The following is a 127,966-nucleotide window of genomic DNA, read 5'->3' on the forward strand; positions in this document are numbered from 1 at the left end:
ATTTAATCTTATTTTTTGTAAGATGGTCATTGATATTTTGATATGGATAACAACCGACTAATATTTTTATATGTTGGTCTCAGTTTGAGTGAAGTACTAATTTTCATTCCACTACAATTAATCACGAGATTTGTTAGATTATTTTCTTTTTCTTTAAATTTGTTTGTAACTGTAGGATATTTCTACTTTCCTTGAAAAGTGTGGTTTCTTGATTTCTCATGTATACTTTTCTCATAATAACGAGGTTACACTAGGAATGCAAATTATGGATAGAATTGGAAATCACGTTAATCAAATAAGATTAAGAATATTACAAAAATAATTAAGGAGTGCACGTGGCTTGTTTAGTTGGTCAAGAGCATTTGCCCTTGCACCCGACGTCCCGTGCTCAAATTACCCTCCTCGTAGTTTAATGTAAATTATCCTAGGCGATCCAGTGTTCAAACTTCTGTTTTCATTTTAGGCACATAAGTATATAGACAAATCTGCAAGGACTCCCTAAACAACGCAACGATTGTTTCATATTATATTTTTATATATTTGTGATACCATATTAATATTTTTAGGAAGGTGACTGTTCGTGCGATTTTTCTTCAATAGTAAGATCAGTTGGTCCGAACGATTGCAAAACAATTCATATCCTCCAAATTGAAAGACAATATTCATATACAGTCTTCTTTGATAAACGTAAAATATAACGATATAACTAGTCTGAACTAATCCTCCATATCAAACACGGCCTTTAATTAAGTAATATTTAACTTTTCGGCAAGCAACAGGAGATTGAAAAGATGTGAATATCCAATAAATATCTTATTCAATGAGGCCATAAAATGCGTAAACTTCATACATATCCACAAACTGCTTCGAAAATAAGAGAGGATGCTAAGCTAAAGAAACTTCATTACGTGTTAATATATGAATCTAACAAGTGTTATTGGAAATTATCATCTCAAACTCTTTCATGGTTTTGAAAGGATCGTCAATGTCGACATTCTTTTCCATCTCAATGAGGGCAAGCCGAGCGGCTTCTCTGTCTCTTTGGCGATTCTTCTTTATCAATTCATTGGCTTTGGCAAGTTCAGCGGCTCTATACTTCTCAATCACGACAGCGGGGGTTTCAGGGCCTTGCGCTTTAAGAATGGTGACTGCGAACCGAGATTTCAGCATGGCCACCCGAGCCGCCTCAGATGTTGTGGTGCCATGCTCATGATGATCACAAAGAGGAAGAGGAGGTAGCACTGTCACCGGTGACTCGCAGCTGAAGTAGCCACCCGATTTATCCAATGAAATCTCACAAGTCACAGGGAGAGGAGTGCCCAGCCTCTTCTGCTTCTTTGCCCTATTCATGTCCTGGCCAATAATCTCAACTCTCTCGCGATCGTCGGCCAGTGTAGCGCAGTGTTTCTTTGAGTTATTCAAAGTAACTACCGGCAGGGATTCGGGTTTGGAGACCAGTAGTTTCGTCAAACGGGAAGAAGAGGAATCGTTAGCAGCCTTCTTGAAAGCATTCAGATTGCGAGTGGTTTCCGCTGCAGGTTTTTGCTGATCAGATGAGAGGATTTCGTCAAGCCACTTTCTAGTTTTACAAGAGTATTTCATGGTTGGTGACAAAAAATTCAAGAGAGAACGAAGAAGGAAAGCGCAGTGCGGACGAGTAAAGGTAGAGGGAATGGATGTGATGCAGAGTGAGAAATAGAAACCCTAGTTAACCGCTAATATATATAAAATTTATAATATGTGGTGTACTGCCCAAATAAAACTCTCCCGAGCCAACCTTGCTTCCCAAGAAACTAGATAATCCAACTCTGTTTGGGAAAACTAACGCTATTTAATCATATTTTTTGTAAGATGATCATTGATATTTTGATATGGAGAACAACCGAGTACTATTTTGATATATTTGTCTCAGTTTGAGTGAAGTTCTAATTTTCATTCCATTAATTACAATTAATCACGAGATTTTTTGGATTATTTTCTTTTTCTTTAAATTTGTTTGAAACTGTAGTATTTCTGGTTTTCGTTGAAAATTGTGGTTTCTTGATTTCTCATGTATACTTTTCTCATATATACTTTTCTCATAATAACGAGGTTACACTAGAAATGCAAATTACAGATGGAATTGGAAATCACATTAATCAAATAAGATTATTAATATTACAAAAATAATGAAAGAGTGCAAGTTGTTTGTTGTTCAGTTGGTTAAGAGCATTTATTTTACACCTAGTATTAGTTTGACAAGAAAAAGATATAGGTGTAAAAATACATAAATTGGTAATTAAGAGAAAAATAAGTCCAAAGCATAAACTAAAATTACGCCGTAGTTTTACCCTAAAAAAGTAACTACAATCAGCCACAAGATTAGAGTGGTCTCTCATTTATAACTTTTGGCTAATAAAATTAGAAAAATGTTACAACTTTGCACTAGTTTTTGAGCTTTAATAAATGACAAGTGCTATTTTTTACACAAAACGCAATAATTTATCTTATGGATAAAAGTCAAGATATTTAAAGCCTTTGAAATCATTTTTTTTTCTTATTTAATTTATAGCCAAAAGCATTAAAGGTCTTTTTTGTTTTGGAAAAAAGCGAAACAGTAAAACCTTTGTGAACAATTTTATGATTTTATGAAGGTTATTATTTAAGAGTGCTACTAAACCCAGCTCAGTGTCTTATCACTTTACTCATTTTAAAATAATACTTTTATTGACAAATTTATTTTCGTATAAAATGACCTTCAAAGACTTAAAAACCAACCGATTATATCTTGCCACAAACCCCTTCACCTCCACAATTAGGATAAATCATTAGATAATTTAGTATTACCACATCAGCACATAACTTCCACTCAAAATTTAACACATATACAATTATTATACAACTGGACTTAAAACTTATTTAACATAAAAATTAAAATTAAAAAATTAAAAAATTAAAAAATTAAAAAAAAACTTGAAGAACCCCATAACCACCACCTTCCTTGACCTCAGCCTCCACAACTTCACCCCATTTTAATTTCCCACCTCACTGCTTCAACCCCAAACACTACTGCTTCTTCCTCCTTCCCTCTTTTTTCTCCTCTCCCTCTCTCTTATGCATTGGCTTTCTCACCGATCGTCTCGCTCGCCATGGTTGAGACCTTCGTCAAATTTGTCGAGGCTGTGCTCGGACGGCAAGCCTATCTCATCCACCGATCTCCTCTGCAGTCCTCCAAAGACTCGATCAAATGGGGACTTGAGAACCATCTCCTGATTCCCAAAACACGCCGTTGAGGCCGACCGAGGATTTTGCGCAAGAAGGGGCGCTGGGTGTGTTTTTGGGGGGTGGGGGGGCGGTTGGGTTGAGGTTTGGGTGTGTTGATAATGATGGTTTTGGGAAATTTTTGGGGAGGGGACTACTATGATATTTGGAGTTGGAGTTGTTGGGCATATTTGTTTAACGATAATTTTCATTTTTGTTAAATTATAATAAATTTTTTAAAGCAAAGAAAATTGGAAGAAGAAATATATAGGGTTATTTTGGGAATAATGGTGGGTGGGGAAAGAGTTTATGTGTGTTTTGTCTTTTTATGGTGGGTGTGAATATAAGGTGGGTGGGGAAATAAGACACTGGGTGGGTATAACACCACTCTTACTTAATAGAGGTGTAGTTAAAAAAAAATTATTTATTGACTTATTTATCCTTAATGAATGTTGTATTTTTCTTTGGGTACCAAATATCTTATTTCTTGCATATTTCTATACTCATTGACAATTATGAATTCAAATATTTTGCACCCATTTTGTGTGTGATCTCTCTGTGACATCTAACATTGATTAACACATGTTAATAAACTTAACCCTTCTTAAATTTGTTATTATAAACTTAGCCTATGTTAATCAATGATAGAGTTCACAGAGAAGTCACACGCAAAATGAGTGCAGAAGATTTAATCTCGACAACTATAATTATGTGGAGACGTATTTCCTAAAGATAGGACCAAGAAAAATTTCAACTTATTACAATATAGAGTTTGTTCTAATACATAACTGGTCAAATTTTTATAACTTTAAAGAGATTATTTCATATAAAGTATCAGTACAGAAAAGTTTTCCTATATATAGCATTTGAAAAATAAACCAAATATAGAGGTTGCTAGCACTTCCCAAACAAATTATAATCCTCTTTGAGGTCTTGTGTTCACTTTCACACACACACTCTAGCAAAAAAACATGGGTATTAGGCAGGCTCGACGCATGCAAAACGGGGCAGACTCAACTCACATAGACTGAGGTGAACCATGGCATGCAAAACAAGGCGGAGCCCCGCTCATAGAAATGGGGCGAGCTTCTGACAAGCAAAATGAGGCAAACTTCATGCATGGAAAACGAGACAGGATACGTCGCACAAATCGAAGCTAGCCATGCGCACAGAAAACAATGCTGGCTCCGTGCACGCCAAAACAACGCAGGCTTTGTGGACGCAAAAAGGGGTGGACTTATGATATGCAAAACGATGTAGACACCTCACATGCAGAACGAGGCGAACCCAAGCACACAAGACGAAGCGAGCTCCATGCACGCAAAACGAGGCGAACTCCCTAGTGCTTAGAAAACGAGTTGGGCTCTACGTACGAAAAAAATATAATTTGAAGAACATGAATATGATAGTGGTAAGAGAAATAAAAGAAAAATTAACAAAGTCACGCGTGACTATTTGGCACCCCAAGAATTTGAATTTTTTTGTTAATTTTTCTTTTATTTCTCTCACCGCTATCATATTCATATTCTTCAAAATATATTTTTCTATGCAAAATTTATTATAATTCGTATTTAAACACTTGTAATCAACGATTTCAAAATCGAAATTTAAAAATACTTGAACTATTTTTTTTGTTAATTTTTATCTAAATCTAAAATATATATTAATAGAAGCTTCTTTGTCCAAAATAGGGTGAAAGACTATTTAACAAAACAAAATTTTGCTATTTTTTGTTTACGCCTCATCTACAAACTACAGGTGATTTTAACACCTTTAATTTTTAAAAATATATATATTAAAAAAATGAACTATACATTTTAACATCTCTATATTTTTCACTTATACTTATTACTTTTGGGCTTAAATATTCTACTAAATATACATTTATTGGTCAATAAATTGCAAATCCGCTTCCAAATACATTATAAAGATTTTCTTAATGCTCATGAAAATTTTTTCGAGAAAATAAAAAATTTGCATTTTTTACAAAAAAAAACGTGGATTAACACTCACGGTTTTTTGTTAGTTTTGAAAATTCGTATATAAATCACCATTCAATTTTTTCATTTTCGCCTTCGCCTCACTGTGAAATTTTAAAAATTAAGGTGATGCTTTCATTTGAGATTCTTGAGTGTAGAACCCAATTTGACAATGTTATGGGCCTCACTATTATATTTTTCACTTTTTTTTTTTTAGTTTTCGGGTTAAATATTCTACTAAATATACATTTGTTGCTCAATAAACTGTAAAACTAATTTCATTCCTTAATGCTCAGGAAAAATATTTTGCGAAAATAAAAAATTTGCATTTTTGTCAAAAACAAGGTTCTAGTCGGGGGTGGGCTGGGGCCTAATGCCTAGGCGAACTAGGCAGATTTAAATAGATTTATTATAAATTAAATAAATAAGTGTCTATTTATACATAATTAAAAAAAACACATAATTGTATTTGTATACATAAATTGCAAAATAAAATGACATATAGATTATTAAGTATTAGAACATATTGAAAACATGAGGAACAAGTATACAATGGTGTTCACCCAAGTATTTAATAAGTCTTTTATATTTTATTTTTAATAAAATGCAAAATGAGAACTTTAATTTTCTGTCTAGGTGAGAGTCGAGACCTAGGTAAGGTGGGTTAAGGCGGCCTAGGTGGGCGAGGCGGACGCCTAAGTGGGTCTAGGTGCATTTTCTTAATTTTTAAACGCCTAAAGACTAACTGGGACAGTAACCAACCGCCTAACGTCTAGGTGGGGACCTAAGCACTGTTAGACAATAATTTTTTGAACAGTGCGCTCCACCAGCTCACCCCCTAATTTCCACTTATTTACTGCGCATGCTTAATTTTAAATAGTGGATGGTCAAACCTGTGATTCTAAGGTTTCTCTTTTACGATTTGTGTATGAAAAGAATCAGTCAAATTCAAACTTGTCAATAATATTATGGTTTGAATTTCAGAATGGCGAATTCACAGTTAATTTATTATCTATTTTTAGTGTCAATATATCATTATATCAGGATAACTTAATTTCAACAATTTTAAAACTTAAAAATATATAAAAGAAGGAAAAAAAAAGAAAAAAAAAAGAGAAGTTAAAACTAAACTTGAGATTTCTAATTCTGCTATTAAAATTTTGAGAACTTTAACAAAAAGTTCCTAATATTGTTCATTTTAACGAAAACCTACATTTTTACATTAAAAAGTCAATCATAATACTATTCATTTTACCTTTTATTTTGTCGCTATCATTAAAACTCAAAGTTTTCAAGCCTTTTTTATTAGTTTTTCTTAAAAAAATTTATATAAACCTAAACACTTATGAATTTGAATATTCCGAAAAATAGAATGAAAATTAAAGTGCATCTAAAGATTCTGAAAGTTCCGAGATTTTTATCCAAATTTTACTAATAAACAAGATTTCAAAATTTTCAAATTGTTTTAGTTATTTATATTTTACTGCAAATGGTCATTGATGTTTTGAAAACTCACAACTTTCATCATTTATTTTCGAATTTGATCCTCCAATGTTTACTCTCATCAATCACATGGTGCCACGTAGGTTAACATAACACAATCGGAAGGACCAAATTGATGTCTAGGAGAAAACATGGAGAACCAAATTGATCGAACATGCTAATGTCCCTTTAACCATAGTAGTAGAAAGGTGTTGAGCCCTTGCATGACGGCGTAGGTTCAAACTTCGTCGATGACTAATCTAACATCTAATGTAACAAATTCTATCGTTTGACAAAAAAATAAGATCGAATTAACAGATAAAATATATGAATTCCGAATAATATTCTACGAATTTCCGAGGGTACTCCGCTTCCAAAGGTTCCGAAAAATCCAAAATTTCCGAATTTGAAAATTGCGATCCGATCTTATCTAAAAAATTCGGAATGGAAATTGAAACCTCGTTTCCGATAGAATTCGTCGAAAATCCACCTCTATGCCTGTCTGTTTTACTCTATCCAAGGAAGTAAGACATAGGTTCAAACCTCAGATTTAGTCTCATTTGGGTCTAGGATCGTACCGGAACCCGCTATATTCAAGTTCGACATTTCTTTTTTCAACATACCTTACCTTGATTATAGCGGGTTATACATTCCAATTCAATCTTAGAGCGCAGCATTTTTTTTATCTCTCTGCCAAAATGCATAAAACTATCAAAAGAAGAAAGTACCAAGCAAAAGACTCAGGGATGCTTTTCTACTGAAAGGTTATCCCCCAACAAGGAACACTGTAGCATCAACACCAACATCAAATCCACGCACAATGTTTCGTCTTCTTTTTTAATTTTATTCATTGAAATACTTTGCTCACCTAGGGGAAGAAGAAACAAACTGTCTGGGTAAACTAAAAAGATCCTCTCCTTCGAATGGCGAAGTCCACTCTCGGGAGGCCGCGGCTGATGCTTCACCATTAGCAGCTCCATCCTGCAGTCCCACAAAGGAGATGCCGCTCATGTTAGAGGAAGCCGCTCTCATTCCAGGCTGTGCACCCATACCAGTAGGCTTTGGATCATAAAAATTGGGATTGCTCTTCATGATAGAAGGCAGTCCTGTCCACAGCCCGTTGGGCCTTGGCGCAGACAAACCTCTATCCAAACTCCAGTCAATGTTGGTGTAATCCATCTGTCCAGATGAGCCGCCACCTGCGTTCCAGTCTGCCGGAGAAGCTGCCCCTGATGAACCAACTGAACCCAACCCTGAGAAAAGTCCAAGGGAGGAAGCGGCAGCAAGTGTCGGAGATGCACCTGCCCTACTCCATAGATTATTCCCTCGGCTTGTTCCAGGGGATTCAGCTGGGCTGCTTCCAGGAACAAAATGCTGCTGCTGTTGCTGTTGATACTGAAACTGGTGGTACATCTGATTTGAACTCAAATTACTAGGGCTTGGGCTTCTATTGCTAGGCATGTGGGGCACATAACCACCGGCCCTCATAATCTCGACATTAGTAGAAGGATACCAATTGGCAGCGGATCCAGGAGGTGATGAGCTCATACTGGTGGCAGGGACCTGCTTTATATTGACAGATTGAGGGCGCTGCATCATTATAACCGGTTCCCTTACTGTTCCAGGCTGAAGGTTCTTCAACTCACCCCCTACAGCTACATAACGAGTTTCTGTCTTGACTGGTGGAGTTAAGACCTGCAAAGGTGATGCCAAAGAATAGGAAACTGAAGGATTCGATCCCGAATTTGTCAACCTTCTCTCAGCCAGAACTGGTGTCGGTTGGGGTTTCGCCCACTCCAACTTTGGCTGTCCTCTCTTCAGAGGCTGCAGAGTTTTGCTTGCAGATTCTAAAGACCCTCCAACTGCAGCTGCTTGTTTTGTGTAATTAAAGTCCTTGTCATCCCTTCTTTGTTGTATAGTTGGAGGAGGATTAGGTTTTGTTTGTGGCCTCAAGTTATGGCTAACAGCAACAGGAAGCTTGCCATTAGTACCAGATGGAGGATCACCAGTTTCTTCAGGCTTAGTTGATACAGAGGGTGATTCTTGCTTTGATGCTCTTAAGCTTTCAGCAGCCTTCTGAAGATCACCCTCACAGGCTACAATAGCTCTTTCAACCTCCTGCTTTGAGCAATTGAACCGTGTTACCAAATCAGCAATCCGCTCAAGTTCTTCTGATATGTCAATTTTCAAATTATCCCCACCAAAGTTTTGATCCCTTGGCTTATCTGTATCTTCACCACCCTCAAAAAGCCATGCTACTGATTCCTCTACTCTGCCTTCATTCAGTATGAGAGCCATGGTTGCCCGTTCTTGTGAAAACCCCATTGCCACAAGCTGTTGAGCAAGTGCCTCAAGCTTTCTTGACATGAGATAACCACTGCATCGTTCATGCAACTCCTGAGCTCGCCGCTCTTTCTGTCGCTGATGCTTCCTCTCATTCTTCTGACGGATTTTCTCTCGCTTGTCATTGTCAGCTCCTGGCACTGCTTCCTGCTTGGTAGGAGGATTAGATGTCTTATCTTTATGGTCTTCCGACTCACCTGACCAGCTACCGTTATTGGAAACAGAATCATACTCCACTCCGGTAGCAACCGAGCCCCCAGAATGGTCATCTGTTTCATCTATGTTGCGGAAACGACCGTTACTGTGAAGAGGCGACACAGAAGATGTTGGTGATAATTCAAGGGCATGGAATGTTCCTAAAAGTGGATTGTATGCACTAGCTGGGATCCCACTACCTGCATTAGCAGGCCCCGTCGAAGGCTTTATAGGTGTCTGGGTTTCTTTCCCAGCCTTCTTGTCCTTGGACTTAGATCTGGATGATGCTGGAGACATCTCCTCGAAACTTGGAAGCAAGCAAGCAAGCACAACAATTCCTACAGCGCTTCAGATATGGAATTCATGCGTTCAGTACAAACGAAATTGTATCTCGCCACATGTTGTTTCTAACAAATTGTTCTGCGAAAGCAGCATTTCGATACGAAACCAAAGTAACCCATCACACATATAATCAAAGAATTGCAAACTTTAGAGTTCCAGTTACACTTTCTCAAACATTTAAGCAAAATTCCTACCAAACCCACATTTTCTTGGCAAAATTCAAGAACATTAATAAATTGGGTGCAAGATTCCTACCAATCAAATCCACGGTCAATTTGAATTGGCATAGAACAAATCACGAATTAAACGGTTCAAATCTTAAACAAAATCCAACCCAAAACACCCAACTAAGTCAAATTTCCATTTATCGAACCAAACAATTGCAAACCCAAATCAGAGAACACCCCAGGCAATTCAATCACAACAACAATTGAAACAAAAACAACAATTGAAATTCGTAAAATAGGAATTCAAAACAAATGTAACAAAAAACAAGAATTGCAATTCGTAAACAAGGAATTCAATCACAACAACAAACGACGGCAATTGAAGAACCAAAAGGAGAGGGCGGTGGGAATCGATTGGGGGAGCGTACCTCTCTGCGTTAGGTGATCGCCGTCGATCTCAAGAGGCGGTGGAAATCGGGTTTCTGGGTTGGAATGCAAGAATCTGACGCAATTGTGTTCAACGATTAAGGCGAATCAGAGGCCCGGAGAAGGGGGGGGGAGAGAGAGAGAGAGAGAGAGAGAGAGAGAGAGAGAGAGAGAGGGCGCAGCGGTTTGGGCGATGAGTTGGGGCTTAGGGTTCGGAATTTTAATTTTTAATTTTAAATGTTTTTCGATTTTCTGGTTTTTGGGTCAAGAGAAAATAGTTAGGGTAAAAAGGATCGGGAGACTTTTAAACATTGGGGGAATGATTTGGTGTTTGGGTGCCACAGCGACCACCACACCGGTTTCGGAGAATTTTTTTTATTTTTTTTCCATTTTAAATAACAAACTATTTGGTATTTTTATTTTTATTTTGTTACAACAAACTTTTTAAGTATTTTTTACCCAAACAACCTTTTTCCGCAGATATTATTTTAGCTGGATCTTACCAAAAATAAACAAAACTAGAATCACATTTATATCTTGGTTATATTGGATTAATTATTGGGAGTTTTAACGAAAAGCCCACAGTACTGTTCACTTTAACGAAAAACCATATTTTTACACTAAAAAGTCAAATTTGGTACTATTCACTTTACTCTTTATTTTGTCCTTATCGTTAAAACTCAAAATTTTCAAGTTATTTTCATTAGTTTTCCTTCAATTATTTTACCAATTGGACATGTTTTAATTAAATATGTTTTGAGTTTTATTTAATTAAAAGGATCCGAGTAACAAGTTCAAGAGGGCAAATGAAGAAGGGCTTGGCGTGTGGGATAAAGCCCATGGCGTCAGAACCTTGCTATGGTGCGGCATAGGGTGTGTATAAATACACCTAAAGTTTTCTCTTATTTGCAAAGTGTAATCACTTTTGTCCCTTAGGGTGCGTTTGTTACACCAGATTATCTCGGATTGAACTAGCTTTAAGGACTAAGCTGGACTGGTCTAGACTAGACTAAGTTGGACTATCTTTGTGAAGCGTTTGATGAAGTGTCAAACTAAAAAGCAAAATAATGAAAATAATAATAATTAATTCTGTTTATTTTTTTTTCTTTTTCTTTTTCTTGTTCTAGAACACTCTCTTTGGACTAAGAAACCTCTCTCTTCCCTCAGACTTTTTTTCGTCCAAATTCCACAATTCTGGACTAAGAATCTCTCTTCCCTCTCCCTTTTTTTCGTCCAAATTCCACAACTTTCAAGAGTCTTATCTCCTTGAGAGAGAAAACCTGCACATCTAGGGAGGCCAATGCAGCAACCAGATCGACTCCAAGTTCTGCAAGGTTATTTGCGACGAGCACGGCGTTGAGCCCACTGGAAGGTATCGCGGAGACGCCAGCTCTGATCTCCAGCTCAAAAGGATCAACATCTACTACAATGAGGCATTCGGCGGCAAGTACGTCCTTCGCGTCGTCCTCATGGATCTTGAGCCTAGTACCATGGACAACATCTGATCCGGCCCCTTTGGCCAGATCTTCCGCCCTAACAACTTCGTCTTCGACCAGTCCGACACCGGCAAGTCAGGTCAGTTTGATGGTCTTCTTAACATTACCTATTTTTCAAAATTTGTAGTATAAAAAATTGTGCCTAGTACTTAAAAGCGTCTCCAAGAAGACGTCAAAAGTACAACGGGGACTGTTTAGACCAAAAAAAAGGTGGTTTTCTGGTACCTAAAGAGATGCCAAAATCCTACTTAGATTGACATTCTCCATTTTTTGTTGCCAATTTTAAATGCGATGTCAAAATACTTGTCCATTTTGCTGCCAAATTTGATTGCAATGTCAAAATATTTGTCTCATTTTAATCTCACCCATAAATCTCTCATATTAGAGGTGGAGGTTAGCTTTTCTGTTGCTTGTTAGTTTATTTGGGGGCTGGCCTACATTGTGGTAGGTGACTGAGCTCTTCGATGACATTTAGGTGTTCGATTCTTGAGCCTATGTGGATAGATTTTTCTCAACGCTGCTTCAAGAAGTCTCGACAGTCATGGTAAACGGCTCTTGATTTTTCCATTCCTTTTGCAAGAAGTTGTCTTCCTCCATTTATCTTGCTTCGGTTTGAAGTAGCTGGGTTGAGAAAAGTCTCATATTGATCGATATCTTTGGTGAGAAGGTTGTTCCTCATTAAGAACGTTCATGCTAATGACATGTGAACTCTCACATTGGTGGGTACTCATGTGGTGATCCACAGTCACGGGGGCGATAAACTCATAAGACTGAGTCTGTCTAGCCTCGTGGAGCATCTTGAAAAGTTTTTCATATTGTTCTGGAGGATCTCATTTCTGATTGTTATCTTGTTGTTCTGAGCCTCCAGCTCTTCGACCTTGGCCTAGAAGGCAAACTTCTTTCTTTCCTTCCTTCGTTGCTTCACACTAGGCACGAGAGGGGTGTCATTCTGCGTCGTGTGGCTTCCTTCGCTCCCCACGTTGGAGAGAGATGCTTGATCAAAAGAAAGTGTACAAACAACAGAAATTAGCTTGACGAAATTGGTGGGAGTAGGAATAAATGTCCTTCCCACAAACGGTGCCAAATGTTAATGCACAAAATCAACAAGACTTTGGAACAACGTAAAGTGTTAAGTTTGTGACATTCACTCAGCTGCTTTGGTCACCTAGTGATGATAGTATGTAAAGAGATAGAGATAGGGAAGCAACACACAAGATGTACGTGGTTCATCCTAAGTTTGGCTACGTCCACGGATTAGTGCTCATTAATAGTGAAGGGTTTACACAAATACATAGGTTCAAGCATAATCATCATTAGTGGGTTCTAATGACGAGTTTAAATACAATAATGGCATTATAAATTAATTGTAGGAGAATGGTCTTCTTTTATAGTTGAGGAGAGTCTCCGGCTTTTGTCCGTAGTTGATGTGGGACTCCACATGCCTTATTCTGATGTTGACATATGTCACGTTGTAATTGATAAATTATTTTTTAGCAAGATTTTGGAATAACTAATGAGCCTACAGTTGCTATTTGTACTTATCTTCATTTGAAGAAGATTGAAGGCTAATACTCACAAGGTTGATAAACTACATAGGTTTCAATCTTTTGTCCATTGGGAAACTCCGCATTCGGATTAGTTTAAGCTTAATGTTGGTGGTTGTAAGAAGGGAAGTAATAATTCTATTAGAGTAGGTGGTGTTTTTAGAGATTTTGATGATAAAAGGATTTATGAGTTTTGCGCCAATTTGGGCACATGTGGGATTCTTAGTGTTGAGCTATGAGATCTTTACTTGGGCTTACAATTAGCATGAAGATTACAGATTGATAAATTACTGATGGAATTAGACTTTGTAGTCACTTCATTTGGTGTTGCAAGTAGCTTGCAATAATCATCCTTTAGGTCCCCTTGTTTTGACAAGCCGAAAATTGCTTTCAAGATCTTGGCAATGCGAACTTCAGCATGTTTGCAGAGAAATTTTTTTGTGGCATACAGTAACTATAGTCTTGATTTAAATTTAGGTAAATTTTATTTTGACACTCCTTATTCAGTTAGTTTTATTTGTAAAGATCGATTTGGGTTGTTCGGTCTAAATTTATTATTAAGTAGGTTTGTTTGGGTTCTTATTCCCCTTTTTTCAACAAAAAAAAATCCACATATTTCTTTATTTTTTCCCTTACTAATTATTTTTATCATTAAATTTAAGAGAAAATTATAACAATGGACCTTCAATTTTAGAGAAAATTATAACAATGCTCCCTCAACTCAAAATTCATAACCATTGGTCTCTTAACTCATCAAAACGTGCAGTTATAGTCATTTTGGTCAACTCTGTAAAAACTTTTGTCAAAATGAGTCATATGTCATGAACGTGAGGTTAGAATCAAGGGGCAAACGTGGGAAAGTAAATGACCAAATTGTAGAAATGGTCAACTTTAGCCCAATTGCAGAAATGGTACATTAGCTTTAACTTAATTGCAGCAATGATTCTTTCAGCACGTCTCGTTTTGACAGAAGTTCTAAAACAATTGATTAAAAGGATCATAACTGCACGTTTTGATGAGTTAAAAGATGAGTGATCATATATTTTTAGTTGAGAAATCATTGTTTCAATTAAATTAAAATTGAAAAGCCATTACTCTAATTTCATCTAAATTTTAACCCACTTAATTTTATAAGAAAAACTAATGAAAAAAAGTTTGAAAATTTTGAATTTTAATGATAAGGAAAAAATAAAAAGTAAAATAAATAGTACCAGAATTAACTTTCTAATGTAAAAATGTTCGTTAAAATAAACAATATCATGAATTTTTCGTTAAAACTCTCAATTTTACAAGCATACACAAAAACATTTTAATTTGACATGTTCGGAATAGAAAATGAATAACGGCAGCCACGCTCCTACACACGTACAATTTCGTAACAATCCTTGATTCAGATCATCCCCCCCGCTTTCTCTCTCTCTCTCTCTCGATCGAGCAGCCCCTAAAACGCATCTCTTTAAACTCCATAACACATCTATTTTCTCGACATCTCAGAGAGCCTCTCTCTCTCTGACCTCTGCGAATTGCGGTGACCCCTTTTCTCTCTCCTTTCTCGAGGGGTCGTCGCCTCCTCTCTCCACTCTCCCCCTCTCTCCCCAGAAAAAGGATAAAATTTTGAAAGAAAAGGAACCCAGAAAAACAGGCTTCCAATTTCAATCCGATCAAACCCCAATTCGCATTCAGCGAGCTGAGAATTTGAAAGATGTCGGAGATGGCGAACACTGACGCGGAAGGGATCGACGGAGTTCGGATGACATGGAACGTCTGGCCGCGCACCAAGGTGGAGGCCAGCAAGTGCGTGATCCCACTGGCCGCCTGCATCTCTCCGATCCGCTCCCACCCTGACATCCCCACGCTCCCCTACGCGCCGCTCCGCTGCAAGACCTGCTCTGCCGCGCTCAACCCTTTTGCGCGCGTCGACTTCACCGCCAAGATCTGGATCTGCCCTTTCTGCTACCAGCGCAACCACTTCCCGCCTCACTACGCCGCGATCTCCGAGACCAACCTCCCCGGTGAGCTATACCCTCAGTACACCACCCTCCAATACGCTCTGCCGACGGATTCCTCTGCCCCTCAATCTCTGCCGTCCCCGGTCTTTCTCTTCGTGCTCGACACGTGTATGATCGAGGAGGAGATGGGATATGTCAAATCGGCGCTCAAAAGGGCAATTGGGTTGCTGCCCGATAATGCGCTTGTTGGGTTCGTTTCGTATGGGACCCAAGTTCAGGTCCATGAATTGGGGTTCTCTGATTTGTCGAAAGTGTATGTCTTTCGGGGGAGTAAGGAGATTTCAAAGGAACACGTTTTGGAGCAATTGGGTCTCGGCAATTTGGGTCGGAGACCTGGTCCAATTGGTGGCGGAGGGTACCAGCTGAAGGGGGTACAAAATGGACTTCCCAATGCTGGTGTGACCCGGTTCTTGTTGCCCGCTTCGGATTGCGAATACACATTGAACACGGTGAGATTTTAAGTGTGATTGATTGGTTTCTGTATTTGTGTGTTTGATTCTAATAAATGGTGTTGTTGATTCTTCGGTTCTGCTATTTGGGTTTGAATTGTTGTGAATTTTCAGTTGTTGGATGAATTGCAAACGGACCAGTGGCCTGTGCCGCAAGGAAGCCGTGCTTCCAGGTGCACAGGAGTGGCTTTGAGTGTTGCTGCCGGGTTACTTGGAGCTTGTGTGCCTGGAACTGGGGCTCGCATTGTAGCTTTGGTTGGCGGTCCATGCACTGAAGGGCCTGGCGCGGTAAAGCTTTAGAATTCTATTCTGTTTTCAATTTGATGTTCAGGAATGCATGCAGATGTGAATCTAAACGCATATGATAACAAATGTTGACAGGTGTTTTTGGCTGCCTTCGGCTTCCGTTTAGCTTGCTTGCTTTTCTCTGATGATTTAAATTACAAATTTTGAGTCTTTCTGGTCTTAAATTACTTCGGAAATCTACAATCGTTGTGCATTACAGTGTATGTAGGCATAATGAAGGGGATGGTTCCATTGGTGCTTATTATCACTTAGTTTTATATACTTCAGTGATGCGATTTATTCAAGTTTTAGACAATAAAGATACTGATTTACAAAAGTTATGCAGATTGTATCGAAAGATTTATCAGATCCAGTACGTTCCCATAAGGATCTGGATAAGGATGCAGCACCATACTTTAAGAAAGCAATCAAATTTTATGAAAATCTTGCAAAGCAGCTGGTTAGCCAGGGCCATGTCTTGGACCTGTTTGCATCTGCACTCGATCAGGTCTTTCTTTGTTTCAGCAATTATTCCTGTGGTTCTGGCCTTTTTTTTTCCCAAGCATAAACTTTATCATCAATTCAGTTATTAGGGCTTATGTTCTTGTTTGTGCATGGTTGAGCTGCATTAGCATCCAGACTGTTAACATAGCATTGTTGACCATCAATCAAATTTCCATCACTGTTGTTCATGGATTGCTTGCGTTTCTCAATCTGTATGTCGCTTCTCTGAGGCATTAGGTGAACCATTTGTGATTCGTTGATAGAATCAAATGAGCATTGTATTCAGCTTTGGACAATTTGACAATGCAACTTCACAATCATGTGATCGACTCCAATGCAGTCCTTAATGGCCTTCCTTGGATATTGGTGACTAGATTAAGTTCTTCTTAAAATTTATCACCTAACAGAAAAATTTCTGGTCAGAATACTGCTTGTTAGACTCACCTTTGCTAATTTAGTGGGTTATACTTCTTTTACTACATAGGTAAGGTTTAATTGAAAATTGGAAATAGTAAGTTTGAAATGTAAAATGGTTGAATGCCAGGCCATGGCTTCTTCCTTATTGCTGTATGAAATCGCTAACTAAAGTAGAGTCACAGATGTATACCCGTAGTTTGGGATCCTTTTTAAATTTGTCCATGAGCTATTAAAGCTGCAAAGGATCAGATGCACTCACGTTTATGTCTCAGAATCTAATGTCTATTGATTTTTCTTTTCTTATGATAGTTCAGAGTTAAGATAGAAACACCACTTTTCGTGCCTTAATTTATGTTTCATTCTTTATTTGACCTCAGGCGGATTATCGAGAAAAAAACAGTATATAATGGTAACTTAAAACTTCAAAGTGTGGGAAGTAAATTTTGAATTATGTTTGTTGAATGGTGAAATAGCAATATTATAATTATTGGAATGATCACCATACTCTAGTTCCTTTTTTTTATAGGTTTGGTCATGTAATGTGAGTTCTCAGTGTGTAATTCATGAAATTTGTTTTAGTTCATTGCAGTATACACACTCACATATATATATTTAACGGTCATTATCGTCAGTTTTAATTTTTTTTTTTTCAAGGCAAATTTGTTTGCTGGAATAAGAACTGTGGATATGTGCCTATGGTTCTGCAACGAATCTTAAGATATAATTAGTTTGTAAAACTGTGTATTCTTCATTTGTTTTTAAGAAATTTATGCACCTGGATTGTATTTTAATTATGCATTGACTTGAGGCAATTCTTTTGTGTAGGTTGGGGTTGCAGAAATGAAAGTTGCAATTGAAAGAACTGGTGGGCTTGTTGTTCTGGCAGAAAGTTTTGGTCATTCTGTATTCAAAGACTCTTTCAAGCGTGTTTTTGAAGAAGGGGAACAGTCGCTTGGCCTTTGTTTCAAGTAAGTGTAATAATCATTAAACATATGGATGGACCTGGTCTTTGTTCACACTTCACATTTTGAGTTCATTATAATTAGCTTGGCAATCAACTTTAAAGTTGTATCGCTAACCATGTAGCTGAATTTGACATGCTCTAGTGATGCTCCAAATGTGATTCTTGTAACTTGTTATTTTGGTGATACACCTTGAGCATAGTTATAGGAATGTAGCTATGGCTTGAGAATCATATTCCTTGATTTTTGACCTTTAAGCTTATAGAAGATGCGTTCAAATGCTAGCAATGATACTAGCTGGCTCTTTTCAGTTTCTTTTTCAATACACACGATTGTTTTTCTTGTCTTTTCCTTTTTCATTTTGGGTCGGTGGAAGAATCGAAGAATAGAGTGAGAAGGAGACCCATAAGGTAGTGTATGATTGTTAGCATTATAATATCTGAAGGTGAGTGGCTGCTTGTTATATGTACCAGTGGCCTATTTATCATTATATGGGATTCCTATTGCTTATACGGTCATATCCCTTAGGTTAGGTATTTGTACTCCCAATGCCTTTTTCATGTGCATGGACATGTTAAAAATTCTTTTCCTTTTTTTACTTCTCTATGCTTTGACTTTTATCATTAACAAATTTGTGTTCAAACTCTAATTACATGACATTATTTGTTTCAGTGGTACGCTTGAGATCAACTGTTCTAAGGACATAAAAATTCAAGGGATTATTGGACCTTGCACATCTTTGGAGAAGGTTGGACCATTTGATGATTTAGAGCTTGTATTTATTTGCTTTTGTGGCATAATGTTTAGAGTCATTGAAATGTATTTGGTTTACACGTGTTTGGGGAGTTTGATGTTAAATTTTCCAAGCCTGGCAGAAAGGACCTGCTGTTGCTGATACCGCTATAGGGGAGGGGAATACAACAGCGTGGAAAATGTGTGGCCTTGACAAGAGTACTTGCTTGACAGTTTTCTTTGATTTGTCATCTAGTGATCATTCAAATACACCGGGAACTGTAAATCCACAATTGTATCTGCAGTTTCTTACAAGGTATGCTTGAAGATTGTATCACGACCTTCAACGATGAAACATCTTATGGAACCCTTTGGTTAAATTTTTCTTGTTAGTTCTATGTGAAGACTGAATTTTGGGTGCTTTCTTTGTAATTGCAGTTTTCAAAACCCTGAAGGTCAAATGATGCTTCGAGTGACAACAATTACTAGACAATGGATAGATAGTTCAGTTAGCTCAGAGGTTATTTCAGTTTCTCTCATTTTTTTGTCAAAATATTTGTTTAGGTTGTAAAATAGTTTAGCCTTTGCTATAGCTGGTGAAGTTTGGTTCTTTTAAATTCACCTTTTTCCTTGGATATCATAAACACCCTTGTTCACGTTGCATGATTGTGCTGTGACACATTCACACACATGTACTTCCTTTTATTTAGATAACCGAGCAAGGAAAAACTATTCTGCTTTCTCTTTTCCTTTTTAATATTTTTCTGTTAATCCTTTTATTAAGTCCAAGTAAGAGTTGGATAATGGAGAAAGAATACAAATGTTTGTAAAAAGGTATAATATGGTTTCATCATTGTGCGAAAATTGTGAAATTGGTTGGAGCGTGGATATATGTACAAGTGTGAGTATGCATTTTGAATAAACAGTACTTATTATTTTGTTCTTAGTTGCCAATGTTTGTTGTATATCGCCAAAAAGAAATGTATCATGTTCTAGCACATTGATTGGTTTCCTAGAGTTGTTGAATTGTCATTTTTCTCTTTGCTTGTTAAGGCTGCTATCAAATAGTTGGCCATGTAATAGGAGCCTGAACCTTGTGTGGAATGATATGTTTTCTTCTTAGTTATATTTTCTTATGCTGCCAATTGATTATTAATTACCGAGCTTGACTGAAAGGATATCACTGACACAGAGGGATCTTGACTTTACAGGAATTGGTTCAAGGATTTGACCAAGAGACTGCTGCTGTAGTAATGGCAAGAAAAACTTCCTTGAAAATGGAGTCAGAGGTAGCTCACAGCCATTCTCATCTTCCATTATCTTGTATATCCCTATTGCACACCTTTTCCAATTTGTTATGTTCATATCTCACAACTTCGGGTTAGAAGGTATCCTAAAGTTAAGCCTTAAATTTAATTGATATCAAATTCTTAACACAATTTATATGTCTTGCTTTCTTAGTACGCCAATTTTTATCTCAGGACTGTTGATATATCAAACTTTTAGTCATTGTTTCTTTAATTTGATTGATAGCAAATTCTTAACACAATTTATAGGTTTTGCTTTCTTATAATATCTTGAGCTTTCTCCCTTATATTGTAGATTACTTGTATTTTGTTTGTTCTTCACCGATGATTTTTTTTTTCTTGAATTATTTTTCTTGTAATTTTCAAGTATAGAATTCTCAAAAAAGGTTTGACGTTGTTTCATATAGGAATCTTTTGATGCTACACGATGGTTGGATCGAGGACTTATTCGCCTCTGTTCGAAATTTGGTGATTATCGAAAAGATGATCCATCGTCCTTTACTTTAAATCCCTCTTTCTCATTATTCCCTCAATTTATGTTTAACCTCCGACGCTCACAATTTGTGCAGGTAACCATGATTGCTCCTCTCCTTTTCATCTCTTTTGTTTTGATACTAATATCGCAAACTATTGCTAATATTTTATCTTTTTTCCCACTTTGGGATCTGAAATGGTTTGTTTGCAGGTTTTCAACAACAGCCCAGATGAAACAGCATATTTTCGCATGTTGTTAAATCGGGAAAATATCAGCAATGCTGCTGTCATGATACAACCATCATTAATATCATATTCATTTAATTCGCTGCCTCAGCCAGCATTGTTGGATGTGGCATCCATTGCAGCTGACCGTATTCTGTTGTTGGATTCATATTTTAGTATAGTCATTTTCCATGGAATGACAATAGCACAGTGGCGTAACATGGGATACCAGAATCAGCCAGAACACCAGGTATGAATGCTAAGTTTATGATTCCCGGACTGGTGGTGTGCAAATGTTGTTAATGTCTCAACTTACTTTGTACATATTTTGTGTCCAGGCATTTGCACAACTACTGCAAGCTCCCCAAGATGATACACAATTGATTGTTAGGGACCGTTTCCCTGTCCCTAGATTGGTGGTGTGCGATCAGCATGGCTCCCAGGTTTTTAACTTTCTTAAAATCTTAGTTTTAGTTTCTTGCTTCCCCAGTTGCATGGTTGATAGTTTTGATCTGGGCTTGATCTTAATTTGTTAGAACTTACAATTTAAAAATTTTGGTAAACCGTTTGTGTAGAGAGTGCTCGTTTGGTATATACTTTGTTGTTGTTGGTACGAGAGGGCGATGACTAAAATTTTATTTTTTCATGAGTTAATCTTTGCTAGTGACAGTTGTAAATTGTACTGCATTTCATGAAGGCGGATGAATTTATTTGCACTGTATTCTGATCGCCTACTTATTTTCTACTGATATGCTCTGCAGGCAAGGTTCTTGTTAGCAAAGTTGAACCCGTCAGCAACATACAACAATGCGCATGAAATGGCTGCCGGTTCAGATGTTATCTTCACAGATGATGTAAGCCTTCAAGTTTTCTTTGAGCATCTTCAGAGGCTGGCAGTGCAATCTTGAGAGAGCCAGGTAGAATTTCGAATTCTGCAGCTACACTCGATTTTGGTGCGGGGAAACTCGGTTTAGATTTTCAACCCCCTCTCGTCCTCCTGTTCCATTCAGTTGCTTTCCTTTATTTCCAATGTGTCTAAAAGCAAGAGGTCCCACCCCCCACATTCTTTTAATAAGGAAAAAAAAGCTCACAACATTCTTTGGGGTGCGGGGAGGGTATTTAGTGCTTCCTTTTGGTAGAGTAAGGGACACGAAAGGCCAAATGTGTTTGATATATTTGGAAAGAAAGGTGTGTGACAGGAATGTGACTTAAAGAGCGAGCGTTCCTGCTTCGGTAGCACAGCCAAGTCAGGAGGATATTTTGTGAGATGTTATCTTTACATTTTCTGCATTCAACGAGGTCAGGAGGTACTTTCTTGTGTGTTAATTTTTAAGTTATATGCTCTTGTGGGTTCATGAAGCTTAGGCTGTATTTGCTTTTATTTTTAACATATATTACGCCCAGAAAAGGAAGTGTTTGGATTCATTCAGGTTGAAATTGAGGACATCCATGTTACCGGATATCTGCCGTTATATTGACTTCCCAATAGAAATGTTATAGTTACAACAACAAAGCCTTATTCCACTAATTGAGGTCGGCTTAAATGTTGTTGTTCATTTGCCAAATTTATATGTGAAGTGTTGAGCTCGTTTCGTTTCCTCGATGTGAACTATATTTTGGTGGTTGTTCGTTTATGTTGCCCTTTTTATGTTCTTCCATGGTGGTAGAACTTGATTCCGTCATCCTTGAATTTAAATGTAACGCTCTTCAAGCTTAAGTTCTGTGGTGCTCCGGGTTGCGATTAGGTCTTGATTTTTGTATTTTTAATCAAAGATTTGACAGTTAAAAATCTCGTAGTATCTCACTCTGGTCGACCATAGAAAATCCTTCCAGGAATAGCAGCACTATGATGAGCTACCTCAAGCGTTCGGGTTAAGCTGCTTTTTTAACTTCCAACTTTGCCTTTTGGCACAATGCTAAGCTTATCACATATTTGTACCGTATTTTAATACCATAAATAACACTAGGCTTAATGCGTCAATTGACGTGAAGATATTAGACAAACGAGGTGCTTCGAAGAATCACTACAGTGACTACTATTCAATCCGATAGTAATATGATTTTAGATTTGAGCGATTATTGATCGACATGATCTATGAGAGAAGATCTAGAGATAGACGGTTAGACCGTTGAGAGCCCCACAGGGGTACTCCTCAGCTGAAGCTCACCATTTTTGCCAAGATGGATTCAGTACGGATAATTTTCTTAGCTTCCGTTGGTTTCTGTTTGAGTTTTGAAGAAAAGCTCTATTTCTTCCAACAATCTCTTATCCCCAACCTGTAATCCTCCTGGATCCCTATCTAAAGACGACTCGGACGCCATCAAGTCGATGAGAAACTCACAAACTTCTCCCATGTCGTCCAGGACGGTCGCCGCCTTCGCCTTCATTTTATACTCTTCTGCAATTTCGCCTCGGCTGTTGCCGCTGTACTTTCGTTTTCTGCACACCTGCAATGTACCAAATAACTTCGTTAACTCTTTTTGCAGAACTTTGGGCTGCTGTTCGAAATTTCATCTTGTCTCGTGTTCATTCCAAAACCAACTGGAAAGAAGTATAATGACTCGAAAAATGCATGAGGAGAGAGAGGAATGGTCACCTGGAGCAACTGATTCACACTAGCAACTTGTTCCGTCTTAAGGAACTCAGAGTTCAGTAAAGCTCGAAATAAAAGTACAATCTCTGCGCTCAGATTATGAGCTTCGAGGTTTTGAATTACTGCAGATATGCAAGAATCGTCAAATACAGACCTCATCCACTCAGGAACCTTCTGACGTCTTAGCAATGTGACTGCGACATAAATTGCAGGCTTGTGAAGATTAATGAACGATTTTGATGCTAAGCTCGGGACTGCTAACGACATTGCCAGCTCTTCCACGATCATCCTGCTCCAGTTATTCTTTGTACTCGCACTTGTCCCTTGCATTCCCGCTGATTCCCACCTCAAGATCATTGATAGGCAGAGGCCACAGTTCATAGCCACTCTGAGGTCAGTGTAGAAAATAAGGCCTTCGAGGACAGCCGTTATAGACATTTGGTGCTTCGTGGTGCATATAAACTCCTTCCCTGTTCTGTTCTGCTGATCGGACAATCTGTTAAACAACTCCAACAGGCAGTATGAAGCAAAAAGTTTGACCGAACCAGATCCAAAATGCAATAGTCTGCAGAGGTCGTGGCAATAGATTCCGATAAAGGAAATCGGCTCCACCCTATCTGGAGGATCAAAGAAATGTTTCCAGTCCACAATGCCAGGTAAAACAGTGTGCAAACTGGAGGAAACCAAGAAAAAAGAAAAGTTAGTTTCGAAAGAAAAATGCAATTCTATGGTTGAATTTAGTAGTAGGAACTGACCTTCGTAAAGAGAAGTAATTTAGTAGAAGCACATAGATTAAAACTTCTCCAGAGCTTGTCTCCTCATCATGGTCAGCCAATGCCGGTCCCTTTAGACACGCTACATGAATTACGCTATTGATTGCAGAGACCAGAGAAGTACTGAGAACAATGGCTTTTGAAGGTGCTAGGAGCACTTCGTTGGAAGAATGGTGCATAACTAAGGAAAGGATGCCTATTACTAAGAGACATTCATGATTCCACGCGTCTGGAGCTCTTGGAGTGACGATATTTATTAACTACAAAAGAAGATAAACTGTCGGATTAAATTCCTATTATGGTAACCAAACTGGTATCAGAAAAATTTAGTTAGTTACCTTCATAGTCACTGCAAGCCAAGATTCTTCATCAGAAAGAGTTCCATGGTGTGCAGAGCATAAAGTTTTAAATATTAAAACCAAGGCGGCTCTGGATATCTGAGGCGACTGCGTATGAGTTGATTCGCAAAAGAAATTCTGGAAAGCATTTCCGATACCATGCAGGCATAACTGGTTGGAAACAGTTGGAAATATGTTGATACTAGATGTCATTAGATTCAATACAGAAATTATGTCATGCTCGTGTCCTTTCTCGAGAAGTTGTGTCAACAAGGACACCAAAAGTATTGCTGCATGATTATCTCCTCCGGCAATTAAATCTGCAATTGAATTAACATTTACCATACGACTAATGTTTCCATGGACTATGATGTCAGAATCATTTGCTACATTCCTTCCACAAAATTTCAGAAGCTGATAAGATAATGGCCCGCTGATTTTCTCTTCTTGGAACAGCCATTTCAATGATATTGGATGAATTCTTGCAGAAGGCAAATCCCATTCGGTTTCACTTAATGTCTCGAACAGGATTCTTTCCGCTTCTGGACTGTAGGGGATTTGGTAGCTAACCTTGGCGAGACCCCTATAAAGACCATAAAGATACACAAGCCTCATTACTGTGATTGGATCTGTGCCCCGACCTTGGAGATCACTACTGTTGACCAGAATATATTGCTCCAGGGAAGCTAAAACCAACTTATCATCTGCAAGTCTGGGGAGCAAAGTATTAAAGATGTGAAGAAAAGTAGGTTTGCAGTTGTTAAATTTACCGTCAAACGTATAAAAATAGAAGGCTGGAAATCGAAAGTTCAATTACCTTTCATCATATAAGGAACTGGTGTATAAAATCAACAGGATGGCAGATTGGCAAGAAGATAATTCCAAATTACGGGAGTTCTTTTGCCCAAGTAGAAAGAGTAAATCAATGGGATCAGATGGGAGACATAAAGCAGCATCTCTAATGGGTTGCCCCGCATCATTTCCCATAAGAACATCTACTAGTGAACTGAGCATAATATATACCCTCTGTTTCATCTTTTCTGTAGGAAATAAGCCAAGGCATCCAAATGACAAACTGAACCATGTGCTTGAAACCAGGCTGTTTGCAAGTTCCGCTGCTTGGTTATTGGAGTCCTGAAGCAGTATCGAATGAAATGTTTCCAGTACTCCAAGGGCAGTATCCTCATCCATTTCATTGAAGTTGGTTACAAACCAAGGTAACAAATGTTTTGTACATACATTCACAACAAATTGTCGTATTTCCACTTTAGCGGATTCGGTAGAATTTCCTTCCTGACTGTACGTATAATAAGCCTCCTTAAGTAGGAACAAAGAATGCAAAAGTTGACATGTATGCTTCTCAGAGGTATTTAGACAAGCAAAAACAGCATGTTGCATTGCTTCTTCAATTGGCGTTTGTAGATTCGAATTCACATGAGCAGATGGAGTTCTGATGATAGATACAAGCACTGAGCAGGTCAATATAAATGTTTCCTCAACCATCCCCATCTCCCCATCAGAATGCTTTCTAAGCATCTTTGTGAGAGTAGGTACTAGCTCTGCTATATGAGAGGAGGATACCATTCCGGGGCAATCAGAAATGCAGTTCAAAATGAGCTTTAATGTCTGACTTTGAACTGGATGGAAAGGAACATCGGCCACATAATTAAGTACTGGAACTAAAGTTGCAAACCCGACAACAAGCCTCTGTTTGAAAGCCTGCTCAGATTTTGATAAAATATCAAGCACCTGAACACATGATTTGACCAGTGGATCCTTGCATTCTGTTCATCAACAACACTTATAAGCTATTTTCATTTTTATTAAGGAAATGAAGTTTAACTAGGCTTATTAGCTGAAAACCAGTTTGTCCAAGAAGCACTCGATTTTTAAATATATTTAAAACGCACTTTTAGAAACTAAGATGCTTTGGGTTCATGAAACTGGACTTTCTAAGGGCTGGACAGAATAATATTCATAAATAAATAAGACCATATAAAAGGCTTGAGCTACCTACACTAAGAACAGTTTAAAACTTCTTAAATTCAGTAATTGCTTTTAATCAATGCTGGTTGCCGACTCCTTACTTAAAAGATAGTTTCTGGTTTCCTGATGATTGGCAATACTCAAATGGCTACTCTAACATCCAGAAAAACATACAAGCTGACAAGCTCAGCATTTTAAGGACAGTTGTTATGGTTTTATTTGGCACGAAAAAATTTACTAACCTGACAACCTCAGTATCTCAAATACATAATCTGCAATGTTTTCTTCAAGTAGGGCTTGGAGTTCTTTGCCTGAAGTGCCTTCCCAGGACATGTAATGAAATAGTAAATCCAGAGTGCTGATCTGGACTTGGCTGTCTGTTGAAAGAAGTGGGCCTTTGATGGCCTCAGTAAATAAGACATTCATCGGATTCACATCTTTTCCATCTTCTGTTGCTTGCTCAAAGCTGTCACCTTCTGATGAATTCATACTGTTTGAATCAAGTGCATATGCAGTCCCGAAAAGCCCTCTCTGCGTCAACACTGTCAAGAGTGCTGAACAAGTAATACGGAATAGTTAGTTGAGAGAAAACAGGTTTGATACGAATGAGGCAATGTACCAGCGAAGAGTAAGCATTCTATGCTCTATCAGGATGAATTCCCCCAAAGATTCATACATAACCTGAAAGGTTTAAACTTATACTTGTAACCACTGCAGGGATTAAGTTTTAACATCAAGCACTGTTTCTGAGAGCTGTAATTGTCTATCGTTTGTTTTAAATAAACTTAACATGCACATAACTGTTCAAACAAATTGATTGAACTCATTAACTAGAACTGTTCAACAGTTGTTTAAACTAACAGATCGAACTGTTGATGATAAAAATTGTAAGGACCTTCACCTTCATTGTGAAGATATAGAATGAGATCAATAAGAAACAATGGTAGTGTAGCTTAGGGAGGACCTTTCCATGCTTGGTGTCTACATATACCTATGTGCCCAAAAAGAAAACTTAAACTGACAGATAAAAAATAAAACGAGCTGACTAAAATGCTACTCAAATCTTGCTGAACTATGGTTCTCTAAAGGCCAATGGACCCAACTTTCAAGGAACAGAAAATAAGTAGCAAAGGAGTGGAAAACGGACCTACACAATTCAATCGGACATCATCGCTTTGGGTCTTCATGAGTGCCTCCAGAGACAAGCGCAATAGCTTGGGGCAAAAGGCAAATAAAAGATCAGTTCCGTCACCATCCTCTGAGGCGAATTGAAGAACAGACACTTTGTATAGAACAAACAGGATTTCTCCCCGGATCTCTTCACTACGTTAAAAGAATTAGAGCACAAAAGTTGAGTTATAATGTGGTAAATACATTAGAAAAGGGAACATGCTCTCTTTCTGAATTCTATATTTGTTACCTTGGCAATTGAAGACCTGCAATGAGATTGGTAATGAGGCCATATTTGTCCCGAATGTGAGCATAAGGATTAGTATGCTGGCAGTTTAACAGAACCCCTAAGCAGTGAAGCTGCAGTTAAAGAGTGAGTCATACGGTGTATGGATGCAAATCATTACATTTACCAGGCACCTCATCGTGGACTCAACTATGATAAACGAGGGAAACCAAGTAGCCAAAATACATGAGAGATAAATCCACTAATAATATTTCAAAGAAACACTAACTAATCCCCCCATTTGAATTAGAACATCAGGTCACCAATGGTGCGTTTGGATGAGCAACTTTAAGGTTTCATGGAGCTTAGGCTAATTTGTTAGGTTTTGTAGTGCATTTGTAGTGATTTAGTGGTAGTTTTGTCGTGCTTAGTAGTTCATTTGTAGTGTCCGTGTAGTGCATTTGTAACGATTCAGTCTAAAGTTCCCGTCGCAACTTAGAACAAAGGAAAAATAAGGCAAATTTCAGGAATCTAACAAATCTGATTGAGTTCAATTTCACAAAACCGAAAAGTTCTAGCATTACCGAAAATTTTATCAAAATCTCGAAAGTAATTTGTAAGTTCCCACTAAAACAAACGAACAGAGAATAAATTTCCTATGCTGCTGGATTGGACAGTTTTCCTTTACTTTCTCAGCAACCAAACAGTAAACAAAGCATTAAAAGAGGATTATTTGATTTAATTATAAAAACCAAAGAGACAATTGGTCAATCGGACGATGGAAATACCGTATAAACCTGACGGCGACTCCAAGCGAGGGAACCGGAAGAGAGGCTATCGGAAACCCTAGCGACGAAGTCAGCAGAAAGCGAGGCATCGGCGGAATCGCAGAGAGCGGAAACGAGACGGACGACTTGTCGTGCGATGGGGTCGTCGTCGAAGGAGGAGAGAGCGTGAACGAGAGGCGAGACGAGGAAGTGAGAGTGGAAGGTGAGGAGAGATCGGAGGAAAGGGGGGTCGGAGATGGCCTGAGAGAGCTGAGAGAGGGCGTAGGACACGTGGACGGTGGGAGATTGAGGGTTGGAGATGAGGTTGGAGAAGCAGAGCAAGCAGATTGAGCCACCTTGCTTGGTTTGGAGGATGAGCGTGGATCTGTGGCCCTGCGAGCATGCAGTCGGCGACGGCGGCGACACCGCTGAATTGGAAGCTTCATCTTCTTCTTCTTCGTCGTAGTAGTGTTGAATCTGCTGTGACTGTGAGTCGTCGAAGTACATTTTGGCGAACAGTGTTTGAATTTTGGCGCCAGAGAAAATAGAGGAATGAGGACTGGGTGGGAATATTGCAAAATGGCCGCTCTAATTTCATATTTTATTTTATTTTCTACAATTTCACATTTTATTTTTCTCAATTGTTTTTTTTTAATTTACTATTATTAAGAGGAGAGGAAAGTTCGCAGTTATTACATTAATTTTCGGGATGGGTGAGTTTCGAACTTTTAATTGCAGAATGTCGGCTGAGTTCAGCAGATGCGCTTGTGGCAGGTCAACTTCAACCAAAAAGTTCGGGATTTGAAGCTGGATCTAGATGTGGTTCTTTAACCTGCGACAAATCCATTTTTTCATGCGAGCATCGCTCTTTCCTTTGACTTGGCTTTTAGGATATTGGACCATATCAAAAAATTGGTCATATTTTTTCTCAATTAACAATCTTCCATAAGATTGAATAGTTCAAATGAATTGGATTGCAAAAAAAATAATCTAGAGATTTATTAAAAAATCCATTGACGATAGCAAAAGATCTAGGCCTAGAAACGAGTTCCCACAACACGATCCAAGTTTGACGACCAAACCTAGAGTAGCATTTTCCAAACCCTGGATATTCCTTTCCCTAACCAATATAAATGTTGGATTTGATTTTTCATGACATTTTTATTTAATTATTGGATTAAAAAGTTTGATGTTTACAAGGCAAACTTCAATGGGTGAATCAAGTTATCTCATAAAAAGATACAAGATGTTTGCGAGCGTTATGAGTACCATAGCTCCAACTCGGTTTGTTTTGTCGCCTTTTTTTTTTTTATAAGTGGAAATGCCCATTATATCCCTGAAAATTGACATTTCATTATTTTCCTATTCATTACCAAACATGGAATATATATATATATAGAAATAGAATAATGAATTTATCTAGAATAATGAATAAAGCGTAATTTATCTAGAATAATGAATTTATCAAAATGCTCTTGAACATTGTAAGTCCGTAAAATTTTAACTGTAACTCCGGTTTTGATTCCGCTTGCGCCTACGCGTTCGTACTATCGAGTACTTCAAGAATACGATAAAATAGTAATCGTACACGTCACGAAAAGACGGTTAACGAAAGTCAACAATCTCACATCCAAGAGCATTTTCGTCAATTCACTCTTTTAAAATTAATAAAATCGTAAAATTAGGAACGAATTGTCACAGGAATGGTGGCGGGTATGGTTGTAGTGGTGGTTGTAGTAGTGGTGGTGGTGGCACGATTGTAGCGTAGTGATCATGGCAACAATGGTGGTGGTAGTGGCAATGATAGTGTAGAAGGAGCATTTGTATGGTAGGTGGTGGTGGTCGCTCTCCAAAGATAAATTGTGTCAAGACGGATGCATACTGTAATTGTTTTAAATTAATGATCGAATTAAAAAATATTTCATCAAAGACTTAACTCCACTTTTTATTAAGATAGCTTTAAAAGGAACCTACATGCTGTTTTTAAAAGTTGTTGTTTGAAGGTTATTGGTTTTAAAATAAGCCGAATATTTATTTTATTAAACATTTTTTTTACTATTTAATTTTAAAATGGATTAGTTTTTGGTGAAAACAAGCAATACCAAACTAGGACTTAGTAGATTAAATTATCAAATGTTAGGGAAGGAGAATTGATGGAGATCAAACTCGCACTAGAATGCATATTTTCTACTACTGCAGTAAGACATCATTTACAGAATTATTGTATTTTTGCACCTTGTTATCTACAAAATTAAATTTTCTATCCAAGAATTTTTTTTTTAAGAAAATTTTTAATACTATTAGGCGCTCAGAGAGAGTTTGAAATTATCATAATAATTTAAAAGATACAAGAATTTTGAGTCGAAATATATGACTAGAAACCTATCATTCTATCTACTAAAAGACCACATGCTTCTATCCAAGATAATACTTGAGAAAGGAGACGCTCCTGAATTACCACATGAGAAAGGAGACGCTCCTGAATTACCACAAGTCCCTTAAAGTTCAGCTGCAGGCTTCTCAACCAAGCTTGACTGCTCATCATCTACCAAGCTGCTCACACCACCAGAAACCACAGCTCTGGGCTTTTCTTGAGCACGGCACCTCAAAGAAACACCTCTCCTATTACCAAAACTGGGAGCTGAACTTCTCCCGTGAAGCGAGCCCCAAAGCACCTGGCTTCTTCCCTTAACCGAGTTCCTCTGCAAAAAAAGGCTCTGCCTATTCGTGCCCTGCCAAATAAAACCAAGCGACATACAGCTTTCGATTTTGATCGACATTTTCTACCAAAATGCTACAATTTTTCAAAGCAATAATAAAAAAACAAAGAAAAAAATGGTAACGAAGAATACTTACTCGTAAGAACTCGGCGGCGGCTGTTTCCCGAATACCGGCCATAATCTCAACCTTGTTAAATAATTAAACGTCTTTCAATTTTAGTTAAACTTCGTTGAGATGATCATTCAATTCTATTACGATTCAAATTATGAACCGACCCTAAACGGAAAAGGATTCTCATCGGATGGACGGTCCTGATCACTATATTCTTAAAATCCTCAGAAAAAAAAAAAAAGAATAACTTCAGCTGCAGGCTTCTCAACCAAGCTTGACTGCTCATCATCTACCAAGCTGCTCACACCACCAGAAACCACAGCTCTGGGCTTTTCTTGAGCACGACACCTCAAAGAAACACCTCTCCTATTACCAAAACTGGGAGCTGAACTTCTCCCGTGAAGCGAGCCCCAAAGCACCTGGCTTCTTCCCTTAACCGAGTTCCTCTGCAAAAAAAGGCTCTGCCTATTCGTGCCCTGCCAAATAAAACCAAGCGACATACAGCTTTCGATTTTGATCGACATTTTCTACCAAAATGCTACAATTTTTCAAAGCAATAATAAAAAAACAAAAAAAAAAATGGTAACGAAGAATACTTACTCGTAAGAACTCGGCGGCGGCTGTTTCCCGAATACCGGCCATAATCTCAACCTTGAAGAAACTAAAAACAAACAAAAAAATCAAATAATTAATTTCCAGAAAAATTGATGCTTTACATTGAAACAAACACAGAAGCAGAGAAAACCCACCTCACCTTCAATTCGATTACTAATTGGGTGTGTATAAATTCTTAGGGTTTAGAGTAATTATGTATCAAATCTTACGGCATTTAGGTCTCATGAAATTTTTTTTATTTGTTGCCATAATTGATAATCTTTATGAAACCCAATATTTATGAATTTAGAGATTAAATTTTAATTATATATTAAATTTTAGTTTTAGTTTAACTAAAATTGAAAGACGTTTAATTATTTAACAAGAATTTATTATATATAATTAAAATTTAATCTCTAAATTCATAAATATTGGGTTTCATAAAGATTATCAATTATGGCAACAAATAAAAAAAAATTCATGAGACCTAAATGCCGTAAGATTTGATACATAATTACTCTAAACCCTAAGAATTTATACACAACCAATTAGTAATCGAATTGAAGGTGAGGTGGGTTTTCTCTGCTCCTGTGTTTGTTTCAATGTAAAGCATCAATTTTTCTAGAAATTAATTATTTGATTTTTTTTGTTTGTTTTTAGTTTCTTCAAGGTCGAGGTTATGGCAGGTGTTTGGGAAACAGCAGCTGCCGCTGAGTTCTTACAACTAAGTCGACTGGTTTTATACTTTCTGTTTGTCTTCAAAACCTAACAAATCAAGGAAAGCAAAGTTAAAGGAGGGTGAAGCATCATATGAAGGAGACGACGGTAGTCATCCATTATTGGATAATCACAACCTTTACCTTTTGTTAAAAATCATCAAAATTGTATGTTAAAAAATTCAATTGCAAAAAAAAAAAAAAAAAACATTTTTTATTTCTTGGAGAAGCAAAGTTAAATGAGGGTGGAGCATAGCATCACATGAAGGAGACGACGGTAGTCATCCATCATCTGATAATCACAACCTTTACCTTTTATTAAAAATCATCAAAATTGTATGTTAAAAAAAATCAATAGCAAACAAAAAAAAAAAAAAAAAAAAAAAAAAGAGAACATTTTTATTTCTTGGGGAGGTGGAGATGAGGCTGTGATTGATAAACAAAAGAAATTCTATTCTTGATGAATACATATGATTGTTTGCGTGATGACGTTCAAATTCATGACTAATCTAACAAAATCTATCATTTGACAAAAAAAACAATCAAAGGTTTGGATTTTCAGGGTTGTATTGCTTTTAATTTGGAGGGTATTAAAGTCTATTGAAGTGTGATTTTGATCATATTTGAAAGTTTTTCTAAAAACTGACATTTATAAAATTAGAGTCTTAATTTTGGTTATTTATGATAAAAACTCTTATTTAACTCTGACTTGGTAAATACAAGAACACAATGGTAGTGACAATTGTGGTTGTGGTGGTAGTGGGGGTGGCGGCTTCAATGATAGTGGCAGTTGTAGTGGTAATGGTGGCAGGTATGGTTGCTGCGGTGGTTGTAGTGGTAATTGACACACCCCGATCCGGGATGTTTACTTGGACTCCGAATCAAGTTGTGTTGGCCGACACCATACAGATGACGAAGCCATAAAGTGTAGTGATGTGGAAAATGTGAGTAAATTTAAACCTAAATGTGCCTAAATGTATAAATGCGCTTGTGAGCGAGAATGAATCCAATTCACACGTAATGTCAAGCGTAAGAAAAGTATAGCAAAGGTAGGATAAGAATTATACCGTCGAAGGTAATCACCTATACCAAGTTTGCCAAGAATCCTCGTTGACACGAAAGCTCAACTACTAAAACCTAGAGGGACAAAATAAGGGTGAGTGGGCCTAAAAATAAAGCTTTGTAAAAACCCTTTTGAAAACATAATAACCCATCGCCGTAAAACAAGTATAGTTTCCAAAATTTACATACTATGTATAGTATGTAAGTACTTGTTGTAGTCTGCAATATCTCAAGAATTCAATACGTCACAAAATTTTTAAATAGGCATATAACTTCCAATAATCGTAATATCTCGTAGAAATAAACATATCACATCGAGTGCTCATTGATATATGCTGACATACGGTTCATGCAGAGGTATTCTAACATGAACATGACTGGGTGTAATAATAATTTACGCTCTAGTATTACAATCATGTGAAGACTGGCACTATGCGCATCATATATGAGTCCTAATTGCCTATAGCAATCTAGGACAGGACTGGCACATGCAATGGATCCAAAGTGAGCGTACGGTGCGATGTGAACATACACATGAAAGACTGGTCTTAGCCCGAACGAGTATTAATACCAGTGCAGCACACGATGAGCAGATAACGCAAATATAGGGAATAAACTATTGGGGATAAAATAATCTTCCAAGAGATCTTTACCTCGTCTTTCCCTCTTTTTATCCAAGTTTGCAGCACGTCTGGGTTTGGATATCTGACCCACAACTTCCATGATAAAACGGGAATATAAGGCTCTTTGCCTTCTATGTTCATCATCTTCATCCTCTTCCATTTCAAAAGCCTCATCTCCACTTTCCTCGAGATTGAACAATTCTTCCTGTTGTGCCAACAATCTTTTCTGTTGCTCATCGATTTCATGCAATCTCCTTGAAGAAGACATTGTAAGAACTTAAGATTTAAAAACGATGAAGAGGGATTCTGAGCTAAAAAAGAAGGATTGAGTTTGGTGTATGAATGAGGATGGATGTAGGGTTTATATGGACAAAAAATGAAAGGATGAGGTTCTGGACAATACCACGTGGCACTATGTGATTGGTTGAAAATCTTATCGAAATCTTGGCTAAATTATTGTAAACAGATAGTGATATGTGACGCGTTGGGATTGGTTGAAAATCTTATAAAAAATCTATCCACAAAATAGTACATTCGAATAATGACATGTGGCATGACAAGATTGGTTGAAAACCTGATTGAAATCTTGGTTAAATTATTGTAAACAGATAGTGACACGTGGCGTGTCAGGATTGGTTGAAAATCTTATCGGAAATCTATCTACAAAATAGTACCTTTGGATAATGACACATGTCATGACAAGATTGGTTGAAAATCCTATCCAAAATTAAAACTAAATTTTTTTATTTATTATTTTATAAAAAAATTAATAATATTTTAAATTGGTTGGGTGCCAGCACAATTTGTAGGGATGAAGATGCATTTGTACCAGCGCATTTTTTAGACTTTGTGCCAACACATTTTTTAGGGTTGGAGATGCATTTGGCCAATTACTGTTCATTGGGGTAAATCACTATTCATTTAAGTGGATTAAATGGGCTGGGTGCCAGCGCATTTTTAGTGGTGGAGTTGCTATAAAGGTGAGGGAATCTGAGAGCATATGGGAGAAGAAGTGATGCGGGGACAAAGGACATAAGAGACTCACGTGGGGGGGGGGGGGGGTGGGGGGGGGGGGGGTCCCACCATGCAAAAAATCCAACACGAAAAATATTAAAATAATAAAGCGTAGTTTATCTAGAATAATGAATTTACCAGAATGGCCTTGAAGATCGTGAGTTCGTAAAATTTTAACCATAATTCCGGTTTTGATTCCGCTTTGCGTCTACACGTTCGTACTATTAAGTACTTCGAGAATACAATAAAGTAGTAACTCGTATGCATCACGAAAAGACAATTAATGAAAGTTAACAATCTCACCTCCAGGAGCATTGTAGTCAATTCACTCTTTTAAAATTAATAAAATCATATAATTAGGGACAGATTGTCACAGTAATGGTGGCATGTATGCACGATTGTGGCGCAGTGGTAATGGCAACAATGGTGGTGGTAGTGGCTATGATAGTGTAGAAGGAGCATTTGTAATGGTAGGTGGTGGTGGTAGCTCTCCATAGATAAATTGTGTCAAGACGGATGCATTCTGTAATTGTTTTAAATTAATGATTGAATTAAAAAATATTTCATCAAAGGGCTTAACTCCACTTTTTATTAAGACAACTTTAAAAGCAACCTACATGCTACTTTTAAAAGTTGTTTAAAGGTCATTGGTATTAAAATAAGCCGAATATTTATTTTGTTAAACATTTATTTTATTATTTAATTTTAAAATGGATTAGTTTTTGGTGAAAACAAGCAATACCAAACTAGGACTTAGTAGATTAAATTATCAAATGTTAGGGAAGGAGAATCGATGGAGATCAAACTCACACTAGAATGCATATTTTCTACCACTACAATAAGACGTCATTTACAGAATTATTGTGTTTTTGCACCTTGTTATCTACAAAATTAAATTTCAATTTGAATTAGCAATTAAATTTTCTATCCAAGAATTTTTTTTTAAAAAAAAAAATTTACTACTATTAGGCGCTTGGAAAGAGTTCGAAATTATCACGATAATTTAAAAGATACAAGAATTTTGAACTTGAAATGCATGAATAGAAACCTAACATTCTATCCACTATAAGACCCCATGCTCCAATCCAAGATAATACTTGAGAAAGGAGACGCTCCTGAATTACCACCATTTAAAGTTTAAACCATAATCCGTACTTTGTCCTAGCCTAGGTGTCGTATCGATGTTGAAGATATATCATGAACATGTTGCAACGTTCTGTCAGCGAAAATGCAGCGACAATGACACATATAATATCAATACCATATCGACAGTCTGTTCTTTAACCCACTGCAATTTATTTTGAACTAATCAGCATCAACGCAGATTAAGAGTTTAAGATAGGTCAAGGGTTCAATCCCTTCCTATGTACCGAAAATAAATAAATACATACGAAACAAACACATGTTAAACTCATAAACTTAAAGATGCAGCATACAAAATTGCAAGCATATTCGTTCATGAAGTTCGAAATAAGTTCAAGTTTTGACTCCGGTCGTCCTGCTGTCGCGGCTAATGCAACAGATTCCGATCAGTCATCATCGTCGTCATCTGTTCTGCCAAAACGATAAGGAAAACAAAATTCATGTCAGCAACAAAAACTGAAACCACCCCACAGCATGCATGATTCAAATCCTCTTCAACAGACAGCTAAAGCTCTCGTTAACATTATAGAAAAAGAATTCATTCAACAGCCAAATCGGATTAACAGTCCTTATGGTGACCGGTTAATTTTTTCGGAAGATACCCCTCGTAGGTTTAAATCCTAAGTTTTTTTACCAAAGGGTCTATCTTCTGAATGTTCTATCACCACAAGGACCATTAATCCAATTTTGCCTAATTAATAATTGCATCGAATATAGGTCAACAATTGCACACAATTAATGGGAGCCTGCATCCTAACCCTAGTTCCCAAAAATTTCACAATGATAATGAAATAGCAAGGCAAATCAGGGTCATCAACCGAATATATTACACTTTTTTGGCCCTGGTCAGATGATATTCATCAGATTCGCATTTTAATTGTCCAACTTATTTTATATACATACAACAGCAAACAAGCCTCATCCCACTAAGTAGGGTTGCCTATATGGAATCCTAGAACGCCACTGCGCTCGGTTTTGCATCAGATGAAAAAAAGGAACTAACTCATTATACCTCATATTTGTCGATTTCAATAATTAAACCATATAATATCGAGTCCGAAAAGCATATTAGCGAGACATGAAAATCTAAATGCCTATTTCCACAGCCCTCATGTAAGCATACTCTAAAGAAAAACACGACTCCCATGTAACTGGCAAAAAAATAAAATAAAGCAGAACTCTAAAGAAGACTGAAATACTGACCATTCTTGTACGAAAAGGAATACTGTTTTTCAAGAACACCACTCTCTAGCATTCTGGAACATTCGCAACCAGGGACTAGGGCCTTTCTTTTCCACATCCCATTGCTTGGGATACCAGGGGAATTGCCACATTAAGAAGCAACGCTCTGGATGAGGCATCATGGCTAGATGCCTCCCATCTGGAGAACAAATTGCTGCAACCCCCAAGGGAGAGCCATTGACGTTGAAAGGGTAAACTTCTGTCTCATTACCATCATCATCGCAATACCTTACTGGTGCCAACTTTGAGTGAAGCAAACGATCAAGAACACCATCATCGGGGAAATATGCTCTTCCTTCACCATGTGCAGCCCACACACCCAATGTACTGCCCTCCATTCCTTTAAACATTATAGCTGGCGAGTCCTTTATTGCCACACTGGTGAATCGGCATTCAAACCGTCCAGACTCGTTGTGAATGAACCTGGGCTGCGAAGGGTCCCCACCACCACCTAGCACACCACCAACTTGAGGACCCGGGACCCACCCCAAAAGGGCCATAAGCTGACACCCGTTGCAAACTCCAAGACTAAAAGTGTCTGGCCGCTTGTAAAACTCTTGAAATTGATTTAGAAGGGGCTGATTAAATCGAATCGATGCAGACCAACCTTTTGCAGAATCAAGCACATCGGCGTAGCTAAAACCTCCAACAAACGCAATTCCACGGAATTCATGCAATGAAATGGTTCCATTAAGAAGGTCTGACATTGTAACATCCCATGGTTCAAAACCAGAAGCATAAAATGCTGCCGACATTTCTCTGTCCCCATTGCTGCCTTCTTCTCGGATTATAGCCACTTTTGGTTTGCAAGCGATGGTCATATACTTTTCATCTGTGAAAGAAGGAGTGAAAGACAAATCCCATGAGGGCTCATGCCTATCTTTCAACCCTTCTTTTTCTAGATCCACACAAGAAGCCAACCTTTGAAGTCTTTCCAGCTGAAAACTAGTGTCCTCCCACAAGTCCCTTAGAAAAGAAGTACTCTCATTCAAATGTGTAACCCCATCAACCTTTAACTCTACTGAGGGTGTGGCACTTACTTGACCAATATTCTCAGCCAAAATATTGTAACTGCTCAGTTTTTCCAACACCAAATCTAAGTCATTCCGGCTTACCTCAATAACCAGACCAAGTTCTTCAGCAAAAAGCGTTTGGAATAGGCCCTTCCCATGTGAAGTCAAGTCCAAAGTTATGCCACAATTCCCAGAAAATGCCATTTCAAGGGCACAGACCAGTAGCCCACCATCACTAATATCATGACCAGCAGAGATCAATTCGTCAGAAAGAAGGTCCTGAACTCCCTCAAAAACTCGTTTTAGATAAGGAACATCCTCAATGTCAGGGCAGTCATTGCCAACTTGGTCAAAAACCTGAGCAAGAGCAGACCCACCTAACCTCCGCTTTCCCTTTGCCAAATCAATGTGAAGCAGCACGCCATCATCCTTGAGCTTTAAATCTGGGGTTACTGTTTTTGTTATGTCAGGACAAGTGCAATAAACACTCATTACAAGATTGCCAGGTGCCTTAACAACCTCGCCTGCAACATGGGCTGCCATGGAAAGACTGTCCTTCCCGCCATCAATTGCAATACCAAGTTCGATCATTGCCTCTGAAAGAGCTGTAGCAGCATCATACATAGCTGCTCCTTCCCCATCAAGCTTGGCTGCATACATCCAATTCCCGCTGGCTTTAACATCAGATAGAGAAGTGACCTTTGCCCAAACAAGATTTGTGAGTGCTTCTCCCACAGCCAATCTCGCCATTGCTTTTGGATCCAGCAAACCTTTGATTGGCTGCTCCCCAATGGCACATGCACCTCCAGTCACATCAGTAAAAGTCTGCGCTATTACTGCAACATCAGAGAGAGGAATTTGCAAGGGCCCAACAGTTTGCTGCTGTGCTACGAGACCTGTAACACACCTGTCTACTTTGGATGTCAAGAAGCGCTTTGAACAAACAGATGGAAGTCTCAACACCCTCTTAAGTGAATCCATCACTGTTATTCCAGGAGCAATATCAAGTGGTTCTCGTGCATCAATCGTCCTGTGGAATTCAAAACTTTTCTGTGGCATATCACCAAGTACTTTCTCAAGCTCCAAATCGACTGCAGGAGGAGGGGGAGGGAGTCCACTAGATTCACATTTTTTAATAGCTAAGCTATCAATTAAAACAGCACGTCCCTCACCATTTATTGTTCCAATAACAGCCATAGAAACCCTTTCTCTTTCACATATTGATTGCAAGAGGTGGCGGCTTTCAGGCTTCACCAAGATTGCATCTTGCTCCTGGTATTCTGCACCCCATATCTCCAAGACAGACATTGTGTGATCACCAACTACAATTGCCCGGATATCAATCTGGCCGCCCTTGGGGTATATAATTTCCTTAACAACATTGCAGTTTCCACCTGCCCCCTGATCATGAATGCTAATGATAGGGTTATTATCCCCCATCTCAATACAGGCACGGACCACACGATAAAGTTTCTGTGCCATCTCTGCATCTCCACGCTGTACAGCATTAAAATCAAGCTCCGCATCATTCTGGCCGCTAACCATGCTCGATGCTGCCCCACCCCCCATTCCAATACGATAAGCAGGGCCTCCAATTTTAACAACCAGCATACCAATGTCAGGCTCACCTTTTGTTATATGGGTGTGATCAATCTGCCCAATGCCTCCACTAAACATGATTGGCTTCAACCATTCTCTCCTGTCTCCACTTGGAAGTCTCATTCCAAATGTTCTAGTGTAGCCCTGAATCAAGGGCTCACCAAATTTGTTCCCGTAGTCTGATGCACCATTGCTAGCATCTATAAGGATCTGCAGAGGTGGAGCCAAATTTGACGGATAAGCAAAAGACGGATCTTCCCAAGGTGCATAAGAGCCCTCCATATTGAGATTCCCAACACAATAACCAGCTGTAGATGCTACAACAAAAGACCCTCTTCCAGTCGCATGGGTATCCCTGATTCGACCTCCTGCGCCTGTCTCCGCACCAGGGTAAGGCGCTACAGCACATGGGAAATTATGGGTCTCAGCAGTAAATAAAATATCAAGGTACCGAGTAGCTATGCTCAATGGACATGTTGAACCTGGCTCAACCGGTCGCATTTGCTTTACAAGAAACCCCTTGATTGCACTTGAGTTATCCTTGAAGCCAATTACAGAATTGTTTGGGTTTGCCTGCAACGTGCTCTTCACAATCTGCATCAGAGTTCTATCCATAGGCTGTCCATCTATAATAATTTTGCCAGTAAAAAACCAGTGCCTACTATGCTCACTGTTGGATTGTGCAATATCAAACAGCTCAACTGTTGTTGGATTCCTCTGGATTTCATCCTTGAATAGCCTAGTGTAGTACTGGAGATCCTGCTCATCAAATGCCAAACCCATTTCCTGATTTATCTCCTCCAATGCCTTCCGACCCCTCTCCATGACATGTACATGACGAACTTCATCCGGAACTACACTCGTTTCAAATGAAACTAGCTTCTGGGCATACACACACTCAGTCATTCGATCATGAACCAGTGCAGCAAACTCATTAATCTGATGATCTTGAAGTGATCCCTTACTAAACAGCAAGTACCTCCTTGACCGTTCCAAACGAGTCACCTCTGTCAACCCACATGCTCGACAAATTGATACAGCATTCGAAGACCAGGCTGTTGTAAATGACAACCTAGGACCAACCTCAACAATAACTGTACTAAGCCCTTCCTGCCTTTTCTTTTCAAGAAAGCTCTCAGTCCCCAAATTCTCGGGCTCATAAGTCTCCTGAAGAAGCCACTTCAAAACCAAAACCTTGTCGCTAGAAAGTGGCGAGTCAAGGCCAATGTTGAAGCACTGCTCAGTTTTCAAACCTACAATCTGATCCGTGATCTTTGTCTGAACCGTCTTCAGAAGCTCAGCTGTTGCACTCTCCTGAATGAGCGGGATGCGAAAAAAATGAATAACTTCAGCTGCAGGCTTCTCAACCAAGCTTGACTGCTCATCATCTACCAAGCTGCTCACACCACCAGAAACCACAGCTCTGGGCTTTTCTTGAGCACGACACCTCAAAGAAACACCTCTCCTATTACCAAAACTGGGAGCTGAACTTCTCCCGTGAAGCGAGCCCCAAAGCACCTGGCTTCTTCCCTTAACCGAGTTCCTCTGCAAAAAAAGGCTCTGCCTATTCGTGCCCTGCCAAATAAAACCAAGCGACATACAGCTTTCGATTTTGATCGACATTTTCTACCAAAATGCTACAATTTTTCAAAGCAATAATAAAAAAACAAAGAAAAAAATGGTAACGAAGAATACTTACTCGTAAGAACTCGGCGGCGGCTGTTTCCCGAATACCGGCCATAATCTCAACCTTGAAGAAACTAGAGATTAAATTTTAATTATATATAATAAATTCTTGTTAAATAATTAAACGTCTTTCAATTTTAGTTAAACTTCGTTGAGATGATCATTCAATTCTATTACGATTCAAATTATGAACCGACCCTAAACGGAAAAGGATTCTCATCGGATGGACGGTCCTGATCACTATATTCTTAAAATCCTCAGAAAAAAAAAAATCCTGTGATGGAGGCCAAACTAATTTATATATTTTATTTATTTTTAATGGAATAATTATTTCTTTTATTTGTTGCCATAATTGATAATATTTATGAAACCTAATATTTATGAAATTAGAGATTAAATTTTAATTATATATAATAAATTCTCGTTAAATAATTAAACGTCTTTCAATTTTAGTTAAACTTCGTTGAGATGATCATTCAATTATATTCTGATTCAAATTATGAACCGACCCTAAACGAAAAAAGATTCTTATCAGATGGACGGTCCTGATTACTATATTCTTATCATAATTATATTATGACTCAAACTAATTTATATATTTTATTTATTTTTAATGGAATTTTATTTTTTTTATTGCGAGACTGTATCTTATAACAAAGTTCGTCAAAAATGGAGATAATTCTGGAACCATCCTGACCATGTCACGTTTCAGAACTCTCTAGACTCTCCTCTCTTTTTCTCTCTCCTCTGCCTCTCTCTCTCCGCAATTCGAAAAAGCCTCTGCATTCACTGTTCTGTTTCGCGCTTGCTTGTTCAATAGCATTAAACGCCCATTGCAATCGGGTCAGGAAGTTGCCATGGAAGACGACTTTGATTTCTCAGCTGCCACCAACAGCCTCAACGACCCCGGTGACTTGGACCTTCCCGACGCCGAGGACGACGCAACTAGCCCAACTCTCAAGGTTGGTGATGAGAAGGAGATCGGGAAGAACGGCCTCGAGAAGAAGCTCCTTAAAGAGGGTGAAGGCTGGGACACTCCCGGCTCCGGCGACGAAGTTGAAGGTATAATTATATATATATATATATATATATATATATATACACACACTATACTTATACACACGCGCATACATACATATACATATATGTGTGTTGTTTGATGGTGAGGCGTTGGTACTAATTGGCTGGTGGTAATTTTGCAGTGCATTACACTGGGACTCTGCTGGACGGAACCAAATTCGATTCGAGCCGTGACCGTGGGACCCCTTTCAAGTTCAATCTCGGACAAGGTGATTGATTCATTTCCACTTTATCATTGTTTTCAATTGTGTTTATATATGTAAAGGGCGACCATAAGCCAACAAGGCTCTCACTTTGTGAGGGGTGGGGAACATTTATCGCAGCCTTACTCTTGCTTTGAAATGAGGCTGTTTTTATGACTCGAATTCGTGATCTTTCGGTCCCAATGGAGCAATTCTTGATTCGAGAGGATAACATTTTGTTAAATTTTCCTAGCCGTATTTTGGGTTATGATTCAATTGGTTAATTTCAGGACAAGTGATTAAGGGATGGGATGAAGGAATCAAAACCATGAAGAAGGGCGAAAATGCGGTTTTCACCAATACCATTATGCTTGAAGCGAAATCCATCAACAGTACAAGAATGTGCACGCTGCATCAACAGTACAAGAATCCATCACCAATACCATTATCGTATAGACTAGAGAGAGTGGCTAAAAAGTTGGAGTACCTTATATGCACGCTGCATCTCCCCTTCGGTTTCATATTCAACAAAAGCATATCCGCGCGAAGCACCAGTTACTGGAAAAATTGCACCAATCAAATTACAAAGATGGACTCTCATAGCATTACAGTGTCAAAATAGAAACATAAAATTCTGCAAGCCAGTATGCAGACTATATTACTATTCAAGAGCATTGTAGTTGTAATGTTGCGAAATTTTGTACGCAGCTCGAATTCAAAGCAAAATTAAGAAGCTCACCAATGTGCCTGACCAAGCGCAAGCTTTTGACCCGACCGTACTTGCTCATAGCCTGAAAACCCAAGTTCAAACTTTGTTTTTAGACCAAGAACTTCCACTTAATTGGGTTTCTACCGATCACAGTTGAACAACTTTCTTCCTATTTCTTTCTTTTCTCAATTTTCTGGGCAACCAAACAGAAAGTGAGAGAGAGCGAGAGAGATGAACCTTGCGAAGAGTGCGTTCGGTAGTGAGATGAGAAAGGTGACCAACGAAGAGAGTGCAATAAGGATCGCCGAGGAGCTTGGGGTCGCCCAGGGGGTCATCTGCAAAAGAAAAAGAGTTACAGGGCCAAAGTATAAATAAGAAGAAGCAAAGGGTAGGGATATAAGAGAAAAAAGGAAAAAAGGAGGAGAAGAGAGAGTGTGTGTGGTTACAGAGGCCAGCGGAGGAGCAGAGGAAGGCTCGGTAGACGGCGTTGTCGTGAGGGAGAGTGTCGGTGCCGTCTATGCTTCCCGCCTGAATCGGATGATACGCCTCCGAGTAGAACACCGCGTTTAAGTTTCCGTTCACGTTTCGTCCGCCCCCACTCATCGTCGCATAATCTCTGTCTGTCTTCAGAAGCAATGCAAATTCATGGACAGAACAGGTGGGCTTTATAGAGGTATTTTCTGGGCCCATTTTGTTTCCGGCCCACGTTTTTATTTGCAACGCATTGACTCAAACGGGCCAAAAAAATATGATGCTCAGCCCATGCTTTCTCGGTTTTGAACCGAGGGAGCATATTGACTGAAAAAAGTATGTGGGTTTTCAAATTATTCCAACAACATTTGGAATCGAATTCATAACAACTGAAATCCTCAATCCGGGTTTGAACTCCCATGAATGTATTTCGTTATCGAAAGTACGATGTTGTGTAGTTCCGGGACTGTTTAACAAGCGGAATTAGTCTGTCATCAATGTAAGATGGTGGCTCTTATATCAGCGTCAACAAACTGTTTATGCAGCAACGCCAACACCCTCTCGCTTCTTCCTCTAGAGCTTGGCCATGTAAAACTCAGGCTCCTTACCTTCCAAGATGTGCCTGACAGATTAGTTTACGAAACAAAATAAGATGATGCAGAAAACAAATACAATCGAATGTATTAAAACGAGTTATTAAACTCAGCCATCAGCTCTGCCCTGCCACAGTCGCAAGGACGGGAAGATATATGCAAAGCCAAAAATCACTCACCCCCAAACTGTCCTTCAATCTGGGAGTTTAGCGTGCAAACTTGCTGATGCTTCTCAAGCTTTCCGGCGGCATTACTCTTCTTTGCTTCCTCCGTAGTTCCTTCTCCTTCCTGCTTGTACATATAAAGATAGAACTAGTTAGTGTGATGATGAAATGAAATTGTCATTCACCTCATGATAAAAAAACATAACACAATCCATTGATCATGGTATTGAGCTTAAAAATTCTCATTTCCTCCATCTAAATTTTGTATATTAAGCATCGTGAAAGAAACTAGGCAATGGGAAATCCAGGAATATCAAATGCATTATACAGCACATGAGACGGAGAAACAGCCTCTTTGCTAAGCAAGGCTGCGTACAATAGACGTTCTTCCCCCAACTCTCGCAACCCGGGAGCCTTGTTGACTTGGGATCGCCCATTCTTTTTTTATAAAGCACATGAGGCAGTGATGATTAGAAGATTATGGCAAGTAGAGGAGGGTTAACTAACCACTGGACGAAACATAAATGAGTAATAAAACCCGTTTAGATTCATTCAAGTAAAAAACAACAAATAAAATACAGTGCATGATTCATCGTGGCAGCCAGGGCATCTCACCTGTGCACTCTCCGTCATTCCATACCAAGCCTCCAAACTTGGGAATTGCTCGCCAAGACCTGAATTCACAAAAGGTGTGTGAATTCACAAAAAGCCTGCCTATGGGGTATCCTTCTTAGCAACAGCAGACTTCTTCTTTCTGCCAATTTCAACTCCATAATGCTGGAGGTACCATTGCTTAAATGGAGCTGCATCCACCTGGACAATGGTGCTTTTCACCCGAGTTTGTGTTCTAACAAGCTCATTGTTTAAGGCATTGTATACAACATCCAGGAGACGGGTTTTTGAGAAAAGGTCCTTTGACAGTAAAGCCACAATGTGAGTCCTGTGCCCATATGCTTACTTGTTGATTGCTTATTTTATTGAGAGTATTCAAATTTATTCACAAGATGAAAACTTAACAGCTGTAATTTTGTAGATGGATTTGGCGAGGCGGGAAGGCCAGCTATAGGGGATGAAGGCGCTGTGCTGCCAAATGCGACCCTTGAGATAGCGCTCAAGTTGGTATCGTGGAAGACGGTTTCTGATGTTACCAAAGATAACAAGGTCCTCAAAAAGTGAGAGAGTACAACAAGAAGGGCGCGCAGTTCTACGGCAACATATTTGCAAAAATGAACAACAGGAGCTGGTGCCGATGACCATCGACAGTAAGGCTTGATTGAGGTTGTCATGTAATTGAAACAAAATTTGAGGTTTGTACATTTTTGAACAAGATTAGTAATGCAAAACCTGGGATCTGTCAAAATGTTTGTGGCTAAATGTGCTTCTGACAGTTAAAAGTGCTTGTAAATAAAAGTTCTTTTGCACCATATAAGCGTATTTGAGAAGTGTTTGCTTCCATTGCTTTTCAAGGTGTGTTCGACTTTCAAGAAACACCCTTCCTAAAGACGGCAGAAGCACTTGTGAGCCTCCAAGTGGTTGCTACAAAATCAATTCCAAACGATCTCTTACCAAGTAGTACAATATAATATGACCATAGAAGAGTTCTGAACGTGAACACAAAAGAAAAAAAAAGAATAAAAAGAACACCCGTTGCCTGAGTGAGAGGTATGGGGATGAAGCTGCATGATCATTTTTCAAGTAGAATGGGATTTAAACTTACCCTGTTGCATAAGTATACAACACCATTTTACTATTGTAGTATAGAGTCACTTACACTTTTGAAATGTCATTGAATTTATAAACATTTTTTCAAATCTCGTATTGTCATACTAATTTTTCAAAATTATTATTCGTCATCTCATCCATGTTTTGTTTTAAGTTTACATACTAAATTTTTGAAATTATTATTATTCGTCATCTCATCCTTGTAGTTATCTTATCCATATTTTGTTAAGTTTTTCAAGTCATGTGACTTGCACATAATTTGCGTATAGAGTTTTTTTTTTAACATTTTAATATAAAGATATTATTTTACTACATCATAAATTAGAGGGTTTTCAGTGATCATATTTTGAATCTACACTTCGGAATAAAGAGAAGTGAGTGCAAGTTGTTTGTTTTTTATGAATGGGAAACTCTTAGATCATCGTATACCACATCAATCAATTTTTCTTTGTTTGTATTTTTTGAGAAAACCTAGAATTTTTATTGTCGAAGACAACTTATTAGAAGGAGAGTGAGGTGTTGAAACCATCGAAATAACCTTGAACACAGGTAATGTGCAATTTATTTTGCATGGAAAATTAAACAGAAGTATGGTAAGAACAAATTAATGATTTAAAAAAATTAGCATAAATCGCTCAAATTTTAATTCATATGACATTGAAAATGTAAGTTGACATGACATTTGGAAAATTCCCCTTCTTCAAAAATATGAAAAACAAACCAAATAGAACATAAATTGGTTTATTTCGGTATTTAAATTGTTTGACCTTCAAACCAAGCCGATCAAATCGATTCATATGGATGAAAACATTTACCCTGCTCGTGAAATGTTAACTTAAAGGTACTGTATCGTTAAAAGTATATACCACTTTCTACTTTTGTGTGTGTTTCAAAATAATCAGCGACTTGAATTTCCATACAATCCATGAGCTCTTGTTCTAAATTTGAATGCACACAGTTCTACATAGCATGATCCCTACATTTCTAAATGTGAATAAGCAAAACGTGATACATATTGACACCATCAACCGACGATGGTGGAAGAAGTTGTGAGGGAATTTGTGAAGGAGAAAGTCAAGCAAATTGGACATTCTTTTTGCTTGTGTTTACGACTAGCTCGTGAGTATATTGTGACTTTCGAGTTCCCGACAGTTCTTACGAAATCATGAGTGACTGCTCTCCTTGGTCTTTCCATAACCCCTTCCTGCCACCAGCTGAAAATCTTAATAGCGATGATGGCTGGTGGACCTCTCACGTTGACAGGACTTGTGCCTCTTGTGAGCACGCTCATCCCTATCCCTCGAGCTCCTTTTGTGAGAATGCTCGTCCCTATTCCTAGAGATCCTCCTGTGAGAGCGCTCATCCCTATCCCTAGAGCTCCTGTGAGTGCGTTATGCCCTGTCGACCAAGCTCCTGTTGTGATGGTGTTCTTACGGCTCAGTTGAGTTCCTTACAGAACTGTCTTCTGGGTCAATAGATCTTTTGTAAAACCTTTCTTCGTTCTCCACAGGACTACTTTTGCACATGTTCGCTTCCCTGTCCGTGGACCTTTTAAGGGTACTTTCTTCTCTATCCATGGAGCTCCTTTTCCTTCTAGGTGGAGACGGGACCTACAAACACAAGCGAGAAACAAAGACTCCGTGATAGAAGTTCCATGAGGAGAGATCTGATAATGCTCAAAAGCTAAACGATCTAAACTGCTTTGAGCAACTGCTACTGGCTATAGGCTGCAGAAATCAGGGAGGAAAATACATGGCTAATGGGACCAAAAGAAGAAAAATACCTGAAAACCCAAACCTTAGATTTTTTTTTTTTTTTTTTTTTTTTTTTGTCAAACGATAAATTTTGTTAGATTAACCATGAATTCAAATATCGTCATGCAAACAATCATATGTATTCATCAAGAACTAAATTTCTTTTGTTTATCAATCATGGCCTCATCTCCACCTTTCAAAGAAATAAAAATGTTCTTTTTTTCTATTCATTTTTTTTGCAATTAAATTTTTTTAACGTACAATTTTGATGATTTTTAACTAAAGGTAAAGGTTTCCCAAACACCAGCCATAACCTTGACCTTGAAGAAACTAAAAGCAAACAAAAATATCAAAAAAATTAATTTCCAGAAAAATTGATGCTTTACATTGAAACAAACACAGAAGCAGAGTTAAAAACCCACATCACCTTCAATTCGATTACTAATCAGCGGGGTGTAGAAGTCGACAAGTATCCGACGAGCGAGAGAGGTGGCAGTTTGGTAATTACTGGACAGCCATGACGGCGACGCGTGAAGAAGTAGGGTTTTGGCCGAGACCGAACGAAAAAACTAGTGGAAAGTTTTCGGTCTCGGCCAAAACCCTACTTCTTCACGCGTCGCCGTCATGGCTGTTCAGTAATTAACAGACTGCCACCTCTCTCGCTCGTCGGATACTTGTCGACTTCCACACCCGACTGATTAGTAATCGAATTGAAGGTGAGGTGGGTTTTTTACTCTGCTCCTGTGTTTATTTCAATGTAAAGCAACAATTTTTCTGGAAATTAATTTTTTGAATTTTTTTTGTTTGTTTTTAGTTTCTTCAAGGTTGAGGTTATGGCAGGTGTTTGGGAAACAACAGCTGCCGCTGAGTTCTTACAACTAAGTCGACTGGTTATATACTTTCTGTTTGTCTTCAAAACCTAACAAATCAAGGAAAGCAAAGTTAAAGGAGGGTGAAGCATCATATGAAGGAGACGACGGTAGTCATCCATTATTTGATAATCACAACCTTTCCCTTTTGTTAAAAATCATCAAAATTGTATGTTAAAAAATTCAATTGCAAAAAAAAAAAAAAAAAAAAAAACATTTTTTATTTCTTGGAGAAGCAAAGTTAAATGAGGGTGGAGCATCACATGAAGGAGACGACGGTAGTCATCCATCATCTGATAATCACAACCTTTACCTTTTATTAAAAATCATCAAAATTGTATGTTAAAAAAAATTCAATTGGAAAAAAAAAAAAAAAACATTTTTATTTCTTGGGGAGGTGGAGATGAGGCTGTGATTGATAAACAAAAGAAATTCAATTCTTGATGAATACATATGATTGTTTGCATGATGGCGTTCAAATTCATGACTAATCTAACAAAATCTATCATTTGACAAAAAAAAAATCGAAGGTTTGGATTTTCAGGGTTGTATTGCTTTTAATTTGGAAGGTATTAAAGTCTATTGAAGTGTGATTTTGATCATATTTGAAAGTTTTTCTAAAAACTGACATTTATAAAATTAGAGTCTTAATTTTGGTTATTTATGATAAAAACTCTTATTTAACTTGACTTGGTAAATACAAGAACACAATGGTAGTGACAATTGTGATTGTGGTGGTAGTGGGGGTGGCGGCTTCGATGATAGTGGCAGTTGTAGTGGTAATGGTGGCAGGTATGGTTGCGGCGGTGGTTGTAGTGGTAATTGACACACCCCGATCCGGGATGTCTACTTGGACTCCGAATCAAGTTGTGTTGGCCGACACCATGCAGATGACGAAGCCATAAAGTGTAGTGATGTGGAAAATGTGAGTAAATTTAAACCTAAATGTGCCTAAATGTATAAGTGCGCTTGTGAGCGAGAATGAATCCAATTCACACGTAATGTCAAGCGTAAGAAAAGTATAGCAAAGGTAGGATAAGAATTATACCGTCGAAGGTAATCACCTATACCAAGTTTGCCAAGAATCCTCGTCGACACGAAACCTCAGCTACTAAAACCTAGAGGGACAAAAAATAAGGGTGAGTGGGCCTAAAAATAAAGCTTTGTAAAAACCCTTTCGAAAACATAATAACCCATCGCCGTAAAACAAGTATAGTTTCCAAAATATACATACTATGTATAGTATGTAAGTACTTGTTGTAGTCTGCAATATCGCAAGAAGTCAATACGTCACAAAATTTTTAAATAGGCATATAACTTCCAGTAATCGTAATATCTCGTAGAAATAAACATATCACATCGAGTGCTCATTGATATATGCTAACATACGGTTCATGCAGAGGTATTCTAAAATGAACATGACTCAGTGTAATAATAATTTACGCTCTAGTATTACAATCATGTGAAGACTGGCGCTATGCGCATCATATATGAGTCCTAATTGCCTATAGCAATCTAGGACAGGATTGGCACATGCAATGGATCCAAAGTGAGCGTACGGTGCGATGTGAACATACACGTGAAAAACTAGTCTTAGCCCGGACGAGTATTAATACCAGTGCAGCACACAATGAGTAGATAACGCAAATATAGGGAATAAACTATTGGGGATAAAATAATCTTTCAAGAGATCTTTACCTCGTCTTTCCCTCTTTTTATCCAAGTTTGCAGCACGTCTGGGTTTGGATATCTGACCCACAGCTTCCATGACAAAACGGGAATATAAGGCTCTTTGCCTTCTATGTTCATCATCTTCATCCTCTTCCATTGTGAAAGCCTCATCTCCACTTTCCTCGAGATTGAACAATTCTTCCTGTTGTGCCAACAATCTTTTCTGTTGCTCATCGATTTCATGCAATCTCCTTGAAGAAGACATTGTAAGAACTTAAGATTTAAAAATGATGAAAAGGGATTCTGAGCTAAAAAAGAAGGATTGAGTTTGGTGTATGAATGAGGATGGATGTAGGGTTTATATGGACAAAAAATGAAAGGATGAGGTTCTGGACAATGCCACGTGGCACTGTGTGATTGGTTGAAAATCTTATCGAAATCTTGGCTAAATTATTGTAAACAGATAGTGATACGTGACGCGTTAGGATTAGTTGAAAATCTTATAAAAAATCTGTCCACAAAATAGTACATTCGAATAATGACATGTGGCATGACAAGATTGGTTGAAAATTTGATTGAAATCTTGGTTAAATTATTGTAAACAGATAGTGACACATGGCGTGTCAGGATTGGTTGAAAATCTTATCGGAAATCTATCTACAAAATAGTATCTTTGGATAATGACACGTGTCGTGACAAGATTGATTGAAAATCCTATCCAAAATTAAAACTAAATTTTTTATTTATTATTTTATAAAAAAATTAATAATATTTTAAATGGGTTGGGTGCCAGCACAATTTGTAGGAATGGAGATGCATTTGTACCAGCGCATTTTTTAGACTTTGTGCCAACACATTTTTTAGGGTTGGAGATGCATTTGGCCAATTACTGTTCATTGGGGTAAATCACTATTCATTTAAGTGGATTAAATGGGCTGGGTGCCAACGCATTTTTAGTGGTGGAGTTGCTATAAAGGTGAGGGAATCTGAGAGCGTATGGGAGAAGAAGTGACACGGGGACAAAGGAGATAAGAGACTCGCGTGGGGGGGGTCCCACCATGCAGAAAATCCGACACGAAAAATATTAAAATAATAAAGCGTAGTTTATCTAGAATAATGAATTTACCAGAATGGCCTTGAACATCGTGAGTTCGTAAAATTTTAACCATAATTCCGGTTTTGATTCCGCTTGCGTCTACACGTTCGTACTATTAAGTACTTCGAGAATACAATAAAATAGTAACTCGTACGCATCACGAAAAGACAATTAATGAAAGTTAACAATCTCGCCTCCAGGAGCATTGTAGTCAATTCACTCTTTTAAAATTAATAAAATCATAAAATTAGGGACAGATTGTCACAATAATGGCGGCATGTATGCACGATTGTGGCGTAGTGGTAATGGCAACAATGGTGGTGGTAGTGGCTATGATAGTGTAGAAGGAGCATTTGTAATGGTAGGTGGTGGTGGTAGCTCTCCATAGATAAATTGTGTCAAGACGGATGCATTCTGTAATTGTTTTAAATTAATGATTGAATTAAAAAATATTTCATCAAAGGGCTTAACTCCACTTTTTATTAAGACAACTTTAAAAGCAACCTACATGCTACTTTTAAAAGTTGTTTAAAGGTCATTGGTTTTAAAATAAGCCGAATATTTATTTTATTAAACATTTATTTTATTATTTAATTTTAAAATGGATTAGTTTTTGGTGAAAACAAGCAATACCAAACTAAGACTTAGTAGATTAAATTATCAAATGTTAGGGAAGGAGAATCGATGAAGATCAAACTCACACTAGAATGCATATTTTCTACCACTACAATAAGACGTCATTTACAGAATTATTGTGTTTTTGCACCTTGTTATCTACAAAATTAAATTTCAATTTGAATTAGCAATTAAGTTTTCTATCCAAGAATTTTTTTTTTTTTTTTTTAAATTACTACTATTAGGCGCTTCGGAAGAGTTCGAAATTATCACGATAATTTAAAAGATACAAGAATTTTGAACTTGAAATGCATGAATAGAAACCTAACATTCTATCCACTATAAGACCCCATGCTCCAATCCAAGATAATACTTGAGAAAGGAGACGCTCCTGAATTACCACCATTTAAAGTTTAAACCATAATCCGTACTTTGTCCTAGCCTAGGTGTCGTATCGATGTTGAAGATATATCATGAACATGTTGCAACGTTCTGTCAGCGAAAATGCAGCGACAATGACACATATAATATCAATACCATATCGACAGTCTGTTCTTTAACCCACTGCAATTTATTTTGAACTAATCAGCATCAACGCAGATTAAGAGTTTAAGATAGGTCAAGGGTTCAATCCCTTCCTATGTACCGAAAATAAATAAATACATACGAAACAAACACATGTTAAACTCATAAACTTAAAGATGCAGCATACAAAATTGCAAGCATATTCGTTCATGAAGTTCGAAATAAGTTCAAGTTTTGACTCCGGTCGTCCTGCTGTCGCGGCTAATGCAACAGATTCCGATCAGTCATCATCGTCGTCATCTGTTCTGCCAAAACGATAAGGAAAACAAAATTCATGTCAGCAACAAAAACTGAAACCACCCCACAGCATGCATGATTCAAATCCTCTTCAACAGACAGCTAAAGCTCTCGTTAACATTATAGAAAAAGAATTCATTCAACAGCCAAATCGGATTAACAGTCCTTATGGTGACCGGTTAATTTTTTCGGAAGATACCCCTCGTAGGTTTAAATCCTAAGTTTTTTTACCAAAGGGTCTATCTTCTGAATGTTCTATCACCACAAGGACCATTAATCCAATTTTGCCTAATTAATAATTGCATCGAATATAGGTCAACAATTGCACACAATTAATGGGAGCCTGCATCCTAACCCTAGTTCCCAAAAATTTCACAATGATAATGAAATAGCAAGGCAAATCAGGGTCATCAACCGAATATATTACACTTTTTTGGCCCTGGTCAGATGATATTCATCAGATTCGCATTTTAATTGTCCAACTTATTTTATATACATACAACAGCAAACAAGCCTCATCCCACTAAGTAGGGTTGCCTATATGGAATCCTAGAACGCCACTGCGCTCGGTTTTGCATCAGATGAAAAAAAGGAACTAACTCATTATACCTCATATTTGTCGATTTCAATAATTAAACCATATAATATCGAGTCCGAAAAGCATATTAGCGAGACATGAAAATCTAAATGCCTATTTCCACAGCCCTCATGTAAGCATACTCTAAAGAAAAACACGACTCCCATGTAACTGGCAAAAAAATAAAATAAAGCAGAACTCTAAAGAAGACTGAAATACTGACCATTCTTGTACGAAAAGGAATACTGTTTTTCAAGAACACCACTCTCTAGCATTCTGGAACATTCGCAACCAGGGACTAGGGCCTTTCTTTTCCACATCCCATTGCTTGGGATACCAGGGGAATTGCCACATTAAGAAGCAACGCTCTGGATGAGGCATCATGGCTAGATGCCTCCCATCTGGAGAACAAATTGCTGCAACCCCCAAGGGAGAGCCATTGACGTTGAAAGGGTAAACTTCTGTCTCATTACCATCATCATCGCAATACCTTACTGGTGCCAACTTTGAGTGAAGCAAACGATCAAGAACACCATCATCGGGGAAATATGCTCTTCCTTCACCATGTGCAGCCCACACACCCAATGTACTGCCCTCCATTCCTTTAAACATTATAGCTGGCGAGTCCTTTATTGCCACACTGGTGAATCGGCATTCAAACCGTCCAGACTCGTTGTGAATGAACCTGGGCTGCGAAGGGTCCCCACCACCACCTAGCACACCACCAACTTGAGGACCCGGGACCCACCCCAAAAGGGCCATAAGCTGACACCCGTTGCAAACTCCAAGACTAAAAGTGTCTGGCCGCTTGTAAAACTCTTGAAATTGATTTAGAAGGGGCTGATTAAATCGAATCGATGCAGACCAACCTTTTGCAGAATCAAGCACATCGGCGTAGCTAAAACCTCCAACAAACGCAATTCCACGGAATTCATGCAATGAAATGGTTCCATTAAGAAGGTCTGACATTGTAACATCCCATGGTTCAAAACCAGAAGCATAAAATGCTGCCGACATTTCTCTGTCCCCATTGCTGCCTTCTTCTCGGATTATAGCCACTTTTGGTTTGCAAGCGATGGTCATATACTTTTCATCTGTGAAAGAAGGAGTGAAAGACAAATCCCATGAGGGCTCATGCCTATCTTTCAACCCTTCTTTTTCTAGATCCACACAAGAAGCCAACCTTTGAAGTCTTTCCAGCTGAAAACTAGTGTCCTCCCACAAGTCCCTTAGAAAAGAAGTACTCTCATTCAAATGTGTAACCCCATCAACCTTTAACTCTACTGAGGGTGTGGCACTTACTTGACCAATATTCTCAGCCAAAATATTGTAACTGCTCAGTTTTTCCAACACCAAATCTAAGTCATTCCGGCTTACCTCAATAACCAGACCAAGTTCTTCAGCAAAAAGCGTTTGGAATAGGCCCTTCCCATGTGAAGTCAAGTCCAAAGTTATGCCACAATTCCCAGAAAATGCCATTTCAAGGGCACAGACCAGTAGCCCACCATCACTAATATCATGACCAGCAGAGATCAATTCGTCAGAAAGAAGGTCCTGAACTCCCTCAAAAACTCGTTTTAGATAAGGAACATCCTCAATGTCAGGGCAGTCATTGCCAACTTGGTCAAAAACCTGAGCAAGAGCAGACCCACCTAACCTCCGCTTTCCCTTTGCCAAATCAATGTGAAGCAGCACGCCATCATCCTTGAGCTTTAAATCTGGGGTTACTGTTTTTGTTATGTCAGGACAAGTGCAATAAACACTCATTACAAGATTGCCAGGTGCCTTAACAACCTCGCCTGCAACATGGGCTGCCATGGAAAGACTGTCCTTCCCGCCATCAATTGCAATACCAAGTTCGATCATTGCCTCTGAAAGAGCTGTAGCAGCATCATACATAGCTGCTCCTTCCCCATCAAGCTTGGCTGCATACATCCAATTCCCGCTGGCTTTAACATCAGATAGAGAAGTGACCTTTGCCCAAACAAGATTTGTGAGTGCTTCTCCCACAGCCAATCTCGCCATTGCTTTTGGATCCAGCAAACCTTTGATTGGCTGCTCCCCAATGGCACATGCACCTCCAGTCACATCAGTAAAAGTCTGCGCTATTACTGCAACATCAGAGAGAGGAATTTGCAAGGGCCCAACAGTTTGCTGCTGTGCTACGAGACCTGTAACACACCTGTCTACTTTGGATGTCAAGAAGCGCTTTGAACAAACAGATGGAAGTCTCAACACCCTCTTAAGTGAATCCATCACTGTTATTCCAGGAGCAATATCAAGTGGTTCTCGTGCATCAATCGTCCTGTGGAATTCAAAACTTTTCTGTGGCATATCACCAAGTACTTTCTCAAGCTCCAAATCGACTGCAGGAGGAGGGGGAGGGAGTCCACTAGATTCACATTTTTTAATAGCTAAGCTATCAATTAAAACAGCACGTCCCTCACCATTTATTGTTCCAATAACAGCCATAGAAACCCTTTCTCTTTCACATATTGATTGCAAGAGGTGGCGGCTTTCAGGCTTCACCAAGATTGCATCTTGCTCCTGGTATTCTGCACCCCATATCTCCAAGACAGACATTGTGTGATCACCAACTACAATTGCCCGGATATCAATCTGGCCGCCCTTGGGGTATATAATTTCCTTAACAACATTGCAGTTTCCACCTGCCCCCTGATCATGAATGCTAATGATAGGGTTATTATCCCCCATCTCAATACAGGCACGGACCACACGATAAAGTTTCTGTGCCATCTCTGCATCTCCACGCTGTACAGCATTAAAATCAAGCTCCGCATCATTCTGGCCGCTAACCATGCTCGATGCTGCCCCACCCCCCATTCCAATACGATAAGCAGGGCCTCCAATTTTAACAACCAGCATACCAATGTCAGGCTCACCTTTTGTTATATGGGTGTGATCAATCTGCCCAATGCCTCCACTAAACATGATTGGCTTCAACCATTCTCTCCTGTCTCCACTTGGAAGTCTCATTCCAAATGTTCTAGTGTAGCCCTGAATCAAGGGCTCACCAAATTTGTTCCCGTAGTCTGATGCACCATTGCTAGCATCTATAAGGATCTGCAGAGGTGGAGCCAAATTTGACGGATAAGCAAAAGACGGATCTTCCCAAGGTGCATAAGAGCCCTCCATATTGAGATTCCCAACACAATAACCAGCTGTAGATGCTACAACAAAAGACCCTCTTCCAGTCGCATGGGTATCCCTGATTCGACCTCCTGCGCCTGTCTCCGCACCAGGGTAAGGCGCTACAGCACATGGGAAATTATGGGTCTCAGCAGTAAATAAAATATCAAGGTACCGAGTAGCTATGCTCAATGGACATGTTGAACCTGGCTCAACCGGTCGCATTTGCTTTACAAGAAACCCCTTGATTGCACTTGAGTTATCCTTGAAGCCAATTACAGAATTGTTTGGGTTTGCCTGCAACGTGCTCTTCACAATCTGCATCAGAGTTCTATCCATAGGCTGTCCATCTATAATAATTTTGCCAGTAAAAAACCAGTGCCTACTATGCTCACTGTTGGATTGTGCAATATCAAACAGCTCAACTGTTGTTGGATTCCTCTGGATTTCATCCTTGAATAGCCTAGTGTAGTACTGGAGATCCTGCTCATCAAATGCCAAACCCATTTCCTGATTTATCTCCTCCAATGCCTTCCGACCCCTCTCCATGACATGTACATGACGAACTTCATCCGGAACTACACTCGTTTCAAATGAAACTAGCTTCTGGGCATACACACACTCAGTCATTCGATCATGAACCAGTGCAGCAAACTCATTAATCTGATGATCTTGAAGTGATCCCTTACTAAACAGCAAGTACCTCCTTGACCGTTCCAAACGAGTCACCTCTGTCAACCCACATGCTCGACAAATTGATACAGCATTCGAAGACCAGGCTGTTGTAAATGACAACCTAGGACCAACCTCAACAATAACTGTACTAAGCCCTTCCTGCCTTTTCTTTTCAAGAAAGCTCTCAGTCCCCAAATTCTCGGGCTCATAAGTCTCCTGAAGAAGCCACTTCAAAACCAAAACCTTGTCGCTAGAAAGTGGCGAGTCAAGGCCAATGTTGAAGCACTGCTCAGTTTTCAAACCTACAATCTGATCCGTGATCTTTGTCTGAACCGTCTTCAGAAGCTCAGCTGTTGCACTCTCCTGAATGAGCGGGATGCGAAAAAAATGAATAACTTCAGCTGCAGGCTTCTCAACCAAGCTTGACTGCTCATCATCTACCAAGCTGCTCACACCACCAGAAACCACAGCTCTGGGCTTTTCTTGAGCACGACACCTCAAAGAAACACCTCTCCTATTACCAAAACTGGGAGCTGAACTTCTCCCGTGAAGCGAGCCCCAAAGCACCTGGCTTCTTCCCTTAACCGAGTTCCTCTGCAAAAAAAGGCTCTGCCTATTCGTGCCCTGCCAAATAAAACCAAGCGACATACAGCTTTCGATTTTGATCGACATTTTCTACCAAAATGCTACAATTTTTCAAAGCAATAATAAAAAAACAAAAAAAAAATGGTAACGAAGTATACTTACTCGTAAGAACTCGGCGGCGGCTGTTTCCCGAATACCGGCCATAACCTGAAGAAACTAAAAACAAACAAAAAAATCAAATAATTAATTTCCAGAAAAATTGATGCTTTACATTGAAACAAACACAGAAGCAGAGAAAACCCACCTGACCTTCAATTCGATTACTAATTGGGTGTGGAAGTTGACAGGTATCCGACGAGCGAGAGAGAGGGCTTTTAATTACTGAACATGACGGCGGCGCGTGAAGAAGTGGGGTTCTGGCCGAGACAGAACGAAGAACGCAGAGAAAAATTTTCGGGAGAAGTGGGGTTCTGGCCGAGACAGAACGAAGAACGCACAGAAAAATTTTCGGGAGAGAGGGAGGGGAGGCGCGAAGGGATACTGAAGTACGGTAGTGTATAAATTCTTAGGGTTTAGAGTAATTATGTATCAAATCTTACGGCATTTAGGTCTCATGAATTTTTTTATTTGTTGCCATAATTGATAATCTTTATGAAACCCAATATTTATGAATTTAGAGATTAAATTTTAATTATATATAATAAATTCTTGTTAAATAATTAAACGTCTTTCAATTTTAGTTAAACTTCGTTGAGATGATCATTCAATTCTATTACGATTCAAATTATGAACCGGCCTTAAACGAAAAAGGATTCTCATCGGATGGACGGTCCTGATCACTATATTCCTAAAATCCTTAGAAAAGTAATCCCGAGGCCAAACTAATTTATATATTTTATTTATTTTTAATGGAATAATTATGTTTTTTATTTGTTGCCATAATTGATAATCTTTATGAAACCTAATATTTATGAAATTAGAGATTAAATTTTAATTATATATAATAAATTCTTGTTAAATAATTAAACGTCTTTCAATTTTAGTTAAATTTTGTTGAGATGATCATTTAATTCTATTACGATTCAAATTATGAACCGGCCCTAAACAGAAAAGGATTCTCATCGGATGTACGGTCCTGATCACTATATTCTTAAAATCCTCAGAAAAAAAAAAATCATGCGATGGAGGCCAAACTAATTTATATATTTTATTTATTTTTAATGGAATAATTATTTTTTTTATTTGTTGCCATAATTGATAATCTTTATGAAACCTAATATTTATGAAATTAGAGATTAAATTTTAATTATATATAATAAATTCTCGTTAAATAATTAAACGTCTTTCAATTTTAGTTAAACTTCGTTGAGATGATCATTCAATTATATTACAATTCAAATTATGAACTGGCCCTAAACGGAAAAGGATTCTTATCGGATGGACGGTGCTTATCACTATATTCTTAAAATCCTTAGAAAAAAAAAATTCCTGTGATGGAGGCCAAACTAATTTATATATTTTATTTATTTTTAATGGAATAATTATTTTTTTTATTGCAAGACTGTATCTTATAACAAAGTTCGTCAAAAATGGAGATAATTCTGGAACCATCCTGACCATGTCACGTTTCAGAACTCTCTAGACTCTCCTCTCTTTTTCTCTCCCCTCTGCCTCTCTCTCTATAAATTCCATTGGCAAGCTCTCTGTTTCTCCGCAATTCGAAAAAGCCTATGCATTCACTGTTCTGTTTCGCGCTTGCTTTTTCATAACATTAAACGCCCATTGCAATCGGGTCAGGAAGTTGCCATGGAAGACGACTTTGATTTCTCAGCTGCCACCAACAGCCTCAACGACCCCGGTGACTTGGACCTTCCCGACGCCGAGGACGACGCAACTAGCCCAACTCTCAAGGTTGGTGATGAGAAGGAGATCGGGAAGAATGGCCTCAAGAAGAAGCTCCTTAAAGAGGGTGAAGGCTGGGACACTCCCGGCTCCGGCGACGAAGTTGAAGGTATAATTATATATATAATATACTTATACACACACACGCATACATACATATACATATATGTGTGTTGTTTGATGGTGAGCGTTGGTACTAATTGGCTGGTGATAATTTTGCAGTGCATTACACTGGGACTCTGCTGGACGGAACGAAATTCGATTCGAGCCGTGACCGTGGGACCCCTTTCAAGTTCAATCTCGGACAAGGTGATTGATTCATTTCCACTTTATCATTGTTTTCAATTGTGTTTATATATGTAAAGGGCGACCATAAGCCAACAAGGCTCTCACTTTGTGAGGGGTGGGGAACATTTATCGCAGCCTTACTCTTGCTTTGAAATGAGGCTGTTTTTATGATTCGAATTCGTGACCTTTCGGTCCCAATGGAGCAATTCTTGATTCGAGAGGATAACATTTTGTTAAATTTTCCTAGCCGTATTTTGGGTTATGATTCAATTGGTTAATTTCAGGACAAGTGATTAAGGGATGGGATGAAGGAATCAAAACCATGAAGAAGGGCGAAAATGCGGTTTTCACCATACCGCCTGAGTTGGCTTACGGCGAGTCTGGATCCCCTCCAACGATTCCTCCGAATGCCACACTTCAGTTCGATGTGGAGTTGCTTTCCTGGACGAGTGTGAAGGATATTCTCAAGGACGGCGGAGTTATGAAGAAAATTATCATCGAAGGAGAGAAATGGGAGAATCCGAAAGATCTTGACGAAGTGTTTGGTACGTTGTCTATCCGATGACTAAAAATTGATGAATGGCATTGAAACTCATTGGTTTCTTACACAATTTTTTGTTGGCATCTCAGTTAAGTACGAGGCTCGGCTTGAAGATGGGACTCTTGTTTCGAAATCCGATGGGGTCGAGTTTACTGTCCAGGATGGTTTGTTTCATTGCCTTATCTCATATATTTACTTGTGACGCAAAGAATTGGTTTTTTTGGAATAATCTGAGTGTGAATTCTCTTTGATTGCAGGCTATTTCTGCCCCGCCTTGGCAAAAGCTGTGAAAACAATGAAGAAAGGCGAAAAGGTCCTTTTGACTGTAAAGCCACAATGTGAGTCCTGTGCCCATATGATTACTTGTTGATTGCTTATTTTATTGAGAGTATTCAAATTTATTCACAAGATGCAAACTTAACGGCCATAATTTTGTAGATGGATTTGGCGAGGCGGGTAGGCCAGCTACAGGGGATGAAGGCGCAGTGCCGCCAAATGCGACCCTTGAGATAGCACTCGAGTTGGTATCGTGGAAGACGGTTTCTGATGTTACCAAAGATAAGAAGGTCCTGAAAAAGACATTGAAGGAGGGAGAGGGATATGAGCGCCCGAATGATGGGGCGGTAGTTAAAGGTAATACGAGTGATGCATAAAATTTCGTGGGTAATTACATTCTTAATGTTCGTGGATCTTAAGTTCTGTATTTGTTTTGGTCTGGCAGTGAAGCTTGTTGGGAAGTTGCCTGACGGCACGATCTTCACAGAGAAGGGCCATGATGACGAGCCATTCGAGTTCAAGACGGATGAAGGTAATCATGTCCCTTCGACATTGTTTCTCTGAAACTATTGAGTTAAAATTCCAAAACAGGAAAACTTGAGATGTATTGATTGTTCGCAGAGCAAGTAATTGAGGGACTCGATAGAGCTGTGAAGAACATGAAGAAAGGTGAAGTGGCTCTTGTGACCATTCAACCAGAATATGCATTCGGGTCAACCGAATCAGCACAAGATTTGGCTGTTGTTCCTGCAAATTCGACGGTGCATTATGAGGTGGAGCTGGTCTCCTTTGTCAAGGTAAGTATGATATGTCCCCCTCGACGCAGTCCCCGTTCCCTGTTGTGAATTAAGCTGGACTAACTTACTTTACCGGTTGCAGGACAAGGAGTCTTGGGACATGAACACACAAGAAAAAATCGATACCGCTGGGAAGAAGAAGGAAGAAGGGAATGTACTCTTCAAGGCTGGTAAATACGAACGGGCCTCCAAGAGATACGAAAAGGTATATCCAGCAGTCTTGCCTCTTGCTCCTGTGACACCGATTTTACTTGGACGTTTGTAGCAACTCATAAAAACCTCTAATTTTCGGTGACAGGCTGTGAGGTTAATCGAATATGACTCCACTTTCAGCGACGAGGAGAAGCAGCAGGTGAAGGCGCTGAAAATAACCTGCAATCTGAATGATGCTGCGTGCAAGCTGAAACTCAAAGACTACAAGCAGGCTGAGAAGCTCTGCACAAAGGTACAAGGCTCGCCGGTTTCCCAGATCTCCATGCGAGTGCAAGGGTAGTGTAGTTTGTTTCTCTTCTAATGTGTGAGAGCACTGATATGCAGGTTTTGGATTTAGACAGTCGGAATGTGAAGGCTCTGTACAGAAGGGCGCAAGCGTATATCCAACTTGTCGATTTGGACTTAGCAGAGCTGGATATCAAGAAGGCCCTTGAGATAGACCCCGACAACAGGTTTGTTGATGAGTTGTGTCGTTTTTGTTCGTTTTGGACGAGCTTTTGTAGCATTTGTGTGTCGATTAACGTGTTTACGGGAGTGTGGTTGTGTGTTTTCAGGGATGTGAAACTGGAGTACAAGGTATTGAAGCAGAAAGTGAGAGAGTACAACAAGACGGACGCGCAGTTCTACGGCAACATATTTGCGAAAATGAACAAGCAGGAGCCGGTGCCGATGACCATCGACAGCAAGGCTTGATAGAGGTTGTCATGTAATTGAAACAAAATTTGAGGTTGTGTGCTTTTTTGAACAACATTAGTAATGTAAAAAGCTTCGGATTTGTCAAAATGTTTGTGGCTAAATGTGCTTCTGACAGTTGAAAGTGCTTGTGAATAAAAGTGCTTTTGCACAATATAAGCGTATTTGAAAAGTGTTTGCTTCTATTGTTTTTCAAGGTGTGTTCGACTTTCAAGAAATTTTCTAAAGACGGCAGAAGCACTCGTGAGCCTCAAGTGGTTGCTACAAAATCAATTCCAAACGCTACCTTACCAAGTAGTACAATATATTATGATGCAGCGTATCATTTTTCAAGCGGTATGCTTGAAAAATTAACGTTATCGAATTTATGAACATCTCTTTAATTCGTCTCATAAACTAAATTACAAGCGTTCTGTCATACCTATTGTTTTGAAATCATTGTTAATCATCCCATTCGTATTTTATTAAGTTTTTTATCTAGAACAAATCATATGCTTCACACACAATTTGTGTATAGAGTTATTTCGAACATTTTAATATAGAGAATTTTATTTTATTATCATAAATTGGAGGGTTTTTAGCGATCATATTTTGAATCTACATTTTGGAATAGAGAGAAGTGAGCGCAAGTTGATTGGTTTTTATGAATGGCAAACTCTCAAATTGTATACCAGATCAATCAATCTTTTAGTTTTTATTTTTTATATTTTTTGAGAAAACCTAGAATTTTTATTGTCGAAGACAACTTAGAAAGGGAGTGAGGTGTTAAAACGATCAAAATAATTTTGAACACGTCATATGTAATTTATTTTAGATGGAAAATTAAACCTAGGTAGGTTGAGAACAAATTAATGATTTTAAAAAATTAGCATAAATCGCGTAAATTTATTACATATGACATTGAAAAATGTAAGTTCACATGACAATTTGAAAAACTCTCCCCCTTCAAAAATATGAAAAACGAACCAAACAGAACATAAATTGGTTTATTTCGGTATTTAAATTGTTGACATTCTTCAAACCAAACCGATCAAATCGATTCATATGGATGAAAACATTTACCCTGCTTGTGAAATGTTTGTTTGTTTGTTTTTTTTTTTAAACAAACAATATTATCTACCCTAAGAAAGGGGGACAATGAGCTAGCAATTACGTGGTTCAAATTCACCTTTGACGAAAAACGAACCTAAAACCTCACTTATAAATAGAGGAAAGCCATTGGACCGTAAACTACTAATACCACTAGACACTACTAAGTTGCTGCTCGTTAGGTAATTCTGTATCGTTAAAAGTATATACCAATTTCTACTTTTGTGTGTGTTTCAAAATAATCGGCGACTTGAATTTCCATACATTCCATGAGCTCTTGTTCTGCATTTGAATGCACACAGTTCTACATAGCATGATCCCTACATTTCTAAATGTGAATAAGCAAAACGTGATACATATTGACACCATCAACCGACGATGGTGGAAGAAGTTGTGAGGGAATTTGTGAAGGAGAAAGTCAAGCAAATTGGACATTCTTTTTGCTTGTGTTTACGACTAGCTCATGAGTATATTGTGACTTTCGCGTTCCCGACGGTTCTTACGAAATCATGAGTGACTGCTCTCCTTGGTCTTTCCATAACCCCTTCCTGCCTCCAGCTGAAAATCTTAATAGCGATCACGGCTGGTGGACCTCTCACGGTGACGGGACTTGTGCCGCTTGTGAGCACGCTCATCCCTATCCCTCGAGCACCTTTTGTGAGAATGCTCATCCCTATCCCTAGAGATCCTCCTGTGAGAGCGCTCATCCCTATCCCTAGAGCTCCTGTGAGAGCGTTCTGCTCTGTCAACCGAGCTCCTGTTGTGATAGTGTTCTTCTGTCTCAGTTGAGCTCCTTACAGAACTGTCCTCTGGGTCAATAGATCTTTTGTAAAACCTTTCTTCCTTCTCCACAGGACTACTTTTGCACATGTTCGCTTCCCTGTCCATGGACCTTTTATGGGTACTTTCTTCTCTATCCATGGAGCTCCTTTTCCTTCTAGGTGGGGACGGGACCTACAAACACAAACGAGAAACAAAGACTCTGTGATAGAAGTTCCATGAGGAGAGATCTGATAATGCTCAAAAGCTAAATGATCTAAACTGCTTTGAGCAACCGCTACTAGCTATAGGCTGCAGAAATCAGGGAGGAAAATACATGGCTAATGGGACCAAAAGAAGAAAAATACCTGATAGGGTGACATGTATCTTCCTTCTGGTGGAGGTGGGATCCCAAGTCTCTCCAGCTCGTCATATGGGATTGGACGCCTGGTTACCAAGATAAATAAAAGGTGAAGAGTCGGTACATCTAATTCACTGCAAGTTTATGAAATATATTACATAATTTAGAAAGTTATGCATACAGGGGAGCTCGAAATGGTTTTTCTCGTCCTCCAAAACGAAGCTGTCCAGATTCCTTCTTACCACAGAAACCACCTCCTGGTAAAACAATAAAATCACATGAACTTGACCCCTATAGGCATATGCAAACTGAAGGTAGAAAAATACGAAAAACTGACCTAATCTTCTTGGAATCCACCCTGGCATCAACTGCTGTCTGTTGTAATCAACAATAACTTTAGAATCATCAATCAAGGAATGGTGAGCTTCCTGAAAACAAGCAACTAATCTAAGCTCATCATAGACATGTTACGACTTATGCAGATCATATTTTCACATTGTCCCCAATTTTCTTTTCCTTGGCTTGCCTCGTCTATCCACATTTAAGACATTAAGCATACCATTATGAAATATAGTATCCAACCACCTACAATTGATATGCACATGTCTTTTCTCACAAAACTAGCAAGCACAGCCAAATCAATTTAATTTTGTGAGAGAAGGACGTGTCTATGAGAACAAACACCAATACCATCATGCTTGAAGCGAAATCCATCAACAGTACAAGAATGTAAAATTAGAATTCCCCGCCACACAGACATGCAATACATATATGAAAATAAATGAAGAGATTCCATATCGTATAGACTAGAGAGAGTGGCTAAAAAGTTGGAGCACCTTATATGCACGCTGCATCTCCCCTTCGCTTTCATATTCAACAAAAGCATATCCGCGCGAAGCACCAGTTACTGGAAAAATTGCACCAATCAAATTACAAAGATGGACTCTCATAGCATTACAGTGTCAAAATAGAAACATAAAATTCTGCAAGCCAGTATGCAGACTATATTACTATTCAAGAGCATTGTAGTTGTAATGTTGTGAAATTTTGTACGGAGCTCGAATTCAAAGCAAAATTAAGAAGCTCACCAATGTGCCTGACCAAGCGCAAGCTTTTGACCCGACCGTACTTGCTCATAGCCTGAAAAACCAAGTTCAAAATTCGTTTTTAGACCAAGAACTTCCACTTAATTGGGTTTCTACCGATCACAGTTGAACAACTTTCTTCCTATTTCTTTCTTTTCTCAATTTTCTGGGCAACCAAACAGAAAGTGAGAGAGAGCGAGAGAGATGAACCTTGCGAAGAGTGCGTTCGGTAGTGAGATGAGAAAGGTGACCAACGAAGAGAGTGCAATAAGGATCGCCGAGGAGCTTGGGGTCGCCCAGGGGGTCATCTGCAAAAGAAAAAGAGTTACAGGGCCAAAGTATAAATAAGAAGAAGCGAAGGGTAGGGATATAAGAGAAAAAAGGAAAAAAAGAGGAGAAGAGAGAGAGTGTGTGGTTACAGAGGCCAGCGGAGGAGCAGAGGAAGGCTCGGTAGACGGCGTTGTCGTGAGGGAGAGTGTCGGTGCCGTCTATGCTTCCCGCCTGAATCGGATGATACGCCTCCGAGTAGAACACCGCGTTTAAGTTTCCGTTCACGTTTCGTCCGCCCCCACTCATCGTCGCATAATCTCTCTCTGTCTTCAGAAGCAATGCAAATTCATGGACAGAACAGGTGGGCTTTATAGAGGTATTTTCTGGGCCCATTTTGTTTCCGGCCCACATTTTTATTTGCAACGCATTGACTCAAACGGGCCAAAAAAATATGATGCTCAGCCCATGTTTTCTCGGTTTTGAACCGAGGGAGCATATTGACTGAAAAAAGTATGTGGGTTTTCAAATGATTCTAACAACATTTGGAATCGAATTCATCACAACTGAAACCCTCAATCCGGGTTTGAACTCCTATGAATGTATTTCGTTATCGAAAGTACGATGTTGTGTAGTTCCGAGACTGTATAACAAACGGAATTAGTCTGTCATCAATGTAAGGTGGTGGCTCTTATATCAGCGTCAACAAACTGTTTATGCATCAACGCCAACACCCTCTCGCTTCTTCCTCTAGAGCTTGGTCATGTAAAACTCAGGCTCCTTACCTTCCAAGATGTGCCTGACAGATTAGTTTACGAAACAAAATAAGATGATGCAGAAAACAAATACAATCGAATGTATTAAAACGAGTTATTAACTCAGCCATCAGCTCTGCCCTGCCACATTCGCATCGACGGGAAGATATATGCAAAGCCAAAAATCACTCACCCCCAAACTGTCCTTCAATCTGGGAGTTTAGCGTGCAAACTTGCTGATGCTTCTCAAGCTTTCCGGCGACATTACTCTTCTTTGCTTCCTCCGTAGTTCCTTCTCCTACCTGCTTGTACATATAAAGATAGAACTAGTTAGTGTGATGATGAAATGAAATAGTCATTCACCCCATGATAAAAAAACATAACACAATCCATTGATCATGGTATTGAGCTTAAAAATTCTCATTTCCTCCATTTAAATTTTGTATATAAAGCATCGTGAAAGAAACTAGGCAATGGGAAATTCCGGAATTTCAAATGCATTATACAGCACATGAGACGTGGAAACAGCTTCTTGGCTAAGCAAGGCTGTGTACAATAGACGTTCTTCCCCCAACTCTCGCAAAGCAGGGAGCCTTGTTAACTTGGGATCACCCATTCTTTTTTATAAAGCACATGAGGCAGTGATGATTAGAAGATCATGGCAAGTAGAGGAGGGTTAACTAACCACTGAACAAAACATAAATGAGTAATAAAACCCATTTAGATTCATTCAAGTAAAATACAACAAATAAAATACAGTGCATGATTCATCGTGGCAGCCAGGGCATCTCACCTGTGCACTCTCCATCATTCCATACCAAGCCTCCAAACTCGGGAATTGTTTGCCAAGACCTCGTACTGAATGGGATTTTATAAGATGACTATTGATTAGCTCTGGTGAAAATCAGGGTCCGATGCTCAACTTTAACATGACTTGAATGGAGAAACCATGGCATTGTAAGTTGAAATTGTACGGCGAACATTACTAACTGTTCTGCGAAGGATAAAAGGAAACCATTTGTATTCCTCTGGGCACACATCTGAAATAAGCCAGGAAGTTAATGTCCCCTGGACTAGCTATAGAGAGTGCTGGCAACTCCTGTTTGAGTAGAGAGCTCGCATTGTATTTATGTTTTCACTGCCACGATCATCTGGAGTTGAAACTTCAGCTGCTGACATCTTGTAGAGGCTTTCGTGTGTTGTCAAGAAAATAAGCTGTCATCAAGACAGATTTATTGCTGTTTTACTGTTCGAGGTGTGGTTAGCCTTGAGGAAAGCAGCGATGACACACACACGAGGGCATGATACTGAGGTACCAGACAATATATTGAACTTCACTCAACGGTGGTCTGTTGGAAAACTTGATGCACCTAACTCTCCAGTCCAAGGAAAAATGTTCATCCCTGGTGCCCGCCACATCAGGCTTGAGAAATTCAGGGCTTGGAAATTGGGTCCTCTGAATGAAAATGCCTCAACAGGAGATGGCCAAACCCAACCCTCCTCCCAAGAAATGCTGGAGTTGCAATTGCTCTAGAGTTTTTTAAAGCATAAAGTGAAACCCCAACGGTTCGGCCACTTCCCATGGTGCGAGTACCAACTGTGGGTATCCAAGTGAGCAATTCGTAAGCTACTAGAGCCATGTCTTCCATTCCTAACCAAGCAGGACTACAACAACCCATCTCCATAGCCCCATAAGCAGCTACAGCCAAACTTTCCCAGAAATAGACAATCCAGCCCCAAAGGTATCAACAACACATTAACTCCATCAACCACAACTCCATCAACAGGTTGATAGAAAATCAGATCTGAAGCAACAACCAACTGACCAAACTTAGTTGCAGTCACATATTTGGTGGAGCACTGATTGCTCTCCTTCATAACTTCTGAATACTTGGAAACTTCCCAATATTTGAGCAGCAAATAAAATCAAAGATTACAAAGATTTCCTACCAGTAATGCTTGGAAAAATCCAAACTTCTTTGAAATTCAAGAAACCAAGGTTTATCAGAGCTGTGACAGATCCAGAAACAACTTTGTTAAATGTTCCACCTAAATCAAGCATTCCATAATCGTTGAATATACTCTAAAATACTTGGAAGCACCTCAAGCTTTGGACAACCAGAAAGAGTGCCATATTTGAGGGACTTGAGTTGACATATGCTGCTTGGAAGACTCTTAAGTTCTCTGCAGTCCTTAAGATTCAAAGAAACAAGACCCTTAAGATTTTCAATTGATGACGCCAGTTCTCTTATTGCAGTCCTATCTAAAGAACGGTACGTAAGCACCTTCGTAGCTTCTGATATCTCTGGAAACTTCTCAAAATTTGAACAGCCAGAAAGAGTAACATCTCTGAGGGACTTGAGTTGAAATATGCTGCTTGGAAGAACTTTAAGCCCTCGGCAACCTCTGAGATTCAAAGTACTCAGCCCAGTAAGATGTTTTATCGACGAAGGCAATTCTTCAATTGCAGTCTCATCCAAACGAAGACTCGATAACCCCTTCACAACCATTGAAATCTCTGGAAACTTATGAAATTTTGAGCAACGAGAAAGATTGACATCTCTAAGGCACTTGAGTTCCCAGATGCTGCATGGAAGACTTTTAAGGCCTCGGCAACCTTCTAGGTTCAAAGATTCGACCCCGGAAAGATTTATAATTGATGAGAGAAGTTCTTTAAGTGCTGTCTTATCTAAATAAAGGTAAGTGAACCCTTCTGTAACTTTTGAAATCTCAGGAAACTTCTCAAAACTTGAGCAGCCAGAAAGAGAAACATCTCTAAGAGACTTGAGTTGGCAGATGCTGCTTGGAAGGCCTTGAAGGCCAAGACAACCATTTATCTTCAAAGTATCCAGCCCGGTAAGATTTTCAATTGACGAGGGTAGTTCCATAATTGCGGTCCCATCTAAATAAAGGCACCAGAGCTCTTCCATAACTGCTAAAATCTCTGGAAACTTCTCAAGATTTGAGCAGCCAGAAAGGGTAAAATATCTCAGGGACTTAAGTTGACAGATACTGCATGGCAGTATTTTAAGCTTCGAGCATCCTTTTAGGCTCAAAGTTTCGAGCCCCGGAAGATGTTTTATCGACGTTGGCAATTCTTCAATTGCAGTCTCATCCATATAAAGCTCTGAAAGCTACTTCATAGCTACTGAAATTTCTGGAAACTTCTCAAGATTTTTGCAGCGAGAGAGTAACACATCTAAGGGACTTGAGTTGGGAGACGCTACTTGGAAGACTTTTAAGTTGTAGGCAGCCTTATCTCATTGGTTTCTTACACATTGCTTTGTTGGCATCTCAGTTAAGTACGTGGCTCGGCTTGAAGATGGGACTCTTGTTTCGAAATCCGATGGGGTCGAGTTTACTGTCCAGGATGGTTAGTTTCATTGCCGTATCTCATATGTTTACTTGCGACACAAAGAATCGTTTTTTTCCAAATAATCTGAGTGTGAAACCTCTTTGATTGCAGGCTATTTCTGCCCCGCCTTGGCAAAAGCTGTGAAAACAATGAAAAAAGGCGGAAAAGGTCCTTTTGACTGTAAAGCCACAATGTGAGTCCTGTGCCCATATGCTTACTTGTTGATTACTTATTTATTGAGAGTATTCAAATTTATTCACTAGATGAAAACTTAACGGCTATAATTTTGTAGATGGATTTGGCGAGGTGGGCAGGCCAGCTATAGGGGATGAAGGCGCAGTGCCGCCAAATGCGACCCTTGAGATAGCACTCCAGTTGCTATCGTGGAAGACGGTTTCTGATGTTACCAAAGATAAGGTCCTGAAAAAGACATCGAAGGAGGGAGAGGGATATGAGCACCCGAATGTTCGCGGATCTTAAATTCTGTATTTGTTTTGGTCTGGCAGTGAAACTTGTTGGGAAGTTGCCTGACGGCACGATCTTCAAGACAGATGAAGATAATCATGTCCTTTCGACGTCATTTCTCTGAAACTATTGAGTTAAAATTCCAAACAGGAAAACTTGAGATGTATTGATTGTTTGCAGAGCAAGTAATTGAGGGACTCGATAGAGCTGTGAAGAACATGAAGAACGGTGAAGTGGCTCTTGTGACCATTCAACCAGAATATGCATTCGGGTTGACCAAATCAGCACAAGATTTGGCTGTTGTTCCTGCAAATTCGACGGTCCATTGTGAGGTGGAGCTGGTCTCCTTTGTCAAGGTAAGTATGATATGTTCCCCTCGACGCAGTCCCCGTTCCCCGTTGTGAATTAAGCCGGTCTAACTTACTTTACTGGTTGCAGGACAAGGAGTCTTGGGACACGAACACACAAGAAAAAATCGAAACCACTGGGAAGAAGAAGGAAGAAAGGAATGCACTCTTCAAGGCTGGTAAACACGAAAGAGCCTCCAAGAGATATGAAAAGGTATATCCAGCAGTCTTGCCTCTTGCTTCAGTGACACCGATTTTACTTGGACGTTTATGGCAACTCATAAAAACCTCTAATTTTCAGTGACAGGCTGTGAGGTTTGTCGAATATGACTCCACTTTCAGTGACGAGGAGAAGCAGCAGGCGAAGGTGCTGAAAATAACCTGCAATCTGAATGATGCTGTGTGCAAGCTGAAACTCAAAGACTACAAGCAGGCAGAGAAGCTCTGCACAAAGGTACAAGGCTCGCCGGTTTCCCATATCTCCACGCGAGTGCGATGGTAGTGTAGTTTGTTTCTCTTCTAATGTGTGAGAGCATTGATATGGAGGTTTTGGATTTAGACAGCCGGAATGTGAAGGCTTTGTACAGAAGGGCGCAAGCGTATATCCAACTTGTGGATTTGGACTTAGCAGAGCTGGATACCAAGAAGGCCCTTGAGATAGACCCCGACAACAGGTTCGTAGATGAGTCGTGTCGTTTTTGTTCGTTTTAGATGGTTCGTTGATGAGTTGTGTCGTTTTTGTGTTTCGTGTGTCGATTAACTTGTGTGGGATTGCGGTTATGTATTTCCAGGGATGTGAAACTGGAGTACAAGGTATTGAAGCAGAAAGTGAGAGAGTACAACAAGGACACGCAGTTCTACGGCAACATATTTGCAAAAATGAACAAACAGGAGCCGGTGCCGATGACCATCGACAGCAAGGTTTGATTGAGGTTGTCATGTAATTGAAAGAAAATTTGAGGTTGTGTGCATTTTTGAACAAGATTAGTAATGTAAAACCTCGGGTTTGTCAAAATGTTTGTGGCTAAATGTGCTTCTGACAGTTAAAAAGTGCTTCTAAACAAAAGTGCTTTTGCACCATATAAGCGTATTTGAAAAGTGCTTGCTTCTATTGTTTTTCAAGAAGTGTTTGACTTTCAAGAAATTTTCTAAGATGGTAGAAGCACTTGTGAGCCTCACAAGTGTTTGCTACAAAATCAATTCCAAACGATTTCTTACCAAGTAGTACAACGTACACAAAAGAAAACAAAAGAACACCCGTTACCTGAATAAGAGGTCCGGGGATGAAGCAGCATGATCATTTTTCAAGTATAATATTGTCACTTATGGGTTTTGAACTTACGTTGTTATGTAAGTATACAACACATTTTCACTATCGTAGAATTTTCACTGTAGTCAAGAGCCATTTAAACTTTTGAAATGTCATTGAATTTATAAACGTTTGTTCAATTCTTGTCTTAAGAGCTAAATTATAAGCGTAGTCATACTAATTTTTTAAAATTATTATTCGTCATCCCATCCATATTTTGTTTAAGTTTACATACTAATTTTTTGAAATTTTTATTAGTTATCTTATCCTTATTTTGTTAAGTTTTTCAAGTCATGTTCCCTGCACATAAATTGTGTACAGAGTTATTTCGAACATTTTAATATAGTGAATATTATTTTACTGTATCATAAATTAGAGGGTTTTTAGTGACTATATTTTGAATTTACACTCTGAAATACAGATAAGTGAGTGCAAGTCATTCATTTTTTCTTAACGGCAAACTCTCAGATCATTGTATATCAAATTAATCATTTTTTTTTTTTTTTGTATTTTTTGAGAAAACCTAGAATTTTTGTTGTCAAAGACAACTTATTAGAAGAGGAGTGAGGTGTTGAAACGATTTAGGGTGAGAATAAATTAATAAATTTAAAAAATTGGCATAAATCGCTTAAATTTTATTCCATATGACATTGAAAAATATAAGTTCACATGACATTTTGAACCCGCCTTCAAAATTTTGAAAAACGAACCAAACAAAACATAAATTGGTTTATTTCGGTATTTAAATTGTTTGACCTCAAACCAAACCGATCAAATCGATTAATATGGATGAAAACATTTACCCTGCTCGTGCAATGTTAAAGCCTTAAAGGTAATTCTGTATTGTTAAAAGTATATACCAATTTCTACTTTTGTGTGTGTTCCAAAATAATCGGCGACTTGAATTTCCATACATTGCATGAGCTCTTGTTCTAAATTTGAATGCACACAGTTCTACATAGCATGATCCCTACATTTCTAAATGTGAATGAGCAAATCGTGATACATATTGACACCATCAACCGACGATGGTGGAAGAAGTTGAGTGTGAAGGAGAAAGTCAAGCAAATTGGACATTCTTTTTGCTTGTGTTTACGACTAACTCATGAGTATATTGTGACTTTCGAGTTCCCGACAGGTCTTACGAAATCATGAGTGACTGCTCTCCTCGATCTTTCCATAACCCCTTCCTAACTCCAGCTGAAAATCTTAATAGCGATCACGGCTGGTGGACCTCTCACGATGACAGGACTTGTGCCGCTTGTGAGCACACTCATCCCTATCCCTCGAGCTCCTTTTGTGAGAATGCTCGTCCCTATCCCTAGAGATCCTCCTGTGAGAGCACTCATCCCTATCCCTAGAGCTCCTGTGAGAGCATTCTGCTCTGTCAACCGAGCTCCCATTGTGATAGTGTTCTTCTGTCTCAGTTGAGCTCCTTACGGAACTGTCCTCTGGGTCAATAGATCTTTTGTAAAACCTTTCTTCGTTCTCCACAGGACTACTTTTGCACATGTTCGCTTCCCTGTCCATGGACCTTTTATGGGTACTTTCTTCACTATCCATGGGGCTCCTTTTCCTTCTAGGTGGGGACGGGACCTACAAACACAAACAAGAAACAAAGACTCTGTGATACAAGTTCCATGAGGAGAGATCTCATAATGCTCGAAAGCTAAATGATCTAAACTGCTTTGAGCAACTGCTACTAGCTATAGGCTGCTGAAATCAGGGAGGAAAATAAATGGCTAATGGGACCAAAAGAAGAAAAATGCCTGATAGGGTGACATGTATCTTCCTTCTGGTGGAGGTGGGATCCCAAGTCTCTCCAGCTCGTCATACGGGATTGGACGCCTGGTTACCACGATAAATAAAAGGTAAAGAGTCGGTACATCTAGTTCACTGCAAGTTTACAAAATATATTACGTAATTAAGAAAGTTATGCATACAGGGGAGCTCGAAATGGTTTTCTCGTCCTCCAAAACGAAGCTGTCTAGATTCCTTCTTGCCACAGAAACCACCTCCTGGTAAAACAATAAAATCACATGAACTTGACCCCTATAGGCATATGCAAACTGAAGGTAGAAGAATACGCCTGGTTATCAACTGCTGTCTGTTGTATTCAATAATAACTTTAGAATCATCAATCAAGGAATGGAGAGCTTCGTGCAAACAAGCAACTAATCTAAGCTCATCATAGACATGTTATGACATATGCAGATCATATTTTCACATTGTCCCCTATTTTCTTTTCCTTAAACTTCTGGCTTGCCTCGTCATACCATTACGAAATATGCTATCCAACCACATAAAATTGATATGCATGTCTTTTTTCACAATACTAGCAAGCACAGCCAATAAATTTAATTTCATGAGAGAAGGATGTGTATATGAGAACAATCACCAATACTATTATGCTTGAAGCGAAATCCATCAACAGTACCAGAGTGTCAAATTAGAATTCCCCGCCACATAAATATGCATATACATATATGAAAATATAAGAAGAGATTCCATATTGTATAGACTACAGAGAGTGCTTAAAAAGTTGCAGCACCTTATACGCACGCTGCATCTCCCTTTCGGTTTCATATTTAACAAAAGCATATCCACGCGAGGCACCAGTTACTGGAAAAATTGCAACAATCAAATTCCAAAGACGGACTCTCATAGTATTGTGTCAAAAAACAAAAAAACACACACACACACATAAAACTCTGCAAACCAACATGCATAATATTCAAGAGCATTGTAGTTGTAATATTTTGACATTCTATACGGAGTTCGAACTCAAACCAAAATTAAGAAGTTCACCAATGTGCCTGACCAAGCACAAGTTTTTGACCCGACCATACTTGCTCATAGCCTGAAAACCCAAATTCAAAATTCGTTTTTAGACCAAGAATTTCCACTGAATTGGGTTTCTACCGATCACAGTCGAACAACTTTCTCTCTATTTCTTTCTTTGCTCAATTTTCTGAGCAACCAAACAGAATGTGTGTGTGTGTGTGTGTGAGAGAGAGAGAGAGAGAGAGTAAAAAAAGAGATGAACCTTGCGAAGAGTGCGTTCGGTGGTGAGAAGAGAAAGGTGACCGACGAAGAGAGTGCAAAGAGGGTCGCCGAGGAGCTGGGGATCGCCCAGGGGGTCATCTGCAAAAGCAAAAGAGTTACAGGGACAAAGTATAAGTAAAAAGCTCATGGTTCGAGGTCAGAAAAGAAAGAAAAGAAGTAGAAGCAAAGGGTGGGGAGATTAGACAAAAAGGAAAAAAGAAGGAGAAGAGAGAGAATGTGTGGTTACAGAGGCCGGCGGAGGAGCAGAGGAAGGCTCGGTAGACGGCATTGTCGTGCGGAAGTGTGTCAGTACCGTTTATGCTTCCTGCCTGAATCGGATGATACGCCTTCGCATAAAACACCGCGTTTAAGTTTCCGTTCACGTTTCGTCCTCCCCCGCTCATCGTCGTATAATCTCTCTCTGTCCGCCCCCGCCCATGTTTTCTCAGTTTTGAACCGAGGGAGCATATTGACTCAAAAAGTATGTGGGTTTTCAAATGGCTCCGACAACATAGAGAATTGAATTCATTACAACTGAAACCCTCAATTCGGTAAGTTCTCTGTTTCAAGATTTGGGCAGTCACTACGAAAAATATATATCAGGGACTTGAGTTGATCGATACTGCATGGTAGACTTTTAAGCTTCAAGCAGTCGTCAAGGCTCAAACTCCAAAGCCCTGTAAGATTATTTATCGACGATGGCAGTTCTTCAATTGCAGTCCCATCCAAACAAAGCCACTGGAGTTCTTTCATAACTTCTAAAATCTCTGGAAACTTCTCAAGATTTGAGCAGCCAGAAAGAGTAAAATCTTTCAGGGACTTGAGTTGACAGATACTGCATGGCAGACTTTTAAGCTTCAAGCAGCCTTTAAGGCTCAAACTACGAAGCCCCGTAAGATTATTTATCGACGATGGTAGTTCTTCAATTGCAGTCTCATCCAAACAAAGCCATTTGAGTTCTCCCATAACTTCTAAAATCTCTGGAAACTTCTCAAGATTTTTGGAGCCAGAAAGAGAAAACCATCTAAGTGACTTGAGTTGACAGATACTGCATGGCAGACTTTTAAGCTTCAAGCAGCCTTCAAGGCTCAAACTACAAAGCCCCGTAAGATTATTTATCGACGATGGCAATTCTTCAATTGCAGTCTTATCCAAACAAAGCGAATTGAGTTCTCCCATAACTTCTAAAATCTCTGGGAACTTCTCAAGATTTTTGGAGCCAGAAAGAGAAAACCATCCAAGGGACTTGAGATGACAAATACTGCATGGCAGACTTATAAGCTTCAAGCAGCCTTCAAGGCTCAAACTACGAAGCCCTGTAAGATTATTTATCGACGATGGCAGTTCTTTAATTGTAGTCTCATCCAAACAAAGCGATTGGAGTTCTTCCATAACTTCTAAAATCTCTGGAAACTTTTCAAGATTTGAGCAGCCAGAAAGAGTAAAATCTTTCAGGGACTTGAGTTGACAGATACTGCATGGCAGACTTTTAAGCTTCAAGCAGCCCTTAAGGCTCAAACTATGAAGCCCTGTAAGATTATTTATCGACAATGGCAGTTCTTCAATTGCAGTCTCATCCAAACAAAGTGACCGGAGTTCTTCCATAACTTCTAAAATCTCTGGAAACTTCTCAAGATTTGAGCAGCCAGAAAGAGTAAAATCTTTCAGGGACATGAGTTGACAGATACTGCATGGCAGACTTTTAAGCTTCAAGCAGCCCTTAAGGCTCAAACTACGAAGCCCCGTAAGATTATTTATTGACGATGGCAGTTCTTCAATAGCAGTCTCATCCAAACAAAGCGACCGGAGTTCTTCCATAACTTCTAAAATCTCTGGAAACTTCTCAAGATTTGAGCAGCCAGAAAGAGTAAAATATTTCAAGGACTTGAAACAGATACTGCATGGCAGACTTTTAAGCTTCAAGCAGCCTTCAAGGCTTAAACCACGAAGCCCCGTAAGATTATTTATCGACGATGGTAGTTCTTCAATTGCAGTCTCATCCAAACAAAGCGACCGGAGTTCTTCCATAACTTCTAAAATCTCTGGAAACTTTTCAAGATTTGAGCAGCCAGAAAGAGTAAAATCTTTCAGGGACTTGAGTTGACAGATACTGCATGGCAGACTTTTAAGCTTCAAGCAGCCTTTAAGGCTCAAACTACGAAGCTCCGTAAGATTATTTATCGACGATGGCAGTTCTTCAATTGCAGTCTCATCCAAACAAAGCGACCGGAGTTCTTCCATAACTTCTAAAATCTCTGGAAACTTCTCAATATTTGAGCAGCCAGAAAGAGAAAACCATCTAAGGGACTTGAGTTGGCAGATGCTGCTTGGAAGACATTTCAGTTGTAGGCAGCCTTTGAGGTTGAAAGTATGAAGTCCTGTAAGATTTTTAATTGAAAAGGGCAAATCTCTAATTGCAATGCCATCCAAACAAAGTTTCGAAAGATTCTTCGAAACTTCTAAAATCTCTGGAAACATCTTGAGACTTTTACAGCCATAAATAGTAACATCTTTTAGGGATTTAAGTTGGCAGATGCTGCTTGGAAGACTTTGAAGCTCTATGCAATCTTTTAAGTTCAAAGTAACAAGCCCTGTAAGATTTTTAATTGATGAGGGCAGTTCTTTAATTGCAGTCCCATCTAAATGAAGTTCTGAAAGTTCCTTCATGACGTCTGAGATCTCTGGAAACTTGTCAAATTTTGAGCAGCCAGAAAGATTAAGAGATTTGAGAGATCTCATATAAATGCTGCTTGGAAGACTTTGAAGCTCTATGCAATCTTTTAAGTTCAAAGTAACAAGCCCTGTAAGATTTTTAATTGATGAGGGCAGTTCTTTAATTGCAGTCCCATCTAAATGAAGTTCTGAAAGTTCCTTCATGACGTCTAAGATCTCTGGAAACTTCTCAAATTTTGAGCAGCCAGAAAGATTAAGAGATTTGAGAGATCTCATATAAATGCTGCTTGGAAGACTTTGAAGCTCTATGCAATCGTTTAAGTTCAAAGTAACAAGCCCTGTAAGATTTTTAATTGACGAGGGCAGTTCTTTAATTGCAGTCCCATCTAAATGAAGTTTTGAAAGTTCCTTCATGACGTTTGACGTCTCTGGAAACTTCTCAAATTTTGAGCAGCCAGAAAGATTAAGAGATTTGAGAGATCTCATATAAATGCTGCTTGGAAATTTCCTCAGTTTTTTGCACCCTCTTAGACTCAAAACAAGAAGATTTTGAAGAGATGAAATGGATGGATGAACCTCAAATAAACTCTTACAATCTTCAAGGTATAATGCCTCCAGATTTTTTGCCTCAGTTAAGTTGGGGGTTCTTTCAAGGTAATGAGAGTGGTTTAAATTGATGAACTTCAAGCTTTTCAAATGCTGTCCAAATATCCAGGAAAACATGGATTACATAACAAAGCAAATGAGAAATTAGCCAATTTTAAAGAAAAATATGAAAAAGATGATTACCTTGGTTCCTTCCCAAAGTTGTTGGATGTTACTACATTCCATGTCAAGGTCAACTAGGTTGTTGGGGTTAAAATTGGATGGCAAAGACTTTAGGGGGCAGCCATGCCAAACGAGATACCTCAATTCATGAGAAAGATACTTGAAGTCTCCACTCAGGTGTTGTTTATGAGACTTGAAGTCTCCACTCAGGTGTTGTTTATGAGAAGGAAAGTCTCCACTCGGGTATTGTATATGAGAAGGAAAGTCTCCACTCGGGTATTGTATGAAAACATGGTCTCTAGAGGGGTTATGATATTGGATACGGAGCAGTCTTAGCCTCGTCATTCCAACAAAAGCTTCAGCATTTAAGTATACTTCTTCTGATTTGTTTGACAAGTCCAGGACTATGCTCTCAATAGCTTCTGTAGCCTGGATAGAGAATGGGGGAATTTAAGTAAGTGCAAATACCCATAACCTTGATTATGTATATAAAATAATTACATATTTCTACACTAGTTGCATATGAAAAGGACAGTATTGATGATTATATCTTACTGTATTTTGAGTGAACACGGGATGAACATCTTCATAACTCCACAGCCTACTGCGTCTCCCGGGCTCTTTAATAGATTCTTGGCGGACAATTTCCCAACCCATTTCTTCTAGTAAATCATGCATCTCGAGTGTGCCATAATCTGAGATTGTTATGAGAGATCTATTAATTAGAACTCTTAATCCACTATGAGGATAGAAGCCACAACCTTCCAGGATATTTGTTGCACAATCTTTTTTCATTCCTTTAAAGAAACAAGCAATGTCCAAAAAAATGTCCTTCTCTGAATCGTCCAGCCCATAAAAACTCGTTCTAAGCACTTCCTGAATTCCCATGTGTGGGATTTTCCTTATCTTCTCTAACACATCTTCCCACTCGCGTACACTTTTGTTATCAAGAAAACCTCCCAAGACTTTGAGCGCTAAAGGCAAACCTTTAGCATATTCTATAGCATGGCATGTGAGATGATTGTAGTCACTTGTGGGTTGGTTTGTTCTGAAGGCATATTGCATAAAGAGGTCACGAGCTTCATTGTCACTTAAAATCTTGGGCCTATATATTGCATCAACTCTGCTTAGTCTTAGTAATTGCTCATCTCGTGTTGTTATAATAATTCTACTTCCGCAGCCAAATGAACGTTGCTTTCCTAGTAAGCCTTCAATTTGGTCTATATTGTCCACATCATCAAGAACAAGGAACACTTTTTTCTTAGCTAGTCCTTTCCTTATCATCTTGGAACCTTTATCCAAAGTTCCTAAACTTCGTACCTTTTCCTTCAATATTCTGGATAAAAGCTCTTCCTGCATATGTATTGCACCATGCCTGGAGAAACCTTCCTTGACATTTTCAAGAAAGCAGTAAGCTTCAAATTGACAAGCAATTTTATCATAAACAGCTTTGGCAATGGTTGTTTTGCCTATTCCACCCATACCCCATATTCCAACAAAGCGAACATCCTCCGTGCCAAGGCATAATTGCAAATTCATTTCATCTAGCTGGGAATCCATTCCAACCAAGCCCTCGCCTTCACTTGACGACATATGGGTCAATTTATCAAAGATATCTTGTACAATTTCTGCAATAAGCCTTGCATCATCCCTGTGAAATTAAGAATAAATAAATAAAAGTTCAGCATTTCGTCTGTAAAGAATCAAAGCAAGTCTTACTGCATTTGATAGTAAACAATAATATTGTAATACCAACACCAATTAAGAGGTTAAGAATGAACAAAGTAAAATTACTTATAATTTCACGAATCCAAAGTATTTGCATCCAAGAAATCCCAAATTAGGAAACCAAACTAATCAGAATATGAACAAATTAGAATTACTTGTAATTTCACAAATCGAAAGTACAATTTGCACAAAAGAAATCTTAAAGCAGGAAACAAAACTATAATTAGACTATGAACAAAGTAGAATTAACTGGAATTTCGGGAATCGGAAGTAAAATTTGCATACAAGAAATCCGAAAACAGGAACCAACACTATAATTAGACTATGAACAAAGAGCATACAAGAAATCCGGAAACAGGATCCAAAACTATAATTAGATTATGAACAAAGTAGAATTAATTGTAATTTAGGGAATCGGAAGTAAAATTTGCAAATAAGAAATACGAAAACCGGAGCTAAAACTATAATTAGTTATGTACAAAGTAGAATTACATCTAATTTCGCGAATCGAAAGTAAAATTTGCATATAAGAAATCTGAAAACAGGAACCAAAACTATTATTAGATTATGAACAAAGTAGAATTATTTGTAATTTCGCGAATCGAAAGTAAAATTGGCATACAAGAAATTCGAAAACAAGAACCAAAACTATAATTAGATTATGAACAAAGTAGAATTACTCGTATTTTCGCGAATCCCAGCCGGATATATCGCAGGCTCTTGTAAGAGCTGACTTCCATCTCCACACCTCCGCCATCTCAGCCGCGGAGTCGAGTTCGTGTCTCGCAAACGCCTCCCCAAAACTCCTCTTGTGCTTGCGGACGTCAGACGGATCGACGTCGTAGAAGACGGGCACCACAGTCTGGCCGTCCGAGTCCATACATTCCAGAATTTGGACGAGTTCTTTGAGGCACCAGGTGGAAGAAGCATAGTTTGGAGAGAAAACTACGATCGAGACCCTGGAGTTTTGAATGGCTGTGAGTAGGTCGGAGAGGTGGTTGCCTTTTCGGAGCTCTTCGGCGTCGATGAAAGTGTGGATGGCTTTCTGGTCCAGAGCTCTGTAGAGATGGCAGACGAAGGACCTGCGAGTGTCTTCGCCTCTGAAGTTGAGGAAAACGTCGTATTTCCAACTACGACGGCCGGAGGAAGACGACGACTCGGAAAAAAAAAGAAGAAGAAGAAGCCATTGACGTAGAATGATCGGCGATGAACAGAGGGGTGCACGTCAACGAGCATAGTGGAAAATGATGAGATGTAGAGGGAAGAAAAAAAATGTGGCAATTGTGGTAGTGAGTCAGAAGATGATGGGCTGTACTTTTTTTTGTCTCGGAACATACCATATTATTTACATCAAGGGAGGGATAGCAATTCATTTAGTCTCATAATAAATTAGTAATAAATTAATTCAAATTCATCTTTGGTATTGTTGTATTTAAAATTAAAAAAAAAACTTATTTATGCAAGAATAAACAACGGTAAAATAAAGTTGTTGAGGTAAACTTTTTTTTTGTTAAAGAATGTTCAAATGTTTGGTAAACTTTTATATAAAGTTGCTATGAATATGTTAGGCTGCCCACTGTGTGACTTAGCCGAACTCTCCATCTCCTTCGTATAAAAATATCGATGCATTAAAAAAAAAAATTGCCAAAGAGAATAATATAAGGACAAAGATTTTAATTTTGTAAAACATGCAGGGTTACACTTGCTATTTGAAAATTTCATTAAGAGTGTTACTAGATCCATCCCACGTCTTATATTTCCACCCACATTATAATCTCATCCATCTCAAAAAGGTGAAAAAATTAAAGTTATTGTAAAATTAGTGGGATGAATGCCCACATGCATTTGGCAAAAGATGAGAAGACTTTAGAATAGTGAATTAATAGTGGAGGTGTGATATTGTCAAAATGAGCAATGATTTCCCTCATTTGTATATCGCGGATGTGGCTCTATAAATAGAGCACTCCGTGTGTTATCAAAATCCACACTGCGAAAGAAAGAACTAAAGAAATAATATTAGTACCTCTCCCTCTATCTTTCTTTATCTGCCATCCTTTTATGTTATAGCTAGTAAAGTCACAGTGTGATATTTTGTATCCGTTTCGCTCATGTCTTTAACAAAGGTTATCTCTCTAACTTTTGCTTATTTATAACACGTTATCAGCACGACTTTCTAACCTTAACTAGCTCTCATCTCCCTTCATCGAAAAAAAATGCTTCCTCCAAGGATTTTCCTATTCTTCTTCCTCATCTGCCTCACCCACATGATGTATCCTCGCGGAGAATTGCTGGCACCATGCCTGCTTCTCGTTCTCAATTTAACAATTACTTATATGTTTGATTTATTGTATGGTGTGGTTCTTGATTACTAACCCAGTATTTATTTATGTTAATTTTACTGCGATCAAAGATGGTGCGGTACAATCGCCCATCTTGAGCTGTAGATTTAATTTTATTGCAATTTTAGGTGGTGCGGTATAATCGCACATCCTACTCTACATATTTAAATTTCCTGCTATTTGAGTGGCGCAGAATAATCGCTCATCCTATGCTTGTTTCAATGAGCATGGTGCGGTACAATTGCCCTCCTCATTAATCATGTAAATCTCGAGCCTAAAGTTTCGAGTACTTATCATTTTGGCCTAAAAATCAAAATGAAAATTTGTAAGAACCAGAAGTTCTAACACTATAGTCCTCCAGAAATACATATTATTGCAAGTTCTTACACATCTTTTTTTTCTTTCAAAAAAGAAAATGGCAAACTTGGCAAAACTTGATTTTGTTGCCCTGGATATTACTGGGAAGAACTACCTTACCTTGGTAGTGGATACCAAGATCCATCTAGAGGCAGGGAATCTTGAAGAAACCATTAGGGAAGAAAACAGTGCATTCTCTCAAGATCGGGCGAAGACCATGATTTTTATCCGTAACCACCTTGATGAAGGACTAAAAAGCGAGTACCTAAAGGTTGAATAGCTCTCTGGAAGGCATTGAGAAACAGATACAATCACCAAAAAACGGTGATTCTTCCAATGGCTCGTTATGAGTGAACTCACCTAAAGATCCAGGATTTCAAGTCAATGGCTGAGTACAATTTTGCGATGTTCAAAATTAGCTCCCAGATGAAGCTCTGTGGGGAAACCATCAATGAGGAAGATATGCTGGAAAAGACTTTCAGCACCTTTCATGCCTCTAACGTGCTCATGCAGCAACAATATAGAGAATGAAGCTTTCAATGAATACAACCAGCTGATATATATGCTCCTGGTAGCAGAACAAAACAATGAGCTCTTGATGAAAAATCATCAGTCCCGACCTACTAGATCTTCACCATTCCCAGAAGTGAATGCTGCTTCCCTCGAAGTGAATGCAACATCCTCTAGTGGCAATAATCATAAACGAGGACGTGGCCACAAAGGAGGCTGGTGGAACGGGAAATGCAAGAATCATGGCGTCCAGTTTCATAACCAGGTTCCAATGCATAATTCAGGCCCGAACTTCAAAAATGTAAATCGCCACAACGGCAAAGCTTATATGAACAATGCTCCTAGAAACTTTGAAGGAGCCTACCATAGGTGTGATGGTAATGGGCACTAAGTGTGTACCTGTCGTACCCCGAAACATCTGATAGATCTATATCTAGCCTCCCTCAAGGAGAAGGGTGTCGAGACCAATTTCCTCAACCAGCTAGACCAATGGATATAACTAATCCAATGTTTGACTTGTCAGGGCAGTTGAACATGACCCACCTAGATGTCTCAGACTTCATTGTGGAAAGACTGAATTAAATGTATCGGTCTAATTGAATCATTTATGTTTGATGTACTTTATTATTCTGAACTTGTAGTTTAAAACTCGCATTTCAATTCAATAAAAGTGGTATTTCGATTTCCTTTTATTATCAATAAATTGTTTTTAACCACGATCCCCTTTACTCAAACAACATGGATAAAAACTATGGTTATTCTTAAAACAAGAGAAATGACAGAGATATTTGTCTTGCAGACAGTGCAACCACACATACAATATTTCGAGATCGAAAGTATTTTTCAAGCTTCATGCTTACTAAAGTAAGGGTAATAACAATATCAAACCAATCAGATATAATTGAAGGCTCAGGAAAAGCCCATATCATGTTACCAAATGGAACAATATTGTCCATACAAAATGCGTTGTACACTACTCAATCTAGTTGAAATTTGTTGAGTTTTAAAGACATACGTTTAAATGGATACCACATTGAAACGAAAAGTGCAGAAAATGTGGAGTATCTATGCATTACCTCCAATGATACCTAAAAGCATATATTGGAGAAGTTGTGTGGTTTGTCGAGTGAATTGTATTATACATACATAAAGACAATTAAATCACATACTGTCATGAACCAAAAGTTCATTGATTCAAAGGTTTACATGTTTTGGCATGACCGTCTCACAATAAGTTCGCAATAATGTGATTCAAATTCGTCATTGGTATTGATGTACTTTAAACAAACAAATAAACAAATAAAGCTATTTATGCGCTGTGAGAATAAACAATGGTAAAATAAAGTTGTTGAATGTTTGGTAAACTTTTTTTTGTTAAAGAATGTCTGAGTGTTTGGTAAACTTTTATATAAAATTGCTATGAACATGTTGGGCTGCCCAATGTGTGGCTTAACCGAACTCCCCATCCATTTCGTATAAAAATATCGATGTGTTAAAAAAAATTTGCCAAAGAGAATAATATAAGGACGAAGATTGTAATTTTGTAAAATATGCGGGGTTACACTTGCTATTTGAAAATTTCATTAAGAGTGTTACTAAATCCACCACAATATCTTATCTTTCCACCCACATTATAATCTCACCCACCTCAAAAAGAAGAAAAAATTAAAATTGTTGTAAAATTAGTGGGATGAATGCCCACATGCATTTGGCAAAAGATGAGAAGACTTTAGAATAGTGAATTAATAGTGGATGTATGATATTGTCAAAAGGAGCAATGATTTCCCTCATTTGTATATCACGGATGTGGCTCTATAAATAGAGTACTCCGTGTGTTATCAAAATACACACTGTGAAAGAAAGAACCGGAGAAATCATATTAGTATCTCTCCCTCCCTGTCTTTATCTGCCATCCTTTTGTGTTATAGCTACTAAAGTTACAGTGTAATATTTTGCACTCACTTCGCTCATGTCCCTAGCAAAGGTTATCTCTCTAATGTTTGCCTATTTATAACAAAAATGTTATTTTTCCACCCACTATTATTTCTAAAAGGCCTAACCGGATAAACGGTCCCCGTGATGATAAGGTAATCGGAAAGTAGCCCCCGTGGTAAAAAAAAGTTAGGATTTAAACCCTCGTGGTGTAATCCGTTAGCAAATTTAGTCCAAAAGTGATTTTTCCATTAAATATATGTTATATACAAGGGTAAAAATGTACATTGACGTGTGCCTTCTTCTTCCTTGTCTCCTTCCTCGTCTCTCTACTCTTTTTGTAAAACAAGTACAACCAATGCACATAACAGATGAAGGGGACTAACAAATCAACCCAAAAATTCCAAAAATTCATGGATTAAACCGCAATGCAATCTCGAAACACTAATAATTCATTTGATAATGCTAAAAAAATAAAACTAAACTAAACCTCACATTAATCTTTTACAACAACAATTGGGATTTTAACGAGGGAGTTTTAACGAAAAATCATATTTTTACATTAAAAAGTTAATTTTGGAACTATTCACTTTACCCTTTATTTTGTCCTTATCATTGAAACTCAAAATTTTCAAGCCATTTTCCTTAGTTTTTATTTTGAACAAACAGATATAGAGAGAGAGAGAGAGAGAGAGAGAGAGAGAGAGAGAGAGAGAGATGTGGTGGGTGGAAAATGGGGAGTTTTGGGGGAGGGCGCGAGTGGTTTAAAGAGAACTCCAGAGGGACTTTTGGTATCAAATCAAATCAATGTGTCCTTTCTTCTTCACTGGCGGTGGTGGTGAAGTTGAAGACTTGATGCTACTTTAATTTCTCAATTACTCTCCAGCGCCCCGGCTCCTCTCCTAGTCCGAGTGACGACTGTCTCAGTGAGCTCTGTTCCCACTTGGATACATAAATATACAACAAAGGTGGGCAACCTCAGTCTAGAACAGCAATTGGGTGGGCGGGGCTCAAATTCATCTTAGCCACCTTCTCAACGACTCAAATTCCCCAAATTTTCACACTATTAGAGAGAGCAGACATTGAACATTGAAGAAGAAGGTGCATATATCAAAACACGCTTTTACCCTTGTATTTAACGAGCATTTAATGAAAAATTACTTTTGAACTAAATTTGCTAACGGACTACATCACGAGGGTTTAAATCCTAATTTTTTTACCATGGGGCTACTTTCCGATTACCTTATCACCACGGGAACCGTTTAACTGATTAGGCCTTTCTAAAATAACCTTTAATATATATGCTATAATATATCCCTTCCTCCTCTGCTTGCACTTGCAAAAATACTGAAATTAAATGATTAAACACCTTCGAAAACGAGTGTGAAATTTGAGAGAGAGGACATGAACAGAAATGAAATGATGGTGTTATAGATGGAGGAAGAAAGAAGTGACATAGAGGTAGAAAGAAGTCCAGGGAGAGAAAATAAAGGGGAGGGAAGAAATGGACCACTAGCGTGATTAGAGACGAGCCGAAGCGGATTTTCTTCCTCCTCTTGTCTTTTTTGTTTCAATTTTTTCCAAGTTTGAAAATGGAGCATGATAACGAAATTTTGAGAATATGCTCTATTGGGTCCTTTTCAATCAAAGTTGGTTCAATTATCAAATTCACATTCTCCATAATTGAGGGCACATTTTTCAAGATAATCCGACCCTACATCTCTCAATTCAACTGAAGGGATGATGAGCAGAGAGATTTTTTTTTTTCTTTTTTGTGCTGGTTCTTGATGTCATTTTATAAAAGGGTAAAATTAATACTAAATATTTTATTAAAAAATGGGGTAAATTAATAAGACAGTGAGGTTGGTTTATCACCATTCTTTCATTAAACGGTCATTGAAACAAACACTTTCAAAAAAAAGTAAGGTAGACTATGCTTCTGCTTTTTTATACTTTTATATTGTTAATGACAGCAGTTTTTTTTTTCTTTAAAAAAAAGCTTTTTTTTTTGTTTTACCAAATTTACATTTAATGTTCCAATTTTTTAATAAACTGCATTTTTAAAAAGCACAACAATCTCAAATCAGCCCGATCAATCCAAGAGAGAACAAGTCACCACCCGAATCCCGATGGTAATACCAATATTGGCGAGAGATTTGCCTCAAAATTGTCTCTTACTATTTGGCTCTAATGGTACTATCCTGCCTTTGTTTGTCGTGAGAATTCTCAAATTCGATTTCAAATTTGCTATTTGATTTATTTTCCCACTAAAATTATTTTTTCGTCTTAAGTTATATTTTTAAATTGAATTTGTCTCACTTTGCCTATAAAATAACAAAATCGAGTCATTTCATCCCATTTTCGTTATGAACGTCGAATGAAAGGGTAGTCGAAACATTTCATGTCTTGCTGATAGTAATGAGCCTTTGTTTGGTGAGGTAAGAAATTTTCAAACTGCCCCAAACCTCTAAAATTGTTAAATCTTTGCCAACATGAACACAAAAGTGAGGCAAATCAAAAGATAAAGTGAGATTAACTCAGTTTTAGGATGTCGAACCTTAAAACCGCACCCTATTAAATTATAATTAACTCATTGTACGATTTAATCATGAACCCTCCAATATCGTTTTATTGAAAGAAAGAAAAAAAATTGCCAGTTAAAAAGTAATCACTCGCCCGTGGTGAGAAAAATTGTGGCCTGCTTGTTTGAACCATCACTGTAACGACGAATTAATTCATGTAAAAATTCACATGGTAGGTCTTTTACCAGAATGGCATCGTCTAAAGAAACTGCATGCATTGCAGAAACTGCTTTCTTAGTTCACATACTCTGCAAACAAGCATCAACGAAAGAAATAGAAAAACTAAGGAAAATTAATGAAAAATGCTTGAACACTTTGAGTTTTAACAATAAGAACAAAATAAAGAATAAAATGAATAATACCAGGATTGACTTTTTAATGTAAAAATGTGATTTTTCGTTAAAGTGAACAGTACCGAAAGTTTTTCGTTAAAGTTCCTGTAAACCTAGTATATCGAAGAAACACAATAAACTCAGCACACCATCGTTGATCAACAAAATTTCAATGCTAAAGTAACCTAATTTTCTGCAATAGGGTTTAGATCAAACAGCGCTCGAACACCAAGATTTAGAGTTCATAAAACTCCGGATTGAATTGTATCCAGATCCACCAAACTCAACATTCACTACACCAGTTTGCTTCGGCTCGCACGATAAAAATACTAAATGACTAGTAATAGGTATAAAAAATTGTCAAAATCTTGAAATACCGGATATGCCAAGCAAAACTCGAAAGATTTGCATTAGCACACAGGGAACCAACATATATGTCCTAGACAGATGAAAAGGGTTCCAACTAAAACGGATCTCATCGAAAGCCAAAAAAGAAAGAGCCTTGTCAACAAACTGTTTATGCAGCAGCGCCAGCACCTTTTCCCTTCTTCCTCTGGAGCTTCTTCATGTAAAACTCAAGTTCCTTACCCTCCAAGATGTACCTGACGAAAAGTATGCAAGACAAAATAAGATGATGCAAACAAAGGAATACAACTCAAGAGAATCGTAACACGAGTTTTTAGACTCACCCATCACATCTGCCACATTGGCCTGGACGGGAAGATATGCAAGCCAGCAATCTCCCACCTCCAAACTGCTCTTCAATATGGGGGTCTAGAGTGCGACCTTGCTGACGTTTCTCAAGTTTCCTGGCAACATGATTACTCTTCTTTGCTTCCTCTGTAGTTCCTTCTCCTTCCTGCTTGTACATATAAACATAGAACTAGTTAGTGTGATAATGAAATGAAATGAAATTACCATCCACTAACAAATACAAAGTAAGAACTGCAACAGACGGGTGATAACATGAAAGCCTATACGAAACCACTTATCCTTATTTCACAAACCATGCACATACACACCGTCGCCTATAAGTTACTGAAAAAACCTTGATGGGCCCTAACAATACATACCGACATCATTTGTGTTTTTATTATAACCAAATAGGACAGTGAGATTTGACATCACTTATCAATACTTCTCTCAAAGCTAACCTCACTACCCTCACAATGCAATTTAACAACTATGTGCAGTTACAAGTCCGTGCAACCATTCAGAAGTGAATACTAATTTTCAAGCCAAGTTGTTCTACATTGACAATGATGATATGTAAGTAGAGGGTCAATCAATTATCGCGCCCAATGTAGCAAACAAAAGGTATCTGAATTCACAAAAAGCTTACCTCTGGGGTATCCTTCTTAGCAACAGCAGACTTCTTCTTTCTACCAATTTCAACTCCATAATGCTGGAGGTACCATTGCTTAAATGGAGCTGCATCCACCTGCACAATGGCGCTTTTCACCAGAGTTTGTGTTCTAACAAGCTCATTGTTTGACGCATTGTATACAACATCCAGGAGACGGGTTTTGCGAGTAACGGCTTCACTGCCCCACGAGAAGTTCCCAGTATCCAACCTGAGAGCTCTCCATTTGACATTGCCTCCTCGCACACGGATTCTCCTTACAGTCTTGTTGCTGGAGAGCTTAGTATTTGCAGGCTGACGGCCGAGCTCATACCTGGTTAAGTCCAAAGAATGAGAAACAATTAAAAATTCATAACCTTACAATTGTCCATCTTTCAAGCAAAATCAACAATTTTATTCCTCAAAAATCCTAGATGGTTAAATTCCCTCTTAATTCCCCATTCTAGGCAATGCCACATGCACAGTACCAATGGGATTCAAGATCTACGCTAGTTCTATCCTATTCTATTCTCTTCCTGGGAAGCCCAAAGGAAAACCTGTGACGGTTCATTTCACATTCTTTCTAGCGATATCACTGCTTCGACTAAGCTAACAAATGAGAATGTTTTGCAGGACTAACAAACTCCAAAATTCATTAACGGCAGAAATGACATATTGAAATTAAGATTCTTTTAAGTTTTATGCGCCAAAATTGTAAAGCCTAGATACCATGAAATAGATAGAGCCATGTAGCAAAATTTTAAACCTCACAAAAGCATACCAACCCGAAAAATCAAAACAGATGAAACATGGTGTTTCAGCGTAAACAAATTCGAATAAAAAAATGTGCGAGACTTCAGTTGCATTTGCTATCTAGAAGTTAAGATACAAATCACATTCTCTAAGACAAGCACTAATCATAATTTCCACATAGAACCCAGTATTTAGCCTAGCAATCCAATGCGAGCACCAACATACTCACAAAAAATCGGAGAACACAACGAAAAACCCAGAAATAATTTACGATTAATAACAGATCAGTCGCCTAATTACAACATAAAAAATCACTAAAAAAAATATTACAAAGGGCAAATAATAGAAAATGAAGGAAAATTAACAAGCAATCAAAGAGTAAAGCAGAGAGAGAAATGGGGTTGAAGGTAGAAAGCATTACTTTCTCTTCTTCCTCCATGCCTTCTTCTTGCCTCCAGTAGCACGGCGCTTGTGCATCGAGTCACGTGAGATACCTGCATATTATCACATATACAAAACCAGTGACACACATACAGAGAGAGTGAGAGGAAGAGAGAGAGAGAGAGAGAGAGAGAGAGAGAGAGAGAGAGAGAGAGGGTCTGAGTGGTACCCATGGTTACGGAGTGAGAGAGAGCTTCGGCGAGACCACCTCCTCCTCCTCCTCCGCGCTTCGGCTAAAGTAAAACCCTGAAACCTTCTTCTTTTAAAAGAGGGTGGCTGTCAAAACCCTAGGGAGATTATACGAGCCAGAAGGATATTTTCGTCCTTTTAGGTGGCTATTTTTATTTTATTTTATTTTTCCTTTTTCCTTCTTGTGTTTTTATTAAAAAATTGCACAAATACCCTCCGACAATTTCGAACCGTTCGGTAACTTAAAAAACAAACAATCGAGTATTATTTCACTAAATAAAGTTATTGTGCGAATTTTATAATATTTTTTAAAATGTTATTGTGTGAATTTTATAAAATATTATTGTGCGAATTTTAAAATGTTATTGTGCATCACTTTTAAAATGTTATTGTGCGAATTTTATAAAATATTTTTTCAAGTAGAGATTCGTATTTTTACAAATGTGTGCGCTGGTTTAATTTGAGAATGATTTTAAGAAAATAAAAAACATTAAAACGTGTTTGATAGGAAAATACCGATTCATGTTTGGTTATAATATACATTTTACGATGGTGAGTATGCAGATATTGTAGTTATCAGATAAAGATATAAAAATGAGCTAAAGTCTAAACTCTATAAGTTTTTTCGACTTTCGAAATGATGAATAATCATAACTTCCTATCAATTATCTCTTTTAAAAAATAAAAATAAAAACTTTTTATGTTTAAATCAGAATCGAGAGATATCGTCAATATATCTTAAATATTATAAAAACATTTATATTTTGTATTATATTTGACCATCTCTAACATTTCATTTTCAATTACCATCGTATTAGATGGAGGCAGATTGTCTGCCCTCCTTTTTGGATGTCCTTCCTATTTCCCTCCTATATTATGTGGTCACGATTAAGTCACATCAACATTTTATATTTCTATTACTTTTTGTCTTATTATTTTTATAAAAAAAATCAATATAAAATATTGATGTGGCTTAACCGTGATCGCATAAAATATTGACGTGGCTTAACCGTGATCGCATAAATAAGAAGGAATGGGAAGGCATCCAACAGGAGGGCGGACAATCTGCCTCCATATTGGATACATCCGTCAAGAAGTTGGAGTACGGGTTCTACTCGCTTTTGCCTTTGCCTTTTCAGTTAAGTAATTGAATTTAGGAAGGTGGAGGTCAATCATGGTCTGTGGCTGGAGCCTGGAGAGGTGGTCCGGGTGGAGCATGTGCTTTGAGTTTGGCGGAGGCTGAGGCGGTGAGAGGTCCTTCTCTGGCTTGCATGGTGCACAGTTTCTTACACGTTGAACTTAGATAAAAACCTGCCGAGAAAGCGGATTCACGGATTCACAGTTACGTGACGTTTCGAAAAACACGAAAGCTTGCAAAGAAAGCGGTTCACGGATTCACAGCGGACCCCATTTATTGATACAACTGCATGAACACATTCCATATTTTACACAACCCAGATTCCCAACACAAATAACAAAACAAAAACCCAGAAACAAAACACAGATTCGAGATCAAACATTTTGAATCCAAATTCGAATCAATCATTTGGGACCGTGAGGGGCAAAGTTGAGCAATTGCTTGGAACGGAGCCACGGCTTCACCACCACCTCCGAATCGAACAACATGTGGACCCCATTCCTCACCGCCGACACCTTGAGGTAGTACTTGAACCCGGAAACCACCTGGCTCTGCGCCTCCACCACCTCCAAGAACTGAAGCTCTCGGCCGCCGTCCATCTTTTGGGTACCCCTCTGCCTGTTGTACTCCCCTACCGAAAACCTCCCCAACTCTTGAACCTCCTTGTTCGTCTTCACGTTCTCGATCTCCTTCCTTCCCCCGAGCATGCCGCCGTACCCATTCGACGCGACGAAGAGGAGGCAGATCACAAGGGCAAAAATCGGAACTTTCATCATGATTTTGTATTGTTTGTTGGAAAACAGGATATTGATTCGACTTTGCTAGTGGGTTTTTCTGGGTTTTCGAAATTTGCTGCGAATGAGGATTGAAATTGATGGGTTTTGGCAGAATCTGGTGGGTCTTATAGTTATATTTCTGGGGTATATTGTGGAAAAAATAGGGGACGTTTGGACGCGCAAATTAAGAAGGTGGGGATTGCAACACAGACGGCGTGCCGCGTCTTAGTTTGCTGGGAAACGACACGTCGCAAACCACCTACGTGTACGCACACCGACTGGCACTGAGGGATATTTTTTTTTTTTTATGATGAACGGGATAGAGGTTTTGATGGGTGTTCCTTTTTCTCCCTTCAATTTCTGCTTTTTGGAGAAGCCAAAATTCATGTCTTATAGTTTTCTGTTTTGTAGCTGCTTCACCGGATGATCATCTTTGCCTAAGTGAATTTTCTGAAATTTTGTTAAGAATCACATTAGAAAATGTAGAATTATGCTAAATCCAATCACCTTGTGCGAGCGATTCTAATCTTAAGAGTGTCGGTCGCATAAATTTGATGAGCAAAAATCTCATATAGTGAACAAATTCTTATTCACAAAAAAAATTGGACAATTTTTCGTTTTATGCTTGTCATTCTTGTGGAGAGGTCATGCTAATCTTTTTTGAATCATCCAATTTTGTCGGATGTCCTTCATAGAGGACAAACACACTGACTCTTTCATTTATAAAATATTTTACAAAATTGTTACAATTGCGAAAGAGAAATTCAAACAGAGTGTAGAGTGAGCAAACAAACTATTATATGAGTCATTAATTTATATATAAAGCCAACGCAAAAGATGAATAGTGTTTTGGTGTCACCAAGCTTCGACAAAAATATTTGGACAAAAATGCCTCAAAAATAAAAAACTTCAAAGGCATCCCCAAATAATGCAACGGTATTTTCGTCATTTTAACAGTGCTTTTTTTAATAATTAATTTTTTTTAATTAGTACCTCACAAAAGGCTAGCAATAATGTAATTCAATCAGCAATTCATTCAATATTATTTTTTCTATTTTTAAACATGTTCAAAACATCTTAAGAGGCGTGCAATGTGTGACGACCCGTCCCTAATTTTCTATGTAATTTATCCCCGAGTATGTGAATTGACATTAATGCCCTTGTTGGCAAGTGACGTGGATGTGTTTATTTGTTCTTAAATTATTTTTCTCGCTATCGTAATTAAATTGTACTCGTCACTACGAACGCATGAGCGCGTGTTAGACTCGAATCGGACTTGTAATGTTAAAGTTATGCTCCAGCAAAGTACGAGGATAACAAGTAGATTTGTACACGCGTGTGTATTAAATTATCAGTGTTAGAACCACTGTGCTAGATAGATTTTCTGATTCCTTTTACTGTAGGAAATCTAAAAAACCCCCATATTTTCTTTTTAACCCAACACATGCCTTCCTTTGTCACTCACCAATCAAACTTTCCCATTTTCACTCTCACCAATCACATATCTTCCCACTTCCCTGCACCTAATCAGAAGAAGAAGAAAAATAAGAGAAAAGCACTCTCTTTGTGTCCCTCCCAAAGTCTCTCCTTCTCTGTAATCGTCATGAACGAGCACCAAAGTTCGTAGATCGAGCCCAAAAATCACACCATTGTGTTCATCTCCACTCCATGAACACAACCATACCAACCAAACTCAGAATGGACGAGTTTTGACTCGCAAACTCGGAAGGTCCGAATCGGACCAGTTTTAGATCGACGTGTTTTCGACCGAGTCATGGCGTTTTAGGACTCGGGGAAGCTCTCTCACAACTCCCAGATGCTCATAGGACAATTTTGAAGAAGCTTTGACGTCTAAACAACCGAGTTTCGAGGAGCCCAGTTTTGGCCGGATATTTCAAGCCCTTTTTAGTCCACCTCGATCCACTTTTTGGACTTTATAACGTGATTCTACACTTCATAAGCTTTATTTCCATATAAATTTTGTGAAAAATAGTTGAGAAATGAAGAAGATATGAAGGTTTGAAAATTTTCCAAAAATCGGCGAAATTTTCCAGTTTTCAGCAAGTTCAGACGACGGCGACCGGCGAGGACCACCGGAGAAGACAACGGAATATTCCGTCAACTCTGATGGAATATTCTAACTGCATCAAGTAATGCTGTTAATCTCTGTTAATGATTTAACAGAATATTTCTAACGGTCGTTAGGCCTCCATCAGCTTCTGCCTGCGCGTGGTGGCGCGTATGGCCGTGCGCTAGATGGTGCATAAGGGCGCGTCCAGCCTTCGATTTGCTTTGTGTAAATTTTTGTAGGTCCGTGACATTGAGTAGATCAATTTCATATAATTAAACCCTAGGTTTGAGCAAACTATGAGGGTTTTATTTAAGTTTTCGTATACGTGTTTTAATTAATTTAAAAATAGTTATTTCGAATATAGGGGAAACATATCTCGAGGACTTGAGGGGCTAGGCAAGGCTCGGGGGCTACGATATGGCGACGTATTTGTGAGTGAGCAGTTTGTTTTTATACCTATATATAATTATAGTTTCCATGAATCCGTATTTACCTCATTTTTTACGCTTATATTGCCAAATATCGTTATTGTGATAAATGTTGCTATATGGTTGGGATATTACTATCATGACATTCATACATATTTGTATATGCTCATCTTGCTGCACCATAGTGTTAGTACTTTGCCCCAGGGCCAGAGACAATCCTTTACTAATTGTACCCAGTCTTGTTGGTGTCAGAAATTTTATGTACGAACTCATGTGTCAGCTTAGATGGATAAGCACTTAGTTATACTTGTTTATCACATAATTATATTATTGCGGCATTTGATATATCATGACTTGGCATATTTCTAGTTATTGTTGTTGTACTGTTGTTTACATACTTACTTAGTATGTTTTAAGGAAATTATACTTGTTTTACAGCGAGGGGTTACCATATTCGAATATAAAGGTTTTCTTACAAACATTTTTTTGCTGGGCGACTCAACTTTGTCTTTCACCCCTCCAAGACCTAGATAGATGTACTTTTTGTGGCCTTCGAGGAACCTCTGGCAGTTTTGACGTTATCTCTGTTTAGAAGTATGAGCTCATCCATTGTTGTGTAATAAGTGTACTTTAACTATTTTGACTACTTTACTGTAGTCGTACTGTCTATTATGCTCTGAATAATTGTAGTAGGTTTTTCCCACGACTACACACTCTTTCACCGTTTAATTTAAATCAGTTCTAATTTAGTTTTAATTTATTCACCTTTTCACATCACTTACCCTTATGGTTACATCATCTCACATTGATGGCCATCATGCTTCGACCTTCATCAGCGGGGGTATGTCATAATGCCGGTTATAAAAAAGGTATTTCGCACGCGGATAATAATGTGATTAAATTAGTTGTCAAATGATTGTCTTTTTTTTTTTTTTTTTTAAACAAACGATATTATCTACACTAAGGGAGAGGGGGTGGGCTTAGCCTCACAATGGGCTAGCAATAATGTGATTTAATAAGTTGTTTATTAAATATTATTTTCTCTATTCTTAATGTAAATTTTATAGAGATCGATTTATTAGTGGATTCAGCTGCTTTAATTGATTTATGAGGGGTTTCTTCTAGCAAATCTAATATTATTCATTTGCTTTGTTAATTTATGTATATAAATACATTTAAAACGTGTAAATCAAACGTAGCACACTATGATTCAAAAAAAAATTTCTACACGTGCGTGAACGCGTGTATGAAGGCTAGTTCTATATTAATGGAAGTGGAAATTTCTATATGAAGATAATAACTTCAAACAATTGGTTATTACATTTGGAAGTCATCACATCTGCCTATTATTATTAGCGAAGAACTTACTCAAGATGAAGTCAAGGTGGTTGTGATGTCATCATCAGATAATAATGGATGCATAAATTTACACATCCAAGCATAACGTATATTGTAAAATCGAATCACATGAGGATAAACTCGTTTTTCTTTTCTTTTTATCAATGACAAATTTTATTAAATTAAATACTAGACTTATTGTCGATTAAATTTGAACGCACACTGTTATACAAGAACTCAATACTTTTATTTAATAAAGGACTGCTTACTTAAACTCGTTTCGTATAATTCAATTCTCTGTCCTGCTGTTGTGATGCTTATCGCCTCGGTCTCTGCAGGTGACGGAGCATGGAGCATGGAGCATGGAGCATGGGGGGAAGAGTACGGTGGCAGAGGCTGGTTTTGGTTTTATCTGAATGACACAGAGAGTATGAGAGAGCGACACGTGTGTATCTGGTAGGGAGAGTGCAGCCACGTTGGGGATTGCATGCATGCAACATGCTAAGCTGCTGTGGACTGGAGAGGTGGAAAGAGTTTTGTATCAAGTAAAAGCCAAAAACACAATTGACGACATTCACATGGGAGATATGTACTGAAAAAGTTTGGAGTAGTTTGGGATTCGGGATTTGAACTTTGGAAAGTTCTAGTGCTAAATACAAATTTTGAAAAGGTTTTCATCGTAAATGATCTTTAAGATGGATCAATTTGATCATTTTGATCATTCAGTTTTAAAATTAATTAATATTGTCTCTAACATTCACTACCGTATATCAATTTGGTATTTCCGTTAAGATTTCATCAACTATTCTGTTATTTTGTATGTGGTACCCATAAATCCAATAAAATGGTGACACGTGAATTACACAAAATAAAGATTTTTATCGCAAATGATCCCTAATATTGATCCAACTACTCATTTTGGTCCATGAGTTTCAAAAAACGATAAATTTGGTCCTTGACTTTTAATACCACACATCAATTTAATCATTCCGTTAAAGTTTCGTCAATATTTGTTGTCCCACTAATCCAATCATATGGCACCACATGGATTAACTATAAGAAACCTTTTTTTTTTTTTAAGATTTTAAACTAAAAGTAAAATAAGATACTAAAAACCAAAACTAAAAGAATAAAAATAGGTCATCGTCGTCTTCATCAAGGTATGCTCAAAAGGAAAATGAAGGCACACCACTAAAGTACTTGGCCTCCTTAACTCACTTCTCATTCTCTCTAGTTGGTTATAATCTTAAATCCTATCAAATTTGAATTGAATTTGGATTTGATTTTATTGAATTTAGATTATTTCTTTTTTTTTTTTCCAATTGGGGTTGTGGGATGCGAGAAAAATGTCAGCGCATAATACTCTTATTTTGGTTCACTCTTAAAAAAATAGTTTCTTATAGTTGATCCACGTTGGGCCATATAATTGGATTACTGGGACCATATTAATGGAGGGAACAAATTGATGCGCGGTAGTGAAAGTCAATGACCAAATTTATCGATTTTTGAAACTCAATGATCAAAATAAGGAGTTAGATCATTGTCAAGGATCGTTTGCGATAAAAACCCTTATTTTGTGTAATTCACGTGTCGCCATTTGATGAGATTTGTGGGTTCCACATACAAACTAACAGAATAGTTGACGAAATCTTAATGGAATGACCAAATTGATGTGAGGTGAATCTCAGAGATGACATTGATTGATTTTGAAAGTGAGAGACCAAAATAATGAGTTTGATCAATCTTAAAAATCATTTATGATAAAAATTCATTTTTAAATAGAAATATAATGCAAGCGCGTTAAAAAAAAAAATCAGTTTATTAAATTACTACATTTATTATGTACAAATCAACATATATCAGCAAAGCTTCAATTCAGTTCAACTCACAACCCAATTCATCCCTTAATCTTCCCCTATCTCCCATCTCTCATCTCTCTCTGTCATGATTGCTTATAATTGATTCAATTTCACATCAATATTCCATTAGTTGCAAACACTGGTGAAGGAAGGTGGCTTTAATAATTAATCTTCTTTTGGAACGCAGTTCAAATTTTCTTGCCTAAAATGAAAAAATTGACAAATTTTAATACTGAGAAACGTTAGTAATCTTCTCATTTGAACATTTTCGTTCTACATTTTTGGTTCCCTTTCTCGCCTTATAGTATTGCACAATGATCTAAACCAACAAATCAGAAATGATTTAGTAAAATGATAGAATAGTTAACATTAAATTCAACTGAACTGCAAAAAGAAAGAGTATTTGAATGTGTGACGCAATGAGTTGAAAGTTCATTTATCAGATCAATCCATCACTTGCAATACCCTCTTTAAAGTTAGCTCAAGTGCAATAAATCTTTCTTGTGGTCAGGATCTTCTTTTTCGATCCGCTGCATTCGAAAATCAGGTAGCAATTTAGTATTTCCATTTACCATGTATAAAAACGTAGTTGCAAGTTGCAAAGGAATCTTTTTTTTGTTCGTTGGATAATTGCAAATGGATCCTGGACGTCCATGTTTAAGGAAAGTAAATCAAGGGTCCATATGCGAATCGGGTTACCCAAAAACTCCATCACAACGCTCCAGATCCAACACAAATTCAAATTGCTTTTTTTTTTTTTTTGTTGACTTCAATAAAAAAAGACCCCACCCTCACGTGCTTTTTCAATTTCCCCAAATCTCCCCAAAATTCAAATTTCCCTTTCTCTCTCCTCTGCAACGGCTACCCCTCATTTCTCTCTCTTCCTTGTCTCTCTTCCCCTTCTATCTCGCTCTTCTGTCCATCCAAACCCTACTCTCTCTCTCTCTGAAACCCTCGCTTTCTCTCTCTACATTTCTCGATGAAGCACTTCATGCAGCCGAGAAACACAATATTGAGGGAGACGACGGAGCCTCCCTCGTCGCCAAACCCTAGCTCCGTCAAGCCCAGGCCACCTCGGAAGCCCAAGGCCTCCAAGGAGAACACTCCCCCGTCCGATCCGAGCACCATGATCTCCGATTCAAAACCTTCGCCGGCCGCGAAGTTGAAGAGCCCATTGCCGCCTCGGCCACCGTCGTCGAACCCTCTCAAGCGGAAGCTCAGCGTTGACTCTCAGACTGAAAACTCCGCCGCTGGAACCTCCGATTCTGGTGTCCAGGTACTTTCTTCTTTCTTTCTTTAAATTTTAAATTGACAAATTGCTAAAATCTGTTTGGTTGCCTAGAAATCTTGTGGGATTTGTTGAATTATCTTTTACCCTTTGAGTTGATATCGTTTGGATTTCTCCATTTTTGTATTGCCTACACTTCGATTGCTGTCTGTGGCACGTTGTTCTTGAATCACTTCTGCTTGGGCTCTGTAAAATCTTGTGATTTTTGTTGAAATCTTTCTTAATTTTGACTTGATATCATCATCCCCTCTATTTCAAAATGTTTACATCTCAACTACTATCTTTGTCTGTAGGTTTTGAAATGATTGTTTGGCTGCTGTGAAATATAAAAGGTTAAGTAAACAATCAGGCATTAAGACTCAGAAGAATTAAAGATAATTGCGTTTTCACCTCAACTAGGGAGCGATTCTTATATACTGACATTGAATTCTTATTGTTAACCTTCATCACTTTTCAACATTTTTGTTCTTTTTTCTATATATTTAAATTCATAAGATTGGCGAAATCTGTTTTGTTGAAATTTTTATTTTTATTTTGGGTGGATATCATTCTTTCTCTAATTTCAGTATCGTTACAGTTTGATTGCTGACTGCAGTTCATGATTATTGACCCACTTTTGTTTTCCTTGGCTGCCGAGAAAAATCAAAATATAATTAGTTAAGAATGAGAGTGAATTAAAGAAAATGTCGGTTTTCCACCAAGGAGTGCTTTGTATATGCTAACCTTAGTCTCTAATTATTCTTTGGTTCACCATATGGCTGTTATTTTGCTTATTCTATTTAAAAAAGGGCTCACTGAAAGAAAACAAAACGAAAAAGATATCTGCTAAAGGATTCGAAATAATCTTCTTTATTACTCTTCTTTTCTTAATATGTATAGGTAGTAGTGAGAATGCGACCACCACGAAAGGACAAGGATGAAGGAGATATGATGGTGCAGAAATTATCTAGTGACTCTTTGTCGATAAATGGCCAGACCTTCACGTTTGACTCGGTTTGCGACGCAGATGCATCACAGGCATGAACTCTTACAAAATGGTACTCTTCAATAGCTGATTTAGAGCAAAAGTCTTACCTTTTGCTGTGCTTGTCATTGCAGCTAGATATTTTCCAGCTTGTAGGAGCACCTCTAGTTGAGAATTGTATGGCAGGTTTTAACAGTTCTGTATTTGCATACGGACAGGTCTGTTTCCATTCATCTTTTGCTTCATTCTGTGTCTGCGCTATGTTAGGATGCTGATGCTATTTCTGTTATATATGTTTGGTTATTGAATTTATCAGACAGGAAGCGGAAAGACATATACCATGTGGGGTCCAGCCAATGCATTGATGGATGAGAATCTATCAAGTGATCAACAAGGGTTAACCCCCCGTGTTTTTGAGCGTCTTTTTGCTCGCTTAAATGAGGTGAGCTTTAATTTTGTTCATTAGTAAATTAAGATAACACTCTTTAAAGTTATATTGTATTAAAGTTTTCCCACAATTTTTGGGAATTCGTCTTTACAGGAGCAAATTAAGCATGCTGACAAAGAACTCAAGTATCAGTGCCACTGTTCTTTTCTTGAGGTAGAAGCATTACGTAATTATTCATTTTGGTTGACTGATTATTGGTCAATTGCCTGTTAACTTATTTCACTTAATTTATCGGCTCGCTTGCAGATTTACAATGAACAAATCACAGATCTTTTGGATCCAAATCAAAAAAGCCTTCAGGTAAATGGAATATTTGTCTTTTTTAATCATCAACCTATTGTACAGTATGTGGGCTGGTGTTCATAGGTCTTCTACATTATTTTTCTAGATAAGAGAAGATGTTAAATCAGGCGTTTATGTCGAAAATCTCACCGAGGAGTGTGTACATACAATCAAAGATGTGACTCAGCTTTTGATAAAGGTTTGCTTTATTATTTCACCTGTACAATATTCATAGTGTAAGTGCATATAATAATACTAAGGAGAAACATTGTCAGATTACTTTTGAGCAGATCTTAACAGTTTCTGGAATACATATAGTTCTCTCTCAGGAACCTTTGTCTTTCAAGATGTGGAAATTTAGGTTTGTTTGTATTTTCAATAATACATCCTGATTATTTTTGCAATCTAGTAGCTCGCATTTAGGGTGGCTTCTTAAGCAAGTAAAAAATATAGAGTAGATTAGAATAAGGGAACTTGGAAGTGGTTGCATTATGAAAGAAAGTTCTCAGGATGCAGATTACAACCAGGGAGAAGAAATATATGAATTAGAAGAGTCTCATGATTATTGATTTCGTTTCCGACACTTCAGATATTTATTCCCAGTGGCAATGCTTTATACATAATCAGATAATCTTTATAGAAAACGGCATTGTTGATGAATGATTGGAGCTTGGATAAATTTTTTTTCTTTCAGGAATTCTATTATTAACATGTGCTTTATACAGGGCTTGTCAAACAGGAGAACAGGTTCAACTAGTATCAATGCTGAGAGTTCCCGCTCACATACTGTATTTACATGTGTTGTTGAATCTCAATGCAAGGTAATAACTGATTTTAGGACCTATGTGCAGGACCTATGAACATAATACTTTACCAATGAACTTGTTCATAATAATTTTACTTATGTGCAAGATTGAGATTTATATCTATTCTCATTTTGGTACTCACTTATATCATCGAGTGAATAAAATGAACTTTCACTTTTGTAGAATGTGACAAATGGTATAAGCTTTAAAACCAGTAGAATAAATCTTGTTGATCTAGCTGGATCAGAACGTCAGAAGTTAACAGGGGCAGCAGGAGAGCGCTTGAAGGAAGCAGGGAATATCAATCGATCACTCTCACAGCTTGGGTATGGTTTATCTATCTTCTTTCATAGTTCCATTATAGGTGCATTTCAAGCTTTCTATATGTCCTATTTAGTATAGCTGTTATTTATTTATTTGTTTGGTTCAAGCTTTCTAAGTTTGAATTCTGTATCCAACACTTAATCCAAATTTTGAGCTTACACACTTGAAACAAAGCTGTGCTGAGCCTAGCTTTACCTGGCTAGAGTGCTGCATCATAAAGTCACACAAGCTTGATAGAGTGATTTGTAATACAGTGGTATCAGTTTAACTAAATGGATAAGAATAATATCATGTTTAAATTCTTTATCCAAAGCTTAATACTGAACTGAGCGTGTCATTGAAATTTTATCTCAGATTCAGAGTTTTGTTATTTTCGAGATTTTGTTCTTTTCTTTTATACTTTTATGCTGATTGCAGCTTATTATTTCATGCAGGAACCTTATAAACATTCTTGCTGAAATTTCTCAAACGGGAAAGCAAAGGCATATTCCCTATAGAGATTCCAGGCTTACATTCTTATTACAGGAATCTCTGGGTGGAAATGCAAAATTAGCAATGGTCTGTGCTATTTCTCCAACACAAAGGTAGTACTGCAACCCCTTTCTTCCTTGAAAGTAACATTTAGCTTTTTTTTTTTAATCTGTCTTTGTGAATTGGAAGTAACTGATATAATCTTGCAGCTGTAAGAGTGAGACTTTCAGTACATTGAGATTTGCACAGCGGGCTAAGGCTATCAAGAACAAGGCAGTTGTTAATGAAGTAATGCAGGAAGATGTGAATCAGTTGCGCGAGGTGATACGACAGCTTAGGGTATGTTCTTCTCTCTCACTGTAGTTTGGAATATTGTGATTCATCCATTTACAAATTAAACATGTGAATCATCCCTATGAGCTTGTTAATTTGACAGGATGAACTACGGCGGATTAAGGCACATGGAAACAACCCAGCTGCTTCAAATGGGGGTCACAGTGCAGCATGGTTTCGTCAAAGTTTGAATATGCTAAAGGCTAGCCTTAAACCTTCGATGACATTACCCCATGTCGATGATGAAAGTGATGAGGAGATGGAAATTGATGAGGAAGCTGTTGAGAGGCTTTGTGCTGAAGTAAGTAACCAGACGGTTGTCAGTGAAGCTAACAACAGAGCTGATGTGAACAGTGTAGAAACAATGAAATCGCATTCACAACTTGTGGCTGTTGAAATTGGAAGCTCCGAAGGTCCTCAAAACCATGCATCTGGAAGTGGTTGTATCAAAGAACAAGGTGTTGATGCAGATGTTAATATGGAAGAAGGAATCTCTGAACAAGAAGGGGACATGATTGTTGAATGTGGTACCAGCACCCCAGTTATTCCCAGTGCTAGTGCATCGGATATTCACAATCTTATAGAAGATACCTCCATGCAGCCCGTTCAGGAGGAAAATATTCTAATGTCCTCCATTAGTGATTTTCTAATTGAAGAATCAGCCTGCAAAAGGGCAGAGAAAGGTTCCTCATGTGCAGCCTCTGATCCTCCTGGAAGCATGCCTGGCTGCCTTTCAGTTGCAGATGAATGCATTGGTTCTTCAAATGGCTTAGTTAACTGTGTTTCTCCATGCCTGAGCATAGTTCCATGCGACGCACCCCAAGTTCTGAAGTCTCCTACCCCCAGTGTTTCACCCAGGGTCAACGCCAGCAGGAAAAGTTTGAGGACCTCCTCAATGTTGACTGCTTCTCAGAAGGATCTTACTGGTCGGAGTACGTTAAGCCCAGACGGCATGCGCATATCTTTGGCAAAACCTGCAATAAAGAGCTCAGCAAATGACCTATCTGCTCAAACATGTAATAACTTTTCGGCACCTGCTGAACAGTTGGCAGCAAGCATTCGGCATGGCCTTGAAATTATTGGTAGTCACCGCCAAAGTTCAGCTTTAAGGAAGTCGTCATTTAGGTTTTCATTGAAACCTTCAGAGTCTAGGGTGATTGTGCCAGTTTCTAAAGCTGATGTGGGAGTACAAACTAGTCAAGAAATAGTAAAAGACGATTCAGTGGAGTTTATGTGTAGTAATTGCAAGAACAGGATGCAGCTAGAAGTCGAGGCCAGTGAGATTATGCAATTGGTACGTGTTGATGGATCAGAATCTGCTGACAAATCCAAGATACAAGTTCCCAAAGTAAGCTCAAGAGAGAAAAGCTGGATTTTCAGTTATTTTTTCCGAATTTTTTTTATTCATTAGCAACAGTTATTTGACATTTTCCCCATTACTGAACAGGCTGTGGTGAAGGTATTAGCTGGAGCTATTAGGAGAGAAATGGCATTAGAAGACATATGTGCCAAGAAAACTTCTGAAATTATGCAGCTAAACCGATTGGTAGGTTTCTCCAAATTCTCTGACAGCCATCCACAACAATTATTTTCCTCTATTGTTTGCTTGACGTTTTTTAGCTGTACTTTACAGGTTCAGCAGTACAAGCATGAGAGAGAATGCAATGGCATTATAGCCCAGACAAGGGAGGATAAGATTCTACGCCTTGAGAGCCTCATGGATGGTGTTTTACCGACCGAGGAGTTCATGGAGGAAGAGCTAGTGTCTCTCACACACGAGTATAAGGTATAAACTGTCTATGAAGGCTCCATTTATGTGTTTTTCTCTCTTTTTTTTTTGCCAGATGTTGTCTTTATGCTTATAGATTATCCATCGCATACAGCTTTTGAAGGAGAAATACGAGAATCACCCAGAACTTTTAAGGACAAATATTGAATTGAAAAGAGTTCAAGATGAGCTGGAAAATTTACGAAACTTTTGTGATATGGGTGAAAGGGAAGTGTTGTTGGAAGAGATTCAAGATTTAAGAAGCCAGCTACAGTTTTATGTAGACTGTTCATCCACATCAGCCCGGACACGAAACTCTATGATGAAGTTGACCCATTCACGTGACCCAAATATGGTTCCTCTAAGTACAATTTCGGAGTCAAATGAGGAAAGCTCTGAACAGAAACTTGAACAAGAGAGACAACAGTGGAATGAGGTAGAAAGTAAGTGGATATCTCTTGCTGAGGAATTAAGAATGGAACTTGAGGCTAGCAGATCACTGGCCGAAAAGACAATGCAAGAATTAGAAACTGAAAAGAAATGTGCAGACGAGCTCAAGGAAGCAATGCAACTGGCTATGGAGGGGCAATCACGGATGTTGGAACAGTATGCGGATTTGGAAGAGAAACATATGCAACTGCTTGCGAGGCATAGAATGATACGGGATGGAGTGGAGGATGTGAAGAAAGCAGCTGCTAAGGCAGGAGTCAGGGGTGCCGAGTCCAAATTCATAAATGCTATCGCTTCAGAAATTTCAGCATTGAGAGTAGAGAGAGAAAGAGAGAGGCGATATCTGAGGGATGAAAATAAGGGGCTTCAGGCACAATTGCGGGATACTGCTGAAGCTGTGCAGGCTGCAGGCGAATTACTCGTGCGACTCAAAGAAGCAGATGAGGCTGTTGCAACTGCTCAGGTGTGTTACAAGTTGTTGGTGCTTTGATGTTTTTCTGTTTTCCTCGGTTGAGATCCTTGCTTTCAGGATTCTAATGACTTTCCTTTTCCATCCTAATTTGATAAATTGTTTCTATTTTCATCCTTGTTTTTTCTTTGCAATTAAGTTCTGAATTTGATCTCAAACCATTTTCCTTGTAAGTTTCACTACTCAAGATGATGCAAAGGAACACAAATGCTGTTCTTTTTTGGTCTCCTTTTGTAACTACCTGCCTAACAACTTCCCCTTCCTCCTTCAGAACAAGTTGCAAAGACCTGTAGAAAACCATCATTCATGAGCTTAACTAATAGTTGCAAAGACCTGTAGGTTAATCATAGTAACTTCCAGTCCAATTAGCCAGAACCCTAAATATAACACTTAAAATTTACTGACAATGAGAGACTAATTGAAATTGTATTGAATTTTTTCTCTGAGATCAATACATGCAACCATGTTGAGCTGAGATACTGCATTTTGATGGAGAGTTTTATGTTTTGAATCATTTCAGATACGCTCTCTATCTTTTTCGGTTTCATAGAATTCATTCATGTTATCTAGTAAACTCTTGACACTATTAGCTTGCTCTCTCCTTCCCCCATGTATACGGCCTTTTTCTTGTATTTGATATCTTACTAAACTTCCAATAACCTGCAGAAGCAAGCAATGGAGGCCAAGCAAGAAGCAGACAAGGCTTACATGAAGATTGAAAAACTGAAGAAAAAACATGAGAAGGAGATCAGCAGTCTTAATGAGCTCATTGCCGAGTCTCGTTTGCCCAAACAAGCAACCCAACCTGCTTATGACGGTTCCAATATGGCAAAATACGATGCAGGTGAGCCCCATAGCTTAAGTGATCAAAGATGGAGAGAGGAATTTGAACCATTCTACAATGGGGAAGAGGGCGAGTTGCGAAAACTCGCCCAACCCTCATCATGGTTCTCTGGTTACGACCGATGCAACATATAGAAATCGAATTTAGTGGTAATATATACAGTGTATAAACTTAAAACCAGTAACATTTTGTGTCAAATAGCTCCATTGTATGCATGTCATCTGGTTGTGTACCGGTTCGACCATTTCCATGAATTTTTTTTTCACTGCACTTTGTGTTCTGTATCAGATTCTTTCATAAGAGATGAATGAATGAATGAATGGTTGTATTCTTTTATCCAGCTATGTATGATCTCTTCATGCCCAATCTTCCTAGTAACACAAAATCTGTTCACTCCTTTTGGTTCAGAGTATATACTAGAATGTGGATATGCATAATAACTGCCAATGCTGCAAAGAAATGGGCAATGTGACCAAGAAATGCAGTCGCTCACCCCTGTATTTGATATCGAGGAAGCGGAGTAAACGGGTGTGCTTTTAGTGTTTTAATCTCAATCTCTGGGGTCAATTATAACGTTACATAGCAATCGATGCTACATGTTTGAGCTGTTAGATTTGATTTTGACAAATTGGTAGATCTATTTTAATCTCATTCACTCATTTTCTGCATCACTCAGCATTACATACCATTGAAAAAAAATTGAAACCTTTGATATTAAATCTAAAAATGGATGACCATGAATTCCTCTTAACTAGGTAACTAAGAGAACTAAACTAAACGAAGAAATGGGAGGCTTTGGAAATTTGGATATGGTGAGTACCAATTGAGGAGGCAATCTACTTGGAAAGGTATCATCTCCGGATTCCTTCCTACTAATCCACCACATTAGAGAATCTGTACCGTTGAAATTTGATCCAACGGCTACAAACAGGGGCCCACTGTAAAAGTTATAATAACTTCAGCCGTTTGATCAAATTTCACCAGTACAGATTCCCTGATTTGGTGGATTAGGAGGAAGGGATCCGGAAAGGATCCTTTTCCATCTACTTGTTACATGCATTGATAGGGATTTGGATCCCATCCGGATCCAAATTGTGGGGATCCTAGAGATCCTCACATCTTAATCATTCATCATACATCGTGCGGTTATAAATCATTTGAATTGTATTATTTAAAATTAAACACAAATAGTAACTAACGAAAACTGGCCGCATGATATACGATGAACGGTTAGGATGTGAGGATTCCTAAGATCCTCATCCCATTGATAGCTACATGTATGTGTATTGTGTGTATGCATATAATTTTTTTTTTTTTTTTCAAAAGTTGAGGCTAAAATTATGTTTTTCCTTTCAAAATCATGAGTATAAAACAACAGAAAGCAGAAGTAATTCTATCCACGCTTCTAAAAAAGCGCTTTTTTAATAGGAGGCTGGTGAACAATACCAATTAAGAAAACTTTCATATTGACAATCTTACTCCATCTCTTTTTTTGCTAAAAGCATTTTTAGCATTATAGTTTACCAAACACTTGTTTTTTTTTTTCACAACTTTTTTTTTTTTTTTTTCATAGCAAAGCAAAAATAGTCTTGAAAAAAGCATAACAATTTCAAACTAGCCCTAACAGAACAAAACTCAACCAAGAAATGCTAAGCTTTGAAAGTTTGGATATGGTGGGTCCCAATTGAGGAGGCAACATACTTATTACATACATGGAAAGCTCATAACTGTTTATTCTCACAGTAGAGTAGAAATAGTCTTAAAAAAAGCACAACAATTCCAAACTAGCCCTAACAAAACGAAGCTCAACCAAGAAATGCTAGGCTTTGAAAGTTTGGATACGGTGGGTCCCAATTGAGGAGGCAACATACTTATTACATACATGGAAAGCTACATGTACATGTGTACATGTGGATTGTGTGTATGCATATAAAATTGGTGGCTTTTGGTGGAAGATTTTGGGCTGTTCATTCAATTTGTTTGGTGATTGGTGTGGGTTTGGTCTGTCAAAAGGACAAGGAGGCAATGTTCAAGTGGGTGAAAGAAGCATGTCCATGCCTGTGGGAAATGGGAGAGCACAAGCATTTACTAGTTTTAGCTTGTTGTGGAGACCATAAAACAAGAGGGTTTTTAGACGTTTGTTGTTGCCTTGTCCCTCTCTGACACCTCTCTATCCCTACCACTGGACCATTGCACATTTCAGACCTTGAGCCTGGGGATACAAGGCAAACAGGTAGGCCTCATACACTAGCCATTGGTTCAAACCCAACTGGAAAAGAAATACATATCTTCTTTCATCTCTTTTTTTTTTTTTTTTCAATAATTAATTGTTTTGGCATGTACCCTTGTTTATTAAGCGTGCATTAGTTGCATTGGATTATTTCGGACTGGCCTAACTTTAGAGACTAAGTTGGATTGTCTTAGAATAGACTAACTTGGACTAACTTCAGGGATTAAGTTGGACTGACTTATAATAGACCAACCTGGACTAACTTAGTAAAACGTTTGATGCAATATCAGACAACAAGCAAGATAATAAAATTTATTTATTTATTTATTTCTTTTTTTTTCCTTTCCTTATTCTAGAACACTCTCTCCCTCTCGCAAATCCTCTCTCTGAACCCTCTCCCTCTTTTCCCGTCCAACTCCCTCTTCCTCTTCTCACAAATTACAAAACACAAATTCCAAATTTCACAACTTTCTCACAAATCCCAAATTTCACAACTTCTTCCCAATTTCACAATTGAAATCGAAATCGCCTCTAGGTCTCCCGTACTAGCGATGACGCACTCGAATTTATAGTACCAATTGGCGCCAACGACAAAAGCCCCAATGGTAATTGGGAATTTGGTAATAGTTTTGAGATAAAGATAAAGACTCTAACCACCAAGGTAATCCACCACTTGCTATTTTTAGGGGTTTAAAAGTATTAGTTTTGAGAAAGTTGAAGCCATCGAAAGTTAACAAGCCAAATGTATTCGCCGATTTATTTGTAACTTGTTGGCTTTGTGTTACAACTAAAAGTATGTAGATTTTGCATTGTTTGACACTCTAAGATGAATTAGCCTATCATAATTACCAGAACAAAGTCTAACAGATTTCAAACTCAAAGATGACAGATACTTGGCTCATCGAAATTGGAAAGGAATTCCTCAAAATAGTTTGTGGTGGAACCACTAATCTTCATACTTATGATTGGAATCGTTTGGATTAAAAACATTATATAAGAATTATCTCTTAAAAAAATTAATTGATATTAAAGTCAATTAGTCAATTAGTCAATCAACTGTAGCAAACAAATTGAGGGTTTGTAATATATTAAACTATCCTTTTATAGAGAAATTCTTTACATGGTGATTTATAATAGAAATTTTCTTTAATCAACCATGAACAGTTTTTTGTGTAGAAATTTCTCCACAATATTGTGGAGCCAAAATCACCTCAAAAGTTTGATTTAATGTTAAAAAAAATTGGTTAAAAATAAAAAAAGGAAATATGCTAAGGAGACTCTCAAACCGGAATTCTCTATGAATTCTCTGCCAACTCACAGTCTAACGTGAATTCTCGTGTTAACATTATAAAATATGTGTAAAAAACATGAGGCGACAAAAAATCCGTTAAAAATCGCATTTTCGAAAGACTTCCCTTAACATTTCTCAAAAAGTAATCAGTAGCATGTAAATCTCTTGAGGCCATGGGATGTTGGGGTAGAGTAATGCTATTTGATATTCTTTCATTAAATTGAGATGACCATAAAACAAATATAAAATAAAATAAATAAATAAATAAAAACACAAACACATGAATAATTCCCAACCATTTTTCATAAAATGGAAACAATCAATTAGAAGGAGAGAAGAGGACTGTCTGGAAATAAAAGTTTTGCACTGCCCTACAGGTGGGTAGACAAGGTGTGGTTTTTGTCTAAAATCAAAGTCTAATCCACAATATTTTTCTTGTGAAATTTTAGTTTTACAGTCTCTTCAATCACTTCTTTTTAATGAAAAAATACAAATGATACTGACAAAAAAGGAATCCTTGAAACTCAGTTTCAACGTTTTCAATCAACTGAATGGCAAGTTCTCCCAACCCTTCAGTTACTCTCAAACTTGTAAAATGAACAAACTAATCTCCATTAATTTGTCTTTACCCGTAAAAGATCTTAAGTTTGAATTTAATGAATACCAAGTATAATAATATCGTCGTACTAAAAAACATCAATCAATTCCTTTCCTTCTAAGCAATAATCTGTGCTATCTATCTCATTGCAATTATAAGCCCAACAAGCTGTCATCAGAATCATCACCTTCATTGTTGAGTCACTCAGCCAACCCTGATAAGGTTTTGGTACAAATATAATTGGCATTGGCATGCATGGAAAGGAGAAAGAGAGTTTTAATGAAACACTTACGGTACTGTTCACTTTTAACGAAAAATCATATTTTTACCTTTTCCTAGTACTATTCACTACATCCTTATTTGTCATTTTTCAGTAAAACTAAAGTTTTTTGGAAACACGGCTCAGTACATTAAATGTTATAATACAAGTGGTTACTACTTATATTATGACACTTAATGTATTAGACCGTATTATCGGCACACTGAAAATCTCTCAATGTAAAGGTGTAAACTAGTGCTTAAAGAAAGGCTTAATGGCCATGGTTGGTGGTGTAAAATGATAGTTTCCAACTGGCCACCGCCACTGTTGATCCCCAACCCTAACCCCACATCAAAGGTCATATACCATCCAAAGTTAAGGATTAATGCTTCTTGAGGTGAAGGAAAGAGACATAAAGAGTACTCATGCCTAAAGAGTAGGAAGACTTATAATTTTCGGGTGCAACGGTAACACTATATTTGCTATTTTACTAAAAAATAACACGCTATTACTACATAAAGATCAACAATATATAGAGATTGACAGTGTACTTATCAATTAAATTCTCTTGAGGAGAAAGAAAGAGACATAAAGGGTACTCATGGTCTAAACAAAAGAAAAACGAAGGATAGAGACCTAAAGAGTAGAAGGACTTATAATTTTCGTGTGTGACCATAATACTTATATCTACTATTTACTGAAAAGTAATACGCTCTTATAGTATAGAGATTAATAATGTATTTATCAATTAAATTCTTATTATGATTCGAGTGAATTGGAAGACTAAGATGATGAACCACAACAAGTGGTCCAATCAAAAAGTGCGAACAACAGCTCCTTAAAGAAAAAAAAACACGGGGAGGTCCTGGGTTTAATAAGTTGTGAATTTGCTTGATCGTGTCCACAAGTAGGGTGGAATTCCCAACTAACCTCTTCCAGGCACAAAAGGAGTGAATAACTGTGATTCGACACCAGTTGTCCCCCTTTTAATCATGTATAAGATAAAATTGAGTGTATTAAGTTATAACCCCACAAAACAAACACATTACACCTGTCTTTCCAAATCAAACTTCCCTACCAAAGTAGTGAGGACCCATTACTCTCACTATCGCTAGGGTCAGTTAGTTGGGAGTTCTTCCTAATTTAGTTGATAATTTGGACCACTGAGCAGTAAAATTTGTTCTCCATGACTGATCTCCGCTTACATCTTACCACCTGTTAAATCATAACAAAAATGAATGGGATCATGTGTGTAAAATCTAAATCAATACAAGTAACTGATTTGAACACAAAGCAAAACATGGAGTGTTTGATAGGAATTGCAATTATCTCAGATGGGTTGGCTTGGCTGGGGCCCAATCAAGAAGGCAGGTCTCAATATTCCTTTTTCTTTTCCTTTTTTTAGGGTTTTTTATTTTTATTTTTTTTATTGGGTATAATCTTAGAAAATTTTGTCGAACATGCCTACGTATAGTCTGGTATGAACTTGAAGATTGAAGACGGTTCATTAGGGCACGCATGGGAACTACATAAGTGATGGGTTTGAACCCCACGTCATCTCCCCCATTTAACCAACAATGTTTGATTATGTAAGACGTGATAAAGGGAACCAATCAAGAATTACGTTTAAAGATGACTTTTAAGCATCAACGATCATAGTCTATGTTTGAGCCATATGATTATAAGGATCATTATCTCTTGGAAGTCTTGTCTTATCAGGCTCTTCTAGGTTGATTTCGTCCGTAAGCCCTTCCGGGCTCGCAGAGTCTTTCTTGGGTGCCTTGATTTATGTGATTCCATCACGTGAGGCGTGGAGAGTACCTAGCCTGCCAGAAGTATCTAACATACCATGCATGATTTACGATGAAACATCCCCTCTTGTATATAATGTTAACCCACACGAGAATTAAGTGCTACCCAAACCCTAAGAGCAACTCCTAATCAACTAAGTCTGCTTTGGTACACAATTAATGTCATCCCTTCTACGACCAGTACATATTTAGTTACCATAAAACAATCATTAAATAATAAATTAGTTTCCAAGTCATTTGATAACATTAGTTAGGCTGGTTTGGTATTGCTGTGCTCTGAAAAAAAATTGTTTCTGTTGTGCTGTGAGAAAAAGCTTATTTTTGCTCTTTCATGTTTTCAGTTTTTTTTCATCCAAAACTGTGAAAATAAACTATTTTTTTATGTTTACCAAACATATTTTTTAGATCAATTTTTTTTAATATCTATTTTTATAAAAGCATTACAGTTCCAAACCAGTACTTAATTATTTTTACAACTTTTGCTAAAATAGTTTGAGAAATATTGACTAGTATTCAACACCAAATTAATTAATAGGATTCAAAGACTTCAAGCGGCACAATATCCAACTCGCTCGCCACCTGTCTAAATTATTGCAAGGACTTCGCTGTCGTTTGTAACATAAAGAAGTCTTTGCCTTACTTCTCTGACGGGAAGTAATATTCCCACAGTCTTTTTATCTTTTTGCATATTCTTATTTATTTTTATTTATTGATTCTCATTTTATTGGTTTATTTTAAGATTATATATGAATAAGATTATGTAGGACGAGAAAACGGAAATGTGAAATTTACTTTCTTTCTGTGACTCGTCACCATCACAAATAAGTGTTGTCCACATTCTTTCGAATCGAATTTGAGATTTTCTACAACTAAATATAGACAACTACCGCTAAACCAAACTCTAGTTGGTTGAAAGAAAAATCTGACGCAAATCACCCACCCCTTAAAATCTAGTAGGTTAAATCATTTTAAGCATTTTTTTTTGTTTCTTTAACAAAGCAATAAGAATTTCTACTCAAAATTGTTAGTTGATGATTTATAGAACTTTGTGTTTATGATCAGAACCGTTCATACTATAATTTACTCGATAAAGATAGTCCCAACGAAAAATTAATTAAACTAAATTTGTTTAGTCATCGAATTGTATTAAAACATACAAACACAATTGGTAAAACATTACAAACCTTGTATGTATTTACTACAATAAATTGATTAAATGACTTAGTTTTAATTCATTTTCTACAGAGATAATCTTTGTTGTGTGATTCATAATATAAACGGTTTTAATCATAGATAGAAAACTCTATAATTCGAACATAGAATTTTGAGTAGTCAAACATTGTCCTATTTTGTTGAAAAATGTGAAGGTTACTCCAACCCTTACCTGGACAGCAATGACCAGGACTGGTTAATTGAATCATTTGTTTGGATGTCACTGTCAATTGTTCGTGTCAGTCAATGTGAGATCGATCAATGTGAATGAAAATACAGGCTTCGTATTAGTTTGAAAACATTTTAGCAAAAGTGATATACCCTTAATTAAGGAGTTGCATCGATAGATCCATACCAAACTTTTGGCTACAAAATCCTCCACCTCCACCGTCACTTATGATAAGATTGAGCGAGGTCATGATAAGATGGAATTCGTTAATCCATGATCTTGAACTCCACTATTGTCATACGACAGTTTATTTTTTGTGGAACGCAGAGCTGGAAAGACTCATAAAAACATTTCAACTTCTTTTTTACCACCATCTTATAATTCATCAATATTAAAAATAGAACTCCAGTGTAGCACTTGATAGACTTAGTTTTTTTGCTTATATGAACGGTAAATCAATGAATGCTGCATGGGTTAACGGATTCCATAAGAAGACAAGTAAGAATTTTTAATTTAAAAGAAAATTGATATTTTACTTTTAAAAGATAAATACGAAAATGATCTACATAACAACAATTTGGCGTCTATACAAATAAAATCAAGTCCTTTATGTGTCATATAAAAAATTGACACATAGAGTAAATGATGTAATAATTTGTAATTTTAAAAGGATAATGTATGTAATCGAGCATTTTACTACTACTATTGTTTTTCTTTTTAAAAATAGATCAGTTAGCGGTTTCGTCGTTTATCTTTTCAAAAGCTAAAAAACCTACAGATGTATTTTATCTTCTTTGTGGTCATCATCATGTGATTCATCACGTCATGAATCAAACTCAATAAGTATCTTATAAAATACTAGTCCGAAATTCGTCTCGCTACTACTATTGTTAAGGTTACTTATTAGGTAAATAATGGCTGGATTTTACTAGACAAAGAGCATATTAGAGATATCTTTTGCAAATGTTTGGAAACTAGATTTTCCACAGACAGGCTTTGCTTTTTTTATTTCCCTTCAAAAAGATGACTAGCTGGTGACGAAAACTCGAGATCAAGATAATTCAAACGACGACAGCCTTTGATGGAAAGTTGCTTTTATCGTTGGGAGGGTATCAATCGACGTCCCAAGTTCCTCTTCTTTATTCCTTCTTTTCTTTCCACTTGTTTATCCATTTAGATTTTCTTTCCATAATTTTCTAAAGTTGTTCGGATTGTAAAGTTCTCTGTGATTCCTCAGCCAAGTCAGAACTTCACTGCTGCCAACCTGGGCCACTGGTGTTCCTTAATTTCATTGCTAATTAAAAAATAATCAAACTTTTGAACAAAAATGAAATGAAATAAAATAAAATAAATAAACATTTAGGAATTAAGAAAATAACAGTCTACTTGATTGGTTTGATTTTCTGGGCAGTGAATTCCAAAGCTCTCAAAGGACTTTATGCTGCAGCTAAGAAATACATTAATTTATTTATCTTATGTTGGATTAAGTACATTTTCTGCCATCAAACTTTTAGGGTCTGGGTTTAATTTTCCCACTTTACACTCTAATCTTTTAATATTTAACCAATTTTACTTTATACCTTATCTTAGGTTAATCGTCTAGTTCACCGTTATTATTATTAAGAGAAAGGAAATAGTTCGAAACTATTATAATAATTTAAGGAAGCGAAGAGGAGAACCATCATGAGGTAACCATCATTATGAATTATTCTACGTGGAACGTCTTGAGTTCAATTCTTATCACTGGTGAATCATACGATAGTGGTCAGAAAAGGCTGAAATGCCCTTGTGAATCTTCAAGGCCCTGAAAATGTGGACTGCTGTGGCAAAACCACCAGCTGATCGTCTTTTTAAAAGAAAGAAAAAATGTAAGGAAAGGAAGTTTCTAACCTGGGACGCCTCCTATTTCACTAAAATATTAAACCACATGCAAACGTTAACTGCTAATGTGGTGGCAAGAGAATCACCCGCAAAGTCACTTACAACAGAATGAGTCTCATGTATCATATTGTCATGTTAGGACTAAACGATTAACAAGACAATATACCTTAAGACAAAAAATAATTCATAATCATGAGTTGGACTTAAGACACCATCTGTCCCTACTTAACAGCTGTTAGGCCACAAGTTACGCAATTTAAGTAATTTTAACAATCATAATAAGATTATTATATAACAATTCCGTTAAAATTGTGGACCCCGTCATCAAATTATATCCTTTCCAGTTTCCAGCAGACAAATGAAAGCAACCCTGAGAGAGAAGGTGGGTAGGGGCAAAAGCAAGACTGAGAGATCAGGCATTCTCCAATCCTATTGGTTGTTGAAATGGTGGTTCCAAGCCCTTGCTTTTTCACTTTTCATTTGTCAATCCATTTTCCCATCAACCAAACAGGGCATAAGATTCTCCCAACAAAAAGAAAATTACAACAACAAAGAATTTACACACAAAATAACGTGAACTAAGAAACATAATGATAAATGATTTCCGCACACTGTTTTTTCTTGTGCGCACTTCTTCCGCTCGTTTTTGTTTGTTAATTCTTCTTTGAGTATTCAATTTTACGGCTGAAAATAAACAGAAATGTGGAGAGAGAGAGAGAGAAAATGCGTCTCGGAAATCACTTCCCGAACATTATAACAAATATGAGTAATAATATTTATCAAATGGTAAGTTTTTACCCCTCCAACACTCATGCTACCATGCTACATAATCTGAAAAATTGGTCTTATGGAATTGTTGCAATTAGTACTAGAATTTACATTAAAGTGGAATTCTCCAAAAGAATTGAGTTGCTGAATCAATCTGCCAATCATGTTGAAAAGAAGAAACTGTTATTTTCCTCCAGGGGCTAAAGATCCACTCAAACTGGAACTGCTCTGTATATACAGTTATTTCTGTTGATTAAAGCTCTACTTTCATCCGAGCTGAAGCCCCTGAGCCTGCAGATAACACAAAATGATGGATTAAACGTTGAAACATTCGATCCCGACAATTTGACGATTGCAGGTTATCTTATAAAAGTTTACTTTATTACCATGAAAACTCTCCTGCTGAATCTGGCCAAAACCCATCTGCACCACGCTTTGGAGGTCATCCTCGAACAATGTTGGCATCTGGAATATGAATTTTTTTGAGTAAGCCTTGAGAAAACGAAAGCCAAGTAAAACTATTTCTTAAAGGTTTACCGAGCCAAGTTTTTCGGTTAATTACTTGAGATGCTGCTTCACCAAATCTGTCAAAAGCAGGCAATTGCATGCCGTGACTTTGACGCAGTGCGGAATTTAGAGGGTTTGCTGGAAATTGTGTGTCTGTCGCACTAGAGATGCTGCTGCTATGTAAAGGCGGCAGTTGCTGGGGCTGGTATCCAAAAGGGAATGAAGGCACAGAAGAATCTAACTGGTACAGCGCATTTTGTAAAGATCCACGAGACTGAATGATCTGAAATTTGCGTTGGAATATATAAAGTTAACGTTCGTAACTACTGGCAAAAGAATCAGGATTCGGGATCAATGCCATGTAACAAAGTAGTTGAAAAATCAGGAACTTACATCCTTTGACAGAAGAGCCTCCATGTTCAAATCCATCCTCGGATTCACAGTTGACAACTTCATAGAAAGAAACTGAGCCAACAAAAATTCAACCAACACAATTTAGCAACAAAACTATGTGTTGCGATCGCAAAGTAGGAAAGGTTGAACACTGAGACAATCTGAATTTACCTCAACCTGGCACTGCAACGACTGCACATAGTTTATAATTTCATCTAGCATCACTGCTTTCCCGGTCACCTGACAAATTTTTTTTATTCATTGTCCAATTTAGTACTAATTCTCATTGTTTTCGACATCAGTTTCAGAACGAGTAATTAAATCACTTAATTAAACTCAAATATGAATAATTTAGGTACCTTGTTGCAACCAGGAACAAGATCTTGAAGAAACTTCATCCTTTCGCTAATTTTCTCTCTTCGAACCTGACCAGGTAACGATGATAAACAAGATTTAGCAACAAAAACTTTAATCCAAAACCAAATTCCAAAACAACAAAAAAACACAAATCCACAGAACAGAGCATTGAATTTAAACATACCCTTTCTGCAAGACTATGGCTATCAGTAGCTTGACCCCTTCTGGCTCTGACATGGATGTAGTCCTTTGGAGCCTCAGGAGTCTCTGAATTGGCCTTTGTCTTTGCCTTTGAAGTTTCCTTTTCTTTCCCAGAAGCTTCATCATTTTTGCTTTTCTTGGCATTTGGTTCTTCTTTTTCTGCCACAACCTGCAGAAAAGTAGATTCACTCATTATTTTTACAGTTTACAAACAATTCTCTACAGAAATTGACAAAAAAAATAACTAAAAAATTTGGGTAAAAAATTGGACAATTGGTGACAGAATTTAAAGTAATTACCTTGGCATCTTTAACAGAGGGAGATGAAGAGGAAGCTTTGGCTTTTCCTCTTGCAGCAGATTTTCTTTTCCTTGAATTGGTAACAATTTCAGCTTTCACACTCAAATCCCCACCTGGGATCTGCTGAGAAACTGATGATCCCTCCCTGGAATCACCCAACTCACCATTTTCCGGCGTGGAGGCCCTTGAAAACCGGCTGATGAACTTCTTATCAGGAGCTGAATTCCCATCAAGGGGAGAGCTTTTGTTGGTTTCTTGAGCAGCAAGTTGAGATCCAGCAGCAACTTTCAGTGATTGGTTGCTGGAAACTCTTGAAAGCTTGCGAGAGTCAATCCTTGCCATTGATCTGTAGGCCAATTCAGCTTCATTCAAGTTGAATTGGCCACCAAAATTGCCACCACCACCAGCACCGAAGCAGGAAAATCTTGCAGCCCTCTCAACAAATCCAGGGTCTGCCTGAAATTGAGCCAAATTTTCAATTGGCAGACTGCCTCTCTGTGAAGAGTTCAATGGGGTGCTATAACATGAAGTGTTAGTACTACTATTGTTGTAGTTGCTAGAAATGTATGAGTGCGGAGATATTTCTCCTGAATTGGAAATGCTTCCTAATCTTCCAATTAATTCTCTAATCATATCTCCTCCCTCGCCGCCGTTCCCCGCGGCGGCGATGGGGGAAGAGACAATGGAGCTCAAGGCAGATTCAAAAGGATCGGTCTGATCCAAGGAATTGTCCCAATTGGCATTAAAAAGTGAATTGGGAAGTTGCTGGGGAGCACAATTGAGCTCATTGGACTGCATTTCCATGGAAAACCCTGAAGGGTTCCAGGTGGGTTTGGCTAGGCTGCCCTTTTCCATGGAATCAAGGAGGGTTATGGAGCTGAATCCAAGAAAAAAGTGAAGATCCAGGTGAGAAGGTAGGGAGTGGGAAAGAAAACCCAGAAATTTCTTGGGAAAATCTTCAAGTGGGTGGCTTTGTTTGAGTACAAATAAGGAAGGAGAGAGGTTGGAACTGTGGTTGCTGCTATCAGAAGGACAGGATATGATGAAGGTGATGTGGTGTCCTTGTTTGTCACTCAAAATGTGGAGGAAAAAGCAAAAGGAAAGCTTAAAAGAAGGTGGGGAGCGAGTGAAAAGAGAGCAAACAGAGGGGGAGAGAGACGAGGAAAGTGGAGATGAAGCAAGGCACATAAAAGAAAGGAAATTTCTGTTTGACCTTTCAAACATTTAGTAAAACAATGAGATATTTATAATCATTTTATTTATCGTTTTTCTAGTCCATACGTATGTGATGAAATTATGCTAATGTCTAAACGGAAATTGACATCTTTATACAAGTTTGCGGGATAGAAAATGAGCGTGAGGAATAGGCCAATAACCATGTATTTATAGTATTTATACGATGTATTTATACTTACAACCGTGTATCAGTCGGTGGACCGTTGAATGGGTGGGAATGCAATGCCATCAGGACCTCACTCAAGTCTCAACGAAAAAGAAAGGTCTGAATATTTTCATTTTTTTTTTATTTTTTGTTTTTCTATTTTTATTATTTTTGACCTAAACAGTTTGATAATTTTTCTTTTTTTTTTTGATCTAAACAGTTTGATAAATTTTTTTCAAACTTGTGATCTATAAGTCAAGACCGTTTGAAATCATATTTTTACAGTCCAAAACATAACTTGTTAAAATGTCAATAAAACCTCATTTATCAGGTGCAAAACTAAAAGTATATGGTAGAATAACATTGTAGAAGTGTATTTTGATAGACGATGTTGTTAGACTGTTAATCTAACTATTGATCATATTAGTTTTTTTTTTTTTTTTTTTCAAAAGATGTAGCGTCTTAATTAGTGGCGGAGCCACTAAGGAAACATAATGGTTTTTGGCCTATCCCGCCTTTTTTTGCTAGTATAACAAATGTTGTTGTTACATATCAGTCTAATACCTTAAAATTCAAGTGTGTTCTCAATCCAAATTTTGTTCCGTTCTAGGCCAAACCTCTTTTCTCTCTATCCCTCTTATTGCGGTGCAGTCTTCACTTCCTCTCCTTATTTTAACTTTTCTTTGGCTTTAAGTTATATATATTTTTAAATTCTTGCTTCTTTTTACATCATATTTGAGTTTATGGGTTTATACAATGTTTTTAGTTCCATCTAATAGAAGTTGTAATTCGAATATGCTAACGTTTTACACAATATTTAATGTTATAATATAAACACATATTTACTAAACAAATCACTGTCACTCTGGCACTGTTTGTTTGTGTTAATCATCAATGATTAATGCACCTAGGATTTGTTTAATCGTTCTCATGGATTCATAGTTAAAGACTAAGCTATGTAATTAGTGGAATATTAATTCATTATAATTTAACTGATCTTTCACTTTTTAACCTTCATTTGCCAAAGTGGTGGGACCTCTCTGGATTTGTGTTGTGCATGTGGACTCGTAGTGGGTGATGTGGACAAAGCCTTTGTCCATATCTGATTGTCTGTGAACCATTTAAATTGAATTTGATAATTTCTATTGATTTATTTTGCTGGCCTATCTCATATAAATCATGGGTTCCGATTTCTCACATATCAAGAACTTAAATTTCTTAATTCTTAAGCTTCTAACATTAAGGTCCAGAAATGATATAAATTCGGGTGATATGTGAAGATCAAGAAAAACATTAATAAACTCTTTAACTTAATTTTTTTCTGGGTGGAATATTTTTTCAAATCCAGTTTTAACGACTTGTGTGTGGTCCACATTTGAGGAATTTATTCTCGCCCACCCTCTTTTTCTTCTGTTCAGTATTCTTTCCATCCAACGAGTTAAAATCGAGGGTGCTGGATGGAGCGGGCCAGACAAGATACAGCCCACCAACTGCTTATACGGCCCAACAAACTAACAGATCGAAGTACTGTACAAAAGATCAGATTTCTTTTCCATTTTTTATTTATTAAGAGGATGATGACCACTTGCACCACAACGATGTGAGAAATCTTAAGTTCGATCCATATGAAAAGTGAGCTTAATATTAAATTATTATTAGCCCATTATATATCCATATCCATCATCGTTGTATCTCTTCACCAATAAACTTTTTAGGCCTGAATAGCCCACCACTAGCATTACAGATATTGCCCTAACTTACCACTTATTGCTAGATGTTCGTTTTATCACAAGAGGCAACGGTGACAATAAAGGTGGGATTCCCATATATAAGTTGTATATTATTTTGTAATTTGTTCGATGTGTATAATTTATGTGGCACTACTATATTGGATTTGTGAGCCCCCACATGTGACATCTCACATCGCCCAGGGGAGTGATCCTTATATATATATATATATTCCCATCTCTACCTAGCACGAGGCCTTTTGGGAACTCACTAGCTTCGGGTTCCATGGGAACTTCGAAGTTAAGCGAGTAGTGCGTGAGAGCACTCACATGATGGGTGACCCACTGGGAAGTTCTTGTGTGAGTTCCCAAAAACAAAACTGTGAGGGCGTGGTCGGGGCCCAAAGCGGACAATATAGTGCTACGGTGGTGGAGCGAGCCCGGGAAATGATCCGCCTCGGGCAAGGATGTGACAATTTGGTATCAGAGTCTAACCCTGGTCGTGGTGTGCCGACGAGGACGTCGGGCCCCTAAGGGGGGTGGATTGTGACATCCTACATCGCCCAGGGGAGTGATCCTTATATGTATATTCCCATCTTTACCTAGCACGAGGCCTTTTGGGAGCTCACTGGCTTCGGGTTCCATGAGAACTCCGAAGTTAAGCGAGTAGCACGCGAGAGCACTCCCATGATGGGTGACCCACTGGGAAGTTCTCGTGTGAGTTCCCAGAAACAAAACCGTGAGGACGTGGTCGGAGCTCAAAGCGGACAATATCGTGCTACAGTGGTGGAGCGGGCCCTCAAAGTGGTCCCCCTCAGGCCGGGATGTGACACCACATATGTACCACATCTAATAAAATAATTGATGAAACATAAACAGAAGGATCAAATTGATATGCGGATATGAATGTTACGGACAATATTGTTCGATTTTGAAAGTGAAATATTGTAACATTTGCGATAAAAAAATTTATGGAAAAAAAAAAACAAACTGAATGACAAACAAAGCATTTTTGCCATTTTTTGAAAGATTGTAAGGGAATTTACAAAACACTACTCGAAAAATTAAGGTATTATATAGTTCAAAATTTATTAAAATATAATAAACTTTAGTTTGAAAAAAAAACATTATAAGTTATTGTTCACAAGATATAAATTTAAAGTCTTCCCTACAAAGTAACTTATGGGTAATCCTTTCGTTTTCATTTTTTTAGTTTTTATTTTATTGAAAATTAAAAACTCATTTAGTATTTACTTTTAATTTTTTAGCTGTCTTTGCCCAAATGTATTTGTCTCTATTGTGCCCTAGGAGATGTCAAATATAACTCATATCAATGCGAGAGGACGATATAATTTGTAATGAGTTCGTTACCTAATTATGACTTACCAATTATTACGATGTAACTTTGTTGTGAAACATTAAGATTAAACATTACACTATCATATCTAAGGGACATGACTAAAAAAACCAAACAAACTAAGACATATCGTACCATACATGATGCAACATAATTAAACCGTTTAGATCCTCATTTTATGAATTTATATATGGATCGCAACTAATGTTTCAAAAGTAAAAACTATGAAAAGAAAATCTGTGTAATCCGCGCAAATTTTTAATATTGAATAATAGTTAATCATTGATAAGGGTGTTTTAAAAACTCAAGTTGCTTCATATATATATTTTTTTGATCAACAAGTTGCTTCATATTTAAAAGTTTCACTCAGTTCACAAATCATTAAAAAAAAAAAAGTTTGATTAAACCACAAATAATCATATGTACAATTAAAGATGCTAAAATTAGTCAACAGACGGATCTTTGCACCCAATCCCAAAACGATACTCTTATTATTCTTTTGTCCAAAAAAAAAAAAAAAAAAAACCCTGCTGTTTGTTCAACTTGTCGTGGTAAAAAATGCATGCATGCTAGTATACATACGTAAATGAATTAATAAAGTCAGGATTTAATAGCCAACCACGGTTGATTGAACTGATAATATCGTTTTCTTTCTTAAATTAAGATTTAGGTTCGAGTTCCGTTGCCAGTAAATTATTTTATTTAGTGATTTATAAAAACTAAAAGAGAGACTAAGATCCCTCTATAACTATAAGTCCTCAAATAGACTTATAATATGTAGGATATGTTAGAGTAATGTTGAAGGCGACCAAGACTTTTCAACTAAAGTATTTCATCGAGCACATGATGCGCATAATAGAGTCGCACACAAGAAGTAAGAAAAGGAAAGACAAATATAATAGAAGAAATAGAAGTAGGAGAAATATGTTGTAATTTAGTTTGCCCTATTTATAGAAGTCACATACAATATACAAACAAATATATAGAAGTTTTGTTGGAGTCAAAGATAACCAATAACATTATACTGGCTCTGGCCTTGAATATATGCCGCCCACCGAATATGATATATATCTGCTGTATCGGACCTTGAAGCTACATCCCTGTCGCCCACCATTCCGCCATCCTCTCTCTCTCTCTCTCTGGGTGTAAACGCTAAACCGTGTGTTGTGTCTAAATTTTCAAAACTTGATACGAAAAAAAAGAAAGAAAGATGCCTCTGCAGCGTGTCGGCAAATATAAATTCATGCAATGCAGAGCCTTCTCTCTGATCTAACGTGACCTTCAATCATTGATGCACACATTCATATGCACCTCCCTCCTCCATGCTATACAGTTTTATATTCTCAGAGAAACGTGTGTCGGTTTCTGGTTGGCTCCTGGGGCACGATGGTGCAAGTTCATTAGACTATATACTTTATTTAATTATTTTATCCCTTAATTAATTAAAAAGTAATATATAAGTTAACAGTTAGCTAGCAGTTGTTTTAGCTTTTGTGCTTTATTTACGTCGTTTTACAAAGATACAAGTAACCGAGTCTTCCAATCCAATCAAGCTTTGAAGGAATCAATACACACACACACACATATAATGCAAGGGAGGAGGGGTGGTTAGGTTAAAGTTAGGGTTTGATCGATAATTAAGCTTAGTACTTTGATTTTAATATGAGTAATGTTAGAGAGATTAAATTTGTAGACAAAGTTTTAAAAATTAAAAGACATAAAAATTGATGATTGATTTATTACTTACATATTGATAAACATATTTATTCTTATTGATGACACATAATTTAGTTTGCAAATTTAATATTCCTAACATTACCTTATAATATTGTTTGCCTTGTAAACTTTTTATTTATTTATTAAGCTTGAAGTAGTTTGTGTCAGAATTTTTTACATTATTTTTATGACAATTTGGTTTGTTTTTTTCAATTCGTTGGTAGGTTTGCTTTTCTTGGAAGAGGGGTCAATATTCGTTTTCAAGGAAGCTAGATAGTTGATGATCTGTTGTCGGCAGAAAAAGAAAAATGCAAAGGAAATTTTCCTAAGACTTTTTATAGATTCTTTGACGTTTTATACATTCTTTGACACTTTACAGTTTAACGTCAATTTTCATGCCAATATTATAAAATAATGTGTCAAAAACATGAGGTGACATAGAGTTTATAAAGAATTTCACTTTTAATAAAGTCACCTTAGAACTTCTCTAACAAAAATTAAGTACTCAGTGTTGAGAATGAATCATATGTTGATGAGAGGAGCGATCTTTATGGGCTTATGAGTAAGTTGGACTACTCTCATATTGCCAATTAGTTTTACGATAGAACCACAACTTTCTATATGGTACAAGAGCATGTTGTCCCACATGTGAAGCCAAACGACCATACGAGCTCCACGTCATCCCGTTGTGTTATCCACGTGTTAGGCTTGAAAATTCGTTACATGTGAAAGGATTTGTTGACAATAATTCTCATATGGATAAGAGAAGGGACTTTACATTAGCTATAAATTAAGTTGGCTACTCCTTATTGCCAAGCATTGCCAAATTATTTTGAGAGTCAAGTAGGTTATTGAAATTTCAAGTTTTCCCTTGTTGAGTGGGACAATTTTGGGTTGAGGAATGGAAGCCTACGTTACGGGTTTAGCAAAGAGCCTAGCCCAAAGCATAGCTAGAGACAGAATTGGCCCTTGCCCAGTTGATCAAAAGAGTGGCAATTCAGTTTCTAAAGGCCCAAAATTTTTTTTTCTTCTTTTTGGTCGAAAATTAATATAACATAGTAGAAGAGTATAATTGTTTTTTTTTAATAAATGATATTATCTACATTAAAATGATGGAGAGTGAAGAGTTTAAATTTAGAAGAGTGTTAAAATTTTAGGGTCTGTTTGGTGCTCTACTTGAATTCAACTTTTTTAATTATCGTAACAAAAAACTTAAGGACAATAACGTAATTTTACAAAATAAAGTTTTGCTGTTTTTTGTTTAAGCCTCATCTCAAGATGATTTTATCATCTCTAATTAAGAAAAAAAAAACCTCTCTCCCTCTCTCCCCACTCCCACGTTCTCTCTCACCCACTTCCACTCTCCTTCAAATTTTAAAAACAAAAGTAAAAAATTTCACACACTTTGTATGTGTGTGGGGGCATACACTTGTATTGATGAACAAAACCCAAAAGAACAAAAAAACCAAAAAAAGAAGAAACGAGAACATTGAATACATATTATACGTTGTAACTGCTGCTTTGCTAGCTCAAAAAACTAGGTTCAATGAATGTAGCCAAGATATAGT

General features: G+C 37.9%; 16 protein-coding genes, 1 non-coding gene and 2 pseudogenes across 23 annotated transcripts; 6 read left to right on the forward strand and 13 right to left on the reverse strand.

The window, feature by feature from the left end:
• Positions 1-7,306: 7,306 nt before the first annotated feature.
• LOC137722625 (uncharacterized) lies at positions 7,307-10,354 on the reverse strand. Of its 3 annotated transcripts, none has more exons than XM_068461673.1 (2): positions 10,177-10,354; positions 7,307-9,577 (listed from the first exon to the last, which is right to left on the reverse strand). In XM_068461673.1, the coding sequence occupies exon 2, from the start codon at positions 9,534-9,536 to the stop codon at positions 7,566-7,568; it is 1,971 nt and encodes a 656-aa protein (XP_068317774.1). In that variant the 5' UTR covers positions 9,537-9,577; positions 10,177-10,354; the 3' UTR covers positions 7,307-7,565. The 3 variants fall into 3 exon arrangements, with proteins under 3 accessions (XP_068317774.1, XP_068317773.1, XP_068317772.1); XM_068461672.1 differs by having other exon boundaries at positions 7,307-9,659; XM_068461671.1 differs by having other exon boundaries at positions 7,307-9,585; positions 10,177-10,353.
• A 4,529-nt stretch (positions 10,355-14,883) lies between these two features.
• LOC137722498 (protein transport protein SEC23 E-like) lies at positions 14,884-22,003 on the forward strand. The gene is made up of 12 exons (XM_068461514.1): positions 14,884-15,672; positions 15,787-15,960; positions 16,304-16,465; positions 17,704-17,846; positions 18,513-18,588; positions 18,716-18,888; positions 19,011-19,092; positions 19,784-19,861; positions 20,287-20,448; positions 20,565-20,828; positions 20,917-21,021; positions 21,340-22,003. The coding sequence occupies exons 1-12, from the start codon at positions 14,917-14,919 to the stop codon at positions 21,484-21,486; spliced, it is 2,322 nt and encodes a 773-aa protein (XP_068317615.1). The 5' UTR covers positions 14,884-14,916; the 3' UTR covers positions 21,487-22,003.
• Positions 22,004-22,172: 169 nt separating this feature from the next.
• Positions 22,173-28,980, reverse strand: LOC137722497 (protein PUTATIVE RECOMBINATION INITIATION DEFECT 1). The gene is made up of 9 exons (XM_068461513.1): positions 28,454-28,980; positions 27,690-27,799; positions 27,417-27,592; positions 26,512-26,823; positions 25,101-26,067; positions 24,284-24,995; positions 23,928-24,205; positions 23,176-23,845; positions 22,173-23,026 (listed from the first exon to the last, which is right to left on the reverse strand). The coding sequence occupies exons 1-9, from the start codon at positions 28,937-28,939 to the stop codon at positions 22,784-22,786; spliced, it is 3,954 nt and encodes a 1,317-aa protein (XP_068317614.1). The 5' UTR covers positions 28,940-28,980; the 3' UTR covers positions 22,173-22,783.
• A 7,547-nt stretch (positions 28,981-36,527) lies between these two features.
• Positions 36,528-42,120, reverse strand: LOC137722375 (probable phosphoribosylformylglycinamidine synthase, chloroplastic/mitochondrial). 2 transcript variants are annotated; one of them, XM_068461361.1, is made up of 3 exons: positions 41,970-42,120; positions 37,620-41,845; positions 36,528-36,822 (listed from the first exon to the last, which is right to left on the reverse strand). In XM_068461361.1, exons 1-2 carry the CDS (start codon positions 42,009-42,011, stop codon positions 37,649-37,651), a joined length of 4,239 nt encoding a protein of 1,412 aa, XP_068317462.1. In that variant the 5' UTR covers positions 42,012-42,120; the 3' UTR covers positions 36,528-36,822; positions 37,620-37,648. The 2 variants fall into 2 exon arrangements, with proteins under 2 accessions (XP_068317462.1, XP_068317461.1); XM_068461360.1 differs by having other exon boundaries at positions 36,528-36,827.
• A 477-nt stretch (positions 42,121-42,597) lies between these two features.
• On the forward strand, positions 42,598-43,674 carry LOC137723195 (peptidyl-prolyl cis-trans isomerase FKBP65-like). The gene is made up of 4 exons (XM_068462366.1): positions 42,598-43,018; positions 43,159-43,245; positions 43,509-43,610; positions 43,646-43,674. The coding sequence occupies exons 1-4, from the start codon at positions 42,814-42,816 to the stop codon at positions 43,672-43,674; spliced, it is 423 nt and encodes a 140-aa protein (XP_068318467.1). The 5' UTR covers positions 42,598-42,813.
• Positions 43,564-44,543, reverse strand: LOC137723703 (U11/U12 small nuclear ribonucleoprotein 35 kDa protein-like). The gene is made up of 4 exons (XM_068462894.1): positions 44,374-44,543; positions 44,165-44,262; positions 43,958-44,009; positions 43,564-43,776 (listed from the first exon to the last, which is right to left on the reverse strand). Exons 1-4 carry the CDS (start codon positions 44,528-44,530, stop codon positions 43,676-43,678), a joined length of 408 nt encoding a protein of 135 aa, XP_068318995.1. The 5' UTR covers positions 44,531-44,543; the 3' UTR covers positions 43,564-43,675.
• Positions 44,544-53,412: 8,869 nt separating this feature from the next.
• LOC137722363 (probable phosphoribosylformylglycinamidine synthase, chloroplastic/mitochondrial) lies at positions 53,413-59,221 on the reverse strand. 3 transcript variants are annotated; one of them, XM_068461351.1, is made up of 4 exons: positions 59,001-59,221; positions 58,854-58,907; positions 54,505-58,730; positions 53,413-53,707 (listed from the first exon to the last, which is right to left on the reverse strand). In XM_068461351.1, exons 2-3 carry the CDS (start codon positions 58,893-58,895, stop codon positions 54,534-54,536), a joined length of 4,239 nt encoding a protein of 1,412 aa, XP_068317452.1. In that variant the 5' UTR covers positions 58,896-58,907; positions 59,001-59,221; the 3' UTR covers positions 53,413-53,707; positions 54,505-54,533. The 3 variants fall into 3 exon arrangements, with proteins under 3 accessions (XP_068317452.1, XP_068317450.1, XP_068317451.1); XM_068461349.1 differs by having other exon boundaries at positions 53,413-53,712; XM_068461350.1 differs by having other exon boundaries at positions 53,413-53,712; positions 58,996-59,221.
• Positions 59,222-60,271: 1,050 nt separating this feature from the next.
• LOC137723110 (70 kDa peptidyl-prolyl isomerase-like) lies at positions 60,272-63,572 on the forward strand. Its single transcript, XM_068462273.1, has 12 exons — positions 60,272-60,702; positions 60,816-60,902; positions 61,166-61,426; positions 61,512-61,586; positions 61,680-61,760; positions 61,861-62,055; positions 62,144-62,230; positions 62,320-62,495; positions 62,578-62,700; positions 62,794-62,940; positions 63,033-63,160; positions 63,263-63,572. The coding sequence occupies exons 1-12, from the start codon at positions 60,498-60,500 to the stop codon at positions 63,399-63,401; spliced, it is 1,704 nt and encodes a 567-aa protein (XP_068318374.1). The 5' UTR covers positions 60,272-60,497; the 3' UTR covers positions 63,402-63,572.
• A 1,157-nt stretch (positions 63,573-64,729) lies between these two features.
• On the reverse strand, positions 64,730-67,287 carry LOC137723718 (U11/U12 small nuclear ribonucleoprotein 35 kDa protein-like). Its single transcript, XM_068462912.1, has 8 exons — positions 67,115-67,287; positions 66,906-67,003; positions 66,699-66,750; positions 66,447-66,517; positions 65,948-66,038; positions 65,792-65,867; positions 65,618-65,696; positions 64,730-65,444 (listed from the first exon to the last, which is right to left on the reverse strand). The coding sequence occupies exons 1-8, from the start codon at positions 67,269-67,271 to the stop codon at positions 65,058-65,060; spliced, it is 1,011 nt and encodes a 336-aa protein (XP_068319013.1). The 5' UTR covers positions 67,272-67,287; the 3' UTR covers positions 64,730-65,057.
• Positions 67,288-69,382: 2,095 nt separating this feature from the next.
• Positions 69,383-70,647, reverse strand: LOC137723198 (disease resistance protein RPV1-like). Its single transcript, XM_068462369.1, has 2 exons — positions 69,810-70,647; positions 69,383-69,615 (listed from the first exon to the last, which is right to left on the reverse strand). The coding sequence occupies exons 1-2, from the start codon at positions 70,645-70,647 to the stop codon at positions 69,383-69,385; spliced, it is 1,071 nt and encodes a 356-aa protein (XP_068318470.1).
• A 144-nt stretch (positions 70,648-70,791) lies between these two features.
• LOC137723199 (70 kDa peptidyl-prolyl isomerase-like) lies at positions 70,792-72,897 on the forward strand (annotated as a pseudogene).
• Positions 72,898-74,075: 1,178 nt separating this feature from the next.
• LOC137723719 (U11/U12 small nuclear ribonucleoprotein 35 kDa protein-like) lies at positions 74,076-76,674 on the reverse strand (annotated as a pseudogene).
• Positions 76,675-76,781: 107 nt separating this feature from the next.
• On the reverse strand, positions 76,782-82,685 carry LOC137723717 (disease resistance protein RPV1-like). The gene is made up of 4 exons (XM_068462911.1): positions 82,088-82,685; positions 80,235-81,330; positions 79,701-80,108; positions 76,782-79,610 (listed from the first exon to the last, which is right to left on the reverse strand). Exons 1-4 carry the CDS (start codon positions 82,285-82,287, stop codon positions 76,782-76,784), a joined length of 4,533 nt encoding a protein of 1,510 aa, XP_068319012.1. The 5' UTR covers positions 82,288-82,685.
• Positions 82,686-84,161: 1,476 nt separating this feature from the next.
• Positions 84,162-85,004, forward strand: LOC137723200 (uncharacterized). Its single transcript, XM_068462370.1, has 2 exons — positions 84,162-84,364; positions 84,617-85,004. The coding sequence occupies exons 1-2, from the start codon at positions 84,162-84,164 to the stop codon at positions 85,002-85,004; spliced, it is 591 nt and encodes a 196-aa protein (XP_068318471.1).
• Positions 85,005-89,683: 4,679 nt separating this feature from the next.
• Positions 89,684-92,273, reverse strand: LOC137722495 (small ribosomal subunit protein eS8). Its single transcript, XM_068461510.1, has 5 exons — positions 92,165-92,273; positions 91,976-92,048; positions 90,802-91,135; positions 90,149-90,318; positions 89,684-90,061 (listed from the first exon to the last, which is right to left on the reverse strand). Exons 1-5 carry the CDS (start codon positions 92,166-92,168, stop codon positions 89,977-89,979), a joined length of 666 nt encoding a protein of 221 aa, XP_068317611.1. The 5' UTR covers positions 92,169-92,273; the 3' UTR covers positions 89,684-89,976.
• Positions 92,274-93,570: 1,297 nt separating this feature from the next.
• LOC137723465 (cysteine proteinase inhibitor B) lies at positions 93,571-94,271 on the reverse strand. Its single transcript, XM_068462661.1, has one exon. It carries the CDS (start codon positions 94,096-94,098, stop codon positions 93,727-93,729), a length of 372 nt encoding a protein of 123 aa, XP_068318762.1. The 5' UTR covers positions 94,099-94,271; the 3' UTR covers positions 93,571-93,726.
• A 423-nt stretch (positions 94,272-94,694) lies between these two features.
• Positions 94,695-94,798, reverse strand: LOC137724019 (U6 spliceosomal RNA). The gene has a single exon (XR_011067142.1). It is a non-coding gene; the product is annotated as a U6 spliceosomal RNA (small nuclear RNA).
• A 5,939-nt stretch (positions 94,799-100,737) lies between these two features.
• On the forward strand, positions 100,738-108,577 carry LOC137723181 (kinesin-like protein KIN-12B). Its single transcript, XM_068462354.1, has 16 exons — positions 100,738-101,070; positions 101,962-102,099; positions 102,181-102,264; positions 102,363-102,488; positions 102,588-102,647; positions 102,741-102,794; positions 102,883-102,975; positions 103,502-103,597; positions 103,766-103,908; positions 104,341-104,490; positions 104,587-104,716; positions 104,814-106,058; positions 106,158-106,256; positions 106,344-106,496; positions 106,594-107,391; positions 108,064-108,577. Exons 1-16 carry the CDS (start codon positions 100,774-100,776, stop codon positions 108,373-108,375), a joined length of 3,978 nt encoding a protein of 1,325 aa, XP_068318455.1. The 5' UTR covers positions 100,738-100,773; the 3' UTR covers positions 108,376-108,577.
• A 9,866-nt stretch (positions 108,578-118,443) lies between these two features.
• On the reverse strand, positions 118,444-121,428 carry LOC137722385 (transcription factor bHLH62-like). 2 transcript variants are annotated; one of them, XM_068461373.1, is made up of 8 exons: positions 120,218-121,428; positions 119,902-120,087; positions 119,720-119,785; positions 119,532-119,600; positions 119,361-119,432; positions 119,023-119,241; positions 118,847-118,925; positions 118,444-118,751 (listed from the first exon to the last, which is right to left on the reverse strand). In XM_068461373.1, the coding sequence occupies exons 1-8, from the start codon at positions 121,403-121,405 to the stop codon at positions 118,714-118,716; spliced, it is 1,917 nt and encodes a 638-aa protein (XP_068317474.1). In that variant the 5' UTR covers positions 121,406-121,428; the 3' UTR covers positions 118,444-118,713. The 2 variants fall into 2 exon arrangements, with proteins under 2 accessions (XP_068317474.1, XP_068317473.1); XM_068461372.1 differs by having other exon boundaries at positions 119,023-119,250; positions 120,218-121,427.
• Between the last annotated feature and the right edge of the window lie 6,538 nt (positions 121,429-127,966).

The sequence above is a fragment of the Pyrus communis genome, chromosome 17 (assembly GCF_963583255.1).
Source record: "Pyrus communis chromosome 17, drPyrComm1.1, whole genome shotgun sequence".
Classification (NCBI taxonomy): domain Eukaryota; kingdom Viridiplantae; phylum Streptophyta; class Magnoliopsida; order Rosales; family Rosaceae; genus Pyrus; species Pyrus communis.

What these genes read in the sequence shown, in the direction of transcription:
- LOC137723195 (XM_068462366.1), top strand. Translation starts at nt 42,814, where the DNA reads ATGGAAGACGACTTTGATTTCTCAGCTGCCACCAACAGCCTCAACGAC. An exon ending in CTCCGGCGACGAAGTTGAAG is followed by an intron (nt 43,019 to 43,158) that starts GTATAATTATAT and finishes GTAATTTTGCAG; the next exon opens with TGCATTACACTGGGACTCTG. An exon ending in TGAAGCGAAATCCATCAACA is followed by an intron (nt 43,611 to 43,645) that starts GTACAAGAATGT and finishes CAACAGTACAAG; the next exon opens with AATCCATCACCAATACCATT.
- LOC137723181 (XM_068462354.1), top strand. Translation starts at nt 100,774, where the DNA reads ATGAAGCACTTCATGCAGCCGAGAAACACAATATTGAGGGAGACGACG. An exon ending in TGACTCAGCTTTTGATAAAG is followed by an intron (nt 102,976 to 103,501) that starts GTTTGCTTTATT and finishes TGCTTTATACAG; the next exon opens with GGCTTGTCAAACAGGAGAAC. An exon ending in TTATGCAGCTAAACCGATTG is followed by an intron (nt 106,257 to 106,343) that starts GTAGGTTTCTCC and finishes TGTACTTTACAG; the next exon opens with GTTCAGCAGTACAAGCATGA.
- LOC137722385 (XM_068461372.1), bottom strand. Translation starts at nt 121,405, where the DNA reads ATGTGCCTTGCTTCATCTCCACTTTCCTCGTCTCTCTCCCCCTCTGTT. An exon ending in GCCATAGTCTTGCAGAAAGG is followed by an intron (nt 119,786 to 119,901) that starts GTATGTTTAAAT and finishes TTACCTGGTCAG; the next exon opens with GTTCGAAGAGAGAAAATTAG. An exon ending in CGTTGCAGTGCCAGGTTGAG is followed by an intron (nt 119,433 to 119,531) that starts GTAAATTCAGAT and finishes TTGTTGGCTCAG; the next exon opens with TTTCTTTCTATGAAGTTGTC.
- LOC137722495 (XM_068461510.1), bottom strand. An exon ending in CTAAGAAGGATACCCCAGAG is followed by an intron (nt 90,319 to 90,801) that starts GTAAGCTTTTTG and finishes ATGTACAAGCAG; the next exon opens with GAAGGAGAAGGAACTACAGA. An exon ending in CAATGTGGCAGATGTGATGG is followed by an intron (nt 90,062 to 90,148) that starts GTGAGTCTAAAA and finishes ACTTTTCGTCAG; the next exon opens with GTACATCTTGGAGGGTAAGG.
- LOC137723465 (XM_068462661.1), bottom strand. Translation starts at nt 94,098, where the DNA reads ATGATGAAAGTTCCGATTTTTGCCCTTGTGATCTGCCTCCTCTTCGTC.
- LOC137723703 (XM_068462894.1), bottom strand. Translation starts at nt 44,530, where the DNA reads ATGAGTGGGGGCGGACGAAACGTGAACGGAAACTTAAACGCGGTGTTC. An exon ending in CTGCTCCTCCGCTGGCCTCT is followed by an intron (nt 44,263 to 44,373) that starts GTAACCACACAC and finishes TTTCTTTTGCAG; the next exon opens with ATGACCCCCTGGGCGACCCC. An exon ending in GCGCTTGGTCAGGCACATTG is followed by an intron (nt 43,777 to 43,957) that starts GTGAGCTTCTTA and finishes CAATTTTTCCAG; the next exon opens with TAACTGGTGCTTCGCGCGGA.
- LOC137722625 (XM_068461673.1), bottom strand. Translation starts at nt 9,536, where the DNA reads ATGTCTCCAGCATCATCCAGATCTAAGTCCAAGGACAAGAAGGCTGGG.
- LOC137723200 (XM_068462370.1), top strand. Translation starts at nt 84,162, where the DNA reads ATGGCAAACTTGGCAAAACTTGATTTTGTTGCCCTGGATATTACTGGG. An exon ending in GATGAAGGACTAAAAAGCGA is followed by an intron (nt 84,365 to 84,616) that starts GTACCTAAAGGT and finishes GTGCTCATGCAG; the next exon opens with CAACAATATAGAGAATGAAG.
- LOC137723198 (XM_068462369.1), bottom strand. Translation starts at nt 70,647, where the DNA reads ATGGAAGAGCTCTGGTGCCTTTATTTAGATGGGACCGCAATTATGGAA. An exon ending in AAAGCTTGAGGTGCTTCCAA is followed by an intron (nt 69,616 to 69,809) that starts GTATTTTAGAGT and finishes AATATTGGGAAG; the next exon opens with TTTCCAAGTATTCAGAAGTT.
- LOC137723718 (XM_068462912.1), bottom strand. Translation starts at nt 67,271, where the DNA reads ATGAGTGGGGGCGGACGAAACGTGAACGGAAACTTAAACGCGGTGTTC. An exon ending in AGATGCAGCGTGCATATAAG is followed by an intron (nt 66,039 to 66,446) that starts GTGCTCCAACTT and finishes GCTTGTTTTCAG; the next exon opens with GAAGCTCACCATTCCTTGAT. An exon ending in GATACATGTCACCCTATCAG is followed by an intron (nt 65,445 to 65,617) that starts GTATTTTTCTTC and finishes TTGTGTTTGTAG; the next exon opens with GTCCCGTCCCCACCTAGAAG.
- LOC137723717 (XM_068462911.1), bottom strand. Translation starts at nt 82,287, where the DNA reads ATGGACTCGGACGGCCAGACTGTGGTGCCCGTCTTCTACGACGTCGAT. An exon ending in TGGGATTCGCGAAAATACGA is followed by an intron (nt 81,331 to 82,087) that starts GTAATTCTACTT and finishes TTAATTTCACAG; the next exon opens with GGATGATGCAAGGCTTATTG. An exon ending in AACTTTGGGAAGGAACCAAG is followed by an intron (nt 79,611 to 79,700) that starts GTAATCATCTTT and finishes ATATTTGGACAG; the next exon opens with CATTTGAAAAGCTTGAAGTT.
- LOC137722363 (XM_068461351.1), bottom strand. Translation starts at nt 58,895, where the DNA reads ATGGCCGGTATTCGGGAAACAGCCGCCGCCGAGTTCTTACGA. An exon ending in CCGCCGCCGAGTTCTTACGA is followed by an intron (nt 58,731 to 58,853) that starts GTAAGTATACTT and finishes TTTATTTGGCAG; the next exon opens with GGCACGAATAGGCAGAGCCT.
- LOC137722497 (XM_068461513.1), bottom strand. Translation starts at nt 28,939, where the DNA reads ATGTACTTCGACGACTCACAGTCACAGCAGATTCAACACTACTACGAC. An exon ending in GCAGGTCTTCAATTGCCAAG is followed by an intron (nt 27,593 to 27,689) that starts GTAACAAATATA and finishes CTTTTAACGTAG; the next exon opens with TGAAGAGATCCGGGGAGAAA. An exon ending in AGTTCCTTATATGATGAAAG is followed by an intron (nt 24,996 to 25,100) that starts GTAATTGAACTT and finishes TTTGCTCCCCAG; the next exon opens with ACTTGCAGATGATAAGTTGG.
- LOC137722498 (XM_068461514.1), top strand. Translation starts at nt 14,917, where the DNA reads ATGTCGGAGATGGCGAACACTGACGCGGAAGGGATCGACGGAGTTCGG. An exon ending in GCACTGAAGGGCCTGGCGCG is followed by an intron (nt 15,961 to 16,303) that starts GTAAAGCTTTAG and finishes AAAGTTATGCAG; the next exon opens with ATTGTATCGAAAGATTTATC. An exon ending in CTTGCACATCTTTGGAGAAG is followed by an intron (nt 18,589 to 18,715) that starts GTTGGACCATTT and finishes CAAGCCTGGCAG; the next exon opens with AAAGGACCTGCTGTTGCTGA.
- LOC137722375 (XM_068461361.1), bottom strand. Translation starts at nt 42,011, where the DNA reads ATGGCCGGTATTCGGGAAACAGCCGCCGCCGAGTTCTTACGA. An exon ending in CCGCCGCCGAGTTCTTACGA is followed by an intron (nt 41,846 to 41,969) that starts GTAAGTATTCTT and finishes TTTATTTGGCAG; the next exon opens with GGCACGAATAGGCAGAGCCT.
- LOC137723110 (XM_068462273.1), top strand. Translation starts at nt 60,498, where the DNA reads ATGGAAGACGACTTTGATTTCTCAGCTGCCACCAACAGCCTCAACGAC. An exon ending in CGAGTTTACTGTCCAGGATG is followed by an intron (nt 61,587 to 61,679) that starts GTTTGTTTCATT and finishes CTTTGATTGCAG; the next exon opens with GCTATTTCTGCCCCGCCTTG. An exon ending in AGCTGGTCTCCTTTGTCAAG is followed by an intron (nt 62,496 to 62,577) that starts GTAAGTATGATA and finishes TACCGGTTGCAG; the next exon opens with GACAAGGAGTCTTGGGACAT.